General features: G+C 38.9%; 13 protein-coding genes and 1 long non-coding RNA gene across 19 annotated transcripts; 12 read left to right on the top strand and 2 right to left on the bottom strand.

Moving 5' to 3' along the window:
* Positions 1 to 3,919: 3,919 nt before the first annotated feature.
* LOC116295282 (uncharacterized) lies at positions 3,920 to 6,221 on the top strand. Its single transcript, XM_031703063.2, has one exon. The coding sequence runs from the start codon at positions 3,981 to 3,983 to the stop codon at positions 5,034 to 5,036; it is 1,056 nt and encodes a 351-aa protein (XP_031558923.2). The 5' UTR covers positions 3,920 to 3,980; the 3' UTR covers positions 5,037 to 6,221.
* Positions 6,222 to 7,005: 784 nt separating this feature from the next.
* Positions 7,006 to 8,274, top strand: LOC116295283 (uncharacterized). Of its 2 annotated transcripts, XM_089035492.1 has the most exons (2): positions 7,006 to 7,419; positions 7,517 to 7,636. In XM_089035492.1, the coding sequence occupies exons 1-2, from the start codon at positions 7,180 to 7,182 to the stop codon at positions 7,523 to 7,525; spliced, it is 249 nt and encodes an 82-aa protein (XP_088891618.1). In that variant the 5' UTR covers positions 7,006 to 7,179; the 3' UTR covers positions 7,526 to 7,636. The 2 variants fall into 2 exon arrangements, with proteins under 2 accessions (XP_088891618.1, XP_031558924.1); XM_031703064.2 differs by having other exon boundaries at positions 7,006 to 8,274.
* Positions 8,275 to 12,247: 3,973 nt separating this feature from the next.
* On the top strand, positions 12,248 to 14,081 carry LOC148908718 (uncharacterized). Its single transcript, XM_089036091.1, has one exon. The coding sequence runs from the start codon at positions 12,298 to 12,300 to the stop codon at positions 13,117 to 13,119; it is 822 nt and encodes a 273-aa protein (XP_088892217.1). The 5' UTR covers positions 12,248 to 12,297; the 3' UTR covers positions 13,120 to 14,081.
* Positions 14,082 to 16,608: 2,527 nt separating this feature from the next.
* On the top strand, positions 16,609 to 18,143 carry LOC116295279 (uncharacterized). The gene has a single exon (XM_031703061.2). The coding sequence runs from the start codon at positions 16,647 to 16,649 to the stop codon at positions 17,571 to 17,573; it is 927 nt and encodes a 308-aa protein (XP_031558921.1). The 5' UTR covers positions 16,609 to 16,646; the 3' UTR covers positions 17,574 to 18,143.
* Positions 18,144 to 20,443: 2,300 nt separating this feature from the next.
* LOC116295280 (uncharacterized) lies at positions 20,444 to 26,437 on the top strand. Its single transcript, XM_031703062.1, has 7 exons — positions 20,444 to 20,725; positions 20,851 to 20,955; positions 21,458 to 21,704; positions 21,887 to 22,084; positions 22,595 to 22,722; positions 23,325 to 24,242; positions 25,438 to 26,437. The coding sequence occupies exons 1-7, from the start codon at positions 20,644 to 20,646 to the stop codon at positions 25,569 to 25,571; spliced, it is 1,812 nt and encodes a 603-aa protein (XP_031558922.1). The 5' UTR covers positions 20,444 to 20,643; the 3' UTR covers positions 25,572 to 26,437.
* A 1,144-nt stretch (positions 26,438 to 27,581) lies between these two features.
* On the bottom strand, positions 27,582 to 29,879 carry LOC116295287 (uncharacterized). The gene is made up of 3 exons (XR_004197010.2): positions 29,713 to 29,879; positions 28,269 to 28,374; positions 27,582 to 27,617 (listed from the first exon to the last, which is right to left on the bottom strand). It is a non-coding gene; the product is annotated as an uncharacterized LOC116295287 (long non-coding RNA).
* A 2,562-nt stretch (positions 29,880 to 32,441) lies between these two features.
* Positions 32,442 to 40,405, top strand: LOC116295286 (uncharacterized). The gene is made up of 6 exons (XM_031703068.2): positions 32,442 to 32,636; positions 35,436 to 35,647; positions 36,174 to 36,245; positions 36,444 to 36,515; positions 37,077 to 37,148; positions 37,667 to 40,405. The coding sequence occupies exons 2-6, from the start codon at positions 35,436 to 35,438 to the stop codon at positions 39,060 to 39,062; spliced, it is 1,824 nt and encodes a 607-aa protein (XP_031558928.1). The 5' UTR covers positions 32,442 to 32,636; the 3' UTR covers positions 39,063 to 40,405.
* Positions 40,406 to 42,998: 2,593 nt separating this feature from the next.
* LOC116287411 (uncharacterized) lies at positions 42,999 to 79,684 on the top strand. Of its 4 annotated transcripts, none has more exons than XM_089034988.1 (39): positions 42,999 to 43,165; positions 45,255 to 45,407; positions 46,126 to 46,268; positions 46,400 to 46,568; positions 47,063 to 47,623; positions 47,871 to 48,428; positions 54,874 to 55,437; positions 55,771 to 56,310; positions 56,395 to 56,952; positions 57,152 to 57,700; positions 58,055 to 58,600; positions 58,849 to 58,887; positions 59,081 to 59,233; positions 59,325 to 59,458; positions 60,173 to 60,344; positions 60,454 to 61,005; positions 61,176 to 61,730; positions 61,963 to 62,520; positions 62,617 to 63,162; positions 63,328 to 63,879; positions 64,369 to 64,914; positions 65,286 to 65,834; positions 66,063 to 66,173; positions 68,828 to 68,980; positions 69,334 to 69,467; positions 69,845 to 70,019; positions 70,175 to 70,729; positions 70,944 to 71,513; positions 72,297 to 72,848; positions 72,939 to 73,490; positions 73,644 to 74,198; positions 74,419 to 74,964; positions 75,038 to 75,583; positions 75,910 to 76,014; positions 76,539 to 76,754; positions 77,207 to 77,355; positions 77,541 to 77,670; positions 78,537 to 78,638; positions 79,017 to 79,684. In XM_089034988.1, exons 1-39 carry the CDS (start codon positions 43,090 to 43,092, stop codon positions 79,088 to 79,090), a joined length of 13,998 nt encoding a protein of 4,665 aa, XP_088891114.1. In that variant the 5' UTR covers positions 42,999 to 43,089; the 3' UTR covers positions 79,091 to 79,684. The 4 variants fall into 4 exon arrangements, 2 of the variants coding, with proteins under 2 accessions (XP_088891114.1, XP_088891113.1); XM_089034987.1 differs by having other exon boundaries at positions 78,999 to 79,684; XR_016120680.1 differs by lacking the exon at positions 79,017 to 79,684 and having other exon boundaries at positions 77,541 to 77,909; positions 78,537 to 78,661.
* Positions 79,685 to 80,363: 679 nt separating this feature from the next.
* LOC116287412 (coadhesin) lies at positions 80,364 to 88,544 on the top strand. 2 transcript variants are annotated; one of them, XM_089035406.1, is made up of 8 exons: positions 80,364 to 80,719; positions 83,446 to 83,598; positions 84,026 to 84,168; positions 84,295 to 84,463; positions 84,979 to 85,539; positions 85,805 to 86,362; positions 86,628 to 87,191; positions 87,557 to 88,544. In XM_089035406.1, exons 3-8 carry the CDS (start codon positions 84,094 to 84,096, stop codon positions 87,931 to 87,933), a joined length of 2,304 nt encoding a protein of 767 aa, XP_088891532.1. In that variant the 5' UTR covers positions 80,364 to 80,719; positions 83,446 to 83,598; positions 84,026 to 84,093; the 3' UTR covers positions 87,934 to 88,544. The 2 variants fall into 2 exon arrangements, with proteins under 2 accessions (XP_088891532.1, XP_031549948.2); XM_031694088.2 differs by lacking the exon at positions 80,364 to 80,719 and adding an exon at positions 81,647 to 81,802.
* A 6,966-nt stretch (positions 88,545 to 95,510) lies between these two features.
* Positions 95,511 to 108,062, top strand: LOC116292695 (uncharacterized). Its single transcript, XM_089035953.1, has 7 exons — positions 95,511 to 95,805; positions 104,784 to 105,338; positions 105,568 to 105,936; positions 106,139 to 106,415; positions 107,596 to 107,625; positions 107,782 to 107,880; positions 108,032 to 108,062. The coding sequence occupies exons 1-6, from the start codon at positions 95,511 to 95,513 to the stop codon at positions 107,864 to 107,866; spliced, it is 1,611 nt and encodes a 536-aa protein (XP_088892079.1). The 3' UTR covers positions 107,867 to 107,880; positions 108,032 to 108,062.
* Positions 108,063 to 108,585: 523 nt separating this feature from the next.
* On the top strand, positions 108,586 to 110,749 carry LOC116292696 (transmembrane protein 121B-like). Its single transcript, XM_031700049.2, has one exon. It carries the CDS (start codon positions 109,273 to 109,275, stop codon positions 110,296 to 110,298), a length of 1,026 nt encoding a protein of 341 aa, XP_031555909.1. The 5' UTR covers positions 108,586 to 109,272; the 3' UTR covers positions 110,299 to 110,749.
* Positions 110,750 to 111,953: 1,204 nt separating this feature from the next.
* Positions 111,954 to 115,804, top strand: LOC148908717 (uncharacterized). The gene is made up of 2 exons (XM_089035050.1): positions 111,954 to 113,932; positions 115,666 to 115,804. The coding sequence occupies exon 1, from the start codon at positions 112,662 to 112,664 to the stop codon at positions 113,895 to 113,897; it is 1,236 nt and encodes a 411-aa protein (XP_088891176.1). The 5' UTR covers positions 111,954 to 112,661; the 3' UTR covers positions 113,898 to 113,932; positions 115,666 to 115,804.
* LOC148908716 (uncharacterized) lies at positions 114,782 to 116,859 on the top strand. Its single transcript, XM_089035952.1, has 2 exons — positions 114,782 to 115,297; positions 115,666 to 116,859. Exons 1-2 carry the CDS (start codon positions 114,782 to 114,784, stop codon positions 116,857 to 116,859), a joined length of 1,710 nt encoding a protein of 569 aa, XP_088892078.1.
* A 5,001-nt stretch (positions 116,860 to 121,860) lies between these two features.
* LOC116287015 (U-actitoxin-Avd8d) lies at positions 121,861 to 125,853 on the bottom strand. Its single transcript, XM_031693623.2, has 5 exons — positions 125,719 to 125,853; positions 124,825 to 124,851; positions 123,740 to 123,777; positions 123,002 to 123,098; positions 121,861 to 122,032 (listed from the first exon to the last, which is right to left on the bottom strand). Exons 1-4 carry the CDS (start codon positions 125,825 to 125,827, stop codon positions 123,006 to 123,008), a joined length of 267 nt encoding a protein of 88 aa, XP_031549483.1. The 5' UTR covers positions 125,828 to 125,853; the 3' UTR covers positions 121,861 to 122,032; positions 123,002 to 123,005.
* Between the last annotated feature and the right edge of the window lie 696 nt (positions 125,854 to 126,549).

Here is a 126,549-nt window from a genome sequence, read left to right as displayed (position 1 = left end):
ACACCCGTAATTCATCAATGTGCGCAACTAAGCTATTAATATTTAAGGAAGCCATTGTTAAACCACGACCAAATATTTTGTCTAAATTACGTGACTTACCCTTGTTCCCTTTCTCTATGGGCTCCATGACATTTAGTTCCTATGTCTTCTTTAAGAAATTAATAAAATTGGTTGCAAACTGTTTGGTTCCTGATCTATTTAGATGGAGCCCACTCCGGTTTAGATGTTCGTCAGGCTTGATGTTGGAATGTTCTATATAGTTCCAGTTGTTCCTTTCGCAAAGCTGTTTGATGATGGTGTTGGCTTCTTTTGCCTTTCTGTTTAGAAAGGATACGTGTGGACGGTCGTATCCGCAAATTTTCGAATACGCTGACGTAAACACGATTTTGCGCATGCTCAATAAGAAAAGCTATCCATCAAAGGGACTAGCGTGCATCAGGGCGGATCAAGAAATTTCCGGATACGTGTGGACAGCGAAAACGATTCGAAAACGATTCGAATACGCTGCGTGTGGACGCGAACATTTTCTTATCCGGAAAAAAAAATTTGCGGATACAAAAATTTGCGGATACGTGTGGACGGGGCCTTAGGCTATTATATTTCAATTAGACGGGGACAGTCGTACTTCCCTCTGAAGGATTAGCATTACCTCACCATCCATAGGCAAAGGTTCAAGACGACGGGTCGTTTTGGAACTGGCGGTCCGTAAGATCTTTTCTGTAGATAATGGTAAACTGCAGCGTTGATCAACATGCCCAATACTGATATGCAGCCTTTCGAAAAACGTTGCTCGGAGATCAGAAATCTGAGACCGAGTGGGGTTGTTGGGGACTTGAGGGTTGTATACAGTGTATACATAAAAGCTATTTCATTTTTCTTTTTAACTTTTATTGGTGTAAGTGACAAACATAATAGAATGTTTTTGACCGCTGTTTGATATCACGGAGAGTCACTCTCTGTAAATCAGTTTCTTGGAAATCCAAAAATGCATCACGTCTCGCGATTGTCTTTCATTCAGCCGGATGTTTCGCCCACAAGTCAGTTTAGCGCACACCGTTTAGCCCACGACCGTAAGTCTCTTCGTCCACACGACACGTCCACACATGTCATATGAATATACACTTGAAAAGCTTTATGAAATAGAATTTATGTAATTTTAAGTCCATCAGAGCAATGACAGAACTTTAGAATAGCATTAATTCCAGTTATCGCGATGAAAGTCAAAGATCTATCGCGCTGTATCTCGCGCTGTGTTGTGCAGTTGTGATTCGCGAACTCGGATGTCAATGAAAATGACACATCAAAGCATTGTAAATGTCAATAAGGCCTAAACTCATGGCTGAACAACATACTTTACGAAATTGTTTTACCAGCTGGAGAGTCAGTCATCGCTAAAGCCAGCTTTCGCTTATAGCCGCCATATTTAATTAATGCTGCATTATGCATCGCGCTGAGACTGGGTTCTAGTTACCTTGCATGTAGCCTCCGCCTCCTTTGCAGCCGTTCTTTAATAGGTAAGAAGCAAATGACTACGTTTTTTTGTCATCATTAATATGTCATTTACAAATGTACAATTCAATTTATTGGAAGTACACAATTTATTTACAAGCAAAAAATTTCAACAAATGCATGAAGCCTACAATTGCCCTAATTCACTATGACGTCACATCAAAACAATCTTCAACAATCTATTTAAACGCAAAGGATCATGGTCGTCGGAGGGTGTCAAATCAACGCAAATTCACCGAAAATTGATCTAAATCCCGTATCAATCCACGAAGTAAAGAAGAGAAGTAAAATAGCCAGCAAAAATTAAACTCTCAGAATATCTTTTAGTACATACAAGAGAATATTAAGTAAGTTACTTCATATTCTCTTGGTACATATGAACACATATTATATTTGAAAACCAGGCCATTTTAGATTAAACTGTTTCGCTAGGAGCAAATTTTGTTGAATTTTCTATTGGATTTGGCGATTCTATCCCCCACATAAACAAGCAATGACGTCATAGTGAAATAGGGCAATTAAGCTTAATGGCCAAAACTGAACATGCTTTCAAAAGCTGAGCCGGCTGATTTCTCATTCTTAGATTAATCCTCCCATAGTTTTAACACTTTACATTGCAAATTACGATATTTCTTTCTCTGTATTCTTTTAAGTTTTTCTTCTGAACTAGTTTCATCTGTAGCCCCACAAGGTTAGCTTAGGTTTATCAAACGACAATAGAAATTGTGAATAAGTAAATTATTGTTCTCTGCTCATGAGAGGTGTGTCGTAGTACTGAGCCCGTTAAGGGACACTCATAAACGCGCAACTATTTTTGAAAAATCCCGAGTTACTAGTGTGAAAATCCCGACTTACGAAAATCCCGACTTACGAAAATCCCGACTTACAAAAATCCCGACTTACGAAAATCCCGACTTACAAAAATCCCGACTTACGAAAATCCCGACTTACAAAAGTCCCGACTTACGAATATGCACGTGCCCGTCGTTATCAACATGGCGGATATGGGGGACATGGAAGACACCGTCACCGTCGACAAGGTAAGTTTTAATTTTTTCCTTAGTGAGAAGAAGCACAATTTCCTTCTTATTCAATTTAGATTTTGAAGAGAAAAGCAAAATTAAAACTTACCTTGTCGACAGTGACGGTGTCTTCCATGTCCGCCATGTCCGGCATGTTGATAACGACGAGCACGTGCATATTCGTAAGTCGGGATTTTTGTAAGTCGGGACTTTTGTAACTCGGGATTTTCACACTAGTAACTCGGGATTTTTCAAAAAAAAGTTGTCAGCGTTTATGAGTGTCCCTTAACGGGCTCTGTAGAGGTGAGAAAAATAGGAACAATACATGATCGCGTGTATTGTTCGTAAACATTGCCGCGTATTGAGGTACACCCTAGCAAACAGCAAACAAGCGACGACTTATTAGTGATGCCGTGATTTTAATAATTATAAAAATCTTCGATAAGATTAAATAATCATGTTTTTAATAAAGATTTTCTTCAGAAAGCCACGATTTGTTTCGAAAATCTGACCGATTGTTGGTTTCACTTCATTGACGAGCATTTTAGTCCACACAACAAAATCGTTTGCGTCTGAACTTTTCAGTCTTTCGTGGTGTTTTTCCTTACCCATTAATCGCCTTGATACTTACAAAAACCTTCGATAAGATTAGATAATCATGTTTTTAATAAAGATTTTCTTCAGAAAGCCAAGATTTGTTTCGAAAATCTGACTTGTTGGTTTCACTTCATTGACGAGCAAGTCTTTACACTTTTATTGCCGTCACTCCGTCAACAACAAAGTCGTTCGCGTCTGAAGTCAATTCTCAGCGCTTTGACTTTCATCGAGACAACTGGAATGCTATCCTAAAAGTTGCTTTGATGGACTTAAAATTACATAAATTGTATTTCATAAAGCTATTGATGTGTATATTTATATGACAAGATATCGTGTGTGGGAAATTGATTTGATGGTGTGGGCTGACTTGTGGGCTAAACATCCGGTAACCCTGCACACTATAACGAAAATATTAAAGAAAATACATTCGCAAATTCCTTTATTTTAATAAAGAACACTGCTGTTGTTTCTGATATAAAAATTCCTTTCTCATTCAGCACGAAGTTTTGAAATTCAAAATAAATAAGGACAATATTTGATAACGTAATGCAAATAAACACAATAGAAAATCAGATATTGCTTTACTTTATACTGAAGCATTTATGTAATATACCGCGTACACTAGAAGTTTCAATATTCCTGTAATATTAAATTTTTGCTCGTAGGCATTTTTTAGGCATTTTTACGTGATTTTTTAATACTTTAAAATTAGATAAAAAATTACTGTATGGTTCAGTTAAGAAATAAATTAAAAATATATAATATAATACTGTATGGTTCAGCTAACTGAAGTGGGCTTCTTAGAAATTTATTTTTAATTTGCAATATGACGCGCATTCCTGAAATTAATCAATGAGATGTTTATTGAGCCTTATAAATACCTCTCCACACGCATTTACAGACAAACGTCAGTCCCACGTCCTTGGAGCAGCAGAAAGAAGAAAGAAAGGAACTACGAAGATGACTACAAACAAACCAGGCAAGAAAAAGATGTTATTGAGATGGACGCATGGCGTCGGGAAAATGCTTTTTATCATACTGGTATTCGTACAGGCCATTGCACTTGCTAGATATCCAAGCATCTATTGGAAAAGCGAATGGGGTAACATAATGCTGATTGTGATGCTACCAAGTGTGATAGTATGGTACCAACACAAAAAGAAGACAGATGAGCAACAGATAGATCAGCTATGGAAGGTATGGCTGGCCTATATTATTCCTCTTACGGTAATGATTAGTGTAATATTTGGAGGCTTGAGGTCAAAACTTGACAAGACTCACTTTTTTGGACCCAACATTCTGAGGATGACTATGTGTATCACTCCTGGAATTGCTTTACTTCTCTTTATAACTACTTCAAAAGCAAGAAAACACTACAGTGAACTTGTAGTAGTGCTGTGTGGGAATGTCGCCGTAGACTTGTTTGATTACGTGGAAGTTCTAACGGCTCTTCTCCCCCAAAGTGGGTCAGTTTATCTTTCTGATGCCATTGCTTGCCCCACAATAGCATTAGTTCTTGTCAGTCTTTTACTCTCTGTCATGGAAATAAGCGAGAACAAGCTTCGAGAAGGTAGGATCGAAAAAAATGAAAAACTGTATCTCTGGCGATTGATTCTAAAAATACCAGTCAACCTCACGCTTCTTATCATTCGACTGGTTGTGTGGTTAAAACTCAAACACGATGCTTCTATCTTCATTGCGAAGAATATGATCATTATTTTGATCATGATTTACAATATTGTGCTGTACTTCTTGGACAAAAAAGAAAACACAAAAAAGGAAGAGTCGCCGAGCAACACTGGAAATGGGCAGTGCCACCAAACAGAAAGCCTTGGGAACGGAACTGCCAAATCCAAGAGCCAAGACTATTACAATCAAGGACAAAATGTAGAAGCATGTGGCATTTAATATTTCTTGGAACTCAAAATTGGTTATCAGTTGCGGTTTTAGCTAGTCTCCCACACAGCCGAGACAAGGCAGAAAAGCGACAAGCCCGCTAATTTCACGATTTTTTTATTTAATTGTGTTTAATACTCTACATTTTTAAGCGTTTCATTTGCGTGACTGCTGCTCGAAACTTGTGACGAAACTTAATCGAATCATTAGAGTAAATCTACTTATTTGTATTCACGAAAGGGATCAGTTTTTCTGCTGATCAAAACATCACCTCTCCCAAAGTACAAGGCTGTATATCTCAAATACGTCGCATTTGATATTTTGCTATTTGGCCCCAAAGAACGTGTTTACAAAATATTGAGCTTAAATACGTAAAATGGCGAAAGGCCAAAAACCGTTTTTCTGCCCTGTCCACAGCCGAAGCTTTGCGTGACGACACTGAAAGCAGCTGTGGGGGAGACTAGGTTTTAGCTGGCTGTCCTTGTAAAATTCATGCATGTGTAGCAAACGAACTAGAGAAAATAACTTACACACCAAGATTATAGACCATTTTTTGTAGCTAAAGTAAAGGTGCTCTTTCTAGCACTGTTATAGGTTTCTGTTGTTAATTTGTGGCTGATATTTTGGAGAAGGGTCTATTAGGAATTCAGAATACCTAGAGTGCTTTTAGTCTCACTGTTGAATAGGTGACGTCAACTAAATTAGATAAGTTATCAATTACTGTTTTAGCTGACGTCACCCAATTTTGAAACTACGAGTAAACAGCTACTGAGATCAGGGGGAGAAACGATGGTACAAATGAATGCCTATTCACTCATTCTCTGGTAAAACAACCCCCCGGATCAGCATGACCGTTATTTGCAGCGCTTTTACTATTTTAGGTGACGTCAACTAAATAGTTATCTAAGTTAGATAAGTTTACCTAACTATTCAACAGTTTGAATGAATGCACTCTATTAATATATACCTAATTAATTTACTTCTCAGTTGTAATGTTATGTTGTTAAAAAAAATATCATGATACACTTTAGCAATGCAATTTATTAGTTGTCAAAATTCTATTGTGGTTTGATAATGAAATTAGTTTTATTCATTTCACTTTTTGACAAAAACTGAACGTGAGCAAAACTAAAGAACAGTCATCCATAAAGGCTACGTCAATAAAGTGTTCATTGGCTTAGAACCGAGAAATACAAACCAATTATGTAAATTGATTCAAACCTAAGTCACAACTAGTGTTCAACTATCCTCCACAGTGCAGTCAAAGACGGTAGGAATTCTGGGGAAGACTTCACCATGTGGAATACCCTACCAGACGGTCGAGGGAAGTTTCCCTTGGTAGAAACAAATGGATTCTGGTGGCTAACTAGCGCTAGCGGTTATTAATTTCTCGCTCAACTTTGAACGAGTTGGATATTCGGTGCTAATTTGCTGCTTGGGAACTAGGCAAAGCATAATAGTAATTTTTCTTTTGTTACCCCGGAGCCTCGACTCAGATTGTAGCGTAGGGTAGTAGCATGGGTGGCGTTCGCGGCTAACGCGTCGTCTTTCACCGCTATGAGTCCAACGCCTCGGGTCGCTGGTTCGAGCCCTGCGGTCGGCCGTTGTGTTGTATATGCTACGAGGGGTTTCTCCGGGTTCTCCGGTTTCCTCCCTCCATAAAAATCAACATGTGAGTTGAGTGTTGTATGTTGTAAATATATAACGTAGTTGTAAGGACAATATTTCATAACGTAATGCAAATAAGCACAATAGAAAATCAGATATTGCTTTATTTTATACTGAAGCATTTATGTAATATACCGCGTACACTGACTAGAAGCTTCAATATTCCTGCAATGTTAAATTTTTGCTTGTAGGCATTTTTTAGGCATTTTTACGTGATTTTTAAATACTTTAAAATTAGATAAAAAATTACTGCTAAGCTAAAAAAAATAAAATAAATTTAATATAAATACTGTATGGTTTAGTTAACTGAAGGGCCGTTTCTTATTAGAAATCTATTTTTAGTTTGGGTCGACGTCTTCCTGAAATTGACCAATGAGATGTCAGTATTGAGCCTTAATGATACCTCTTTGCACGCACATTTGCAGACAAACGTCTGTCCGCCGTCCTTGCATCAACAGCAAGGAAAAAAGACTGCAGCTATATCAAGATGACTACAAACGAACCAAGCAAGAAAGAGAAGGTATTGAGATGGACGCATGGCATCGGGAAATTACTTTTTATCATACTGATATTAGTACAGGCCATTGCACTTGCTAGATATCCAAGCATCTATTGGAAAAACGAATGGGGTAACATAATGCTGATTGTGATGCTACCGAGTTTGATAGTATGGTGGTACCAACAAAAGAAGAAGACAGATGAGCAACAGATAGATCAGCTGTGGAAGGTATGGCTGGCCTATATTATTCCTCTTATGGTAATGATAAGTGTAATATTTGGAGGCTTGAGGTCAAAACTTGACAAGACCTTTTTTTTTGGACCAGACATTCTGAGGATGACTATGTGTATCACTCCTGGAATTGCTTTACTTCTCTTTATAACTACTGCAAAAGCAAGAAAACACTACAGTGAGTTTATAGCAGAACTGTGTGGGAATGTCGCCGTAGACTTGTTTGATTACGTGGAAGTTCTAACGGCTCTTCTCCCCCAAAGTGGGTCAGTTTATCTTCGTGATTCCGTCGCTGGCACCACAATAGCATTAGTTCTTGCCAGTCTTTTACTCTCTGTCATGGAAATAAGCGAGAACAAGCTTCAAGGAGGTAAAATCGAAAAAAGTGAAAAACTGTATCTCTGGCGATTGATTCTGAAAATACCAGTCAACCTCACGCTTCTTATCATTCGACGGGTTGTGTGGTTAAAACACAAACACGATGCTTCTATCTTCGTTGCGAAGAATATGATCATTATTTTGATCATGATTTACAATATTGTGCTGTACGTTTTGGACAAAAACGAAGACAGAAAAAGAAAGATCCAAGAGAAACACTAGAATACAGTTTCACAGAACGGGAAGCCTTGGTAACTGAAAAGTGAAGGAAAAATGAAGGCAGTGTTCCCTAGTCTGGGGAAGGTCAAGAGGTCGCTGATAGAAGCACAGGGAGCCCAATTTAGATTAAAGTGAATGGTGAAAATAAAATCGGAAAAATTAAATAATTAATTATTTTGTTAAATTCGAGATCAAGATAATGTCCTCCGTAATGCGGAAGAGTAAAAAAATAAATATAAAGTACACTAGAACATTTTTTTCGCTCGAGCCTTTGTTTTTCTATATAATATCCCTATATGATTAATTTTCCTTTTAGTAGGCCCTACATATTTTCAATCGTGTCTAGAAATCAAAGGACGTGTGGAAATGCAACGTTTTCTGTTGTTTACAATAGAGGCCTAAGTGGTCACGTCTTATAATCCAAAAAAAGTTCGCATCTGTTTCTTCTAAAAGCCTGTGTATTGTTATATTTTACATCTAAGTCTCTCGATTGCAAGCGCATCTAGTTCTTTGTAACGTCCATTTACTTTTTTGAAGCTCCAACAAGCTAAAGTACCAATGGACTAATAAGATGCGCTTCTCTCCAGAGTATATCTGACACCGCTATTCCGTTCTTAGCCTGAATCATGTCATTTACTAATTGCATTCTATTTTATAAACATGAATTCAATATCATAGTAGAGTATAAAAATTTATTATATAGATATCGATGAAATACCAGGTTTTCTCTAGTGTCGAAAACTTGATATCTTTCACCAGTGGAAGATACTATATCTTTCACACGTGAAGATATCGTTGTTGACATAGTAACGTATTTTAATAAAGAATTTTTGAGCTTTTGTTTTATTTAAGTTTCATCGATATCTATATAATAAACAGAACATTACATGGCCGCTTGGAGATACGAATTTTATTTTCTCAATTTAGATATAGCTGCGGTCACTAGTGAGATATCAATTGAAACTCGAAGATAAAATTCGTATCTATATTCGCCCATGTATTGTCCTCTATATATCGTGTAAGTTTTGAAAATACTGCCGCTAGAGCTACTGAACTCAACCATTTTGGGTCAGATATGAAAATACTCGCTGCTAATACTGCTCTAGTCAAATGACCCTTAATCGTGAGACAAATGAATAAGTATCATCTATTACTACTTTCCGGAGGCGGAAGGGGGAAAAACAAAATTTGCAAACACAACTGCAGTAAGTACGCTTCTAACTAAGCCTGAACTGCGATCTCTGCAAGCAGACCCAGAGACCATGCGGGGCACCCCGCAAATCGATGAGCTCTCGTTCGAGATACCTCTGACTGACTGCGCAAGCTTGACTCGATTTTTACTTAGACTGAATTACATTCAGCCACATATAAATGAGGTTAAAATTAGGATCAAAATAACAACAAAAAATGTTTAGCTCACATTATAGCATTATAAATAATAAATGTTTTAGGAGATCCCAATATACCCTCATCTATAGTGGCGGCCACAAAGTAAGGTGAGTTAAAAGCTATACCAGCACTGCGGCCAATATAACCTCTACAATAAAATGAATTTTTGTAGTGTTACTAAAGTAAAAGTGCTCTTTCTAACACTGGCATGTGTTAGCTTGTATAGGTTTTTAATGCCGTTTAATCATTTGAATTTGTGGCCGCCGTTTTGGAGAAGGGTCTATTTTCTATTTGGTTCCAAGAAATTCATGTGATACTTCATGGAATTCAGACCTAATACATTTACCTTGTATTTACTTCATCAGATGTGTTTTTATGGCGTTAAACGAAATTAATGAACTTTAATTTAATTTGAAAAAATTTTTTATTTGTTGTCAAAAACCTATTTTCGTAAGATCATGAATTTTGTTGGAAAACACTTTTTGACATAAAAACTTAACGTGAGCATAAGTAAAGAACACTTATCCAAGGCTACTTCAGTAACGTGTTAGAATGGAGCCATTTAACCCGTGAAATAAAAAATACTAGTCAACGTGTAATAGTCAAATAGACACAAAAGAAAACAATGGAATTAGGGTCTACTAAAATGTATTAGTCTAATATCTATTTCACGGGTTTAATGACTTCACTCTATTAGCTTTGAAACAAGAAATACTATCTAATTATCTAATTAATCTAATTAATCTAATTAATTGCATTCAAACCTAAATGACAACTGCTCAGTGCAGTCTAGCAATAGGGGCTATTTATTTTTCGCTCAACTTCTTGAGCCAAGAGTAAAACTATTTGGATACTCAATGCTAATTTGCTGCTGGGGAACTGGGCAAAGAATAATTCTGTGCTTCAGAATGCAGTCTTTTTGTCCGCGTTTTCTTGCTAATTTTTCTCTATAATGTTATATGGCACAAGATAAGGTCATTCTGAAGATTCATGTTGATGTTCGCTGTCATGGCAGACAAACAGATCACTTTGATATTTTTGGTATTTTAATAGTAAGTCTCGCTTAGTCTATAACGTTATCCTTTTCAAGAGTTCTGAGGTGAAACGAGTCAAATCCAGCCAATGGGAAGTCTTGCGATTGTGTGCGATTGTCTGATGCATATTCATTTTCACTAAAATGCTTCGAAGGTGAAGGAAATTTAGTAGAGCTATGACTTACAAGTTGTCGATCATGAAATGTTTAACATCACCATCTTCGTGGCTGTTCACCTTTCTTCTGATCATACAGGGGGGTTTGTTCGCTCAGTACCCGCGTGAATACTTTAATAGCACGTGGTGGGCTCTATCTCAGTATATCCCTGTCCTGAATCTAACTGTGTACATCTGTATATATACACCTATATACATGTTCCGTGTATACGTATGTATATGTATTTATCCATCTTAATATATACCTGTCACTGATATGTACATATGTATATATGTATATACATATACATCCTATATTATACACATATACACTTTTAATGCATAGACACTTTTGTATATGTACTCATAGACACTTGTACATATACACTCTAGTCAACAGTGAGTCCCGGGCTGACCTTCCATATAGTGGATGCAAAAATGAAGATGACAGTGTTGAGTTCCAGGAATTTTTGGCTGGTTTTGAGAACAACAGACGACGGGACTTTTTGGAACTGAGCCCCCGAAATGCACAAGCACTACCCAGGAGAAATTATTATTTTTAGGCTTTTATATCGCAATTAGACGGGGAAAATCTCTCTGACGGATTAGCATTACATCAACATCCATAGGCAAAGGCTCCAGCAGGAGACGAGTCTTTTGGAATTGGTCGTCCTCCGAAATGCGAAAACACTACCGAGGATACATCGAGGAGAAAGCACTACCGAGGAGAAATCCTTATACGTTAGTTTAGTTAATACATTTTGTCCCAGTTAGACGGGGGAAAATATCTTACTTCACTCAGTAGTCATTCCCCTTCCGTGCATTCCCGGTTAAGAAAAACGTACAGCACACTCAGTAAAAAAAAAAAATCGCATTAAAAAAAACCCTGTATGAATTTTGTATTACTCAATAGCATCATAAAGATTCGGATTAGACATAAGTTGTTTCATTATTTCATTGGGTTTTTTTTTCGTCTGGTAGGTACTCGTTAGGGGAATACCCCATTAGTGACGCTGTACGTCTAAACATTTCTGTTATCTTTATTCATTAGGGAAATATCCCTGGCATGGTTCACGCTGTAATAAGCAGTTAGATTGAAATAGAAATTTTGATAACCCAATGTTTCCTTTATGGTTCTTTTTTATTTCATTTTTAAGTTTTATGCAATGTATAGCGAGAAAAATATTTCTTAGTCTTTCGGGGGGGAAATCCTGTGCGCCAGAAAAATTAACACTGTAAATGTCTTTTTGTGTGTTCGCTATTTTTCCATCTAGTTTTAGAGTATTATTTGTCACTCATGTGTTAGCGGGCAAATCAGTGCAGGCTCAAAAGAGCTTAGCTTCTTATTACAGCGCTTCTCAATCACAAAAATCGATGCAATTCCATGTGGCGACTAAATAGAGTTTTGGTAGACGTTAATCTAAGTTTTTCCAAGACATTGTCAGAAAACACATACCTTTCAAGTGCATATGGAATGTCATGGAAACGACGTGATTGACGTCCAATCAGAAGACAGTATTTGCTGATCTATTGGTGTAAGTTTCTATAGTGTAATGACCCTCAAGTTTCTTGGAAATCTATTTTAGGAATTACGTAGTACTCGCCATTGTGTAGTTAACCAATAGTATTTCAATATGATAGGTATATATATAAGTAAACTTTATTCAAGCTTCATTTACTGTGTCAAGACACAAGCTCACAATGTGCTGCAAACATTTAAACAAGCAAGATGTGCAAAAATGGACAGCACGTATTGGACGATTCTCGTACTCCATAGCTGTATTTGTACAAGCCGTCTTGTTTTCCCAATACCCAAGCATCTATCGTAAAGAAAAACGTTTTAACGCCCTCTTTTTGTTAGCATTACCAACTGTCATTGCTGCCTTGGTTGTGATATTGAGGAAAAGTGAACGAGAAGTCAAATGGCTATGGTTAGTGTGGTTCCTGTACGTCTCTTGTCTGCTCACCCCGATGGTTGGCTTTATATTTGGGGATCTAAGAGATAAGCTTGACACTAATGAGTTTTTTGGGCCAAATATCCTGAGGATAATAATCTGTGGCTCCCCTGTTATTGCTGTACTTTTGTTTGTATCAGCAAAAGATGCAAGAAGAAATGGCGACCTGGTCGTTCAACTGTGTGGAGGTATAGCACTGGATTTGTTTGATGATATTGAAGTCTTGGAGGTGTTACTACCACAGAAGGAATCATCCCTCACCCACCTACCAAAAGGTTTACAAATCAGTATCATCGTCTGCGTTTGTGCAAGCCTTCTTCTTTCGCCACTGGAAATTGCAGAAAATAAACTCATCGATTATGGCCAATACAAACCTCGAAAGACGCTCTACCTTTGCCGAATTATTCTTCAGATGCTTTGCGTGAACTTGACGTTGCTTATTATTCGAATGGTGGTATGGCTGGAGTATAAACACGACGCTTCGATATTCATTACAAAAAACTTAATCACAATAGTGATTGGGATCATAACCATTGCAAGATTGCGTTGCGGCTTCGATGAACCATAGACAATTACAGTTTAATGATTAAAAGACAAGCTGCAAAAACAAGAAACGTTTACCTTTTTTTGCCTTACATTTATCGTAATATTGGCCTAAGTAAGAAACCTAAAATCTTTCATTTACTGAACAGTGGCTTTGATAAGACAGCGCATAGCGATGAGACCGCCCTAAACATTGTGTTAATGTGCTAGGTAAGCAGTGTTGAACATTGATTTCTGAGAAACACACCGTAGATACTTCAGAATAAGAAATGTATGTCATTGTTTTCCCACATATTTATAATCATGTAAACATAGATTTATACATTTCACAAAGTGATTTATCTTATTTCTTTGAAACATAATCTTAAAGAATATTACTTTATTTTTTAAATAATAAAAATGATTACTTGTGAGAAAATTGTTATAGGTTGTTTGCTTGACAAAATCGAGGAGTTTCCCCGGCTTTCTTTATGCAGATTTCTTGAGCATTGTGAAACTGACGTGCTTTGAGTATATGAAAAACCATGCAAGCTGAAGAGTAGGTCAGACGGAAATGTCTCTTGGAGCCATCAAAGTAAGAACTGCTCGATAGTGGGAAACCTTCAAATCTTTGTCATTTGCATTCCAGAAAACTCGTAATAAAACAGAATATCAAAAACCTAGCAAATGGACATTCTTATGTTGCTAGCTCTTATATTGCCTTTTTTAATCTGAAAAACTGAGATCTTATATTCATGGTTCTTCTGGAGCAGGTATATGGGAATCAACTTTATTTTTTTTCAAATATAAATTTGGCCGAGGAAATGATAAATTGGTGTTTGGGTCCTTGAAATGAGGTCACACCGTGAACGATTTCACTGCACTGGAAAAGCATCGTCATCGTCGCGTCTTTTTTTTATAATCATCATCATCATTAGCAGTAATATCTTGAAAAGTAAAAACGTTGTAAGTACAGATTTTTAAAATAAAGGGAAAAAACCCAGTAAATTTATGTTCTTGTAAAAAAAAAGCAGCAGCAACAGCAACAGCAGCAACAACAAAAACAACAGCAATGATGTAACAACATCATCACAAGATAAAGCTTAATCAATACCCATACCCACCCCATACCACCACCATAACCTCGTTCATAATTACAATATATGCCATTGCTTCACGAAGCGTCCGAGAAAGCACATTTGAATCTAGTTACTGAATGTTACTCATCGGCGCTGTGTACTTCTAAGGGGCACGTTGTAATCTTTACTACACCATACCACAGCAGGACCAAAGTTTAATTCATAATTTACGCTGTATATGGATCATCGCTGATAGTGTCCTATAGACCCCTTACGGCATGTCGGAATGCAGCTCAAATTGGAGGGCACAACAATAGGTTTACAATTCTCGTGAGATTGAAATTCGTGCCCCTTTGACGTCACATGCAAAGGGTCTATCTATATACACTCAGTACATTTGCATTCAATTGAATGTTACTCATCTTCATCAGGGCATCCACATAACCTAAAGACGCTGCACACTTCAAAGGAACACGTTGTGATCTTCAGTGCATTCTTGACTAAAAATATGGAAGCCTCCTGTGCAAATTTCAACCAAAGCACTAAACGAACCGCAAGGAAAGCGCAGTTGGAAATGACGATTTGCAGGACAAACCTTGCTGTAAAAGGAGCCTTTAAAGTATGAGTCTTTCCAGAATCTTCCACGAAAATCTCCATCAACTCTAGTGGAGAGGCGATCAAACTTACGCATGCAAAGACTCCAACAGCCACTTTAAATTGATCTGGTATACCTTGCATTGTCTGTCTTTTGTACATAAGCATTTCCAAAATCTCTATGGAGTCGAACATTTCAAGGCTTATGTTGGCTGATAACTTCTTTAAAAGTTCACGATGTTTCTCTCTCGGGGGTCCTGTGTTGAGCATGAGGAGAACCAAAATAGGTGAAATGCTGATTGTTAGTTTTAAAGAACTGGATCCTAATAGTGTTTCCTTAGCATCAATGAATTCAACGACATCATTCAACATTATGCCAAGATAGGGTACTAAAGCGATCCATATGTGAGAGCCCAATACAAGCCAAAGATGATGAATCGAGCCTTTTTGCACCACAAATACAATCCATGCAAGGAGACCAGGAATGTAAAGAAATGCCATGAATGAGTATTCTGGGTGAGAATACTTGATAAAGAAGACGTTGAACAAGAAGCATTGGAGTAGCAAAAGTAAGACGAAGAGTACTCGCCCAACATGGACCATGATGCTAAGGCCAGTCATTCTTCCATCAAAATATCCTCTCTAACCTGTTAATTTCTGGTACCCTCAGTATCAGTTCGAGTCGTTTTCTTTCTTCTTTATGATCCATTTATCTTTAGGCTACTCTCAAATTTTTGACAGAAGCTGGTTTTATAATTCATTTTTCATGCCAAAGCGGGCCGAGTTCAGCTTTACATTTATCAAGACTTTGGCGTCCTCGACGTGAAATTCCTTCATTGACTTAAGTGAATTCTGTGGCCCTCACTATTTCTTGGAGGTTTTCTTTTCTGTGCCGGTTTACTTCTCTTTTCACCCTTCCTGGACGCTTTGATTTTGTTAATTTTTGACGCTATTCTTTTATCCGCCAACGGACTTGTCAAGTCATGATTTTTGGGGAACCCAGCAAGTTAATTTTTTTTCCAGAATTTCTCTTTTTTCCCGAAAATTGTCCCCTTGCATGTGTCTACCAGTTCGCAACTCTGGAAGGAGGACTTAGATTTATGAGCAATCGATTGTCGAAATTTTCCCTAAAAAGTGATTATTTATTCAACATGAATTTGATTATATAGCCTCTTACCAGTTTTTTCAGCCATGAAAAGGTTGGTTCTACGTCAATGCACCACCATGAAAGATTTCTAATCATTAGAAAAAACTGGTAAGAGGCTATATAATCAAATTCAGAGTCTGAGACTTTTGCCATCAGTCACGTGATAAGCTATGTTTCTTAACTGAAAGGTTGTTATTTTATATTTTGATTTCTTCCGTCCGTTCGTCCGTTCGTCCGTCCTTCTTTCCCAAATTTCGTTTTATTAAGGATAAGCTTATGCTTGTCATGCACCACTTCATCCATTGTGATAATTTATATGTTTTATAATTGTATCATTTATTCCCTGGTGATGGACTAAGCCTTAAAACTCGAAACTGTCTGGGGTAGTGAATTGCCGGCTTTCACTTGACGTCATTTCCTGTCTCCTGCGGAATGTTCATAAGCTGAATCATAAGTTTTCAATAGAATTCTTTCTGGCTGACAGCACATAGTGGCCAGTGTTGGCAGAAGGGTAGGTTCTGGAACGAGGTTGACTTAATCCTTAAAAAACCAGCTGCTGCATGGGTTACTGAAAAAAATAGCTTTTGAAAGCTAGAACATGATGCACACTTAAATAATATTCAACCAAAGAGAGTGAACTAAAACCTATTTGTCAGCTAATTTTGTGCTTCGAAGCTCTTCGATCAGCTAATTCTGCTGTCATGGTCAAAAGCCTCAGCTTCTGCTCATTATAACTACGAACATTCAATAACGATGCAGAAAATAGCAAAATTCTTCGTTTACATTGGAAGATTTATGCTTGTAGCATCACTGGTCGCACAGGCAGTTATCTTCTCCATGTACCCAAGCATCTACTACAAGAAAGAATCGTTTGTTTCTTTGATTGTCCTCGTGTTGCCAACTCTGATTGCGTATGGTGTCATTTCCTATAATTCTGATGATAAACCGACTTTAAACAGGCTATGGATCGTATGGGGTTTCTATGTGTCTACTTTTCTAATCCCAATGGTTGGCCTCATATTTGGCGGCTTAAGAGAGAATCTAGACAAGAACCAGTTTTTTGGGCCAAACATTTTGAAGATAACGATGTGTGGATCCGCTTTGATTGCTCTTCTACTGGTCTCAACGAGTTTAACGACCAAGTCGGATGATCAAAACAAAGAAAAATACAAGGATCTCATGATACGTCTATGCTGGGATATAGCCATGGATTTATTTGATGACATCGAAATGCTGGAAATGATTTTGCCTCAAAAGGAATCGCTATCCATCCCACTTGCATTGGATGCTATCATCATTATGTGTGTATTTTTGAGCTTTATTTTTTCGATCTTCGAAACATACGAACAAGCACTAACCGTAGAAGACCCATCTAAAAGCTATATTCATGTATGTCGACTTGGTATTCAGATGTTATTGGTAAACGTAGTACTGCTTGTTATTCGTTTGCTTTTGTGGCTCAGATACAAACACGATGCATCTATTTTCATTGCAAAAAACGCCATGAAAATTTGGATTTCCATCTTGGAAATTCTGAAACACTTTGGCTTTTATGATGACGAGGCAATTAAAGGAAGAAAACGCGAAGGAAATCAAAATAACGCGCAAATGCCCAATGATCAACCAAGAAGGGACAACCTCGGCATGGGAGTACCTTACCAAGATGATATAAACATTTAGGCACTGCCTAAAAGCGGAGCTCCCGATACGCAATTCACAGGGAGCCCAATTTAAATGAATCTGTAAGGTAAAATGAAATCGGGCCGGAAAAAATCTTCCTTTTTTTTATTAGAGATGAATGTTTCAATGTTTTTTGATTATCAGAAATAATAATAGTATTCTTTGATTGCGCGTTACGTAGTTGTTGTATTTTAACCCACAGAACAAGATTGCCGCATTTATTCTGCTTTTTATTTCCACATGTTATGCTAATTACATAGATGCACGCATAATAAGCGAAGGTAATATCTTACAGTCATTGCGGCCTCTCGGGGCAGCGTTGACGCCAGAGGCCTTTTCTGAGTTCGATAAAGAGGATCCATTGTGGTATAGCTCCGCTACAGACGACACCGGACATGATGAACAAAAGATGTTTCTACCCAAGCTACACCACAATGCATCTTGTTCGCTATCTCAGAAAAGGTCTATTTAAAAAAAGATTTCTCATTAGCATCCATTGTTAACGGCACCAAAATGGCCACTATGTTTTTGTCTTTTGACTGTCTTGGGAATGCTTGCAGCCCATCAATTGCTTCCTCTTAAATATTGCTATTTATAAAATTAGTGTTATTTTCATGATAATGAAAAAAATGCTTGTAAAAACAATGCTGGTAATTTCATGATTCTTTGTAACAATTATGATTCATTTGTACATGTTAATCAATCAATCAATATTTTATTCAGTACTTATTAATATAACACAATATTTAAATATTTACATTTATGAGAAATATGACATACATAAAAGTACGAGCTACCTATGATAACTTAAAAGTTAGACTAGATAGATAGCTACTTAGTACATAAATTTAAATTGTAAAAGCAGTTAGGTAGATGATACATTTTTCTATTTACATGGTATGTGTAGATACAAAAAGGATAATTCATTTATAAACGTGCAATTTAATTCATTTATAAACGTGTAACAAAACATAACTTGTTTCATATTTGGTTAAGCTAATGTTTCTTCAACCAAAAACAATTCCTTTCCGAGCTTTCGGACATTAGCGCCCATCTTCAGGGTCATTATAAATCATGTTTCATCTTTGTATCGAGATTCGCTATTTCAACAATTTATAAAATACTGTATCCATAAAATGAAGACTGCGCACTGTTTTAGATGACCGCGTTCTTGTACTTTTACTGTTGACTAAACTTATCATCCGTGAATGGAACTTTTTAGAGAAAAGTCCAAATAACCGCTGTGTTCCTTGTTTACAGACTCATTTATTAAGGGTTAGCCTCATTTCAGTATCAGAATAATATTCACAAATAGCAACGGTAAAGTAAAGAATAGACAACTTTAACAATAAAAAGCCTTTGAAAGTCCAATGACCTTCAATAGAACACGCGAATATTCTACACAAAGTCGAGTATAACCCTGAGCAACAGGGAACTCGATACTAGAGTATTTCCACTACATGGTCTATTATGCATGAAGCTATATAATTGATGACATCTTTATTGGTAACTGAACTTAAAAATCTGGATGTACTTTGGAAAAAGGGGGTCTGTGTGTCGGATAGATAAATAATATTTTTTGCATTTTTAACTGTGAAAGTGTTATAGGAGATGCCGCCTTGACCTAGCTATTTTTTTCCCCTACTAAACTACTATCTATTGTTTTTTTTTTCCCCTTCAAATTATCAAAGAAATGTTATTATCATATAATTATCCATAAAATACCTATATTTCTCCTTTTCGAAAAACTGATATTTTCACATGTGAAAATAACGTTATTTTCACATGTGAAAATATCGTTACCATGTGTATTTAAGCTATTAGTTAGTTAGTTTTAATAATAAAAACCTTATTAAGTTGATTTTATGGATAATTATATAATAAACAGAATATTACATGGGTGCTTGGAGATACGAAATTTATCTTCTCGTGTTTTCAACACTCGAAGATATATTTCGTATCTCCGCACGCCCATGTAATATTCTTTTTTTATGTATGTTGTTCACTCTCATCTGTTTCCTGACCGGTTCTTCAAGTCAGTGGTCATTCATTCATTTATTATTTTTTAAGATAGTAAGTAAACACGTTAAGACGTTCAAAACTTGCATGCTATAAAAATCTGCAATACTACAGGCTTGGTTTGATTTATGTTACGTAGTATCATAAGATAAGTTAAAATAGAAAGGAAAATGCATGAAAAAGAAAAATATAGAAATAGTGTTTTCCATTCCCTCCCGTGCGATACGAAAATCGTCAAACTATAATTCTCGTGAAAGCGTAAGAAATCCTAATATGAACAAAAATCCTAAGTTTAATGTGATATCTTCACGAGTAAATTACTATCTACTACATTGTGATTATTGGCTTACGATTTGAAGTTACCGTTAAGGCGTTGAATATATATTCATTTGTTGAAGCACAATATATTAATCATTATAGTATTTTCGAATTTAAAAAGACAAAAACCTCATACGTTTGTGTGTGTATGTGTGTGTGTGTGTGTGTGTGTGTGTGTGTGTGTGTTTGTGTGTGTGTGTGTGTGTGTGTGTGTGTGTGTGTGTGTGTGTGTGGCGTCGTCTTTATGATACTGTTTTCTCTAGAACATCATTTTACTCCTTGCACAATTTAAACTGTATTCTTTTTCTAATTTCCTCTATTACTCCAAAAACATGACTAGCTGAAACGTCAGTAGAGCTAAACACTTTTTCACATTCTTTAAGTTTCGCTTTTTATTCACGTGTTTTAACTATTCTAACAGGTTTGGTAACCTGTGCCCTCAAGACAGGTGCATGTTCATGTAAGCCTATTGAGTGGCTGGCGGGTTGGCTGGTTATAGGCTTGTGTGTCTTTCAATTAAAGAACAAAAGATATAGGAAACGAACCATCACCCTCAAACTTCTTTCGCGGCTCTCCAATCGTGTTTGTAAAGCTAGATATCGTCCTACGATTGATTCTGTAATGCTGCATTATCTTCTTAAAGTTATTACAGCGATAACCACGCAATAAAGAGCAAAAAGAGGAAACTTAGACAATCGAAAAAAAGGTTGATGTCAACAGCGGGAATGCGGAAATGAAACGATTGTTCTTCCTAGTGAATTGCTACTTATTCTTGGCGTTATTATTTCTCAAAAATTGTCAATCAAAACTTGAAAGTAAGTATGAGATATATGATATTTTATTAAATATATCCCTTTTTTGGTAATTATATTTTTTAAAGAAAATTTTAGGTTGTAGTGTTGTTTTTTTTCCTGAAAAAAATCTATACGTTTTTTTCTAGCTTCAAGTAATCACAAGCCCAGTGAAAGGAATTTGAAAGAGTTAGCTAAGGAACTTGAAAATAACTTCTTGAATCTATCAAATCCAATAAAAACGAAGCGTAAAGGTATGTTATGGTCTGAACGACGCTATGATACTGACAGTACCTATAACTGACGGCCATTGAAATTAATGATTATACGCGTTGGTATTGCGCTTTTGGATTGTTTATCGCCGACTGTCTCGTGCGCTGCACAAATTAGACCCAGCTAAGAGGAAATAAGTGTTGTAGAATATTAGGGACACCCCATCAGCCGAAATAATCAGACCAATTAAGCCAACAACTGTTTAGTAATCTAGTTCTAACGAAACCTTAGACTGAAATCCTTTGCTTTCCCGGTCAGTGGGGTGATCTTATTGGTAAGGTCACTTGTGTCACGTACAAGAATCGAAACGGGATCTGCAACTTGTCACGCAGTATTTACGGTTTATCGTCCTTTTTAAAAGCTTCCTTCCTTTTGGTCGATTGGGTCAGTCTTTTTAGTTACCCATAGGCCTCGCTTCTAAGTCTTAAAATGATACAAATATTTGAATACAGTTATCTATTAATCCAATGTTTGACTGTCCAGGACAATTTCAGTTAATGCCACCAAAGCTAGACATCATATTTGCCTTGGACGCAAGTCGTGGATCCTCAAAGGATATTTTTGAGTATCAAAAGAATCTTACCAAGGTGTTGATCGATAGCTTCAGCATATCACCTAGCAACGCAAGGGTTGCCATAGTTTCCTGTTCAAGCAACTATGTGCACTTTAATTTTTTTCTCGATGCTCATGTCAACAAGGAATGCTTAGTTGGTTTCATTCCTACTTTGAGGTTAGTTAGTTTGAATTTTGTATTTTACCACCCATAGGGTAATCTGAAGATTATTATCTGTTTCTTAGGAAGAAACAATACCGTACTTTATTGCTTAGCTGCTCATTTCAAAAATCCCTTTCTGTTTTTGATTTATATTTCATTAATCATATCATAATCATAATCATATTTTGCTCCCCCAGGTATCTGAAACAAGAAAGAGCGCTAGGAAAATGTCTACAGTCAATTTACTGGCAAGCATTTGTAAAAAGACATGCTATTCGGAAAGAAGCCAACAAAGTGCTGTTTATCATATCAGCCGGGAAATCATCTGATATGACTTCATCGGCTTCGTATGTGAAGAAACTCGAGCGAAGAGGTGTGAAAATATACGGACTAAGGTACCATTGTATTACTGCCGATTTGTTCAATGCTTGTACCTTGCGTAATAACTTGGGTCCAACTTCCGCACAAATTAACGTCCAAAAAAAGCTTTTTCAAAATGCGCGTATGTCAAATGTATCGCGTGCTCAGATTAGAGAATGAGGCATTTTCGAGCAAGATTTTAAGCGCGCGTAAGGAAAACACATAAAAATGTTTGACATTATATATGATAAGAAGGAATATTTTTTGTAATTACTTTTAGTTAAGAGTTTTAGAAACCTCCTATAACTATCCAAAGGTTTCTTATGAACGCTGTCCGAAAATGTCTCGTCTTCATGCCTGCGCCTGCGATACTATGAAAGCGCTCGCGCATAGTCGGAAATCGGTCTATTGCAACCACTGAAATTTTTTTATTTTACTTTATTTTATGAATCTTTGTTTTATCGCGCCTCATTATTCCCAAAACTATATTTTGCTGTGCACTGAGCGAGATTATACTATTAACCTACTTATTAATTCTATTTCAGTATTGGTGCTGATAAAAATGGATACAAGCAGGTCCAAGGTATCGTGAGCCGTCCAATCAGAGAGCACTTATTTCATGTTCCAAACCTGGTTGATATTCCTACGATAATCAAATTATTGAGTGGAAAAGGTAAGAAAAATGTTTAAGAAATACATGCGTTTTTCATATTCTGATCTAAACGCGCGAGATAATGCTTACTTGTATGAGAATATATATATGAACTATATATTTGTACTGAGGTTGTAATGTATAAAATTGAGGTGATCCTTGCAGTATATCAAGCAACTTATGCAGCTGTATATTGAAAGATGCTTATTGCTGAGAAAACATGAGAGAAGCCTACGAAACCACGAAGCGAATTGTTTTAAATAACAAGTGAACAAATTAATGAAAAATCAAAGCCTAAAAACCCTAAACCATCGGAAATGTGTCAATTTTCCTAAGGGAATTCAAATCCAGATCGCGCGCGCTGGAAAAAGTCTCATTAGCTAAAAAATATAATTTCGACCAATGAGGGCCCGCGTTACGACTCATTCACGCTTGAAGTGGGGAAATGCACTGGGTATTCAGTTTGTCTTTTTATATTTATTTATTTTTCATTTTATTCAACGACATAAGAAAAAATAGCATGTACAATGATTGATGAGGCCCAAGCAAGAGGCTTATGGGCATTACAGAATATGAAAACTTAATATATGGATATAATTCTGTTTGGTTTTATTATTCTTTAGGTTATTATTCGTCAAGTTGCAAAAATGATGGAAAACCGCTGTACGATGAATGTGGGCGCTTATGCCAATGCCAAAATGGTCACGTGACAAACTGCACTCGAATCCGTAAATTCTACTCCACGATGTCAGTTCAAGAGCGTTTTTTGTTCATATTTGCTTTCAGGATCATAACAACTCGGCCACAGTTTAAAAGACAATTTAAAGAATACGCAAACTCTTATAGAAATTACTTTTCCCGGTATATCCACACAAGAAGGTATTTCTTACCATGGCATAGAGCTTTTCTCTTGAAAGTCGAGAATCTGCTTCGCTCTGTCGATTGCCGCATTACTCTTCCGTATTGGGACTGGACTCTAATATCCAAGTTTCCTCGGCCAAGTACAGCAAATATCGTGTGGGAATCTTTACGTGGCTTCGGAGGAAATGGGGTCGGCAAAGACATGTGTGTTGAAAACGGTCCATTTGGTAAAGAGAAGTGGAATTTTGAGGGAAAAGACGTATCTAAGGAATGTCTGAAGAGGAATTTTGCCAAAAATACCAAACTTCCTGATGCATTGATTATTCGTTTAGCTCTTAATACTTCAACGGAAGATTTTAAAGAGTTTGAGTTTATTCTCCGTTTAGGGTTCCACCACAGTGTGACATGCGCAATAGGAGGTACCATGTGTTCTAAAGATAATATCTGGAGCCCTGAGTACCTGATTATTGCATCATTTATTGATTCACTTTGGGGCAAGTGGCAGGACAAAGAGCGGGGACGTTGGCCTACTGGATTTCAAGATATTTCAGATATCTTACCGGGGTTTTCCATGTATACCGGAGAGGTTCTTCAGCTGAAGAAACAGCCGGGTTGTGTACGAGTAATGTACGATGAACCAAATAGTGAAGCTTTGCAAAAGATCGAGGATCTATGGGGAGGTAAGATTTCACGAAGGGGGAGGGGGAGGGGGAAGGACTCAAATTACCAGCTAAGCATTGAACGCGGCAAGCAAAGCATGAGTGGACAAAATGACGGGCCTTAAAATTTTTGGAGCTTGAAAGAATGAAGCAAAGATGGTGGTAGAATTGAATTGTTTTCATTCTTTCTGTGCATATCAATGCTTGTCGTAGGCACTTATATCATATTTTAGTCAAAACAAAACAGAAAAATAGGCAAAATTTGGGTTACAGTAGCCTGGAAATGAGGGCCGGCTTCAAAACAGCTAAACGCGCTGTGTTTTGCTGAAAACAAATTCACCGTTTAGCTGGTAAGGAAGAGAATTACAAAATAACTTGCTTTTCTTAGATCAAGTGAAAAATAGCTAAAAATTGCTTGATGACTGATAGTGGAGCTCCGCTATCAATCAGCTCTTTGATTTCATCTAAATTTACTGCCGCATTCCTGTGCACCACGAATTTGCCATAAGTCTTCTTTCGAGCTACGCAATGTGAACTTAGCATTAGCCATCTTAAAAACGAGCAAGGGCTCCTGTACTCAAGGTTCTAGTTACTCAAACCCAATTTAATTGAAAAATTATCCCCATCACAAGAAATATCCAAATTAGTCCAATCCGCGTTTGTCTCCAATCTATAGTCTATGAATCAATGCATTATATTCACATTGAAGATCAAATGTATATGCCCTGAAAACCCACTCACAGCGGTCTCTTCATAATAGGGACCTTAAGCTGCAGGACGGCGACGACGACGACGACGGCAAACATGCAATAGCACTAATTGTGCTATTCAATAGATACTCGTTGGAATGTACGAAATACTGTGCATCATTGCCGTCTTATGCCGAAAGTAAGACGTGAAATGTCCTATTTTTACGTACTAAAGAGAACGGCTACGCTAAAAGCATATCTTTGCTGATTTTCGTTTTAAGTAAAGCGATTCCAAAAGACGTCATTTCAATCTAAAGCGGGGATGCTTATTGAGTAAAACACTTGACAGACATGAAATATTAATAAAATAGAAGGTTGAAGCGCCTCAATTTCGCCGACATTGTTGCCCGTGTTGCCGTCCTGCAGCTTAAGGTCCCCCTAATCATGTAGCCCCATCAACTCTGTTCTTCACTGCACACTGGCAGTAACTCACTTGGTGGTTTAGCATATTTTATTCTTATTTACAGATATACGAAACAAGACTAACTCACAATCGAGACATATTCAACGTGGTCCATTGATTTACTCTAAAAGGGCTGAAGAGCTGTATGGAGGTCTTACTGAGGAAGAACGATCCCATCTTTCAAACCTTCCCTCTTAATCAGGGGGCGAAGGAGAGAGAGGGAGTTTAACCGCTCCGTCAAATTCTACTAAAAATCGTAAAGTTTCCTTTTTTCCGATCCCTATTTTTTGGGCTGGAGGAATTTTTGCGCTAAATCTTGTTTGCTCCTCCAATACTATTACTTTTCTTAAGTCTGAAACAGCTTTCGCGTAAACAAAGTTTTTACACTGTGAAAGCCTTCTTCATAAGAGGAAGAGGGAAAGGAAATTGTTTGGTAAATTTTTGCTTTACAGCACTATTGAATTGCTTACCGACAGAACAATCTACTAGTAGCCACATAGAATTTCGTTGTGCATGCATTCGACGCCCCCAGGTTCCGGAGTCAGTCACCCTAGCTTCATAGACAGTGAAGGCGGAACTTGAAATCAACCCAAGTACACACGCTATAACGTTTTACTTTTATTCTGTGACACTTGCTCAGCTTGAAACGCAGCTTTCAAATTTTGAGTGAAACAATATTTTGTGCATGTGGATTTATAACCATGACTAAAATCGGTTCCTACTTCTATGGCTTGTACCCAGCCTTTTTGAAAGTTTGAGTGTTAAGCAGCATGCGCAGTTACTACTTTGACACAGTTTTAGTGTTACGCATGCGCAGTTTCTACCATGACAGTTTCAGCGTTACACATGCGCAGTTTCTACTATGACACAGTTTTAGTGTTACGCATGCGCAGTTTCTACTATGACACAGTTTTAGTGTTACGCATGCGCAGTTTCTCCTATGACACAGTTTTAGTGTTACGCATGTACAGTTACTGCTACGACCTAGTTTGATTGTTACGCATGCGCAGTTATAACTATGACAGTTTGAGTAACGGCAATCAAATATAATTCACATGAGAATAGCGTGACGTATGATATTTTTGATATATTTTAAGACAGCATATTTATTTTAATATAATACAACAACCAATCTAAACTAGAATTTACATGAAAGTATGTGGACCGCGTGGCACTAATGAAATAGTAGAAGATAATATAGGTAAGTTGTAGTGCTTGGGAACGAGGTTATTCCAGGCGAAAGCCCTTGGAATTAAATTCGGAAAAATTAATTTCCGACCTCGCTGGGATTCGAACCCACGACCTTCGGAATTGTACTACCGATGCTCTACCAGCTGAGCTAGAGGTCAGACTGAGAGCAGGCCGGGGTGAAATAGATGTTAGGATCCTAACATCTATTTCACCCCGGCCTGCTCTCAGTCTGACCTCTAGCTCAGCTGGTAGAGCATCGGTAGTACAATTCCGAAGGTCGTGGGTTCGAATCCCAGCGAGGTCGGAAATTAATTTTTCCGAATTTAATTCCAAGGGCTTTCGCCTGGAATAACCTCGTTCCCAAGCACTACAACTTACCTATATTATCTTCTAGAATTTACATGGTTGTTTCCAGAAAGTTCAAATTATGAAAGTGCGTTAATATAATGAACCAAAAGAGTTTAATGAACCAAAAGAGTATAGTCGATGGATTGTATTAATAGCTTGCTTCGTTGGGTTGTGTTTCTTTAGAATATACATGTGTTTAGTCTTAGCGTGCCATCCTTCAATTACTCTGGGTTTTTTTTCTGAAAGAAAAAAGAAGTGAAGTAAACAGTTATCATTTAATCTGTTTTGAACGGAATCCTACAGTTTGCCTTCGTAACAAAATACGATTTTGGGGGACATCCTGCATGAATAAAATTAATTCCTACATATGTTGACCGATTGCAAAACACGACGTTTTTCTAGGACACGTGCCTATGGAATGTCATGGAAACGCCGTGAAACACTGTAACCAATATAAGCCATTCCGTGGTTGAGGAAAAAACTAGGTCGATTTTCCAGGATAGCGTCTGTTTTGTCCCCTAAAATGTCTCATAATGCACTACATTCAACAACTACACTACATTCATTCAACCTCGAATGACTAATAAGATGCGGGTGCATGTTTCTTAACTATTAGAATAAACACCAAAAATCTGTTAAGACATAACAAGATAAGGGGTTATTACTCACTACTGGTCCTGGTCTGGTACTCAATGGTATCTCATCCTGAAAGTTAAGAATACATTGGTAAAATTGATTTATTTTAGTAACTTCTCAAAATTCAGTTTTGTTGCTTAGGGGAGTAAAATCGCGCAATTTGTTGCGCAACATTGTTGTGTTGCAAGTCGAAGACTTGAATCTCCTTGTGCAACAATTTTTTCTTTGGCGAAAAGAGTAAAGAGAGTTGTTACTTTGCATGACAATGCTCTTTAAACTCAGCGCCATAATTATATGTAGGTTATCTTCAGCACAAGTCTCTCTTCCAGTGGAAGAGGGATCCATATGGTGCTTGTTAGGTGACATTTTTGGCAATAGATCTTTAAAACCCTAAAGACGTTTCATACCTAAACTACCACAATCCTTTTCAAGATCTCTTTTTATATTCAAATGTTAAAAATCCTTTGAGAATACCAAGACAATAGCGAAGATTAGCATAACGAAAAAAGCTACCGAAAAGGATCCTGGAAGTGTAGGTATAAACGACATCGATGCTTGAGGTCTATTTGTTCTGAAAATGCCGCGGTCTTCCCCATGTATTTAAGGGAAAACTCGAGGTTTGGACCCAAATATTTCACTGATTGCTCTCATCTCTAAGGTTCCAATATACTTACACCCAACAACAAATATAACGTACTAGTTTCACATAAAAATGCTTACCTTTTCAATATGATACAAGCGACAACAATCATAACAATGAGGGCGACGGCTAGAATAGCAATGCCAACAGCCACGAGGATTACAATTTGGTCATAATCATCTATGGCTGAATAAAAAAGACAACAACAATAACAATGTAAATATAGCATTGAAATATATAATGTGACCTGCGGATTTTGTAAGCTCTTAATACCTCAGAAATACTCCAAAACGATGGTCACGAGGCAATAGCGTAGCGCAACCGTGACATCATAAAAACGAAGACAATTAGGCGAATTCGGACAAACAAACTTACAAGTTTACTTTCAGCAGATAATTTTCACAGGCGATCGCAGTTGATCTTAGTTTACATGCATGGGTTATTATTGTAACTTTAAGTAAAAATAATAAAATCGGTTCGTATAATCCTCGTAACGGTTAAACAGAATACAATGTTTGTCCGAATCTTTAAGCTATTTTTAGAATCAGTGCGCTGCGTTTTTCATAGGAAACATTAACATTTTTCTCCCGTGCTTAAAAATTCATTGTCCTTCGATTTCATAGCGTGCGTGTTGTTCTCTGAAATGAGCGACTCAGGAAATTGCTGCGAGGGATGCCTATACATCTTGAGACTCTTGACGCACGCACCCGTGACACATACGTATATTATACATCATGGTATTTTCTAGGCTCAAAGATTCCAATTAAACAGTTCCGTATATCGAATACCCAATACCTTGATAATATTCTATATATTATGTGGATTTTTCACACCAACCTCTTGCTAACCGTTAAATATCATAATAAAAATATTCCTAGTTCTATCTTAATACCATAAATAAATATTAAACGTGTCGTTGCTAGAACTTGAAAATATTGCTCGAATTCGTTGAGTGGGTTTTGTATTCCGACTACTAACAAATAAAAAATTACCAAAACGTCAATAAATATACTACTTCTATAACATATGATTTCAATTTTTCTTAATACCTAAATACGTCAATAAATATACTACTTCTATAATATATGATTTCAATTATTCTTAATACCTATAGTTTTTTCATCTTTTCACGGTGTATAATTTACCCTTTTATCATTACTGTTTCATTAGAAACACCGACGCAGCTCACACTAGTTTTTAGCTAGTTATATCTTCTTAACACCTAGTGTAATGTACTTTTTCTTTATGTATGTATATTTATATATATATTGTAAGGGATTAACTATAGCGAGAAGTAAGTCAAGTCGAAAGTAGCCAAAAATCTCTTAATTATTCCCGCACTTATGAGTGATCTTTAATTGAAAGTACACTTAAAGGAAGTAAACTTATATCTGTTTTAACTTTAACTTTTAGCATGTTAAAAACACAAAATACAAGAGCAATCAAGGTGAAATTATTCAACTATATCAATCTGCTTCTATAGCGTTATTAGAAAACTTTCGTAAAAGTTAACTTTGTAAGTACCTGCAACTGGTAGAATCAGGGCCAATAGGAACATTAAGGTCGTGTAGACTTGGACAAGAGCAGAATTCATGTTTGGTTCGTGTTTAGAGATCGAATAAAGGACTACTTAAGCAAACGTATGTGTTCTTGATCAATGCGAATAATATATGCTGATCAGCTAGCATTCCAATGGTAGTTTAATAATGCGTGTGTTCATGCGTTAAGAAGTCACAGAAGTCACTGTCACAATAGTACTGTATTGTTGCAGTACAATGTGGGACGGTCTTAGAGGACAAAAAGGCTCTCGAGACTGAGAAAAGGGTATGGAGTAAAAGGGTCTCAAGGAAACATGGTCTGGAGAAAAAAAGATATAGAGAAGGAAAGCTTTCTTGTTTGTTGGCCTTTTTGGTTTAAGTAAACAGTATGCATTTTGTTCTAGCTGGCACAAAAAACACCATATGAGACATGGTGAACAAAAGTTGTTGCCCCCAAGTTAAACCAGAATGCATCATATTCATATATCTCAGAAAAACTATTTAGGTTCCTATAAGAAAACATAGGCACAATCTTTTACCCTGGCGTTCCCAGACACAGGGGCTGTCTTATTCATGCATGAAGTTTCCCATCTATATAAAAGTTTTTTCTTTATTGGGTAGTGTTCTTTGCCAAAAACACTGGAACTACACTGCTGTACTGCAGATTCTAATGAAATAATCGAAGGAATTGTTTGCTTTTTAAAATTTTTGGTTTCGTTAATTTGTAAAAAACACACACAATAAACAAACAAAAACAGCAATAAAAATATAAAAAACACACAAAAACATAGCAGACGATTTTAAGCTCAATCTCTAATGAACCGAATTATCCTTGATCAACACTTCTCGAATTTGACTATCAAACCAATTTGAAATTAAGTACCGTTTTTGGCAAATACAGTGCATCGAAATCACATCTGTGTTAATATTAAATGTATACAAAGAAAATATTGACCTAAACCTCGGTTACGAATTGGATAATTTTCCATTCAATGTCAAAACAAAAACAAAAACAAAAAAAAAAACAAAACAAAACAAAATTCAGAAAAGCTTGTTAAAACAGGTATAAGAAAAGTTACATTTCAAGGATCTACCCTGGTAGCCTAGTAACCATTACATATGACCATGCCGGCAGGTTTGTTAGACGGAAAACCCCTACACTTTATAATTAAGAAGACTCCATTCAATTACACTGAGCTGTTGATTAAACAATCGGTTGGCATAAAGCCACAACTGAAAAGGAGACCTACGCTTACAAACAGCATTCGGTCTAAATTGGGTTCTTCTAGTCGAATTTTTCATCCACTGTTTTTGAGATCTGAACTCACGGTTTAAGTGAATGAAAAACGCTGTCAAAGCTGCATCATATTTTTCAATGTTTTTCAAAACCAACAAAGAGATTTTCATTTTATTTCACGCCTTATAAGTATTTTTATTTATATATTCGCAGATGAATGAAATTTGCATCATATTTTTCAATGTTTTTCAAAACCAACAAAGAAATTTTTTATTTTATGACTTCACGTCTTATAAGTATTTTATTTTCTGGAGTTTAATTCGCTTCTTACTATCAGAGGAATGAAGTTTTAATTAAAACACATTTACGTTATTTTCAAAACAAAATTGGAAATCTCTACGTATGTCATACAGACTACACTTTTAGACCCCCTTAAATATTTCTTGTAAATTTAATGAATTACATGACCTTACATGGCCGCGCGATACGATTTTTATCGAAGCCTCATTCAAATTTGTGCTATTGCAATTGCTCAATTCTGGGCCCAGTTGTACAAAGGGTGAATAGCGCTATCCGATGGATAAATCCTTATCCAGTTAATAAGTCAAGGCTTTTATCCAATAGATTTATTTACTGGATAAGATTTATCCGTCGGATAGCGCTATTCACCCTTTGTACAACTGGGCCCAGAATTGAGCAATTGCAATAGCACAAATTTGAACGAGGCTTCATTTAGATAAATAAATTGAATAGTTTGGTTGAAGGATGGAAGGAAGGAAGGAAAAAAACAACAAAGAAACGAAGGAATGAGTAATAGAAAAAAAGAACGAAGAATTGAAATTAAAAAATAAAAAAAAGGAGGAATGAGCGAAAACAAGAAACGATTAAACCAATGGAAGAACAGTGCTGAAAAACAACTACCAGTAAAGCAATAATCAGAAAAAGTTAATTAATGATTTTTATTGCTATTCAAAAATAGACATCCCGTGGATATTAGAGAATTTAAATTCCTACGTGAAACAAAAATATATATATTTAATTGTATTTATTTTATTTATTTAGACAAGTTTGCCCCAAGGGCAGAATTTCAACGAGGGGCTAAATAAAAAGAGATTTTTAGATATTAAAAAGGAAATGGAAAAATGAGATTGAAAAATTAACTTGTAAACTTTCTGGCTAAAATATTATCACTAACATATATAAGCAGAATATATTTCAATATCAATATCAATATATATATATATATTGCTCAAGTAACAACATACCTCAATACAGGTCTGTAAAAGGTAACAGATGATTCGGTGTTTGGCAACCGAATTTTACATATGAATACAGTACGTAATTAGGAATCATTTTCATAGCTCTTTCTGGCTAAAATATTATCACTAACATATATAAGCAGAATATATTTAAATATCAATATCAATGTATATATATATATATTGCTCAAGTAACAACATACCTCAATACAGGTCTGTAAAAGGTAACAGATGATTCGGTGTTTGGCAACCGAATTTTACATATGAATACAGTACGTAATTAGGAATCTTTTTTATAGCTCTTATGTTAACCAACGAAGGAAATGCAAATATAAACTTGTAGCGATCTAGCAGTGAACAAGAGAGAGAGAGAACTTCTGCAAAAAACCTACAATAGACGTTAAAGCCGATAAGGTAAACAAGTCATTGAAGGTACTGTGAGGCTTGACAAGCGGAGTATTATAAGACAACAATAGTTTGAATCATATAAACTTTTCATTTTAAAATCAGTGAAAACAAGAACTTTTAAGTCAACAGCGGGAAGAAACCTATTTTCCAACACATGTTTCGACGCTTGAACGCGGACTCCGCTTCTTCTTGCATATAAAATGCTGTAGATAACTTTTTTTCCCGAGACCATTTTTTCCAAACCTAACACACGAAATTTCAAATGCATCTGTGAATTAGCCGTGCCTTAGCCCTGACTTTGATCAGCCAAAAGGTTGTTTCAGGGTTCTATCTGTGAGATAGCCATGCCCTGGCTTTGATCAGCGCAGAGGTTGTTTCAGGGTTCCATCTCTGAGGTAGCCGTGCCCTGACTTTGATCAGCCCAGAGGTTGTTTTAGGGTTCAATCTGTGAGATAGCCATGCCTTGACTTTGGTCAGCCCAGAGGTTGTTTCATCGTTCAGTCTGTGAGTTAGCCTTGCCCTACACGGCTTTCATCAGCCTAGAAATTGTTTCGTCGTTCGATCTGGAAGTTAAGCCGTGCCCTGACTTTAACCCAAAGCTGATCTAAGAGGTTATTCGACTATTGTATCAATAATTTTTTTTCAACAAAAGAAAGGAAGCCGGAATTCGAAAGAAAGGAAGGAAGGTTTATCGGCTTCAAATCTTTACTAGATTATATGATGTTATTCTCATTGTATTATTTATTAATACTGTTCTAAATCAAGCTAAGGATGCTAAACAAACAACCCTTCAAACAACCCTAAATCCCCAGTATCTTTAGTATACTTAGGTTTACTGATTATTCGTGGTAGGGATTATAACTACGTTGTCGGCGTTGTCGGCGTTGTCGGCTATGCCAATGTCAACTTCCAAAACCTGGTTTAGAACTGAGTCAAAAAACTTTTCTTGAGAATTCACGATGAAGCAAACACAATGCATATGACGTATTATTTTCTTTATCCAGTAAAAATTCATGAATTTTTAATAAACTTTATCAGGGTGTTAAAGTCTTACAACAAAATCCTCTTGCTAGGAGGAATCTCACTCGTCTTTCCCACCTTTGCCAAATGAGAAAAAATCAGCTGTTTCATATGTCTAGTCATGTTTCTTGATTCCTTTGGGAAGGCTTTGAAATAATTATCTTGCTGCCAATCTAATTGATTTATAAGCGTAGAAAAGGGCATGAAGTCTTGTTCAATATCGGTTGTAATCATTCATTTCGATTGTATAAATGCTATAGAAAATATATAGTGCTCGTGGGGGATATTGTTTATAGGAAGCAACAGGGAGCTTTTTTTCATACTAAAGCTTTGGTTGATATAACTGAAATGGCAAAAGTAAATTACTGGCTGAAAGTGTACGTATATATTGATTATGTTATACTAAATACTGAGTAGAAATCTCTTTCGTCCAGCTGAGCCATGGACTACACAAACGCTTTCGTTAGGGGTGTCTAATACTAACAAGGAAGTAAAACAACGAAATAAACGGAATACAAAATTGAAATAGGTCCTGTTATCTCTCCATGCGGACCTCCATGCGCAACCACAAAATTGCTCTCGAAGGTGTTGTATATACAAACAAGAAAATAACGAAAAATATAGGAAAATAAAGAAGAAATGAATACGGGCTATCAACCACATCAAATCTGCATCAGAAAACATCTGTTAACATTTAGTCAGCTACGATTTCAAGCTCACGCCCCCACATGTGAGCCCATACAAATTATGTCTCAAAAACACGGTTTTTGAATCTATTCTCAAAATAATGACTGTCTAGGCAAAAAACAGAAGTGGATTCAGTTAATTCAACTATTCACGGACTGTATTATATGGTTTAGATTGAATTCTACTGAAAAAAACCACCGTACTTTTTGAGTTGAATGTACGCTATTGGATGTATTTTACAAGAAAACTATGCATGACATAACCGGGGTCAAGCTAGAAAATCGTCTCTATTTGATATAAAACAGAACCTGTCAAAAAAAAAAAAAAAAAAAAAAAAAAAAAACAGACGTGGATTTGAAAACCCCGGACTTTCATAGGAATTATAATTCATAGGAATTTGTTAAAGGAACAGAAGATTTACATACAGGGTCATTTAGGATGTAGTGTCACGCAGTTTACTTGTGCTATATAACTTTACTTTTAAGAACAACCTTTTCCTTTGGAAAGAGAGGAAAAAGACTGAAAAGAGCAAATATACCAAATGTATGGGCAATTTCTTCCAATGCATCGATTTTAATGAATCCTATAGCAACTTCTGGGCTGATATAATAAGACTAACTGTCCTAACTCACAGTTTGAATTATTTGAATCTAGAGAATTAATTAATAGGTTTAATTTTGCCGAGATCGAACAGGAGAAAACATCCGAGATTCGAATTCGTGAGAAAAACTAAACGAGATACTGAATGTATTGCAAATTTGAAACGACTCGCCAATTCACGTTGTTAAGCACCGACACAAGATGTTGTGGGCAACGTTTTGCGACACATCCGATCCGACAACACCTGTCACCTGGTGAAATATATTTCAAAAATAGAGCAGAATTTAGCTGAATTTGTCAACGGCGAGTAGACTAACCTCGAGGAATTATTCCTTGTGCACTTTGTGAATTAACCGTCCAATGAAGTGGCGAGAAACATTGCTGGCCCTCAAGACAAGAGTTAAGTGTTTGAGTGCCCCATTAGTATATCTGTTGTAATTAATTAAGTACAAAAAATGTTTTTTCTCGTTAAAGTGATGAAAAATGGTTCTATTTTAGATGAAATTTGGAAATTATCTTGGTGAGATCTTCGGAGTAACTACACTGTTACTCATTCTGCACACCGAGGCGTCAATGAATTTCTCGAACTACTCCTCGTGCAGTGATTGGTGCACTTGTCGTCATGACAATAATGGAAAGATTATTGTGAAGTGTAGGCTGAAAGAAACTAACTTCTCGCGTCTTCAGCTGCCTCCTCTTATTGATGAACTGTAAGTGACACTGACAATACTTGACTAGAAAAAAATAATAAGGAAATTTTAAGATCTTCAATCTGACCTATTTAAGTTTTTGAATATCAGTTCTAGAGTTGCTGTAACTTGCATCTTATTATTATTATTACTATTATTATTATTATTATTATTATTATTATTATTATCATCATCATTATTATGTTTTCATCTTTATGGGCCTATCTATCTTTGCTATAACGGTTTCCCCGCGTGTCAGACCACGTGTCATTCTCTTGAGTACTGTTTCTTTGTCAAACGGTTGTTTTTTGCTGTAAAACTTGATGCAGTCTTTGTTTGTCCCTTGTCCAGTCTCCTGATGAATTTTCAGGCCAGGGGCTTTTAAGGCTACGTCGTTTAGTATACATTTATGCATGAATGCTATGTTCTCGTATAAGCTATGTACAGGAACCTTATTTGGGCTGCCCGTAAGCTGAAACGAGCTGAACTGATTAACTGAACTGAATTCTTTGTATGGACGTAATAAAGTACTTTTTTTTTGCAACAGGGACCTATCGAACAACGGATTGACCAAAGTGCCTGTAGAATTTCTCAAACGCTACACCAACTTGTCAAAACTGTGAGAACCCTTCAAACATTTGTCTCGCCTTTATTTATTGAATAAGCGTTTGGTTGGGAATCCATGAATCCATCCATTCTTGAATCCTTGACTCTCAACTGGACGTACCTTAGTAAATGTAAAGTGGAAAGCCCCCCATAGTGGGTCCAGTTTTGTAAAATGAATAGTTTTCTCATACGGTTCTTTTTTCCTCTTTAGCATCATGGATCACAATAGCATTAAGGTTTTACCATCACGGAGTTTTCAGTTCCTTTCCTCGTTGGAAATCCTGTAAGTAAAGTTATTTTTAGCTGTTTATTGCGTTTGCGTGCTGAAAAAAAACATGTGGGTCCGAAAATGATTGTGAATTGCTTGGCTTCAATGGACGTTATTTCCTGTCTCATGAGGATTGTTCATCAGCTAAATCGCAAGTTTTGAGTTCTTTCTTGCTGATAACACACGAAGCCGTTCAGTGACTGACCACCATTTGATCATAAGGAGATAAAATTTTCCATTTTTTTCGATAAAAATTATAATCTTTGACAAAGGCGCATTGCTAGGGCTCTCTGTGGGAAAAAACCATGAGCAAGCATCGTGGAGCGCGCGCTTTATGGGCGTGCAGAAAAACAAACCATGGCAAATATGATTTTAAAAATAGCGGTGCTTATGATGGTTACAAGCATGAATACATAAGATTTCTTCTATGATTCATTTTCTCTTAATTGGATTTTTGGCTACAGCAATTTTAAACTCTTGATTGAAGAGTGCAAGTATAGGGTCCACTACTGATTGCAGTAGTACCCTACATTAGATTCCTCTTATGCTTAATGAGTATCTCTCAAATATTTACAGGTCCATCAAGTACAACTCCATATACAGCATTGAAAATAGCTCCTTTGTTGGCTTGCACAACCTCAAATCGCTGTAAGTGAATGAAATTCATAATAAGCCTAATATGTTAATTTCAATTTAATCCGGCCGATATATATATGTATATATAGCCGTGCTCGCCGTGTTTTGACTTGACCCGTTTAGAGTTTGTTTTAGAGTTAGATAAAAAAATGAATAAGTTTTGAAGGTTTTCTTTACATATTTATAAAGGACTATGAATATTCTACTAGTGAGATATGGAAGTGGAAGATCGACTGATAACATAGCACTTTTTCTTTTCAAATATTAACGATAAAATTCTCAGGAGAGATAACTATGGTAGATAAGCATTCAATACTTTCAATTGTCATCGATACCCTGAAAAAACTTCTGGGCTGATCAAAGTCAGGGCATGGCTAACTCACAGATCGAGTGGAATTTAGCGTGGTGATAACGATTGGTTATTATACAGCACAGAATTGCACAACAATATGGCTCCCCTGTTTTTCCTTGTTTTAGGCATTTCATTTGCTTTGGTATGAAATAAAAGGGGGTTTTCAAACTTTTTTTAGGGACCTTGCCATGAATGACCTCCATTTTTGGAAGGCGCACAACCTATCACGTGACCTACCCGTTTTACAGACAGTTCGCATCACAGGTGCAATCTTCTGGGTACCGGATGCTTCTCTCCTAAAGCTCCCGAGTCTGGTAGAGATCATTGGAGTCACATGGTGTAAGTTCTGCATCAACTGTACCTTAGTCAAGCCAGTGAACATCTTGAACGAGAGCGCACGTCGAGAAGCAGCTGAAACTTGCAGGGAGCGCTTCTATGAATATAAGTACATGCAAATTGGCAAGCCTGATCCGAAGCGGTTTCTTTCTCACGGCTTCATTCCCGAATGCATGTGCGTCAAGGAAACAGAATGCGAGTTTCGACAGCTTGTAATGCCATATTTTCAGACGCAGGACAGCTTACCGCAGTATCTATTTTACCTAGAATACGTCATCAGCCCCTTCACTATCTTATTTAATGTAATTGTTTTAGTCGTTATAGTCTCAAGGAAGACCCTCAGGGGAATCCCATCCTTTTTCCTCATCGCCAACATGGCTTTTGTTGATATTATAGTTGGGATCTACTCGATTACGGTAGCTGAGGTTAATATTAAGGAAATTGAGAAGATCCTAGAGGAATTAATGTGGACTGGGCAAAAACTCAGGCCATCTACGGGACCGATATTCATTGCAGGGCAGTTGATATCAGTTCTTATCTCCTCTATACTTACTGTAGAGCGTTACATTGTAGTGGTTTATTGCGTAACATCCAACCTCAAGCTTAGCATGAAAACTACGCTCATATCTTTAGCTGTGGCTTGGGGAATAGCAATCACGTTTGCTATTCTGCCCATATTTGGTGTTGCGGGATTGCGTTACAACATCAAACGCGCATGCGCTCCTCTAAGTTATGACGTCAAGTACCAATCACAGTCGTCGACGGTTCTAATTTCCATGCTGATTCTCATTGTGTTGATCTACTTCCTAAACATCCCGCTTTACTTCAGGATTTTTCGCTTTGTCAAAAAGAACGCCGGCAACGCAGTGTCTGGGGTTAAAAAAGAACTTTCACTCGCTCGCAAAATAGCTACTCTGATTCTCACGAATTTCGTGTTTTTTGCTATTCCTATTCTTCTTATTCTAATCATTTCTATATTTTCCGAGTATGACAACAATCCCTTTGATTTCAGCGGTGATGCTTTTGAGTCGACCATATTCAAAATCATCATTGGTCAGTGGCTCCCTGTCACGTGTTTGAATATCAACGCATTACTCGACCCATTTCTCTACGCATTCAGACATTCTATTTTTAAACGAGAAGCAAAAGCCTTGGTATTTCGCTATACAGGGAAGGTATTACCTCTAGATGATTCATGCACTGCTAATCCCGGAGCTTCAAAATCTACTGCTAATTGAAACAAACACACACCTACACATCCTTCATGGTTTTCATACTTACGAGTATTGGGGATCATGAGCGGCATACGCTAATACGGCCCTGTCTGTAACCGCTGTGTAGCTAGTTTAATGCCCGGGATATATAGCACCTGGTATGATTCTTGTCTGAGCCATGAATGTAGTGGTAATGCATGCATACATGGAGTGAGCCTCACGGAAGAGCCCCGTACGGAGAGTGATGGTTGTAAATAATAAGTTTTAAATTCTAATTAATGTATTTTTCTTCCTATTAATCTATTATCAAACTTTTTTGCTTATCATTTATTAAGTTATTACATCTAATTTATGATTAACTTATTATTCTTTCCATTAACGTATTATGAAACTATACATGACTATCCAGTTTGAAATCACTTGTGATTTGTCCAATTTGATTGGCTCTGCGGCAGCAGTAGTGCCATTAAACGAATTGCACCATTTTGACACCATCTATACAAAATATACACACGTACCTTATTAGCCCTTCCGAGGTTGAGAAAAAAACTTGTTAGAGTTTGCATTGCAGTTCATTGAGTGGCTGAGTTAGGGGACATTTCCAAGATGGCGTCTATTTTATTTCCTAAAACCGCCTCACAATGCACTGCAATGCCAACTCGACCCAGTTTTTTCCTAAACCTCGGAATGACTAATTGAGTCCCTAAAATTTTGTACTTGGGAACCTCTGTAGAGCTGTTACTGTCAAAACGGCCTCAAGCTTACCCTCCTAGATTCCAATAATGGTTTCATTATTCGAATATTTAAATCTATTATTCAGTTCCGAGAATATGAAGACTCCGGGTTCAAAATAATAAAACTCGAATTCTGATTGGATTGTCCCATATAAGGAACACCATAATCCAACCAGAATTCGAGTTTTGAATCGATAATTATTTTGAACCCTGAGTCTTCGGTATTCTCAAAAATAATAAATAGATTTAAATATTCGAATAATGAAACCATTAATGAAATCAAGCTTGAGAAATTCTGTAAATTGTGACATATTTCGGTGTCCTGGTATTAATTGCTCACACACAGACACACAGACACACACACACACACAAAGTAACGCGAAAAAAAATTCCCTCAATATGATTAACTCCTACCTTAAATAATCAGAACAATGGAAAATTTGGAATTAGGCACCCTATTACATAGCACCCTATTATATGGCACCCTATTATATATGACACCCTATTACATAGCACCCTATCATATGGCATCCTATTATATGGCACCCTATTATATGACACCCTATTATATGGCACCCTATTATATATTATAATGAAGGTGGTATGAACACAATAAACTTCAACTTGCACATATGGCATTTGTTTTAATGCGTGTATTGTTTCAGGAAGCCAATTGTTGCCGACTTTTGCTTTCAAAGCCCTTTTGTGGCACGGGTTTAGTGCTTGTACTTGATATCCCAGAAGCAAAAACATAAGCCGCTATGTTGGTTGCATATTGGAATCTTTTTATCCCTATTATCTTTACTCTAACACTTGTTTAGTAGAGGAATGTGTTAAGGAATGTGCATTGTTTTTTAGTAATGCTGCGCGATTTGAACCAATCATAATATGCTGAATTACAATTTAGCAAATAACTGGCGTGCCTCTTATCGAGGAAAAGATAGTTGAGATGGCGGATGAAAAGATGTTTATAACTTCGGTGCCAAGTTCCTCGTTAATGGGTCCAAATCAGGGAAATGGCTGAGGAAGATGATGAAGAGGAAGATAGCGGAAACCGTAAGCAATTACCATGCCACCAGAATTACTATTTTCAGAATTGTAATATTACCTTTACAAAGTAATAACAATGAACTATTTTTTTCATTCTGTACATTCACGAATAGTGGTAATCCATGTTAAAATTCGTTTAGAATATGAATAGTACAGAATGATTCATAAGAAAACCTTCATTTTCAAGAACCACGCAAATGCTCTTGGTTAACAGATTTGTGATATTGATGGGTTGCAAGCATTCCCAAGAGAGTTAAAAGACAAAAACATGGCGGCCGTTGTGATACCGTTAACAATGGACGCTAATGAGAAATCTTTTGTTAAATGGTACCAACATGGCTGCGATGACGTAATGTGCAAACGAAGAATAGATAACTAGAGACTAAAACTAGTCTAGAACCGTTTTTCATTAGAATTGCTGCTAATTTTGAAAATAGCAAAGCACCTTGGGGTATTTCAAGATATATTGTTGTTGGCATTATTCTTTAACGTTAAAACTTCCCTTTAATAAGCCAGTTAACAGTTTAAGGCCCCGTCCACACGTATCCGGAAATTTTTGCATCAGCAATTTTTTTTTTTGCGGATACGGGTTGCATCCACACCGGAAATGTTCAAAAACGGTCTCCAAAGTGGAAATTTTTGAATACGCTCCGAATAACATACGTGTGGACGGTCGTATCCGCAAATTTTCGAATACGCTGACGTAAACACGATTTTGCGCATGCCCAATAAGAAAAACTATCTGTCAAAGGGACTAGGCACTAGCGTGCATCAAGGCGGATCGAGCGGATCAAGAATTTTCCGGATACGTGTGGACAGTGAAAACGATTCGAAAACGATTCAAATACGCTGCGTGTGGACGCCAACATTTTCGTATCCGCAAAAAAAAATTTGCGGATACAAAAGTTTCCGGATACGTGTGGACGGGGCCTTAGTAAGCCAGTTAACAGTTTAATAAGAATTGTTTTCAGTGGTATGCGATTGTATCCCTAATTTCTCACCTTCTTTTATTTGATTAAAAACAAAAGAAGGTGAGAAGTTCGGGATAAAATCGCATGCTCACTGAAAACGATTCTTAATCTATGAACTGGCTAATTGAATTTCAACATTTTTAGGATAGTGAGGTAGGGGTTTGATAAAATCTATTGCGGAATTTGTTGATTAGTGACTGTGTCATGAATTATCTATGAGGTTGATGACTAGTGTCATTAACATAGCTAGGGGGAGGGGAATTGGAATAGATAAGTTGCTTTCTATTTTCAGTGCTTAACATAACAACAGATATCCCATAACCCTTTGCATCGTATAAATTACAACCAATCTTGTCTTTGCACTCATTCATTCCAACGACATCAAGATTGCCAATCCAGCCCAAGGCATGATGTAGTTTGCTATGCCAGCAGTGCGCATGGGTATACCGCTGCCCACTCTATCTTATTTATTTATCTTTTTATTTATTTAACTTAAATCTCTATTTTACGAGGGTAACATAACCTCTCAATTATCGAACGAAACGAACAAGTAAAAACTACAAAACTTGAAACCACAAAACTTGAATTATACGATGTAACAGTGTATGCAAACGAAAAAATAACTGGGCGGAAAATGGACATAATAGAAATTAGTGATAATTATCCAGTGAAACATTTAGATTTTATGAAATTAGAACAGCGAGCGTAGAGCAGGTCAGCATTACATGGTAAATCGCATGGTAACTCCTTGCTCTAAACAATTTCGGGCCTCAAGCATGATGAGTATTGATGACGAATCATTTCTTTAGATACTCATTCTTAGAGGCTTCGTGGACTGCAGCCTCCCCCCCCCCCTTTTTTTTGGCTACTCCATATCTCATATATATTCATGTTGAATTCGGCTTCAGTTCCTGGGTTGTCCAGGTCTCAAAGTATTTTTTTTCGCCGATTGTAGCTTTCGAATTCAAAGTTCAAAATGTTGTTCAATCATTTTCTTATTATAGTACTTTTTTTTCAAATTCTCCCTTTTTAAACCAGAATTGAGTTATTAATTGCCGATCAAAAACGCATTAAAGGTCGTTAAGCGCACTTATGCCAATATCACAATGGAAAGTGTATATAAAGCTCAAACTGGAGTGTTAATTACCCAATCAAATTTCACTCTTCACATCAGAACGGACGTAGTTTGATTTTTATTGAATAGATCACAATATTATCCTCTTATATGAAAGTAGCTCATCGTCCGAATTTGCTCAAAAGTTTGTTCCTGTGTCCACTAAGTGCAAATGTACGAGAATGAAGCTGATCAGGATTTTCATTGTGAATGTGTTTCTCCTTCAGACTGTCAGCACCGAATTTGATCTCAATGAAGGTTGGTTTGTCTTCATTTCTATACGAAACTATTTCCGTCTTGTTCAGATATTATGAGTCGTCTCATATACTGTTATCTATTAGATAATCTCAATTTGCCATTAGTGATCTCAAAATTAATCCACATCGTTTTGGAAATGATAGGACCATATATGCTAAACATGCAGATATATTAATCACATTTTTGATTTAAAAATGAATTCTAGATGAAAATTCATGCTTAGGAAATTTTAAAGTATTTAGATCGATGTTCGTTTAGCTTGATCTCTTGAGAAATTTTCTGGAGGAACAAAATTATCGAGAAACTTTTGATAGTTTTTCCTACAATTTTGGTTTATAGACAACGTGCATTGTTAATTTAATGAAAAGGAAAAGGGGCCTAGAAGCAAACGGACACAAGATCAGTCCATATGCATGAGGAAGTAACTCAAACAATTTCCTGTGAATGCAACACTGCTCATGACAAGTGCAATAAATCAAAATCTCTCATTTCAATGACCGACCCGTTATATTGGAGTTATCTAAGTTGGAGTGGAAGATATAGAAATATAGATAAGTTATAGTGCTTGGGATGGCTACGGTATGTTTAGCGATGTGGAGCTTTAGAATGGCATATAGGTACGCCATTATAGGAAAACTAGTGTCATTGTGTTCTCAAGCCAGGCAAGGGAGGTCGGGGGGTTAGTTAAGCGATTATATGGCATATTTAATATACAGTCGATCCCAAAAACGTTATCCAAGTGAAAAGAGGTTTATAGGACAATAAATGTCACGTGTGGCATTAAATATTCAGTTTTACGCGCGTGGATTTTTAAAATTAGCATACTGATGCAAAAGTAAATTACAGTATTGAAAACTGAATTTGAAAGATGCCGCGGGCTTTCTCGGATGATTTAAGGAGGATAATGCATTTGTTTTATGCAAAAAACATACCAGGAGAACATACCGCTAATCTGTTTGTAAGTCCAGAAACGGTCAAACGGACGTGTGCGACATTCTACACTAGTGGAGACATTAATCCTTGGCCCGTCGGTCGGCCTCTTCAAACAGGAACACTTTTTCCGCATGAAGAGTATATCGTCATGGAGTGTCTTCTAGAACATTCTGAAATGCAATTGAATGAAATAGCGTCGAAAATATTCAATACAACTGGCTCTGCTTTTAGTGCCCAAACATTATGCAGAACGGTCCACAGGCTTGGATTCACGCGCAAGAAGGTATGGTACGTGCAGATTGGTTTGCTCATTACTTATTACTCAGTCTTGCAGAACGTTCTCTAAGTCTGGTAAGGCTTTCACTAGCTCAGAACGTAGCTCTGAAACGGTCCTTAACACTGGAAAATTGGGTAAACTTCTTACAACGTAGCTAGACTTCTTCTTGGAGTCCAAAACCCGAACTTCTAAAATCGAAATAACTTATTTTGAATTACCCGCTGTCGACATTTTCTGCCACGCATGTGATGCAGCACGTTCAGATCCCTAGTACCACACGCGCGTAAAACTGAATATTTAATGAGACACGTGACATATATTGTCCTATAAACCTCCTTTCATTTGGACAACGTTTTTGGGATCGACTGTATTTAAAAAGACTAGTGCTGGTAGACACACTCTTGGCAAAGTGTATATTTGAGTTGAACCGCTTTCGTATTCTCTGATAGCTTTATTTTGTATTCACCTATTTCAATAAACGTGGTCATCACCAAAGGCGGTAGGCGATAGGTCATTTGGACATCGAAATGGTTTGGTTGAATACAAAGAACAATGAATCAGTCTTAACTCTAAGGTCCATGTTCTTGATGAGAATAAGAAGCAGAAACACAAGTCATTCCAGCTATTGCTAGATCTTGGAATAACCTATCTCCTCATTACCTTTTACCTTTAGCCTATCTCCTATTGCCTATCGCCATTGGCAAAGACAAAGTTTATTGAAATAGGTGTATTCAATGCAAACCCCTGACATTTGGCGAGCGAACTTTGTTTCAGTCCTTTCCTCGTTATTATTTTAGTAGTTCTATGTAACTGACGGCCATTCTCCCACGTGGTCTTTAATTTTGGAGCCAAGATTTTATATTTTGCAATTCATTCCAGTTGGTTGTGGTTACTTGTTGGACAATTACTTGTTGGACAACTCCAGTATTTCATTTAGTGCTACATCCGGGGACCCTGGCCGTCCTTTACTTTCTGGAGAACCATGGAAGCCGACCACCATTAACTTTAGGAACTCCTTGACGGTTGACTTAGGTAAGTAAAGTCAGTAAGTGTGAATTACCTTTAATACTATAATTCTGGGAAGGTGCCCATGTCTTTCTGCTTGAATAGTCCAACTCTAAGAACACTTTAACACAGTTCTATAACGTAGTGCTGAATAAACGAGCAGGATTCGATGTACTGTTTAATAAACGAGCAAGAGTGTTTTATCGGGTATAAAACACGAGGCGCAGCCGAATGGTTTTAGACCCGATAAAACACGATCTGCGAGTTTATTAAACGGCTTAAAAAACTCCAGATGTATGTTCTCATACTGTACCGAATTCTTTACGAAATGAACCAAGTTTGATAGAGAAAATCCAAGTTAAAGTTTATGCAAATGAAGACGAATCTATATCAGATATAAAACCTCCTTCATGGTCATGATTTCTATTGTGTTTCCTTCATGAATTATTAATGAGCTTTTTAAATTTATATAATTTACTAATGAAGATCTTTATCTGGTATAAAGTTCATTATGCGTGACATCAAGAGACATTAATTCCATATTCTCTTGGAACCATGTATAGCTACTTAGAAAAAGAATAAATAAATAAAAACTACTCCGACTGGAGGTTGAAAAGATTTAAGAAAAACGATTTTTAACCTTTGTTTTATTAGGAATTTTAACAATGCGATAAAAAGGTAATTAAATTTCAATGAGGATCATGCCAAACGTAATTCTGATAAAATGTTCGTTTTTTTTTAATAGGAGCAAACTACAGTGTCAGTCAGGTGGTGTGGTCAGGAGACCCTGCAGCATCAGAACAAACATATCTCATGACAATTCAGTACAGTTACGATGGAATAACATACGACTGTAGAAGGAAACCACTTGCCCCTGCATCCTGCAATGTAAGCATCTTTATCTTACTTGTGTCATGTAATTTGCTAACTAGGCCTTATAGATCAAGGAAATAATGAGGGTTCAGTTTTAATATGAAAGTACTAATGCACTTACAGCCCTATCATGTTTATTTTCACAGCCATACTATGGGAATTACCCCCCACCTGCACCACCTCAGGCAATAAACGTGGTTAATCTTGGAAGCGTCGTAACGGCACGTTACTTCAGATTTGTTCCAACTGAACCAGATCCAGGAATAAAGCCTGGTTCAAACAATTTAAGAATTGACGTGAATGGATGTGTTAAAGGTAATCCATTAATTCATGTAAATATTTAAACCCCCAAATCATGCTTTTTCCTGGTAATATTTATTTACTTTCTTTTTCAAAAACTAAATCATTATATAAATTTTCTATGAAATAGAAACTATTTGCAATTGGAGCACCTTTTTTTTATTTCAAACCTCGACGTTTGTGAACACCGGATTTTTCTACCTCAACATGCGTATTTGATGTCAGTTCTTCCTAATCATGCGCAGTAAAACAGGAATTCCACCAGAAGAATTTAGATATAAACACAAAAATCATTAAGTACAAAATTCTGTGTACAAATCGAAGAAAATACCAACTTTTAGAAAAGTATTTATTCTAGATGATTCATATGAGGTTGAAACATATGTTTTTAAGTAAATAAGGTTATATAAATCCTTGTTACAGGATAGCTGCCCGAGTACGATTTTAAATCTTACACAAGGTTCTAGATTATTTTATCGTTGATCTGCTAACAATTCAAATATTTTCAGGTATTCCCGATATCGATCTTGTGTTTCTGTTCAGTTCAACTTCTACCATCGTAGCAGACGCAAATGCAGCTTTTACGTTCATGAAAAACACAGCTAAAGAATTTGTGACGCAATATGGTAATACGTATATCAGGTACGGCCTGATCGTCTTTGGTAGTACTGTCAACGATGTCTTTAACTTCCAGACTACTGCCAGTATGAATAAAGCTACTTTGAAGACGTCAATCGATGCCTCCAACAACATCGCTGGTTCATCTGATCTGAAAGCTGCGCTTGGAAATGCAAAAGCAATGTTACAAGGACCAGGTTCACGACCAAACGCAAGGAAGATTGTTGTTGTAATGATGGACACGGGTTCAGCACAGTCTCAGAATGAATTGGAACTTGCTGCAAAAAACCTCAGAGATATCGAAGCACTTGTGATCGGTATTGGCATTGGAAGACAGATTCCAGTACAACAGCTTGAGTGGATAACTCTAAATAGGTATTACGTCATGCTGTTTCCATGGACAGGAAGCTTTCGTCATCTTTGCTTTGGTATTGCTGTAAGATGCTTTAAAGGTATGGATTAAGGAGGAGCACTGAAATCGTACTTGATATTTACAATATGTACTCTTCATATATTAGACAACCCCACTGAAAACAAATTCTTTACTTCCATAACAGTCATCTCACCTAAATGCCGGCACTTTCCTGTTCAAGAACTTTTGTTTGTCACGACCCACTAGCTACAAAGTTGACAATCTCATAAAAAGTGTTCAAAAATGTTATTATGATAATCCAATACCTTTCTGTTTTCATTTTCCAGAATTCGACATCACATTTGCTATCGGTGCTGGTTCCACTAATTCTGCAGCACTTTTTAAACTGATGAAAGATACCATGGGAGCAATCGTTCTAAAATACGGGATGAGAACCATCCACTACAGCATTGTTACATATGGACTTGGTTCAGCCTCAGCGTCCGTGGTACGTTCGTTCACCTCAACTGGATCGCTTTCGTCTTCAGATCTCAAAAATGCAATAGATAGTCTCACTTATCCAGGGGGTTCTGGGACCATTGCAACAGACGCTGCACTGAACAGGTGTCAAAGTAGCTTCAATGATCCAAGCGTTCAAAGAAGTGCTGAAAAAGACGTTGTTCTGATGACTGACAAGAGTGCATCGATCAGTGCTGCGACTTTAAGATCCTTGTCGTACACACTAGGGGCCTCAGGATTAAGAATCATTCCCGTCGGTATTGGAAATAACATCGACAGAAATCAGTTACTAGCCATGAGCAGCAATAGTGAAGATGTTATCCATGTAACTGAGGTAGAGACAGCAAATGCCCTGGAATTGAAAGTCATGCACAACGTATATCGACGTAAGCAACTATATATAATTATACTGTATATATTGAGTCCCTGTGTTTCCTACAATTATTTTTTGTATTACAGTTGCTGTCTGGTTTCCAGTTATTGCTCGTTGAAGTTATTTTCTTTTTATGGCTATTGTTGTGGAACTGACGACAGAAAACGCCTTTTACAACTCAACAACTTTACTTGAGACGTTGACTTCATTACAAACATGTCAGCACGAAATTCGATTCCTTAAGGGGTTACAATTTATTCCCCACCCGGGGAGGGTACTAATATCCTAGTCTCTTGGGGCTTCGTACCACTCGTCCTCCTTTCGTAACGTATTGGGCTGTAACATCTTCCCCACCTTGTCCACTCTGGGGGACAATATCAGATTCACTCTCACTTGAATTACGAGATTGTTCACAAGCCGTTTCCCCACCATTCGGAGAAAAGTCCCTTTCCTTGTACTCCTGTTGAAGACTTGATTCAACTTCTAGCTTGTGTAAACGCTGTACTGGTCTGTGTATAATGTTCTTCTCTGTTCGCACTGTCGCAGTTCTAACGAGACCATCTCGTCCGGGATGTACTTTTTCCACTCTTCCTAATGGCCACTTTAGACGACTAACGTTATCTTCAGAGACTAGCACTATGTCTCCCACTTGCACGGGGGGCTCTGTAGTCTTCCACTTGACTCTTGTCGTTAAATTATGCAGATACTCCTTCTCCCAACGCTTCCAGTAATGATTAAGCAATCTCTGTAAGTACAAATATCTTGTGACTGTTCCTTTTGTTGAACTCTCGAGGTCGTCTTTCGTAGGGCTTGGCAAACTTTCAAGTGCTCTTCCAATGGTTAGATGAGCGGGAGTGATTGGCGATAGATCTCTATGGTCATCACTTACTGCTGTCAATGGCCTGGAATTGATAACTGCCTCTACTTTTATAAGCAGGGTGTTAAGTTCACTGAAGCTAAGAAGTGCTTTACCCAAAACCTTGCGAAGTGGCTCCTTAACAGCTCTGCACATCCTTTCCCACCAACCACCTCTCCATGGCGAACGTTCAGTGATATATTTCCATGTTATTCCTTTGGACGACAATTCTGACTGAATACGGTCTTGGTCGAGCTTGCTCCACGTAGCGTTACTCTTCCTTGCAGGATTACCATAGAACTTTTGGATCTCCTTGCTTGCAGCCTTAAATGTCTTTGCATTATCCGACCATATCGTACTGCATAAACCTCGTCGGCTTGTCATACGGCTCAGCGCTTGTAAAAAATCGTCTGTTGTGAGACTGTTCGTCAATTCCAAATGGACCATACGCGAAGACGCACATGTAAACACGCACACGTAGGCTTTCTTGGTGCTTGTACCTTCCTTCACATACAATGGGCCTGCGAAGTCAATGCCGACATTTGTGAACGAGGGCGAGCATTGAACTCTCTCTTTGGGTAGTGGCCCCATCTTCTGTCCACAAGGTCCCACTCTAAGTTTCTGACAAGCAACACACTTTCTAATGATACCTTTCACCTCTCTTCTCCCTTGAGTGATCCAAACTTTGTTTCGTAAAGTCGACAGAACAGTCTCGGGCCCAGCATGCAACAGCTGGACGTGTAAATCTCTTACTAGTCTTTGTACAACGATATGTCCATGAGGTAAGATAATCTGATGCTTGTTCTCTTCAGGAAGGTCCGCAAACTGCAGTCGTCCTCCTACTCGTAAGACTTGATTCTTTTCGTCGTAGTATGGGTCAAGTCGAAGGAGACGGCTGCTACTTGTCAGCTGTTTGCCTTCTTTCAGTGTCTTGTAGTCTTCTGAATACACTTCCCTTTGAACAGTTCTATAGCAATACATCTCTGCTTGTTTCAACTCCTCGCTAGACAGTTCAGTCACAGTAGAAACAGTTTTTGCTTTGAACAATCTTACAGCCTTAAGAACGTAGGCTGTAACACGAATCAACTTCAACCACGTACTATAAAGGTTTGGATCCACTATCAGTACAGGTTTTGTTAGGACAGATGTACACGAATGTGTCGCTCTTCTCTCTTTCTTGCAGTCATCGGGTTCCTCTTTGGAAAAACTCTGAGCTGGATGCTCCTCTACAGGCGAGGTTAACCACTTGGGCCCGTTCCACCACAGTTCACTAGATTCAAGGTCACCGCACGATAAACCACGTGTCAACAAGTCTGCCGGGTTCTCCTTACTGGGACAGTACTTCCAGTTCTCGGGGTCCCATGTTGACTGTATCTCTAAGACACGATTGGCAACGAAAGGCTTCCAGCTAGAACTCGGTCCTCTTATCCAATGTAGTGTTACCATGCTATCAGTCCAACATACAACACGGTTGGTCTTCATATCAAGTGATTCTACAACAAACTTCAACAGTCTAGCGTTAACTACTGCAGCTAAGAGTTCGAGTCTTGGTAGTGAAACTGTTTTAATAGGTGCGACTCTTGTCCTTGACATAACAAGATGTGCTGTTGCCTGCTCAGACTCATCCTTTACTACCATGTACACAGCAGCTCCATATGCCTTTGGGGAAGCATCCCCAAATCCATGCAATTCAACAGTTGATCTCGAGTTAAGGCCTTCGCCGAAACATCGAGGTATGGCGACGTTCGTAACTTGCTGTAGCTCGGTTTTCCATGAGGACCACTGGCTTTCAGTGTCTGAGTCTAGAGATTCATCCCATTCTAATCCTTTTCTCCACAGTTCCTGGAAGAGGATCTTAACTCTCACTGTGAACGGTGATATCAATCCAAGAGGATCGAAAATCCTTGAAGCATGGCTAAGCAAAGTTCTTTTCGTAGTGGGGGTGCGAGATGTGGCCACTTCCTTTGGGGGAATGAATCTGAAGCAATCTGACTTTAAGTCCCATGACACGCCAAGTGCTTTGAGGGACTCTTCTGATGCGAGGTCTACCATTGGCAACGGTGCTCTGTGTTCAGGCTGAATGTTGTCCATCACTTGTTGAGAATTGCTTGCCCACTTTGTGAGATTAAAACCACCACTCTTCATGATTTCAGTTAGTTCTTGAGTCAATGTTAGTGCAGCATCATCTGTTTCTGCACCTGTCAAGCAATCATCTACGTACATGTTTTCTAAAAGTTCCTTGGCAGCTCTTGGAACAGTTTCGAGATAGCCCGTAACGTGCGCATGAATTGTTGCGATAGCAAGGAACGGACTACAGTTCACGCCGAACGTAAGTCTATTCATTCTATAGACACGTGGTAATTCATCGGAGTTAAGCTCTCTCCACAAGTAACGATGCACGTCTTGATCTGGTTTTGCAAGTTTGATCTGCAGGAACATCTTTTCTACATCTGCGAGCAGACCAATCTTGTGAGTACGAAAGCGGGTAAGAACTGATGCTAGATTTGGTTGTAAGGCAGGACCAGGAAGTATGCAGTCGTTCAGAGATACGCCTTGTTCGTCCTTCGCCGAGGCGTCGAACACGATTCTACATTTGGTTGTTGTTTTATCATTACGAAATACAGCGTGATGCGGTAAGTATCTAACGTTCGTGGACTGTTTCTCTTCGACGGGAACTTCCTCTGCGAATCCTTTCTCCGTATATTGGTCGATCGCATCAATGTAAGCCTTTGCCTTTACTGGGTCACGTTTCAGTCTTCTTTCAACTCCTTCCAATCGCTGCAGAGCTTGTTTGTAGTTGTCAGTCAGATTTGCATGGCTCGGTTTCCATGATAGCCGCACTTCGTAGTTGGATCCATCAAACTTTAATTCGCGATTAAAGTCTTCAACTGCACATTCTTCTTCCTTGGAACGAACGGCACTCTCCTCCTTAGAAATTCCAATTGCTTCCAGCTCCCAGAATCTTTTCAAAGTCTGAGTAATTTCAGTGTTCTCTAAGACTGCTATCATAGAAGTAGTATTTTTGCTTGTCCCCTCTATTGGGCCTGTAAGCACCCAACCGAAAACTGACTCCACAGCTGTTGGCGAGTTTAGTGAATTTCCTCTTTCACAATTTCCAGTTACAAAGCTATAGTAGAAGTCGGCACCAATCAGCACATCTATCTCCACAGAATCACGTGGATAAGAATCTGCAAAGTTCAAGTTTTTCAGATGAACGTTCTCATGAAGATTCAAGTTTACAGGACCCAGTGGATTGCAGATCTTTGGGATCGTAAGAGCCTCCATCGTAACAGCTTCCGACGAATTTCCGTTGACCGCAGAGAGAGAAAACTTTACTCGTTGTAGTCTCTTTGCTTCACTTGTCTCACCACCCAACGTTGTGACACTTACTGACTCTGTTGGACCTTTAAGGCCGACTGCTTCTGCAATGGTCTTACGAACGTAAGATCGCTGACTTCCAGAATCTAGGAGTACACGTGCTACTAAACTTTGATCATTTGCATACAACTTGGCAATCGCTGTAGGTAACAAAGTTTCTGTTGGCTTCTTGAAGTCAGTTGTAGCAAATCCATTTAATGTAGCACCTGTAGGTGTCTGTGTTGAAGTACGTTGCTCGTGAAGTAAGTTATGATGACGTCGACCACAATCAGCTACAGAACATTTAGGCTGACGACACACCTTGGAGAAATGTTTAGCATGAGAAGGCTTCAAACAGTTATAGCACAGCTTGTTTGACTTGACTAGCTTCCATCTTTCCTCGACCGATTTTTTCTTAAACTCTGGACAGTCCCCTGACTCATGATTAGATTTGCAGAATACACAGCAAGGTGTTACACTGGTTGCGTCACTAAACAGGGTAGATGCTGTGGTTAATCTGTCTTGTTTGATGTTTGCAGCAGGTTTTCGTTCAACTTTAATTTTACCTTGACCGTAGGTACCTGAAGTAGAAGTTGATTGCTGGTTTCTTTCACCAGCTTCCTTTGAGACAAGTTGTCGGTTTAGGAACTTGAAGAATAATTCGAGATCAATCTCTTCATCTTTAATGTCTGCGAGCTCTAACTCCCATTTTTCTAGAAGCTGATGCGGAAGTTTACACTCAAACATTGGTAACAAGATACAAGCATGTGCCATTGGTTGTTCACCTAGAGCCTCTAGGGCCCTAGTCCTGTTCTTTAATGTGTCATGCAGGTCACGTAAGGCGCGTGCAGACATACTCGTCGTTGATTCCAAGTTGATAACTGACTTTATAAGCGATGAAATTACAATTCGTTTTCTACCATACCTGTGCTTTAATGCTTCTACTGCGGGCACATAATTCGCTCCAGTGACTTCGAATCCATCAACGGTTTGCAATGCATTAGCTTTCAGTACTGAGCGTAGATAAGTGAATTTCTGTATGTCCGGTAAGTCGTCGTTGTTATGTACAGCGGCTTCAAACTGATCCCAGAAGTTCTGGAATTTCAACAAATCACCACCGTACGTAGGTAATTCTAATTTGGGTAATTTTAGGTTTTGGCGGGTTTCTTTAGACGATACACTTTCAGCTGATTTACAAATTGCTGTTTCGATATACTCTTGAGCGATATCGATAGCTCTGTCTATTGCATTCAAAATTTCGTTGCAATTACGAAGTTCAACATCATCTTCAGCAGTGAGGGATACGAACTGCTCTCTTAAATCGAGACATGAAATACGACACTCATTCAATCTTTGCAATCTCATTTGCATTTTGATCTTATTTGTTGAACTTTTACTTAATTCGGTGACAGCAAGGGTTAGAGATTCGACATCTCCTTGCAATATCTTCAATTTACGTTTAAGTTGCTCGATTTCTTCTAAATGTGGCTCAACTTTCGTTAGAGCGGCGTTTTGTTTATTTTCTTTATGTGTCGGCAAAGAGTCTGCATCATTAATGTCGAGTGTTTTGTGTTGATACGATTTCAGAGAAAATTCATGTGTTTCTAACCTTTGGATTAAAGTTTTCTTCTTTCCACTCGTCGACAAACCCTTTGATTGCAAAATGGCACGGAGTTTTTCAACAGACATGCGACTAAAATAATCTTCTTCTTGATCGGCCATCATGGCGGCGAACACGTGTGACGACTGATGAATGTTGACCTTGGAATTTCGAACTTTAGTCAACCCACAGCTTTCAATCGCTTTACGAATTACTTCCTTTTAGTTTTACGATGCAAAATCCGGCTCGAAGGACCAAATGTTGTGGAACTGACGACAGAAAACGCCTTTTACAACTCAACAACTTTACTTGAGACGTTGACTTCATTACAAACATGTCAGCACGAAATTCGATTCCTTAAGGGGTTACAATTTATTCCCCACCCGGGGAGGGTACTAATATCCTAGTCTCTTGGGGCTTCGTACCACTCGTCCTCCTTTCGTAACGTATTGGGCTGTAACAGCTATAACCACGAGAAATCCAAGACTTCAGTTCCTAATAGTGACGACTGATAAACTTTTTTACTCTAGTTTCAACACTTGGGTCCACATTTTTTTAATAAGAAATTAAATCCAACAGATAAAATAAAAATTTTTTGATAAAAAAGCATCCAATATGATAACCAACATCTGGTTTTCTTTACAGTTTACATGCTGAACTACGACATGACGTTCATCATGTACGCCTTTTCTTCTCAATCGAGTAGTTACTACTCTTACATGCAGAATGTCATACGAACAATACTACAAAGATATGGTTATGGGCGATGTCGATACACGTTTATTGTCTACGGAGGATCTTCTGTAACGTATTACAGGTTCGACAGTAAGGCATTCCCAAACTTGGAAATGTTGCTGAGAGCCTTTGCCAGAATTCCTAGAGCAATTGGAGGATCTGCGACTAATTTATCGCACGCATTTGAACATGCCAAGGTTAATTTTCAAAGCGATTCCCGATCAGATGCTTGGAAGGTTCTGGTGTTAATGATGGACAGGAAAACTGGAATGAATGAGGCAACACTGCGCAGTATGACCACATCTTTAGAAGAGATGGGAGTGTTTATCATACCAGTAGGAATGGGTCGTGAAATAGACATAGTAGAGTACTACTACTTCACTGCCTACAAAGACTTTGTCACATTTTCATCGGATTACACGTCTATTTCATACTTGAACATTGGGGAAAATATCATGAACCGTGTCGTCCGATGTAAGTTATTTGATTTTTTGTGTTATATTTAAGAAAATTAATGAGAGCTCCCTGTTTCTTTTTCTAGTTTATGCTGAATGCTTTTTTCATTGAAAAAAAAGCCTGTTTCTAAAGTGGGATTTTAATTCCCAATTCTAATCCCGGGTTTAGGCTGTGCTTCTACTTAGCTGACATTGTAGTATTTCGGTTCTTGGGGGATTGGTGAATTTTGCAATGTATTGACTTGTTAGTTTTGCTTGTATGACAACAAAACAAGATTAACCACAGGATCAATAATAACGATAGCCATTTTGACGCCTATGATGTTTATATGGTTCTTTTTTTCCTCCAAAGTTGAATACGTAGACATGATGTTCGTGATCAACGCAGGCTCCGTCAACTCAAATGTCACTTATCAATTGATGAAAAATTGCATGCTGAAGATGATCAGGAAATTTGGAGTTTACAGATTTCGATATTCTGTTATCATATATGGTTCTTCATTCACAAAAAATGTGGAGTTTAGCACTACTTTTCCATACAGAGATGCTTTGATTAACATTGTCAATGGCTTGGTTCGTCAGAGCGGGTCTTCAGCTATCATTACTGCTATGGGAGCAGCAAACACAATATTCAGCGGTCTAGATTTTCGCTCTTTCAGAGGCTTAGCAGTAATTATGGAGAAATCCTCAGGCCAAAGTGCCGTTGATTTACAAAATGCTGCCAAACCTCTTCATGAAAATGGTGTACTTATATTAGCAGCTGGTGTTGCTGGTGAAGTTACTTACCAAGAGCTACGAGCACTAACCATCTACAAGAGCTATGTCGTTCAAGTGTCTACTAGCTACTTTCCATTTATGTTATCTAATAATTTTGCTTCAAGAGTCGTTAACGGTAAGCTATACATAAGCAGACAGTAAAAATGCTCATAAACAGGTGTCACTTGGTCCAGCTTTAAAACTGCTGTTTCTTTTTTAGATGGCGTTGAAAAGGCCGACATCGCCTTTGCCGTTTCTTTGTCTGAAGCTGCTGATGCTACTACTCTTTTGATGAGAAACACTTTGCGTCAGATGGTCTTGCGCTACGGCATTTATCGTTTTCGCTATAGTATCATTAGATATGGTAGTGCTCAGTCAGTTACGTTTGACTTTGGAAGCATTTTACCAAACAAAGAGGCTATCCTTAACGCGATTAATGGTCTCTTACGATTTGACCTGGCAAAGGAAACAGATGATAAAGACGTGTTTGAACAGGCAAGGGTTATTTTTACATCAAGACCAACCAGAGAGGAAGCCAGAAAGGTCTTCGTAATCATGAATGACAAAGCTTCAGCTAACTCCCCATCAGAGTTGGATACAGCCAGAAGGAGCCTTCAAGATATTGGTGTTACTATCATTAATGTTGGGATGGGGAGTAGACCAAATTTGGATCAATTGAGGCAATACACCATCTTCAGAAAGAATGTGATCTTTCTACCCTCGCTACCTGTGAACAGCTTCGATGTGGCAAGAAGGATAGTCGAGAAAGTCACCAGAGGTAAAACAAATGAAAAGAATTTAATTTTGTTGACTTTTTTCTTCAACGTAATTTATAAGCATGCCGGATTAAATTCGAACAAAATGTGACGTGCACTATGCGAGAAATTCAGTTTCCATGGCGCATATCATATATTTCAGCCTTTTATTAATTATCTGTGTGTTTTTTTAAATATAATGTTGCTTTTGCTGTTTTACAGTGCCAGAAATCGACATGACCATCATGGCCACCTATGTTGATACAACTTCTCCAAAAGTTAAAGATGTCATGAAAAATGCAATCAAATACATATCAGACACCTATGGTCCAGTCAAATTCCGATTCAGTCTGGTCAACGTAGGACCAACACCAGCTAGGGTGTTTGATTTTGGTGTTGCACTGCCAGACAAAGAATCAGTTCGAAAAGAAGTTGACAAAATCTCTCCTGTTTCTGGAAATCCCAGCCTTAAACCAGCTCTTGTGGAAGTGGAAAAATTGTTCAATGAGTCTTCTCGTCGGCCAAATGCCCGGAAGATCAATTTAATTTTGACCGATCGAACATTCAATGATTCGATAAGCGATATCACAAATGCCATGAAACCATTGGATAAGCTAGGGGTCATGAATATAGCCGTTGGATTTGGACCGAAACCAAGTAAATGGGAGCTCACAACAATAACGCGTTCTGAAAGAGCAGTTGTACTGCTAGACGATGACAAAACAACATCAGCACAAGCAGGAGATGAAGTGATGAAAATTATTCTGGATGGTAATCGAAATATTAGATTTAACTAAATTGCTCATAGGAATAAGAAATGAAGTCTTTATTTAAGTCTTTATTCTTTATTTTTAGTTTCAATCCCTTCATCCATCCAAGTACTGACAACCAAACAACAAACAATCATGCAAACGAACTAACTTAAGGGATGGAATGATAGAAAAATAACAGCTATTAACGAAGAGTCAAACTTGTAAACCTTTTCATCTAAATACAGTTTTCAATGAGTAATATTAGACGGTAGAAAAATGAACAAATTAGCAATGCAACTAAAAAGATGAAGCAATAAAACATTAAATAGATTGAACTTTTTTACCTATTTTATTTTATTCTTGCAATTGATAGATGATGCCGAGGACACAGTTTTGACATTTAGTGTATCTGCAACTACTCCTCAAAATGAAGAATTCATCAAAGATGTCCTGAAGGCTGCCATTTGCCGATTTGGTCCTGATGACGTGGTCAAAATCAATATCATTCCCTTTGGTCCTACTGCTTCTTCACCAATCACACTTGATACGTCTAAGTTTCCGAATGAAGAGGCTATTCTTGCTGCTATAGATAACATTACCATCCCATCAGGAGATCCTTCAATAGCTAATCTTCTTGATGAAGTCAAAAATCTGTATAACAAATCAGCTCCAGACATACCAGAAGATTCCAATAAAGAGATCATTATTGTCACTGACAAAAAAGCTTCTGATACTCCAGCAGCATTGGAAACGGCGGTAGAATCCCTAAAACAAGCAGGAATCAAAATCAACACGGCTCCCTTAACACCTGAAGCTGCTCAAGATAGTAAAATATTAAGTGGGGAAGAAGAACCCACGGTTAGTGTGACGCCAAGTAATAGCCCTGTTGCAGCTGCTGAAGAAGTTATGTCAGAAGTTGGTAAGATGTCACAAATATAGCTGATTATTGATGCGCTCTTTAGCTTTAGACCTTTTCAAAATAGCTTCAATGATAAAGCACAAATTCTCAATAGTTTTTGCCATGCAGTAGATCAGTTATCTGGGGAGGTATCATTGTCTAGGCCATTGGCAGATATACCGGACAAATAAGATATTTTTTCATCAAAATGAAGTTAAATCTCCAAGTTCTTGTTAGATTTTTTACATTATGTGTTCTCTTGCTTACAGTCATTTCAAACGAAGAAGTACAAGACTTAAATAATGAAGGTATGTTGTCTGTTTGTCTATTCCTTTCTAACTTTACGTATACTGATAAATGTTAGATTCTTTTTAGAATTCCGCGGTAAAAAACATAAAATATTCATGTTATAAATGATGATATTGCCATTACTCGTTATTTGGGCAAAAGAAGAATCGTGAATATTTTGGCTGACTCATCCATCTTGTTTGCTATCTTCAGTCGGTTGTGGCCCACTGCTTGACAACTACTTGTTGGACATTACAAGTGCAGCATTCAGCGCATCATCCGGGACGCCTGGAACCCCCTTAATATCTAGCCAACCTTGGATTCCAAGTAGAGCGGATCTCTCACAAAATCTCACTGTGGATGCAGGTAACTTATTTTGAGTTTAAATTCATGGCTATACCATATGACTCCCTTTTGGAGCTATAATTTCATGTTTGTGATTTCACCTTATAAACAGGTCGTTTAGTACGTGTCTCCAGATTTAGTTTTGGTGGTGACCCAACGAAAGCCAAATCACCTAGTCAGATGGAGATTTATTTCAGTAACGATGGTGTTACATTCACCTGCATATTGAAGATAAACATGTGCAAGGTAAGCAAGGAGATGATAATAATTTAGAACACTGAACCAAATACGACGATTACGATAGTTGAAGCCCTCTGGGAACATCTTCAACCTGAGATTCTCGTTTGGTATCCTAAGCATTATTAAAAAGGTGTTATCTACCATCCTCCAAGTGCTGATGATGAAACTATGATTGAATATTTAAAAACCTCACTCACAACTCAGTGAAGGACTGTTATTGATTTTGAATCTGTTAGCAGGCGCATTTGAAAATGTTTCCTTCATTTGCGCGGTATTTAACAATTATTCGCCGAAGGCGAAGTGAACATCGGGGAATAATAACCGAAACGAAGTTGAGGTTATTATTCCCGATATTCACCGAGCCTGAGGTGAATAATAGTTTTAATATATAAATACACAGGTGATTCTTTTAAAAAAAGAAAAAAATAAGATAAAAGACACATTTAAAATTAGGTAACAGCAACAAAGCGGCTGGCCGCTATTTTGGATTATCGTTGGATGTGTTACCGTTTGTCGACCAATCAGCGCGCTGGATTTTCAATAATCACCTGTGTATTTATACTAAAATTAAATATTATTAGGAATTATCTACTGAGGGTTAGCGTGGTACACTCAGGAAATGCGTCATTTTAGAGGATATGCGCGGATGGAATTTAAAATCCACCTACAGAACGCTACTATCTATCTCATGCATATTTGTTTTCATTTTTTCTTATGCAGAGGTATGCATCTACAGTACCACCCTCAGTTCCAGGTTCTCATGTCAGCACTGTTGACCTTGGGAAAATAGTAGAAGCTCGTTATTTCAGGTTCAACCCAATTGAACCAGATCCATCGGTACAAGGAGCTGAAACAGCATCTCTTCGTGTGGAGCTTCATGGATGTATCAAAGGTAACGCTGAATGTATACTGTATATTTGATATGAATTCGAAAGAAAGAAAATTTTGCTTTTTTGGTAAAGACACTAAATAACGATTAACCTCTTCAATTTAATTATTAGTCACTCCAATTATGGACATCATGTTTGCAATGAGCGCCACGTCCCCTGATGCAGTGCAAGTATTCACAACAATGAAAAACACTGCCAAAAACATTGTCAATCTCTACGGAATAACTGATATCAAGTATTCTACAGTGGTGTTTGGTTCTTCTGCCAACTTTGTAAACGTGTTCGACTTTAGCACGACATTTGCAAATAAAGCTGCCGTAATTACAGCTATCGATAGTGCACCTCGTCAAACGGGTACTCCATCAATAACAGATGCATTTACGAAAATAAAGGCCATTTTTGACATTAAAAGTCGCCCAGGTGCCATTCGAGTACTAGTGGTCATGATGGATATGAGTCCATCCCAGGTGGAAAACGCTGTCAAATCTGCAGCAGCAGAAATGCGATTAGGAAATGTACTCATAGTGACACTGGGGGTTGGAAAAAAAATTCCTGCTCAAAACCTGGAATGGATGACTTTGAATAAGTATTACGTAATGATGGCGCCATCCAATGAAAACCCTCGACATTTGGGCGTTGGCATCATGTCTAGAGCTCTGAAAGGTATGTATAATATTATTTGTCAGCTATCTACATAGATTATCCCCAGACTTTTTAGATTATTATTGGAAACACTCATTAAATGCTCTAACAAAAACATAATATATAAAACAAAACTCAAATTTCTCCTCAGAATATGTTTATGATGTCTTTTAAATTGCTTTAAATTCCAGAAATCGACCTGACGTTTGCAGTAGGCGCAAATTCTGCTAACAAAGCAAGCACTTTTCCCTTGATGAAAAATACCATGAAAGACATCATCAACAAGTATGGAATCAAGACTGTCCATTACAGCGTCGTAAACTACGGGTCATCAAGTGGAGTCATCGAGAAATCCTATACAAACTTCCTTACGTATTCCACAACATCATCATTCAGTAATTACATCGATACTATTAGTCCTAGACCAGACACTGGCGCTCCTTCCTTGAACAATGCACTCAGTAAGAGTAAAGACTCTTTTAATGATCCAAAGGTTCGACCAACTGCTGATAAGACCATTGTTATTATGATTGATGATGATTCGACTGAGAATATGGCTTCTTTACGAACACTTGCTGATTCAATAGAAATGACAGGAGCAAGAATCATCCCTGTTGGAATTGGAAAAGAAGTCACGAGGAAGCAATTGATGACGATTACTACCAGTGAATATGACGTAATCCACGTTAAAAACAGCATCACAAATCCTGCCCTGCAAGAAACAATCATGAATAATGTTTATAGAAGTAAGAAACCTATCTAATCATTTCTATATTTGTTAGGCATTTCATTTTTAGTATATTAATTTATACAATACTTTTAATGCATCGATTGCTCCACTTTCAGACCAGAGTGCACTAAATTGAAACCAAAAGTTCATTTTTAGTGCAGCAATGTCAAAACAATGAGAAAGAATCATCTAAAAATGAATATTATTTTTTCTCGTGATTTTTAAAACTACTCTCCTTTCCCCCGCAGTTTACATGCCAGAAGTTGACCTGACATACATCCTCAATGTAGCATCTACCAGTGCTAATGCTGTCTTCACTTACATGCAGAATGTAATGCTATCTATAACTGCTCGATACAGCGTAGGTAAAATTCGCTACAGTGTCATCGTTGTCAATGGAAGTACACCATCAACTGTCTACAAATTTGGAATCGTTTTCCCAAACAAAGAAATCGTCGCTATAGCACTAAAGAAAATAAAAATGGACAACCTTGGGGGTTCGTCACTTGACAAAGCTCTTCAATTGGCCAAGACAAATTACGATTCGCCCAACGTGCGTTCTTTTGCTCTGAAGTTTATAGTACTCATCACAGATAAGCGATCAGGTATTATTGAAGCTGTTTTACGTGGTTCATTCTCATCTCTTCAGAACGCAGGAGTACGTGTGATACCTGTAGGAATAGGCAGCGAGGTGGACGTATTAGAAATGAACTATATTACAGCATATAAGGATCAAGTTGTTCTTATGTCGCCTGACAAATCCTATGTGTACAATGGGGAAGAATTGATGGACAGGATTGTACGAAGTAAGTGAATTTTGAATCTATTAATTAAATCTTTCTTCTTAAGCACATATGAAATATGTCCACTAACCAATATCAACAATAATTAATGATTTTCAGTTCCCGAAGTTGATGTCGTTTTTGTACTAAATGCTGACTCCGCCAGCTCTGACACCACCTTTGGCTTGATGCAAAATGCTACAAAAATGATTGGAGAAAAGTTTGGAGTTTCCAGATTCCAATACGCTGTGGTTGTTTATGGAAATACACTCAAAAAAGCATTTGACTTTACCGAGAACATTCCTTACCGAGCTGCTCTGATCGAAAAGATCAATAGCATTTCTAAAATCTCTGGAGTATCTAGACTTTCTGACGCCTTGACAGAAGCAGCGAATGTTCTTAATGGAGGCAAAGCTCGTCCAAATGCAAGGAAAGCAATTGTCGTCATTCAAGACAAGAGTACTGGCTCAAGCGTGAGCGATTTACAAAATATGGCAAAACCTCTTTTCTCCGATGGAATAATAGTGATTGCTTCAGGTATTGGATCAGGGGTGCCAAAGGAAGAGCTACGCGCCCTAACAACCAGAAATGAAGACGCTATCAGTGTTGGTAATAATGAGCCGGAGGGTGCATTAGGAGACAAAATTGTGGCAAGAATACTTGAAGGTGAGGCTTAGACTGACATGGAATCCTTTATGATAGGGTGTTGGTAGACCAAGGGAAACACATATCATATAGATCATATATAAGAAAATAAGTGATGCAGTGAATCAATTTAATAATTTGCCAAAAACCAAAGATTATATCCAATATATATTCTTTCCATTTTAGATGGTTACCCTGAACTTGATCTGCTGTTTGTCATCAGTCTTTCTGCAGTCAATACAAACACTCAAAGTCTCATGAAAGACATCTCCACATCCGTTATCAAAAGATTTGGAATCGATCGCATTCGCTATGGTGTCATCCTTTTCGGCGACACAGCCGTAGCCAAGTTTGATTTTGGCAGCATTCTTCCTGATCAGACATCGATCGTTAATGCAGTCAAGGCACTTCAAAAAGTTGACGAGAGCACAAATCCTAACTTAAAGTTAGCCATGGACAAAGCTAAAGAATTGTTTGAAAATGGTCCGGTTCGAGGAAATGTGAGAAGAGTACTGGTTATTCTCATGGACAAGGATACAACATCTAGTAAAGCAGAGCTAGAGACAGTCAAAAGGGGTTTGCAAGACCAACGCGTTACTATCATTCCTGCCGCTGTTGGTCCAAACGTGGATCCAGAAAAACTGTACAATGCAACGGTGTTTAGAGATCACGTAACGCAAATACCTGTTGGTTCTGCTCCTGCAGAAGCTGCTGAAGAGATCATCCGAAAAGTACCACGTAAGAAAATTTAATTGGTTAAAGCCATTATAAGTTTTTATGGGAATCAGAAACGAACGAGGGAAAAGATTTTATTGCTGGTTCAATTCATTGATATGGAGAGCAAAATCTTGCATTGCAGGGGTACTAACATTTCCAATAGCTAAACATTGCTTGATTTGTGATCTTGAAACCTAGTTGAAGATTTGAAATTTGCTTTTACAAATGCATTCCACATTTCTTATCATATCATTTGGGAAGCACTTATGGCGTAGCGGTGAGAGCGCTCGCCTCTCACCAAGTTCTCAGGTTTTCCTCCCTCCGTAAAAAATCAACTTCTTAATTCCAATTGGAATCCAGTGGAAGAAGAGCCACTCTGTGGATTCCACTCTTACTCCCATTATTTTTATCAACCATTTCTTCGTTCCGAGTCCTTTACTTAATTCATTAGCTTACTACATATTCATTGTTTTAGTATTAAATTAGTCTTTGTTTATTTCTATTTTGCAGTTCCTACCATCGATTTAGTATTCACAGCTACAGCAGATTCTACCACATCAAATGAGATATTCAATATTATGCAACAAACAGTACAGGCTATCGGCGACAAGTACGGCACACGAAAAGTTCGCTTTAGTCTGGTCACTTTTGGAACTCCACCCGTAGTAGTCTTTGATTTCAATACCACCATCCCAGACAAAGAATCGCTGGCTAAAGAACTTGCAAAGGTGACGAAGCTCAATTCCAACCCTGATTTACCAGCTGCTATTAAAAAAGCACAGGAAATCTTCGATTATTCTCCCCTTCGAACTGAATCAAAGAAGGTTTTAACAGTCATAACTCATCGAAAATTCAATCTTGGTAAAAGTGACATTAGAAATGCCGTTAAACCTCTTGATGATAAAGGTGTTCGTATCGTTACTGTTGGTTTGGGCAACGATCCCGAGCAAAGTGAGCTGACAAATCTCACTCGCACTGAGAGAGCTGTCATACGACCAGTCAGTAATGATGGAGGCAAACAAGTGGCTGATGAAATACTCAAGGTCATTTTGAATGGTGAGTATTGACAATGTACTGGTTTAAAATTGAATATCGAATTCAAATTCATATTGTATGGTATGGGACGCTCAGAAGGAATGCGTAGTGAGGCATAAGCACGCGTTTTGGGCACGCGTTATCGGCAATATACGGAGATAGGCATTGCATCACGAAAGTCTTCTCTAATATCCCGTCATAGACTCGGCAACATAGAAACAGAATACAAAATGGAAAACTGAATAGGCGGGGTTGTCCCGCCGCCTCTCTTTCCACACCTCCCGCATCTTCAACTATACTATAAAGGAATCAATTCAATTTATAAAAGATATGCACGACTTTTCAATTTCTAAATCTTGCTTATATTCTGAATATCTTTCATTTCTCAACAGATGGAATCCCTGAAAAGTACGTGACATTTGCAGTCAGCGCAGCTAGTCCTCAAGCTGCGCAAACACTCCAGACAATGAAGGAAAATATTAAAGCAATAGTGAGAAGATACGATCCCAAAAAGTTCAAGTATAGCGCAGTAGTGTTTGGGGCAACTGCAAGTACAGCTTTCAAGTTCAACCCAGACAACGTCAATCAGGATGCTTTAGCAGGACAGCTGGATAGCATATCCCCAGGGGCTGGTGATCCTTCATTGATCAATGCTCTCACTCACTCTGAACAACTATTCAAAGATGCTGTCTTTACTGGAAAAACCGATAAAGTCATTGTTCTTATATGGGATAAAAACTCAACGGAAAATGCTGCAGATATTAAAGCCACAGCAAAAAATATAACCAGTAGTGGCATTCGTATCATCTCTGTACCAATGATTCCAGATCCACAAAGCGCAGCTTATGCGGCGAATCCAGCAGAAGAAAAGGTTATACCAAATTCCCTTCAAGCGGATCCTGCGCTTGTTTGTGAGGAGATCGTGGACGTCATACTTTCAGGTAAGGGGAGTGAAAATATCACTTTAAAATATCATCAAAACGACGTAAATGTGTATCGTAAGTTAACGAAAGTGTAGGAGCAAATAGAAAACGAATAAAATAAAAAGAAAGATAAGAAATTACAAGGAAGAAAGAAATAAAGACAAAATTATACAAAGTCGGTTGTGTATATGAATAAAAAGTATGCATTTCCAAAAACTCATACTTTTACACACTATATTATTTCAGTCCCTTGTGAAACGAACCCATGTAACAACGGTGGAACGTGCTTTCAAAACACTTGCATCTGTAAACAAGGATTCTCTGGTACCTACTGTGAAAAAGTTGACTCATATGATGGTAAGAAAATAGTCAGTTAATAGCCGATATTACAATTAACACGTTACAGAACTACCCAGGATATTTCAAAGTTTTACATTTTTGTCGGTTTTTTGATTCATGAAATGTGTAAATATGGCTCTTTCGTAAACTAAGGCTTAGAATTGGAGAAAAAAAACGACTAAAAACAAGTTGTTTATTAAATATATTTGATTTATAAAGGACTTGTCATTTTATTTTGTTATCTTAAGACAGAATAATGATTTTATTAGAATTGAATCAAGTTTATTTCCTCCCCCCCCCCCCCCCCCCCCCCCCCCCCCCCCCATCATATTGTCAGAGTAAACTACAGTTAATGCTAGCACACAAATCGATAATGCCTTGCACAGAAATTCCTACGCCAAAAATTGATCAAACCTTGGCATACACATCCAGGCCTTAAAATGATTAACACTACAAAATGGCACAGACATTTCTATGCCATTTTGTAGTAAACGAATTAAAAATTATTGGAAAGAGGTTTAGATCCTCCGATTGTGTTAATTATATGCAGAAATCTATAATTCTACATATAAGAAAACAAATAAGGTGAGTATATTTTAAAACTGTTACAGCTTGATAAGATCAAATGGAATATCATTCAGTAGATTCATAAAAGTCCAAAACGTGAAACCTAATGATTTTGGGTCAAATACGCACACACATACGTATATGTTTATATCAAGAGAATATTAAGTAAGAGAGCACATCTCCCATACATGGGTCTGTAACCATGAAAGTTTCTTGAAAATCTATTTTTAGCTGCGCGCGCAAGCCTGAGCTATTTTTAACATGCGATCCTTTATCTGAGTAAGACCGGCTCCAATCTACCTTCATTTTAGATGTCCATTAGATAACTTGTCATTTTGAAAACACTAGAGTTCAGGTCAGAAGTACGCGTTCTTGGGATGCAGCAATATTAACTGTATTTCAGTTTAGGTGGAGAATTGTGGAATAACTTACAGTCTCATCTATAACTGCAATCAACTCCAAAATGATTGAGTCTCAATCGAGCGACCATTGTTTTGATTTAAAAACAAGCTTGCATGATGTTGTCTCAGCTGATTATTTTTTACATATGCTGTTTATGGATTCTTTCAAAAACCTTTCAGAATTTCTCAAGGAATTCTTCTAAACATATTTTCTCGTCAAATTGAATAAAGTTTGGTTTGTCAACTGCGTGAAGCTTGCTTTGTCACTGCCGATCTCTTGTGTACCTATGACATCACTACAACTCTGACCAATCAAGATTCGCATGCTAAAATAGCTCAGACTAGCGCGCGGAGCTAAAAATAGATTTTCAAGAAACTTTCATGGGTCACAGGGATATGCTCTCTTACTTCATATTCTCTTGGTTTATATATAGATAGTACTACAGCAGCTTAAGCTATTATAAACTTGAGCCAAATTTAGTTTTGTTGAATTTAATAAAAACGGCAATAAAGTAGCCTCCAACGCTTCACCACATTGTCTTTTAACTTCTTTAAATATTCTTTAATACGCATATAGCATATAGTAGCTTTAACCAAGGAAGTTGTACAACCGATGAGACAAGAGGTACAAACCAGAGGACTACGGGAGTCCATTTCCCGTAAAGGCAGTAAAAAAAGTGTTCGTAGCGCATAGTATGCGCAATAGCAATATGTTTGTCTCCTGTTACAGCAAGAATGTGTAAACTGGTGGAAATAGAAATGAAACGAAAGAAAATCGATGAAAGTATACATACGGGCCCATAGAGAAGAAATGTGCATACATAGATAACAGGAATCCCTACCAATCCAGTAAATAAGTCCGCAAAGGCAAGGCTGGCAAGAAGATAGTTGGAAACAGTTCTTAACGATGGCTTAAAGAAAATTATAAAAATCTCCTCGGCATTGAGAACACAAATAAGAACTCCTATTATAAGCGTAAATGCATCGTATATGGAGTATGTCCAGTGATATTCAAAGAAATCTTCTTCTGTTTCGTTTCCGTGCATTTCCCCCGAGATTTTTCTTGTCGTTCCAGTTAGTCATTCAAGACATAAGTGCGAAAAAAGATAAACTAAGCAGAAGGCCTCTTCAGTAGGGGCGCTGTTACTACTACTAGCTACGCATGCACGAATCAGCCCACCTGCAACTACTTATTCCTGGAATTGTATTCTACCTTATTTCAAAAATAACTGAGTCGTTAATTTTTTCCCACCACTTGTTATTCATGAATCATACCATGATTTGTATAGATAATCGTATGGGTCAGAGTAAAATTAAGGATTAATTTCACAGCTGTTTCCTCAAAGTTTTGAAATGTTCGATTCGCGAAGAGTAGAACCCGGAGATCTTATAGATGTATCTTACCATGCTATTTTACTTAATAACTGAGCCGATAAAAGGCGGTTATCGAGTCCTCATTACTTCCGAAACAAAGGGGCAATCTTTCTCCCGTCGTTTGCGCATGCCCTTAAAATTGAGCCGCTATTCTAATTTTCTTAATATGCATTACTTAAATTAAGATTGCTGCAGGTTCATGATGGCTTGATAATGGTGATGGCTTGATGATTTTAAAATATTAATTACGCGAAGAAAATTTTATAGTTTTTTAGATATTGTTTATTTTTATTTTTACCAAATAAATATGTATATTGTTGACTTTAATAGTTGGTTGTGGTCCATTGTTGGATAACTACTTGCTTGAAATCACTTCGTCCTCATTCAAAGCCACGTCAGGAAATCCTGGAATTCCTCTTCTAGCAAATACTGCCTGGGATCCTATAATATCAAACCAACCACAACATTTGACTGTGGATCTTGGTGAGTGTTTTCATCAAATTGTTTGCTTAAAACTGCCTTTTAACTCTTAATTTTTATCGCCAACTTCCCCCCTTGTTTCGTGCGTTTTGTTCTTAGAGGACGTCGCATCTTCTTCCCACGCAACACTCATGCTTTCCACACTCAAGTTATCATGCATGAGGCTTTGCACGGACCATCACTGAATTCTTTCTCGTGTAAATCAGATGAGACCAGATTAAATTGTTCTTGTCTCTTGTCATAGGTGCCATCACGTGATGGTGCAAAGCCTCTATTATGCATCTATCTTGAAACCCATTTATTAATTCTTTTATTCGAAAGTTTTTCCTTTCTTTGACGTTAATGTTCATTTACAGGGGAGAATGTCCAGGTCACAAGGGTCGGTTTTGGTGGGAACAAAGCTCGATCTAATTCACCAAGCCAACTCACTCTAGAGTTTAGTATTGAAAACAGCAATTACACATGCAAGAAAACTGGCCTCGCCTGCAGGGTAAGAAACATTACTTCAAATAATCAGTCTTCATATACAAATAAATCGGTCATCACTTTGAAGAAAAGAAAGAGATAACGCACGCTGAGTTCTTGGCTCTTATAAAGCACGTGCCTCCAACCAATCAAAATGCGAGATAAAAACATATCTTTGAAAAGTACCATTTGACACACATATGAATTGAATGAATTTTAAAGATAGATTGAAACGGGATAAGGTCTAATGAGGTCTAATAAGGTCTAATAAGGTCTAATAAGGTTCAATGGTTGATTATGGCTATGGTTGATTTGATTTCTTTATGGCTGATGATGTAGTTTGTAGATTGTTTGACCACCAGAAGCATGATATTTATTATTTCTTGCAACTTTGGTTTTTAGAGATACTATAGTACTAAAAAACCACCAGTGCCTGGAACTCATGTCTCGTATGTTGAGGTTAATAAGGGTGACCCAGTCAATACTCGCTATATCAGATACATGCCAGTAAAGCCTGATGCTTCCTTGAAACCAGGGGGATCTTCTCTTAGAGTTGAAGCATATGGATGCATAGACGGTAAGTTAACGGACATGTGTTCTTGCATGACTGTTACTGACTGACTGACTGACTGTGCATGTCTGACTGACTGACTGACTGTGCATGACTGACTGACTGACTGACTGACCGTATATACCAAACATATCAATACTAAATAGCCATTTCTATTACAGCGTACCCTGACATGGATATCCTGTTTGCCATGAGTGCCACATCTCCTACAAACGCTTCACAGAATCTCGATCTAATGAGAAAGACGGCGAAAGACATAGTCACTCTGTATGGTGTACATCGGATAAGATATGCAACCATGACTTTTGGAGCAACTGCAACCACTGTTTTTGATTTTACTAATTCTTCAGTTTCCAAAGAATATGTGTCCTCTAGAATCGATGGGGCAACTTCAGGAAGCGGAACCGTTAACATGGAAAATGCTTTGAACGAAGCAAAGACAATGTTTGACAATGCAAATCCTCTACGTCCAAATGCTAGGAAAGTATTGATCGTCATGACAGATAAGGATACCAGTACGACCAAGGCAAACGTTGAGAGCAAAGTAAAGGAACTCACAGACAAAGAGATTAAGATTATTGGTGCAGGAGTCGGTATGGAAATAGACAGAAATCAACTGGACTGGATAACGCTTAACAAGTTTTACGTCATGTACGTTGCCAGTGAGGAACAACCTCGGCATTTTGGACAGGGTATCATGACCAGAGCCATTAAAGGTAGATAAACTAGGATGCCCTATATACACTATAGATAAATCTGTACCAAGTAGCTAGATAGGTTATGTGTCTTTTGACACACTCGAGGCAAAGAGGATTACTCCAACTGCCTCAAAGAAAGCAGATCGTCTTTCTAATGTAAATACGTCCCTCAGTGCTTAAAGTTTGCTTTTTTTGCTTTTTTTGCTTTTTTGATTTTTGATTATTTTTTTAGAGTTTGACATTACATTCGTTATCAGCTCAACTTCTTCTGGAACGGCACGTATCTATCCGCTCATGAGAGAAACGCTGAAAGATATAGCCACCACGTATGGGATAAAGACCATTTATTACAGCATTATTATATTCGGTTCCAAAGCAGCAAGTCCACCGGCAATAGTAGTCAGGACCTTCACCCAGGTTACATCCCAGTTTCTTGACAAGAACGCCTTTGGCAAATTTTTTGACAATCTTGATAAGATATCAGATGGAAGAACTCCAAACGCTCTCGACGAGGCTTTGAAACTGGCTGAAGATGGCTTCAATGACCCGAAAGTACGAAAAAATGCCGACCATGTTGTTGTGATTATCACTGATAAAGATACTGCGAAAGATCTGAACTTGAAACCTCGTGTAAATACAATGGAAAATAAAGGCATAAGAATAATCCCAGTTGGTATTGAAAATGAAGTGACAACAAAAGAACTCCAAGGGCTGACGTCTAATGATTATGACGTAATCCATGTTTACAAAGGAATTACTAAAAATGATCTTCAACAAAGAATCATGCACAAGGTTTATCGACGTAAGTTTACTAAACTTGATCTCAACTCTTTTTAGTGGTATTTCGTTTGGCTACCTACTTTTATCTCATATGTATCATAAATTTCCGACAAAAGTGACATCCAGCATTATATACCCAATTCCAATGCAATTAATAACAAAGATTTTAAGATTTTGAAAACACAATTTAAAATAACACAATTCCCCCTACTACGTTACTATAACATACTACTAGCAACTGAATCCTCTTGTAATAGGCCCTTTGCAGTTAACGGTCACGTGTCTGTAGTGGAATGCAAAATTTTTGTTTTTATATTAAATTGGTGACTCTATCTAGCTAATTGTAAAGAACTGAATGAAAACATGTGTATCCAGTGTGTTACGAAATGTAGTTTTATTACGATCTCTCGAAATAGGTTGTAGAAAGTTTGTTTGCATTCCAGTAAATTTCACCCATGGGAATCAAGATGTTCATTCATTTGCTCTCAGTGAATTAATCAGCACGTAATTGCTTAGCTGCAAAGGGCCTATTCTTTACTCTCATTTAAATGCTTTGATTCGATTGGTAGTCATAAGATAATGGTGTTATTTAAAGAAACAAAAGAAAAGTGTGTACTGGATGATTCTGGTATAAGTGGTATCAAGACGTAAAAAGGGGAACATAGACGAAACTATGAAAAAAATACGAATACATACATTTTTTTTGGAAACATGGCTGATATCACGTGACCGTGTTTCATCAATACTGACAATGATTAATATGGCGAAATTAAATGTTGTTTTTCTGTTGCCATTGCTTTCACAGTTGACATGCCGGATATCGACCTAACTTTCATCATCAATGCCGTCGCAGCTGAATCTGATGCAACGTACACTTTCATACAGAATGTCATTCGATCAATAATCCAGAGGTACAGCTATGGCAGAATTTACTACAGCTTTATCTTCTATGGAAGCGTGCCTACGACTAAGTATGACTTTGGCAATCAGTTCCCGAATAAAGAAGTCCTTTTAAGAGTATTTTCAAAACTTCCCAAAAATGACCCAGGAACCTCACTTGACAAGGCTTTGGAAGAAGCTAAGCGAATCTACCAAACAAACCATGTAAGATCAAATTCCTGGAAAATTGTAGTGATTCTGTTCGATCAAAGATCTGGCCTTACTGAAAACGTCTTGAAAAACGTATCTTCACCTCTCCGTGAAATTGGGGTTCGTATTATTCCTGTTGGAATCGGCAGTGATGTAAGCTACCGAGAAATGGAGACGATCACTGCTTTTGAAGACTATCCTCTGACTGTGACTAGAAGCAGAAATCCTGTAGAAACTGGAGAGGAGATCATGAGGAAATTCCTTGGACGTAAGTCTAATATTAATAATATTTAATGACTACACTCAGTGAGTATTATTGATGTTGTATTTATATCAACATTCTTTTATTTTTTTACAGTTCCATTTGTCGACGTTGTGTTTGTCATTAATGCTAACTCTGTTAATAAGGACACGACATTCCAGACAATGAAAAACGCAATCAAACAGATTTCTGACAAATTTGGAGTTGATCGGTTCCACTATAGCGTTGTTGTGTACGGTGACGCCAACATCAAGAAGGAATTTGACTTTGACAGTAAAAATCCTTTTGAAAAAGAACTCCTTACCAACGTTGATAAAGTTGCTATCATTCCTGGTTCATCAAAGTTGATAGACGGTCTTAACGAAGCCAAAAAGATACTGGACACTAACTCAAACGTCCGTCCAATTTCTCGAAAAGCAATCGTTGTGATCTCAGACAAATCGTCTGGTCAAACTGTACCTGCTCTTGAATCAGCAGCAAGGCCACTTCACGACCAAGGAATAATCGTTGTTGTCTCGTCCATTGGTGATGCTCCACCAAGAGAAGAACTACAAGCATTGACAACCAGAAAAGATAACGTAATTCAGGTTACTAATAGCGATACTAGTGGTTACCTTGGTGACAGAATTGTTGTAAGAATCCTTAAAGGTAAGGCATAATTATTAAGCAAATAAAACCTTGCATAAACAAAATCATTTTGATTAATTAATTGATTGATTTCTGCTCAGGCAAATCAGTTGATGTTAAAATGCTAAAATATCATCCCAGTTTTAATTATTTCGAAAAACGACTTTTTTCCAGATAGTATTCCAGAAATTGATATCATGTTTGCCATCAGTGCATCGGCGGAGAAACGAAACGTCACAAAACTAATGAAAGACATTATCAAATCTATCATCTATCGTTATGGGGACGACCGAGTCCGAACAAGTATTGTCGTGTTTGGTCCAACACCAAAAACAATATTCCACTTTGGTTATGATTTCCCTAACGAAAAAGAAATTCTTGATACGATTGAAAATCTTACTACTGATGAAACAACACAGACCCCAAATCTGCAGAAGGCTTTGGATGGTGTTCGACAATTATTCCAAGAGGTACCAGTTCGTCCAAACTCTCGAAAAGTATTAGTCACCATTATTGATAGACCTTCTGACTCCACCGAGGAGGTGCTAAAAAATTCTACAAGAGAGCTACAGAATATTGGAATTACGCAAATCCCTATTGTTATCGGTAACGACGTGCCTAACAATCAGATTGAATCAATCACCATCTTCAAAGACAATGTAATCAAGACTCCTGCTAATACACCATCCTGGGAAATAGGAGAGGAAATCATCTCTAAAATTATTGGTCGTAAGTATATGGAAGGATTATTCATAGTTTATCTTGTAAATATTTTGACTTCCAAAACCAACAAAAATGCATACGTATATGGTACACCATCCATTACCAAAGCAAATATTGAATTAACGTTGAGAGACTTTTTCCGTCGCATTCTGACTTGAAGTGTTTAGTTTCCGAGTATTTCATATTTTTTTCGTGCTAAAGTCCGTTTCAAACTTTTATTTCCTAGTGCCCGAGATTTTCTTGACATTCGCCATCACAACTGAAGCGGCCGTGGATAGCAAAACGTACCAGCTGATGACCGACACTGTCAAACTAATGGGAGATAAATATGGAATAAAGAAAATCCACTACAGCATTGTAACGTTTGGAGACCCACCAAAGACCTTATTTGATTTTGAGCAAACTTTACCTGATAAAGAAACTTTGGCTAAGGAAGTCGACAAGCTCCCAAAGTCCGATGCTCCTTTATATTTCGATGCAACGATGAAAGAGGTGGAGAGAGTCTTTGATAAAACACCAATAAAACCAGAATCAAAGAAAGCTTTGGTGATTATGGTACACAAGACAATTGGTGCTAACGAAACAGTTATTAAAGATGCTTTGAAACCTCTCAACAAAAAAGAAATTATTCCGCTCGTCGTTGGCATTGGAAATGCTCCAAGTTCTGAAGAGATGGAAGAAATTGCAAGAACAGATAGAAAGGTGATCAGGCCTGCAAATGATGATGGACCAAGACAAGTGGTGGATGAAATCATGAAAAGAATTATTGGCGGTAGGTGTGATCTTCAATCATTATATCATATAATTATATTTTGAAAAATAATCCGTTACAATTTTTTTTCTAGATGGCGTCCCTAAAACTGATATCGCCTTTTTAATCAGCGTTTCTTCGGTAAACAGCACCGAAATCGTGAATCGTATCAAAGACATCATCAAGAATATCATCATTCGATATGGCAACACGAAAATCCATTACGGGTTTGTTACCTTTGGAAATACCGCCTCTAAAAGAATAGACTTATCTTCAGATGTTTCAACCAAGCAAGAGCTTGAAGCAACCATTGATTCTGTTAACGCGACTAAAGGCAGTCTGAACATCACTAAAGTGACTAACGCCGCAAGTGAAATGCTAAACGGGTCAAAGGCAAGAAAAGACGCAAATAAGGTTGCCGTTATCATGTATGACCACACACCAGATCAAGAACCTGAAATACTAAGCGAGGCAACAAAACGCCTGGAAAAAGAAAAGATTCTCGTTATCCCTATTCCATTTAGCCCAAATAATTCTAAGGCGAACGACATATCTACGAATAATGAGCATGTAGTTCCACCCTCCATTGGCAATAATCCTGTAGACGACGCCGAAAGAATAATGGATGTAATATTGAAAGGTAACTAGAGTTTGAGAAGCTATATTACAGTGCAACTGCATTAACCAAGGCCTCCCAAACAAATTTTAAATCAAATTCACAGACACTTTTTTGACGCCGAATAAATTAAGTGAATTCTGGATTTTAAACTTTTTTTTGTTCACTACTGATCATACATAATTTAAAATTGGAGCAGAATCTATCGTTTAAATACTCAATCGTGATTGGCTAATTTGTATAAGAATTTGTCTGAGTGGTCTTCGTTGGTGTAGTTGCACTGTAGCTATGATTATATCAATTCATTATCATATGAATCGGTAATTAGAATTTTTCCTCTTGTATTTCAGCTTCATGCAGTGTTAACCCATGTCTTAACGGTGGAACATGTGTGAGCAATGTTGGGTATACTTGCAACTGTTTGCCGGGATATTTTGGCAGAAACTGTCAAATAGGTAAATTATACAACTAGGCATACCTATTAGGGAATCTGATATTTTTCTGAACTCCTTTCAGCTAGTGACAAATAACAACTTTTACTTACCTACTTACTTGCCTAGGCTAATAATGAATTTCATCTTATAAGCATGTCATTCTTTGCGTTCCCAGACTTCACACTCATATTTTGTGTCAAAGTCATTCACCCTTACTTCAAAAGACGCTTAATGAATGACTTTGACACAAAATATCGTACTGAGTAGACTTTGTTTACTAATGAGGACTTACTTACCTCGCTTCCATTCAATTGTCCTTAGTCCCAGCCGAGGTTGGCGGCCATTCTTGAAAGTCGTGTATAACCTTACGCAACTAAAAGTAGTTGGTTATCTTAATTCCAACTCATTATGGTGGCATTTCCAAATAATGAAATTGAAATCTAGGCTAACTGCACACATATGAGGAATATTGATTTCCAATTATAAATAAATAATGACTAACAACTAAGACATGCTAATGAATGCTACTCTTGCCACTTGTGTAGGCTGTGTCCAAAAAGAACTGGGCGTCATGGTACCAGGAAATGACGGCAAGGAACATCCACGTCTCTCTGATAGCCAAATAACTGCATCTTCGCAGCGTGACCCAAGCTATGCTCCTCACAGAGGCAGGCTCAACATGAGAGAGATCCCGCCACTATATCGTAGCGGATGGTGCGCCAATCCAAGCGATTTTGCGCCACATCTTCAGATTGACTTTGGTGAGTATAGATAATTATAAAAAAACTGCTATAAATCTTGCGTTCTGATTGGTTGGGAGCGCGTGCTTTATGAGAGCACACAGCACGGGAGCGCACTTTCAGTTGCATCATGACTAACAAAAATAAAGTCTATTGTAATTCATATTTTATAAAAGAAATAAAAAACTTGCTTGCTGTGCTGTGTTCAGTTATAAAGCTCTTGGGGATTAACAGAACACTGGAGAAGTGTTGAGAAGCACTCCGCTACGCGTCGTGATTTTCCTGACACCTCTCTCGTGTTCTGCAAACCTCCGCGCGCTTTATAACTGCACACAGCACGCGCGCGCTTTTTCTATTTCTTCAATATATATATTGCTGATATAAATTGCAACTAGCGTCATTCCAATAGACTATTGATATTTCATTTTTTGCAAGTATTGTCTATGAACGTATATCTGTATTTCCTCTTATAGAACTAAATACTACTTTTACAACATTGAAGACAAAAGGAATTACGGATAATACTGTGGGCGACTCGTACATAAAATCTTTCTATGTGAGCTATTCTAACGATACGAATGGAAACTGGACAGAGGACCAGAAGGATGGCAAGAAGCACATTGTAAGTTACTTTATGAACTACAGCAAAAATTCTTTTAAAAATCTAAATCAATTATCTGTTGACAATATAAAAAAATCTTCCTCGTAAATGAACGATGCTAAGTTTTCATAAATAATTTGCGCCAAAATCTCTAGGTTTCTCTTTCTGGCAATCCATTTAATGCTTTTGTAATACTTTTCTTGCAGTTTACCAGCGGCCGCTCTCCAACTGCCAACAACTTTACATCTTTTGTTAAAGCACGATACCTTAGAATTCATCCAATTTCTTCGTATGGTTCTCCATGTATGCAGGCAGCTGTCTATGGATGTGATTCAAGTAAGTAGTATTAACGACCTCGATATCTATTAAGGTCAACTTAGTTGACAGTATTCCCCGAAAGGAATTATGGGTCAACTATTTGGTTAACATTTTTGGAGCAGAGGCCGACGAGTACAATAGCCCAAATAATCCTAAGGGCAACAATATATGTACGAATAATGACCATGTAGTTCCACCCTCCGTTGGGGATAATCCTGTAGACGACGCCGAAAGAATAATGGATGTAATATTGAAAGGTAACTAGAGTTTGAGGAACTATATTAATCATGTTTGCCGGAATACTATGGCAGAAATTGTCACAAAGGTAAGAGTTACGAAAATAATCATATGTGTTTTTCACATTTGCATGATAGCATCTAGTATAGATAGAAGTCAACCCTTTTAAGAATTGCAGGCTCTAACAATTAGCAATTGATGAAGTCACTGTATTTGGTGGCGATAATACTTCCTATCCGAATATCAGGAAAAATCTTTAACCAGATCTTTAAGGGTTATTAAAATTCGGACGATTTACGTGCTAGTCCCCCTTTAAAAGGTAGAATTAAATGAAGAATTCCCTAGTGATTGACTAAATGATATTTTTTAGAAATAAAGTATCCCTATATTGGAGTGGCTTTTCCTAAGTGGGACAACTACTGCATCAAAGCACGTACGACAGTACGACATGTCTCAATGTTGAAGTGTGAAACTTTTGTTTTGTATGGATTGTTGAATCGCAGTTGTTATGGTTACGGTATCAAACAATAATGCAACAAATTTACTTTGTATTTGCTACGTACTCGTTATAAATTGCGCATGCAAGCGCTCATGGTTGTTTCTGGTCGATACAGGAGTAAAACTTATATTTGTATTCAAAATTGCAGTTTATTGCGAAGTGAACCCATGCAAGAATGGTGGAACTTGCTTTCAAAACGCTTGTTTCTGTAAAAGTGCATTCTTTGGGAGCTACTGCGAGAATGCTGTTGGTAAGAAAAGACTACCTCTACTTCCCTTTTTCTAATCTAAGATAATGTAAGTGTTTATCTAATAAAAATGGATGGCACAATATTCTCTGAGCAACTGGTAAGCTCCATAAAAATGAGGTATTTTTGGTCATGTGATGTGCAATAAATGGTTTGTAAATTAAAGCTGATCTTAAGGAAATTAATATGGCAATCATGAGTGAATAATTGATCTTTTTTTCATTATTTGGTTGTTCTTTCTATTTGTTTACGATAATGGTCGCCACATTTTCCTTGGGATCTCTATTTCAAATGAATTATTGCGACAAGCACGATCAGCTGAATGTATACATTATCTTTCTTTGGAACGTTATAACTTCAAAGAAAGAAATGACATTATAGATTTGAACCACTCAAAAAGAAGGCATCTAATTGAGTTGGGATTTTTAGACATTTATGCCCATTCGTATCGGTAAGTAAAGCATATATATATTTACGTATTTATGCATGTTTTAAATTCTGCATCTCATTGTATATCTTGCATCTCATTAGATATTTGTATAACTATATACTACAACCTTCCTGCAATCATGTGTATATATATGCGGTTTGCATAAACTTTGACTCTTTTGTGTATACATATACAAGTATATCAAAAGTATACCAAAATTTATGGGATATCATCCCTGATATTTTTTTGAGTTGTCCATCTCAAGGGATTTCTGAAAAAAATATTAGGGAAGATATCCATAATTTTTGACGAAATAATGACTTCATTCATCTACGATCACGATGGAGTGTTACAATATAATGTATTTAATCCATTTTTTAAATTTGTTTTACATTTTTGTGAGCTATTTTATGCTAATCATATCATTTCCAGTAGCATTTGAATCTACCTCCCTCCCTCCCTCCATTCCTCCCTCCTTCCCTCCATTGAACCTACCTCCCTCCCTACATCCCTACCTATCTACCTCCCTACCTATCTACCTATCTACCTACCTACCTACCTACCTATCTACCTGCCTACCTACCCACCTACCCACCTACCCACCTACCCACCTACCCACCTACCCACCTACCCACCTACCCACCTACCACCTACCCACCTACCCACCTACCCACCTACCCACCTACCCACCTACCCCACCTACCCACCTACCCACCTACCCACCTACCCACCTACCCACCTACCTCACGCTACCCACCGACCCACCGAACCACCGACCCACCACCACCGACCACGACCACCACCCACCACCCACGACCCACCTACCACACCCACACCCACCGACCCACCGACCCACCTACCCACCACCCACCGACCACCGACCACCGACCCACCGACCCACCGACCCACCACCCACCACCACCACCCACCACACCACGACCACCGACACCACCCACCGACCACCGACCACGACACCGACCCACCGACAACCGACCCACGACCCACCTACCACCGACCCACCACCACACACTACCCACAGACCCACCACCGACCCACCTACCCACCTACCCACCACCCACCTACCCACCTACCCACCTACCCACCTACCCACCTACCCACCTACCCACCTACCCACCTACCCACCTACCACCACCCACCACCACCCCCTACCCACACTACCCACCTACCCACCTACCCACCTACCCACCTACCCACCTACCCACCTACCCACCTACCCACCTACCCACCTACCCACCTACCCACCTACCCACCTACCCACCTACCCACCTACCCACCTACCCACCTACCCACCTACCCACCTACCCACCTACCTACCTACTTATCATTCTACCTACCTCCCTACCTACCTACCTCCCTATCTTCCTACGTACCTATTTGTTGGAATATGACTCTCCGGAGGAGAAAGAAGATCAAAAATCCTTTGCCTCCAGTGGAATATAGCAAAAATGGTTCGCGAACAGAGATCGCTACTGCAGATGCAAAATCTTACTGGGTATTCAAGCTGATCTTAGCTTGTCCAAAAAAGTTACAAAAGTGTACTCGGCCGGACAACCGGACAATATGGGTGTACATTTCGGATAAACCGTTTAACAGCCACCACTGCAGTATGACTCAAGCTGACTCATCGTTACAGGTACTATTCTAATAAGAAATTAAATATTAAATATCATATATACTAAAATATGTCTGCATATATCTTCATGTAATTGTTGTTCTGTTAATATTGGCATTTGCAGTCCTAGTTGCTCATATTTTGCCTTAAATTTGCCCATAAGCATTTATAAAATACCTTCTCAATTGATTTTTTAGACAGTGAATAGCTGATTGTGAAAATATTTCGTCATTTGAGGGACATGTCTTTAATTAAATTATGAAGGTTTATATTTCCAAAATATTAATAGCTATTATTGACAAGGTATTTAGTTAATTTGTGGGAACCTTAACCCTAATAACCCCCGGCAACCTTATAATTCCGGCTTATCATCACACATCAATTTCTATGTTATTATATTTTTGATCGACTTTATGAGAGTTTTTGAAAGCACTGAAAGGACAAAATATGACAAATCGATGTGTTTCTTTGTCGTTTTGTCAAAAATATCCGCGTATTATTGTAAAATAATACACTAGCCGTCATTCGTGCAATCTAAGAGTATGCAAAGAACTATTATTTAAATAATGAATCTTATATTTTTTTCTGATCACTTATGGTGGCGCATTTTTTGCTCCAAAAACTCGCGGGTAGGCATCCATTAAATGCTCATTATCTCGAAAACAAGCTCGGAACATACCCAATTTTTCATTTCATATTTGGAGTCAGCATTAAATTTCAGGTGAAAAAAGTTTCGGTTTTCAATTTTCTGTTAATTTTTTGTCCAAAGTAGCCAGCCACCTTATAGGTTTTTAAGCGCACTTAGTTAATATCATCATTAGCACGATGGGAAAGTGAATGACGCATAAACTGGAATGTTAATTTTAATTGAATATTTATAACCAATCAGATTCCACCCTTTACATCAGAATGACGTAGTTTTATTTGTATTGAAGAGATCACAATATCATATTTTTATTAAACTAGATCATCGTTAGAATTTGTTCAAAAGGTGGTATTTTGTATCCACTAAGTGCAAATGTACGAGAATGAAGCTGATCAGGATTTTCATTGTGAATGTGTTTCTCCTTCATACTGTCAGCACCGAATTTGATCTCAATGAAGGTTTGTTATACTTAATCTTTTAATTTCTATACGAAACATGCGAAACTATTTCAATTTTGTTCTAATATTTCGGGTATTCTCACATACGGTTAACCTATAAGATTATCTAAATTTTGTCATCAGTGACCTGGAAATTAATTCGCATCACGATAGAAATGATAGGATATATACTAAAACTGTAGAAATACTAACGAAATCTTTAATTTAAATGAAATTTTGATGAAATTTCATGCTTAAGATTAGGAGAGAATTCTTTTCGTATTCAAGCGGTGAGCGCCAAAAAGTATTTTCTTGAAGAAAGGCTGTTGTACAAGGCTAAAATCTTGTTATTCAGAAAGTTTAACTCGTTTGGAAGTGGAGATGACCGATGAAAGTGGAATCAAAGTGTTAACAAAAAGCAAAAATTTGAATCGAAAATGAGGTTTAGGCCTTCATTTGCTTATTTCCCATATATTTTCTACAAAAAAGCCTGACAAAGTTACATTCTTTGTACAACTGAAAATACCGCTTCAAATAAGCATTTTATCTTAGTACATCAGTTTCTAACTGTTAAAAAAAGGTCTTGAGTGTTAACCCAAAAAGAAAATTGGGATCAAAACTCATACGAAAGTCTAGTTTTTGGCGCTTTTTGCCATTATTGCTCGCTATTGAAAAACATTTCTGCTTAATGTGTTCTTAGATCGATCGTGTTCGTTTAGTCTCTTCACAATTTTTATTTCTGGGGGAAAAAATATCAACAAACTTTGATAGTTTTTGCTATAATCATGGTTTGGATAAAGTACGTGGTTAATTTAATAAAAATTGAAAGGGAGCTTGAAGTATAAGAACACAAAATCAGTCCATATGCATGAGGAAGTAACTCAAACAATTTCCTGTGAATGCAACACTGCTCATGACAAGTGCAATAAATCAAAATCTCTCATTTCAATGACCGAACCGTTATATTGGAGTTGTCTAAGTTGGAGTGAAAGATATAGAAATATAGATAAGTTATAGTGCTTGGGATGGCTACGGTATGTTTAGCGATGTGGGGCTTTAGAATGGCATATAGGTACGCCATTATAGGATAACTAGTGTCATTGTGTTCTCAAGCCAGGCAAGGGAGGTCGGGGGGTTAGACAAGCAATTATATGGCATATTTAATATATTTAAAAAGACTAGTGCTGGTAGACACACTCTTGGCAAAGTGTATGTTTGAGTTGAACAGCTTTCGTGTTCTCTGATAGCTTTATTTTGTATTCACCTATTTCAATAAACGTGGTCATCACCAAAGGCGGTAGGCGATAGGTCATTTGGACATCGAAATGGTTTGGTTGAATACAAAGACAATGGATCAGTCTCAACTCTAAGGTCCATGTTCTTGATGAGAATAAGAAGCAGAAACACAAGTCATTCCAGCTATTGTTAGATCTTGGAATAACCTATCTTCTATTACCTTTCACCTTTAGCCTATCGCCATTGGCAAAGACAAAGTTTATTGAAATAGGTGTATTCAATGCAAACCCCTGACATTTGGCGAGTAGCGAACTTTGTTTCAGTCCTTTCCTCGTTATTATTTTAGTTGTTCTATGTAACTGACGGCCGTTCTCCCACGTGGTCTTTAATTTTGGAGCCAAGATTTTATATTTTGCAATTCATTCCAGTTGGTTGTGGTTCCTTGTTGGACAATTACTTGTTGGACAACTCCAGTATTTCATTCAGTGCTACATCCGGGGACCCAGGACGTCCTTTACTTTCTGGAGAACCATGGAAGCCGACCACCATTAGCTTTAGGAACTCCTTGACGGTTGACTTAGGTAAGTAAAGTCAGTAAGTTTGAATTACATTTAATACTATAATCCTAGGAGGGTGCCCATGTCTTTCTGCTTGAGTAGTCCAACTCTAAGAACACTTTAACACAGTTCTATAACATAGTGCTGAATAAACGAGCAGGATTCGATCTTTATATAATTTACTAATGAAGATAACTTTCTCTGGTATAAAGTTCATTATGCGTGACATCAAGAGACATTAATTCCATATTCTCTTGGAACCATGTATAGCTACTCCGAAAAAGAATAAATAAATAAAAGCTACTCCGACTGGAGGTCGAAAAGATTTAAGAAAAACGATTTTTAACCTTTGTTTTATTAGGATTTTTAACAATGCGATAAAAAGGTAATTAAATTTCAATGAGGATCATGCCAAACGTAATTCTGATAAATTGTTCGTATTTTTTTATAGGAGCAAACTACAGTGTTAGTCAGGTGGTGTGGTCAGGAGACCCTGCAACAGTAGAACAAACAAATCAGATGGCAATTCAGTACAGTTACGATGGAATAACATACGACTGTAGAAGGAAACGACTAGCACCTGCATCCTGCAATGTAAGCATCTTCGTCTTACTTGTGTCATGTAATTTGCTAACTAGGCCTTATGGATCAAGAAAATAATGAGGGTTCAGTTTGAATATGAAAGTACTAATGCACTTACAACCCTATCAATTTTCACAGCCATACTATGGGAATTACCCCCCACCTGCACCAAGTCAGGCAATAAACGTGGTTAATCTTGGAAGCGTCGTAACGGCACGTTACTTCAGATTTGTTCCAATTGAACCAGATCCAGGAGTAAAGCCTGGTTCACACAATTTAAGAATTGACGTGAATGGATGTGTTAAAGGTAATCCATTAATTCACTTAAATATTTAAACCCCCAAATCATGCTTTTTCCTGGTTTTATTTGTTTACTTTCTTTTTCTCAAACTAAATCATTATATAAATTTTCGATGAAATAGAAACTATTTGCAATTGGAGCACCTCTTTTACTTCAAACCTCGACGTTTGTGAAGGAATTTTTCTACCTTAACATTCGTACTTGATGTCAGTTCTTTCTAATCATGCGCAGTAAAACAGGAATTCTACCAAAAGAGTTTTAGATATAAACACAAAAACTCATCATGTACAAAATTATGTACAAATTGAAAAAAAGACCAGCTTTTAGACATGTATTTATTATAGATGATTTATATGAGGTTGGGGTGTTTTTTTTCGGCTTAAGTTTGAAACATATGTTTTTAAGTAAAAAAGGTTATAAAAATCCTTGTTACAGGATAGCTGCCCGAGTACGTTTTTAAATCTTACACAAGGCTCTAGATCATTTTATCATTGATCTGCTAACAATTCAAATATTTTCAGGTATTCCCGATATCGATCTTGTGTTTCTGTTCAGTTCAACTTCTACCATTTTAGCAGACGCAACTGCAGCTTTTACCTTCATGAAAAACACAGCTAAAGAATTTGTGACGCAATATGGTAAGACGTATATCAGGTACGGCCTGATCGTCTTTGGTATTACCGTCAACGATGTCTTTAACTTCCAGACTACTGCCAGTATGGATAAAGCTACTTTGAAGACGTCAATCGATGGTTCCAACAACATCGCTGGTTCATCTGATCTGAAAGCCGCGCTTGGAAATGCAAAAGCAATGTTACAAGGACCAGGTTCACGACCAAACGCAAGGAAGATTGTTGTTGTAATGATGGACACGGGTTCAGCACAGTCTCAGAATGAATTGGAACTTGCTGCAAAAAACCTCAGAGATATCGAAGCACTTGTGATCGGTATTGGCATTGGAAGACAGATTCCAGTACAACAGCTTGAATGGATAACTCTAAATAGGTATTACGTCATGCTGTTTCCATGGACAGGAAGCTATCGTCATCTTTGCTTTGGTATTGCTGCAAGATGCTTTAAAGGTATGGATTAAGGAGAAGCACTGAAAGCGTACTTGATATTTAAAATATGTACTCTTCATTTATTGCCCGACCCCCAAACCGAAAAGGAATTCTTTACTTCCATAATAGTCTTCTCACCTGCACGCGGGCACCTTCCAGTTTAAGAACGTTTCTTTGTCACGACCCACTAGCTACAAAGTTGACAATCTCATAAAACGTATTTGATTATTGCCTGTTCAAAAATGTCATTATGATAATCCAATACCTTTCTGTTTCCATTTTCCAGAATCCGACATTACATTTGCTATCGGTGCTGGTTCCACTAATTCTGCAGCACTTTTTAAACTGATGAAAGACACCATGGGAGCAATCGTTCTCAAATACGGGATGAGAACCATCCACTACAGCATTGTTACATATGGACTTGGTTCAGCCTCACCGTCAGTGGTACGTTCGTTCACCTCGACTGGATCGCTTTCGTCTTCAGATCTGAAGAATGCAATAGATAGTCTCACTTACCCAGGAGGTTCTGGGACCATTGCAACAGACGCTGCACTGAACAGGTGTCAAAGTAGCTTCAATGATCCAAGCGTTCGAAGAAGTGCTGAAAGAGACGTTGTTCTGATGACTGACAAGAGTTCATCGATCAGTACTGCGACTTTAAGATCCTTGTCGTACGCACTAGGGGCCTCAGGATTAAGAATCATTCCCGTCGGTATTGGGAATAACATCGACAGAAATCAGTTACTACTCATGAGCAGCAATAGTGAAGATGTTATCCATGTAACTGAGGTAGAGACAGCAAATGCCCTGGAATTGAAAGTCATGCACAACGTATATCGACGTAAGCAACTATATATAATTATCATGTACATAACAAGTCCCTGTGTTTGATACAATTATTTTTTGTATGAGTTGCCCTCTGATTTTCTTTTTATGGCTGTAACCATAAGAAATCCAAGACTTCATTTAAATAAACTTTTTTAATCTAGGTTTAACACTTGGTTCCACATTTTTTTAATACGAAAATAAATCCAACAGATAAAATAATAATTTTTTGATTATAAAGAGCATCCAATATAATAACCAACATCTGGTTTTCTTTACAGTTTACATGCTGAACTACGACATGACGTTCATCATGTACGCCTTTTCTTCTCAATCGAGTAGTTACTACTCTTACATGCAGAATGTCATACGAACAATACTACAAAGATATGGTTATGGGCGATGTCGATACACGTTTATTGTCTATGGAGGATCTTCTGTGATGTATTACAGGTTCGACAGTAAGGCATTCCCAAACTTGGAAATGTTGCTGAGAGCCTTTGCCAGGATTCCTAGAGCAATTGGAGGATCTGCAACTAATTTATCGCGCGCATTTGAGCATGCCAAGGCTAATTTCCAAAGCGATTCCCGGTCAGATGCTTGGAAGGTTCTGGTGTTAATGATGGACAGGAAAACTGGAATGAATGAGGCAGCACTGCGCAGTATGACAACATCTTTAGAAGAGATGGGAGTGTTTATCATACCAGTAGGAATGGGTCGTGAAATAGACATAGTAGAGTACTACTACTTCACTGCCTACAGAGACTTTGTCACATTTTCATCGGATTACACGTCCATTTCATACTTGAACATTGGGGAAAATATCATGAACCGTGTCGTCCGATGTAAGTTATTTGATTTTTGTGTGTGTGTGTTTTATGTTTTAAATAGTGAATGAATGAGCTGTGTTCTTTGCCTAGTCTATGGTGAATGATTTTTTCATTAAAATAGCGTACCGGGCGGGATTTGCCCGATTCTAACGGTTTATATCGTGACTATTAGGTTTTTGCCTTTTGTCTTAATATGAAGTTGAAATGATAGTATATTATTTCTTTTTTTTAATTTGTCATGATTTCGTAAATTTTGCGATGCATTGACTATTTAGTTTTGCCTGTATAACATCAAAGCCATAAAAAAAATTGACTGCTAAACTATAACAATAGCCATTGTGGCGCATATATAATATTTGTGGTTCTTTTTTTCTCCAAAGTTGAATACGTACACATGTTGTTCGTGATCAACGCAGGCTCCGTCAACTCAAATGTCACTTATCAATTGATGAAAAATTGTATGCTGAAGATGATCAGGAAATATGGAGTTTACAGATTTCGATATTCTGTTATCATATATGGTTCTTCATTCACGAAACATGTGGAGTTTAACACCAATTTTCCATACAGAGATGCTTTGATTAACATTGTCAATGGCTTGGTTAGTCAGAGCGGGTCTTCAAATAATTTTTTTTCAGGGAAAAGTATCCCTGTATTGGAGCGGCTTTCCCTAAGTGGGACCCCTACTGTTCTCCCAACACCTACACAATACAAGATGCGGCTAAATGTTCAAGTGGTAACCTTTTATTTCGTTTGAATTGGCTTTTTGCAATAGACACGTGATTGTTACTGGATGGCAAAAAATGGACTTCCTTTATTTAAAGAATTGTTGCTGAATTACTAATGTTGTCTACAAAAACTTTTAGAAAATACTTTTTTCCCCTTAGAAGATACTTTTGGTTTCATGATACAAAGCAGTTTGAAATTTGTTTGCCATCCAAGCTGAATTCGTCACAAAGTGATATATCAGCAAGTGACTGTTTTGTTGCAAAAGGCCTATTGTTGAATCGCACAGCGCTTACGGTTACGGTTACGGTAAGAAATGGTAATGTTTTGTTAATGCAAAACTAATCAGTTTCCGGATTATATTCTCCCTGATATGCGAACAGCTGTCAATATAGTTTTGCATGTTTCAAGTTCAGCAAATGCGTTGCCATTTTAGCAGCAGTAAGGGGGACTCGCGGTCACCATTTGGGATTGCCCGGGAATTACCCGTGTTTATGCACTAGCGTCCCCCGCGGGAATTACCCGTGTCCCGTTATATGTTGCGCGAATGTTAGGAATATTTGTCTTATATATGCATGAATGTAAAAAGTTCGCCAATGACTTCTGTATAATTTGCCTAAGATCCAAAGTTAACATACCCAAGCCTCGGGGTTTCTGGTGTTGTGGTAAGAAAATGCAAATAGAAGACGACACGTCAGCACAGTGTTACGAGTGTGGTAAAAATATTCGTAATGCCGTACCAAATGCTACCAGAGAGCAATATTACGCCAATGGAGGTCGTAAGAAAACACCTTATAAGAGAATAAAATACTTTAGGGACTGGATGAGTCATATCCAAGGTCTTCGACCGGTATATTTAAACAACGAAGTAAGGAAGAAAATCATAGACCACTTAGAAGAGCCAACCCCGCAAAGTCTACGGAAAACGCTGAAAAAATTAAAACTAGGGAAATATTACAAAGCTATTCCCTATCTTTTGTCTGAAATTACCGGTAGGCGTATTCCCGAGGTTTCTGATATGAGCAGAGCCGAGTGGATGTTTTGTCGGCTGGATAAGGATATTCCTTATTACCCCGACGTAATTTACGAAATATTTTACAAAATTGACTCCAACCACCCCCTATTAGAATGGATTCCGAGAAGATGAAATGTGCAGTCGAAATCCCCCTACGTTCTTTTCAAAGCAGATGTCTACTGAGCGAGTTTTCTTTGTAGCTCCTCTTTTGCCTCCTGGTAGATTTTTTTGCGAGATTCCTCGGAAAGATCTTTTACGATGGTTTTTTTATTACCCGACTTTAACTCTCCGTATTTCTTTTCCTCCGCGAGGATCAAAGAAAACTCCACGTCGTCAATTTTACGGTCCCGCAGAGCCTGAGACACCAAGTCGGCGATGGTGTTGGCCTTTGCTCTTGCTAGGGCCACATGTGTATCGTGCTTGGATATCTTACCAGACAGTTGCTTCACAATACCTGTCGTAACAGCGGAAACAATGCCACAGGCTGCCCCAACGCTAGCCAAAGGAACACCGACGACTATTCCAGGTCCGGTAAGTGAAGTAGCAACGCCGGTGCCTGTTAACGCCACGGACATGGAGCCTGAAGTTATCGCTATTTTATGTAGCATGCTTCGGGCTCTAGCATACTTTTTCCTAACCTCCTCATAGTGTTTTGTTTGCCCTTCCAAGTAAGCCAGGATTAAGTTTGCCTTGTTTAAACGAAAGTTTTCGGCGTTCTCGATGGGTGCCGTAGTGTGATAATTGGGAACATCTGGGTACAACTTAGGTGCTGAAGGTATAACATCCATTATATATACTAATGTACGACGCTTTTGGGAATGATATCGAGGAGCAGCCACATCACGACAACAGGGACTACTGGAACTGGAGGGCCTTTAGGAAGATGTTTCCGCATGCAGACCCCAGTAAGTTTGAGCGTAGACCCGATGGGATTTACTTTAACGGCTCCAGAATGTACAGCAATGAGGATTTGAAACCTACGCTGGTCGATCAGATAGACTCTCAGCTGAAGCATCCTAAGCCTAAACCCGTGCAAGGTTGGTCAAAGGAATTATTGCTTGGTACCAGTACTTATCCGATACCCGCAGTTACGTTTAATGAACATCCAAGCTTGGACCTAACGCTGAACATGCGGATCTCTAACAAGCATTCCTTTCCGTTAAAGGTGCGAGATATCTTCAAAAACGTGCCCATTATTCATACCACCGCCAAGGAATCTCATGAATGGTTAAGTGGTCCTAACATGCGTTATTGGCCGCAGCAACTGAACTTTGCGGTTTGGTGTGCCACTAGCGGCTGCGGTGTGAGTGCGAAATTGATGAAGAATTCAATATTTATGTTTCATTTTCACTTTACGGTGAGGCGAATACTACATGAAATGGGTGTTATTGCGCTGCCGGGAGATGCCACGTTTTATCCAAGAGATAATAAATACAACGTTCCTGCTTACGACCGGCTTTGTAAGGAGTTTGGTGTCGTAGGGAAGGATTTCAGGTGTACCGCGGGTGCTAACAATGGTTTGGGGCACATTTGGGCTTATTGGGGGATTGGCGGACACGAGCTAAGTGATAAGGAAGTCCACGCGTTGAATTTACAATGGACCATGGCTTCCCACCCAGAAACCCATTATCATTTGAAGAATGAGTGGTGGTGGTTGGAGGGTCCAGTTAAGGATACCAAGCAAGTCCGCGATGGACCTTTGTTCAAAGACGAGGGTGGTAAGTATGCCGGGGCTAATCCACTGATTATCAAAATGGTTAACGACGAGCAAGCAAAGCAATATTTTAATTTCATACCCCCAGAAGGTAAAGGACTAACTAAGGCCGGCCTTGCCCGTTTGAACCGCAGCATAGAAGCTTACGTGTATTCTATCCTTGGAGCTCAGGTAAACACCCGATCTAGCATAGTGGGGAATACCGGCGCCGCAGAAGAGACGCGAGCCGAAGCCTTGATCTTATTTGAAAGTTCGATCTTGGAGGGCGACATTAGCAAGGGCGTACAGCGTTACCAACTAGCTATACAAAATTCTAAGGCGAGGTTGGACTATGCAGTAGCCCCGGGTTGTTGGTTAATGCCCAGTAATTTATCTATAAATACTGGTTCTGTAGTAGGATACAACAACAAACTTCAACGAGCAACCAAAGACATGAAGTTTGGGGTGAATGACGTGAACTCTGACACCATTAGGAGGCACTTAGTCGAACAGCCTAAAAAAGTGCACCATATGCGACCACCTAAGAAAGTGCAGCCAACAAAAGAAGTATACCGAGCGCCTAAAAAGAAGAGGAATATGACCATAACTTATTAAAAGCCGGCCTAGCAGTCGCGGGTGTTGGTCTGAGCTATTATATATGGCGATGAACAACCCCTACGTAGCTGGAGTAGATTGTGTCTATACGACTTACACAGGCGAGAAAAAATACGCCCAGGCATCTTGGGTTGATGTCACGGGCATGTCCGTGAATTTGAACTACTCAGGGAAGAAGTTGATCCTTTGTAGTATTTGCATTGGCACGAGCAGCCATGCCAACGTGGGCTTTAGGTTCCTGGATGAGAATGGCATACTGCAGCCTATGCGTGTGAAGACGAACAACAGGGAGCCTACGCATTTCTCTGTAGAGCCACCAGCGAATAGCCCCGAGAATCTTACGACTTGGACTTTTCATATGGTTGCTAACTGCCATGGAAAGGTAAAGCTACAAATACGCGTAGATGACTCAGGGAGCGTTTGCGTGAATAGCATAGAAAATCAAAGAGATACAGTCTATAACCACGCAACCATCAGCACTTTGACGGTGCTTAGTCTCTAGAAGCAAACTATGTTTACTGAAATATATGAATCCACATCAGAGGGAAACCCGTCATGTTTATTACTTAACGGATGGAGCTTTTGAACATCGCGGCTGGCGTGATATCGGAATGTGGGTCGAGGTTGGAGGCCTTGCATTGATTATTTGTAGTATTGACTTTTCCATGGCGTATCAATCTAGTATGGGGCTTAGATTAATAGATGAGAATAACGAGCCTTTAGCACCCTTTAGGGTATTGACTAATAATCGAGAGCCTACTCATTTCTCGGCGCAGCCATACGTATATAGTGCTGAGGCGTTCTATGTGTTAACGTTTCAGATGGTGGTTAATTGTAAGTGTGTTAAGCTACAACTTTTCCCAAATAGTAAGCTTAACACCCGCGTAGTTTACGTAAATCGACTAGTTAACAACCCTAATGAGATTTGGAATCATAAGCCCATTAGCACCATGAGTGTGCTGCCGCTAGTTCCGCATTATAAAGGCGGTGCGAATACTATCTTTACTTATCCCCAGTTGAGGATGCCTCGGGCGTCCGACGACGACGATAAGCCTGACATAATACATAAGGATAAGATCATCCCCGAATCTTCTTCAGGAATACCACGCCGATAGCGACGACTAATATCCAAATGTTATTCCCCACGAACTTCAACAGTTCGCCGCCGGTCTTTAGTACCAAACCTAAGGTGCTGCCAAGCAAGCCTGGAATGCTTGCTGCCATTTTTTTACCCAGCGCCGTTAACCCTGCCGCAAGTCCCGTAGTTACCTTAGCCAGCCCTGCACCCATTTCCTTACCCACCTTGGCTAGGTCGCCGCCTATTTTTTTACCCAGCGCCTTTGCCTTCGCACCTACGGCGCTAATTGCATCCATAATAGCAACCACCGCACCAGCAATACCGCCCGCAAATGCCAACGGCACACCAATCTTTAATAACACCTTCAATACTTTCTTTACTTTTTGCTTAGTAGTGGCGGCCCCCCGCTCCCGCTCTGCGGTAGCAAGCCTCGTCCTTGCCTCCTCGAGCCTTTCCAAGGTTTCCTCCAATTCCCTCTGCGCAGCTGCCCGCTCTTCTTCTGGGCGCGCTTGCTCGGCTATTATTTCCCGCTGCGCGTTGGCGTGGTGCTCTAAGTCTTCGACGGCGCCACTTAATTGTCGAATTTGCTCGTCTTTGTGGGCGACTTCATCCAACAACTGCATTCTGTGTTGCTCGACTCTAAGCAAGGTGTTGGAGGACTCCATAAGTTCCTCGTCCCTTTCGTCCAAGCCTCTTATGGCGTCCTGAAGGGCCTGAAACGTTCCCCTTCGGTCTGCCTTAGCTTCATCGAGCCTTTCCATGAGGGCTGCGTATCTTCCATTCATTACGTCTCTTTCCTCTTTTACAGCTTGTAATTCCCTTGCTAATTCTTGTGGGTCTCCCCCGCGTTCATATGTTAAATCCTTGATCCTATCCACGAGCCTTGTTATTTCAGCGTCCTTTTCCCTTCTAAGGGAGGCTACTTCCGCTATTTTCCCCTGCTCCAGGTTGGATATTTCCTCATTTTGACGTTCTATTTCCGTAGTTAGGTTTCTGATTTCTTCCCTTGCATTTTGAAGTTGCATGACTTTTTGATCTTCAGTCTTTCCGCCTGCTTCGGGCGGCAGTCGCGCAAGGGCGCCAAAGAACCTTTGCCTGCCGACGTTTATCTGCTGCTCAGACATTTGCTCCTGTATTGCTAAGTTAGGACTTCCGATAGCTTTCCTCAACGTTTTAGGAATCTTGGGGTCGGGAAAGAAATTTCCCCGCTCGTCTCTAATTAAGTAAATCTTAGAGCCGCTTTTTGGGAGCCTACCAAGAATTATTTCCTTACCATATTCCTCATCTTCATCAAACACCATTATTGCTTTTTTAGGATCCCAATCGGGCAATAACTCCCTTAGCCTATCGAAGTCGTCCGGCTGGTCTTTGCCTATGGATTCGTCCATTTGTTCTTGGACTCTTTGAAGCCATTGGGCGTCGGGGGCTTCAGGGACTAGGTCGTCCATTTGTAGATATTCCGGAATAGGCTTGTATGGATTCTTGGACTTATACTTTTCCCTTAAGGAGCGCATAGCATCGCGAAATCTACTGCCATACCTGTTAAGTAACTTACTAAAGAGGCCTCGTTTATCCACGTTGTCATCAGGAAGCAAAGACTCATACTCATCGTCGTTAATGTCTACTTGACCTTCTTCGGTAAGGGGGTCAAAATCCGTTCCTTCTACTTCCATTATATATGATAAGCTCAAAGTTAAATCCCAACGTATTACCTAAGCAGGTTGGCGGACTAAAGGCAGAACGCACCTTTCACCGGGTTACATTCACACCTTCTAGCGCAAAGCCAGGAGAAACCTTGTACGTAGGCGTGCCCCGCCTAACGGATAACCTAGTATTGGTTCCTGGTACCTTGGCTTTAAGGTTTGACCTAGCAATACAACCAAGCACCAAGGACAAGCGCTATGCCGTCAATAACGTGGGTAGGAACCTCGTTTCTAAGATGAGAATCAAGTTCGCAGGGGAATCCCTCTTGGATTTGAATAGGTACGATTTGTACACCACGTATAAGGATCTGTGGCTAACAGCCTTTGACCGTGCACAAAAGATAGAGCAGGGAATTGGAAGCGTTATTCTTCGTAAGCTTCGCAGCGATACTAACCCCGCGCCTACGGACTCCAGTGGAGCAACCGCAGTAGCAGACGCAACAAGGGTAAAGACCGCCTATGGTAGCAAGTACGTTATCCCTTTGGATTTCGAAGTAATTACGAACCATGGTGCGTACTACCCCAGGCAGTTATCCGAGTTACAGTTTGAAGTAACCTTGGCGGACACTACGAACGTCATAGGAGGAATGGACAGCGCAATTAGCGGGGCTGTTGATCCTTATTCTATCACCAACTTAGAGCTGCAGTATGAGACCGTGTACAGCGAAGAGCTGGCCCGTAGCGCTGGCATGGAGTACAGCTCTGGCAAGGCATTCCTTTACGACCACGTAGTGATGTATAAGACATTTAGCTTCTTGGATAAGACGGATGAGGTTATCAACCAAAGCATTAACCTCCCCCGAAGAAGTCTCACGGGGTTGATGTTGGTGTTTGCTAAGCCCTATGAGGCCGGTAAGCGCGACTCCGAAGCCTTTCACAACCCCAACATTACTAACGTCGGCGTGAATATTAACGGGGTTCCAAACAAGGTCTACTCGCAGGGAATAAAGCCTGCAGACGTGTACAGAGAAGTAAAGCGTAAGTTTGGCGACCAGGTAAGTCCCGAGGAATTCTTTAATGATAAGTACGCGCTGTGGATTGACATGCGCACCATTAACGACGAAGACCTACATGGCCAGGGCTTGCGGTTGGTAAATACGCAGGATGGCATAACATTGGAGATCAAGCGCACAAAGAATGCCGCTGCGGGCGACAGTGACAAAATAAACTGCTACATTTTCGTGGTCTCAGACGCGCAACTGAGCGTGGAAATGAATCAGCTAAAGAGCGTTGCCTATTAATGACTTCGTTGCCTCAGCCATTCTAAAGAAAAATATCCCTTACGTATAATATGCTTATAGCTGAGCCGGGGTTGTATGAATAGATATTTAGCTCTAAGCTGCCTAAAGCCGTGGAATTCCACGTTTGGGTCTTTGAGGACGTCTTACCAACGCTAAGAAAGGTGGGGCGGTTCGAATGCCCAAACAAGTTGGTATTCAAAATAGAAAACGAATTTGACCTGCATAGAAAGGTCGTAGATTACATACGCCGGTTTTACCCTCAGATGCTCATAGCACCCGGACTTGGTGAACTACAGGATTCGGATAGCAAACGCATAAAGTGTTGGCAGAAGGGTTACCAACGTGGTCAGCCGGACCTTTTGATACTAAATGCGCACCTGCGTTATCGTGGGCTTTGTATCGAATTAAAGACCCCAAAAGGAAACGGCATGTTATCTGCAGATCAACGCAGGGTAATCTCGCAGTACGAAGCTAACGGATATCTAACAATGGTTAGTAGCGACTACGACGTCATTTGCCGTGCGATAAGCACCTACGCGGACGGCATTCGCATACCCTGTAAGTGGTGTCGTAAGCGCTTCAAGTCTTTGGAAACGCGGTCGACACATTTAAAGATATTTCATAGATATAATGACGGTAATTAAACAAATTCACTGGCGCGATTTAACGCACGGCATCGCATACGAAATAAAAAATTACATCGTCTTCGAAGACATCAACCGCCTACGGTTAGTCCTCAAAGACCACGACGGCGTGGAGTACTCGCTGTGGGCGCCCGACTGCGTACGCTATGTAATTCAAGGCGAGGAATTCACCCACCTGCGATCACATGGTAAGCATGACGGCCGTTGGAAGTTCGACATCGAACGTAGGGTTAGTCAGTCTCCGCTCTGCAGCTGAATAAAGCGTCGGCAACCATCCTGCACGCTTTAGGATCGGCGCGGCACCAGTGGTCGGTAAAGTCGCGGCCTAAGTAGACGCGGCGGCAGTAGAGGCAGTCGTACCTTTCCTCTGCGAAGAGGACTGCTTTTTTTTAACGATTTTCTGCGGTTGGTCCGCGCGCTCTTGGATAACTTCCCGGATGACTTCACGGACTACAGGGATTATACCGTCGTTGGATGCTTCGCATGTGATACAGTCCATATATTGAAAGGGTGATTAGGAATCCTCCCAGAAATGCCACAAAGTAGGCTACCATATGCCTTTAAAAGGGGTCCTTATTTTTATTTATTATTATTAGATTATGCAAGCGCCCTTAAAAGGGGTCCTTATTTTTATTTATTATTATTCATCATTCTTAATAATAATAAATAAAAATAAGAATGGGATTTGAGACTCTTTGCACAAACCCTACTTTACTATTTTAAGCCGCCTACTAATCATTACGGGCTTTCCTTGCCGCCTCATTGCCGGCATGCCAAGCTTCGAAGCGATCTAAGTACTCCTTAAAGCCGCCTTGACCATCGTAGAGGCACTGCCAAATATGTTGGTCACTTCTTTGACAGCCGCAGCGCTCACAAAGCGCCTCCCAATGTTCCCTGTTTTCCCACCTTACGCCTTCGACGCAGTCAAACTCCGCAAGGCGCTGGTCAATTTCCTTCTTCCGGCGCGTTAACTTCCTTTGGGTTTCCTTTGGGCAACATCGTGCAGCAACGTCACCGTGCTCCTCGCAAGCCACGCTCAGCAGGTCATACCCGCGGCACCGATGTCGATGCCATTCGTCGTTCTTGTCCTCCTCGCAGCGCTCACATACGTTCTTTAGGCAAACGCGGTTTTCTACGTGATAATCCAACATCTGCGCGCTGCTAAAGAGGCGATTACACTCCTTACAACGCCTCTCGCGTGCCTTCTTAGCGCACACCTTCTTTTCAACGTGGTATTTTAACATTTGCTTGCTGCTGAACTCCTTGTTACACCGCTCACACTCCATATATAATAAGGATTTAATAGCCCTTATATGGGATACCGCATGAAATCCTTTATGGACTCTTTTGCCCAGCCCGCCATCGTCAAGAGCGCACCAAACCTTTCCGCGCGCTTCAGGCCGCACATTTCATCGTACAACTCCTGCACGCGCTCTTTTAACCGGTCGATTTCCTCCCTCTGCATTTCTATGGTGTCTCTTTTATCTTTTGCGTCGGCGACAATTCTTTGCACTGCTTCCACTGGCTCCATGTATATCAGGAAACAAGTTCCCTTCGAAAGAAGGGATATAATGAACCCAGATCACATGCCTTGTAACGCTCTGATAGTAGGACCCACCGGCTGCGGAAAGACCCAATTCGTCGTGGAGCAGCTATTAGGACCCTTTAGATACCGCTTTGACTACATAGTGCTGCTCTGCCCCACCTACGTGAACAACCGCACCTGGACGGGCATAGGAGTGAAAGATGACGACTTCTTTGTAGATATCTTAGATCCTAATGAGTTATCCAGCCATCTTAAGTTCTGGCACAAACAATTCCCTAAAGATACACAGACACTCCTCATATTGGATGACATTGCCTGCGGGGACGACGTAAAAAGGCGCACCTCCGAATTAGTGAAGCTCGCCTTTAGCGGCAGACACGACAATATTAGCGTTTGGTTGCTCTCGCAGCAGCTTACCAGCGTCTCCAAGCCTTTTAGGGAAAACATAGGTTCACTTGTCGTATTTTATACTCCGAGCAAGTCAGACCTGGAAACCATTTTAAGCGACTACGGCGGTGAGATATCCAAGGAACAGTTGCACGAATACATGCGGCATTTAAAAACGCACCAACATTCCAAGATGATCTTCTCTTTGAGGTTTCCGTATTCCATTAACATATATGGAGATTGAGCAGCTCTTAGATGAAGTCCCCACACAGTTAGATGAAAGTAACCTTAAGGAACAACTTAACATCCTGGTGTCATCTGGGAAGTGCAAAGAAATGATAGGCAAGGAACTTACCCATGAGCAGGTTAATAAGTTGTCGGAAGAGGAGGTTAAGAAGTTCCATAAGAGGTACGAGGCCGCCCTTGCAAGTAAGACCACGGACGCCGTAGCAGACTCCGCTATCCGACTTGCGACTAAATTGCTTGGACTTGCGCTGCCCATAGACGACGTGGAGCAACTGCGGAAGGACATAAGCGAGGACTATGTCATCGCCCAAGAACTTAAGATAACCTGCCGGTGGTTGTCTTTGAAGTGCGGTAAGTTAATGGCAGTTGCCTCTGCGGCTTTGCACGTAGCTCAGCACGTTGACTTGAAGGAGGTACTGGTGTCTTGGAAGGACTTCAAGAAGGACAGAGAAGTCGAAAAGGTCTTCCAGGCAGCACTTGCTGAGGTACCTGATCAGGTCGCCTCAAGTACTTAGTCAAGTCATTCGCGGGAATTGCCCAGGTCGCCTCAAGTACTTAGTCAAGTCGTCCTTAAGTACTTACTTAAGTCATTCTCAAGTACTTATCAAGTCCTTCAAGTCTTTAGATATAAATGGAAGCAGAGCAACCCCAAGAGGAGCAAAAGATTACCAAGGCTAAATCTCCAGGCAGAGTCGCTGCCGGAAAGAAGCTCGCGGAGATGAATAGGAAGAACAAAGCCAAAAAAGAAGAAAAGGTGGAGGAAAGAGAAGAGGAATCCTTTATTAATCCTGGGTACGTCATCGGCGCGTTAGGAGTCATCATAGCTGCAGGCAGCCTTTACTTACAATGGCGGGCTACGAAGCCAAAAGTAGAACCCGTGCGCGTGCCGCCAACATATCACGCACCCGTGCAGGAGCCCCCTAAGAGTAAGATCCCTGAAATGGAGTAATAACCTTCTCGCTCTGTAATATAATGTCAACCGCGTTATTGAAAACTGTTGAAGAAGCAGCTATCATTACTTCCATCGTTGCGGGTATTGGTTGGGTAGGTAAGAAAGTGCTCAAAGAAGACTTTACTGAAGACCCAAGCAAGAGCTTCGCTAACTTTGCTAAGATGACCGCTGCCGTAGGCGGGGCTATCATGGTAAAGGATTACCTACGGAAGGAAAAGTACCTGCCCAATATATAAATGGCTAGTTTAATCGCAGGTGGAGTCATTGCAGCTTTAGCATTCACTGGAGCTAATTATGGTGGTCAATATTTGGATAGATTAGTCAGAGGCGACAAAAGCGGAGAATTAGCCGCCGAAAGAAAGAGACACGACTTAGCGCTGGAGAAATATCAGCGGGACGTGGCAGCTTGGAATGAAAAAAGACAAGCTTACAGGGATTGGTTGGACAAGAACTACCAAGATAAAATGCAGGCAGACAAGAACTTCGAAAATACAGACTACGCCTTTAAGCTCTATGCGCAAGCACACCCCGCGGCATCGACGGGGTTAAGAAAGCCTCAGTTTAAGAATTACTATCAGCCTTCTAAGAAACAAAAAGACAATGAATTGGTCTTTGTAGGAGTCGCAGGGCTGGCCGGAGGCGTGGCTTTGGCGTATCTGCTCTGAGCTGCGCTCAGATCACTAGAGGGGAACTGTGTTGCCTGGGATATATGATCGTCTTTTTGGAAAGCGACAAGAATAACTTTACCACTTATTTAAATCCCCCCATCAAAGCCCATAAGGTTCGGCTCATAAGTTGCTCTTTGTACAATTCTTGGTATAATTTAGTCAATGGCATGGTGACCGTACTTAAGGCGCCTGGCAATTATCAAGGCGTATTGCTGCCCGATGGGCATTACACACCAATCACCCTTGCTAAGGAGCTCGCCAAGCGCGGTTATACTCTCACCACGGGATTGCCGCACGAAATGACCCTCAAACATAATATGCCAAACTATTCAGTAACTTTTGGAAAGTCTGACCCATTGGGATCTTTATTATGTGCCTCGGGCAAAACAATTACCGACACAGCCATACCTGTGAAATGGAAAGTCGCATCCTCTTACGAAGTCTGTTGCGACTTAGTCCATAGTTACAACAATGGAGAAAAGTCTTCTCTTATGTCCAAGTTTCTGCCCAAAGGTAATCCATTTGACCCAGCAGAATACACTCCCATTTCTTTGAGCTATGACTTGTCTCATTTGGTAGAAAGCATAAACATCACCATTAAAGTGGACGGAGAGACGGTGGATTTCAACGGACGCAAGATCAATCTTGTTTTGGAATTCATATAATGGGCCGCGTAGAGGACAAACTCAAGAGGATTTACTATGGACCCGAAGGCTATTGGAGAGGAGCGTCGGCCATCAAGAAACTCGCGACCGCGGCCAGGGTATCAGAAGAAACGGTTAAGAACTGGCTAAGAAAACAAACCCTCTGGCAGGTTTATCTTCCCGTGCCTAAGTACATTCCCAGGCCCAGCTTCACCGTAAATGCCCCCAATGAAGTTCATCAGGCGGATTTGCTTTTCTTACCGCACGACAAGGTGAGAAGAAAGACCTATAGATACGCTTTGACCGTAGTCGATATCGCAAGCAGATACAAGGACGCCGAACCCATAACCAGTAAGGATTCTGGGGAAGTCGCAGAAGCCCTAGGTAGGATTTATAAGCGCGTCTTGAAATGGCCCAAGCTGCTGCAAGTGGATGCGGGTACAGAGTTCATGGGCGTGGTTACTAAGACCCTGAAGGACCACGACACTAAGATTAGGAGAGCCGAAGCTGAGTACCACAGGGGTCAGAGCATCGTCGAAAGATTCAATAAGACCTTGGCCGAGCGTCTCTTTGGGTACCAGTATTGGAAAGAGCTGGAAGATCCCTCCAAACGCAACAGGGAATGGACTCAGCGGCTCCCCCAGGTCGTCGCGGCTTTGAACAACGAGGCGGCCAGGGCTACGGGAATGAAACCCAAGGATGCCATAAGAAAGAAACACGTGGAACACAAGTCCTACGTCAGAAGTTCGAGGGCGGTCGGACTGAAGGAAAAAAAGCTCCCCCGCGACATAGTGGTCAGATACCTCTATCAGTCGGGGGAACTCGAAGGTGGCAGTAAGAGAGCCACGGATCCCAACTGGTCTTTGGAAACGTATGAGATTTCGAAGTCCGTCACCAAGGAAGGGCAACCCGTGTTGTATTACCTAGATGGCCCAAGTCGCGGATTCGTCAAGGAAGAACTGCTCATAGTTCCCAAAGACTCAGAGTAGTGCTGCTCCACGCGCCCGATTACACTCTAGGCATGTCAGTCTTACGTTACCTCTGCAATGGCCGCGCTTATTATTTATACGATCCACGGAGAACTGCTGATCGTCATTTGGGTCAAACCTCCATAGTAGAGGTACGTTACATTTGGCACAGCGTGCCCCTTTCTTATAGACGTCGTCCACGCATAGGTCGAACGTCATATCTTTTTCTTCGTCGTGCCGCTTGTAGCGAAGGAGTTTCTTAGCAATGTTTTCTTTGGCTACGTCCTCTGGCGTCTTATCGTAGCGCAGTTGCGGCCCCCAGGCTCTTTTTAACTGTTTGGCATATTCTACGCGGCTTACGGCGGTGTAGATGAGGTTGCTCCAACACAGCCGCTGGTCTATGATCCATAAGGTTTCTTTTATGGTAAGCCCTTGCGCGCTGTGGACTGTCATGCAATAGCCCAAGCGCCAGTCTGGATGGGAGGTTATTTTTTCCACCTTTTCTATGGGTACCCAGGCTTTATCGTGCGTTACTGCGTTCTGCAGTTGGATGTCGGTACCAGGTACCCAGACGTCTCTTTTTTGCATGCGGGTGTCGTGGGGTTTGTAGCAAACAGGTACGGGATGCGTAGGGAAGCGCTCTCGGTGTATATTTAGCAAATCCTTTTGTATGCGAGATTGTGCTGCGCGCTTACTACTTAGCACCAGATCCTTAGGGTGCCAGGCGTATAGAAAGTCCTCGTACTTTTTCGCTCGTACGCGTTTGCGCAGTGTCTTGCATTGCTCGGCGTCACTGAGCCCCCTTAATTCCGCTTTCAGGTTTCTTACTTGATCCTTACTGCGGTAATCTGTGTTGATTTCCTCCGCATGGTCTACGAAATCTTTCAGCCATTCGTGGGGCATCTCTCCGGCTATTGGAGGAGGCTGGCAAGGATCTCCGGCGAATATTACTTGACACTTTCCACGGAGGAATTCTACGAATTCTTTGAGGATTTCTAAAGGCACGGTGCAAATCTCATCCCAAAGTATCACCGGAGGTATGTCATGGATGGCTTCAGGTACCCACTTTTGGCCATTCCAACGAAAGAAGCTGTGGTAGGTCTGCGCGTCGTGGCCCATTTCGCAGAGTTCTCGTTCCAGCCGATGCGTTGGCGTTAGCACCTTTATCTTAGGAAAGAGTTCCAACACACGCGTCGTCTTACCGCTGCCTCCCGTACCGTAGAGGTAAGAGAATCGTTGGTAGGAAATGGGGTCGGCAACTGAAGGTAGAGGCTCTTTGGTAGGCGTCACGGTGCCCTGGGTGTGCTCGCCGTGATATTTTACGCGTTCCCTCCAAGCTTTAATCTCTTCATCTTTGACGCGCCATTGGCCACTTTCCGCGAGTTCGTCTTCTGTATAGAATTCTTTCATCTTTTCTAAGACTTGCGGTTTCACGTATAGGGAATCCGTAGCTACTCGCGGGATGTCTTCTTTGTCAAACCGCAGGAGCATCGCCAGAAGATTGATGTGCGCGTAGGCTAACATGCTGGCACGCAGATGGTAATACTGCGGTCGATGGTCCTGGTAGTAACACAGCGCATTCCATTCGTGTTCTTTTTGCTCGGCTTCTATGAAATAGTCCCACTTTTCCACGGATACCATCGTTCCTTTGTCATGCGCGCGCTTGATGAGGAAGCTTAACTCGCCGGCGTCCGTAATCAGGCGCCGCTGCATATGTTTCTCTCCTTCCTTAGCGCCCTGCGTGAACTTTCCTATGACCACGCGCGCTGTGGGGTTATACTCCGGTAACCATTGCGTGAAGGCGCTGTGACAAAGTATGGCTTCATGCGCTGTGTATTTTAAAAGTTTGCGCTCTTCAAAGAACTTCAATAGGGGTATGGGTATCCATTCTTTCTCCTGCAGGTGCTTTCCGTACCACGCATAGATTATTGGATGTAAGTCTTTCGTAAATTTCCAGGTGGTCAACCGTACAAACCCCGTTGCTGGGGCGTCGTAATAACCTGGCAGTGACACCCTAAAGAATTGGGAGTCTGGATGTCCGTAACGGTCGTAATATTCCTTACAATCTCCTAGGCCTTTGAAGCTTGCGGGGTAACAATGTTTCATATCCAGCGACACGTATTCGTCTTCGTCGTATTCCATGTTCCACAGGCCACCATGACCGTGCTCTACGCAAGCTTTAGCTATGTCTTTGAACTCCTCCGGTGTGGATTTCCACCCGTTTCTTTTCTTTGCGGCTAAGAAGTCCAAACTGCGACTGCTAAGCACTTCGTCAGAGAAGTCTTCTCCTAAAGTCTCGCAGGCGCTTTGAATGCGCAGCTGCTCCACTTCAGGACGATACAAAGTACCATCTTGGGTCATAAATTGACTTCCCTCCGCATCCATTAACCAAATAGAATTCTCGTGCATTAGTTCTGCAAGCGGCAACTCCTTGTAAACGCGCGTCTCCTTCTTCTTTGGGAACCTTAACTCCCTCCACGCATGTGCGTTATGCTGGTAAATTACGATAGGCGCACCCCGGCCCCCATACTTGTGCGTCCCGGAGTAGATGAAGCCGTCGGTGATGTCTTTCACGTGTATGCGCCTTTCTAAAGCAACCTCTAACTTCTTGATGTTCTCAATGGTGGCTCCTGCCCTACGAGTAGCGTGCTCCCATTTCCTGATGGCTTCTCTTCTCTTCAACGTAAGCTTACCTCCCCTAGAGGAATCCTCGAAGAACTCTCTAACTAACTTACCCACGCAGTTACCAGGATGGCGCATTGGTTTGAGCTTCTTAACGTCCGGGTTCTTAATCTCATACGCGCCGTATATAACTACGGTAACCGGGTAAGCAACCTCGTAGAACAACATGTCGATGCCCACCTGCGCCCCAGGACGCGTGTCCTTGTTTAAAACGAACAGGTCCTTCCTGCCAGACGCCCGTATTGGATTCCTGCCCTTTTCTATTATCCACTCGCCGTCTAAATACTTTATAAACGTCAACTCCAGGCGGTAATTACCTTCGGGCATCAAGCCAATTATCCTTTCTGCTCTTTCCTCGTCCATCGTCTCGTCTGTATCTCCCTCCATAAATGTCGTGAAGGCAAAGTCGGCGTCTAAGCGGTCCAGCACCTGAGTTCGCAGTCGGCGCACAGTCTTGTTACTAATGCTTTTGATGGTGTCCATCTATATCTAAGGAATATTTTATCCTCCGTTTGCGACCTTGCCCATCGTTTCGGCTACCTTTAATCCCCAACACAGCAGCAGTAAGGGGCTCAGCGCGCAACATATAACGGGACACGGGTAATTCCCGCGGGGGACGCTAGTGCATAAACACGGGTAATTCCCGGGCGATTCCGAATGGTGACCGCGAGTCCCCCTTACTGCTGCTATTTTCAAGCTGAATGTTGAGCATACTCGGATAATGATCCGAGTCAGATGTAATTCTGAAGAACTTTCTCAACAGCCCTAGCTTATGTTGTGCTGCCTTGTTTCTTTTCAGATGGAGTTCAAAAAATCGACTTTGTCTTTGCAGTTTCACTGTCTGGTAATATTGACCAAACGACGACCTTGACGACGAACATCATTCGTCAAATTGTCATGCGATATGGCATCTACCGATTCCACTACAGTGTCATCGTCTATGGAAGTGATATTGACACTGCTTTTGACTTTGGAAGCATCTTACCAAACAAACAATCTATCCTGGATGCAATTATGAACATAAAAAGATATGACCTAGCGACGCAAGCTAATGACAAACTTGCGTTTGATCAGGCACGGGACATTTTCACAACAAAACCAACGAGAAAAGAAGCAAGGAAGGTACTAGTAGTCATCACGGATAAACAATCAAGTAATAGTCCATCGGAACTGGAAAAAGCAAGGATGGGTCTCGATCAAATCAATGCTTCTATAGTTGCAGTCGGTATAGGTTCACAGGTTACTTTGCATGGACTGTTTGATTATACGGTCATTAAAGAAAACGTCATTCACGTTCCATCTGGTGGTGTTAGCTATTTGTTGGCAGAAGAAATAATTCACAAAATCTCAAGAGGTAAGGATTCACATATTTATGATGTTGCTAACTTGATGCAATTTTTCCTACTTTCTAGACTTAATATTTTTCAATGTTAGCTAGACATGTCAACATTATTTATCTTATCTACTAATATTTATAATATCATTATTATTTAGAATCTTATCAAGAGAGCATAATATAAGAGGGTTAGGCTATTTTTAGTTTGTCACTAAACCTATGTTTTATTTCTGATTGATTCGACAAGGAGCACCAAAATTCACTAAAATTCCTTCCAGTGTCCTGCATGTTGTGGAAGGTGGTAATGCCAAACTTGTCTGGGAATATGAACATCCGAAGAAGAAAGAGGATCAAAATTCTTTGTCCCTTCAGTGGGATTTTTATAGCAAAAATGGTTCACGAACAGAGATTGCTACTGCACATGCAAATTCCAACTGGGAATTCAAGTTGAGCTCGACTTGTCCAAAAAGGTTACAAAACCCTACTCGAGTGAGTAAAGCCAACCCTGCAACGTTCTTTATTTTCATTGTGACAAGAGCTGACGATGGGCAATATGGTTGCACGATTCGGATGAAGAATTTAACGACTACTACTTTAGTGAGACTCGTGGTTACAGGTAATTTCAAACAACAAATTATATCAAACAATATTTTCCAATAATTGATGTAAATAGGTATATACGTACAAATTTATTTGTGTATCTTTTCATTTTTGTAAGGTTTCCGAGCTCTGACATGTCTGATAGGGTATTTGCCCGCCAATATTTATTAATTGTATCAATTTCTTACGACTGTTTTTCTCTCTAAATGTATACATAGCTCACCCTCAGTTCACTATTCGCCCACCACTAGTGATGTACATCAATGAAGGTCAGGATCTTTACATACAATGTGAAGCACAGGGACCTCCAGTACCCATGGTTACGTGGTATCAGAACTTAGGTGCCGCGAGGGTGTTAAAAAGTCAAGGTCTAGGAAAAGCTTCTTTGAGTATACCCAAGATCAAAAGGGACCAGAATGGGACATTTGAATGTCAAGTAAACAACAACCCAAACGAGATGCCTGTCACAGCAAAAACGACATGTTATTGTCAATTGTAAGTTGTTAAGCTATTGCATATTGTCTGTCGAGATAAATCACTCCCTCATTCAATTACTAAGCAATTCCTCCACCTATCCATCTACCGATTCCTCAGTTCGTTTGTTCCCTCTTTCAATTATTCATTTGTACGTTCCTCCTCCCTTTCGTTTCTTTTTTACTTTCAACACTTAGTTTCCATATTTAACTGTTTACAACAAAAACATCTTTCTAAGCACTCGGATCATTAGATAGGCTCAGTTGGTTGAGCATCGGACTTTCGTGCAGGAGTTCGGGGTTCCAGTCCCGGCCGGACCAACGCTCAGGGTCTTAAAATAAATGATGAGAAAGTGCTGCCTTTGTAATTGCATCTGCAAATTGTTAGACTTTCGAATGCCGGGCTCTCCACACTTTATATTGGAGGGCCACGTACAAGAACCACTAAGGAAGTAAAAACACCTGACAGTGACCACCCTCAGTGCCTACACCTTATGCTAACCATCTCATGTTTGTAAATTGCATAAAAAATAATCTGACGTTCACAACTCAATGTAAAGTGCCTTTGATGCTATCTACATAGAAACGGCGCTATATAAATCATAAGATAATTGCAGGAGATTATCACAAGCCACTTAGAAATAGCAGAGAGAGCTAATCGAACTAAGTGCTATAGGCCAAACGTAACGGCCCGATAAAAAAAAAAAAAAAACTGCAAACACAAACACACACCGGCACAAAAAAAAAATCCTAATAGTCTTTTAAACATATGCAAAAAATAAAATAAAAAATAAATAAAATAAATAAATAAATAAATAAATAAATAAATAAATAAATAAATAAATAAATAAATAAATAAATAAATAAATAAATAAATAAATAAATAAATAAATAAATAAATAAATAAATAAATAAATAAATAAATAAATAAATAAATAAATAAATAAATAAATAAATAAATAAATAAATAAATAAATAAATAAATAAATAAATAAATAAATAAATAAATAAAAAGAAGAAGGGCATAAATTAAAGAGCATCATTAGCTATAAGTTTGATAGCTGTTTATAGCAGAATCTTTTAAGAGCCCCTTGAAACCATTACGACTCTTCAGTTTAAAGTCATCTCGAACTGAGTTCCAAAATTTAACGCCTACAAAACGAATAAATGTAAATATTCCTGCTTTATTCCTGTATTTTTAGGGGATCAACGATCAATTGCAAGAGAATGCAGTAAGTACTCCAAATAGAATACTTAACGGGAATGGCAAGTGATATGAAGTTGGAAATCAGTGATTAGAGCTATTGTCCATATGAAACGTATATAAATACTGAAGCTTGTACTTGCACATTTCCCACTTACTAACGAATCTGATAATGGCATTCCAGGCAAATCTACGGTAACTGGTCTCGCTGTAATTGTTGTGCTGTTAGTATTGGCAGTCGCAGTCCTAGTTGCTTATATTTGCCTTAAACGACAGAAGGAAGGTGAGTATTTTAATATGAAAAATACGATAGATGTACACATCTGCTTGATTGATTATATATTTCCAGTTTATATCAAATGACTAGACCTTAGTGGGTCTGTGTGATCACACGACAGACAATAATATTTACGCATGCTCTTTTCTTAATTTAGTTAAAATTTTACAAAGAAAACAAGACACGAGGTACAGTGATTCTCTTCTCGGCAATATACACATTTGCTTGTTTTTGGTATACATGTTTGTTTCTTTAACATTTATTTGTAGAAATGACAGTTCAAATGGAAATATTATCGTTGATTCGATGTCGTCTTCACAAGAGGGATCCGCCACCAGGATTCCAAACCCAAGACCAACATCAGCTGTCCAGGAAGGTACCTACGAGGAAACTGATACATATGACTACGTTGCAGGTGCCACAATGTCACAATGTCGTGAGAATGCCAATCCAGTCCATACCAATAACCCAAGAACTGTACCTGTAGCACGCACCTCACCGGAACAAAGTGATCGACATCCTGAATACTCCAATAGCTTAGAGTTATTTCCGGTAACGCCACGGCAAGTAGAAAGAACTGACCTTCAATCTCGGGATCTTGATATCTACCAAGATCTTCTTAAAAATAATTCTTTTCCGCTTTATCAATCGCTTAACTCGGGAGAACCGTCAGATGGAGCAGCACCTGGAGATGTGTCAATAACAGTATAGCTGGTAAATGATTCTCAAAAATATCATTATCAGCCTTCCGGTGAACGGATAACATTGCCCGGCGTCCAGCATAAATCTGTGTATACATTATATTTGGTTTCAATTTATTTTTATTTTTATTTTTCATTCTATTTTTTTATTGTTACAACACTTACCATTCACCTGAGACGACGTCCGATCTGGATGACAACATTATTTTAAACTGCACACTAAAACACTATCAATCTGGCCGATCAATATCATATCTTTTCATAATGATTTTATAATTGGTTTTAATGTGCTGATAAAACTATCTAGCTATCTAGCTAATAGCATAACTTCAAGTCTGTTACTGTTACTTTAATATTTTAGTTCTTTCTTCGAACATAATACTGTATTGTTTCTGGATATACATTCAATCCACCAAACTTGACAGGGGTCCATATAATATGACGTCAAAGAATCAACAAACACAAATCAATGACAAATTATTAGCCAATCCAAACGCTATTTCCGTTGCTTTTATCAAAGCTCGTAATTTGGTATTCAAATTACTAAACCATTTCGATTGGAGCTCATATAATCATCTTGATTGATATATACTCTGTCAATGAATAACAAAAGCCAAAACTGTCAACAGCTCAATTCGTTCACGCTTTCCAGCAGTTGTAAATCTATAATCTCCTGTATTGAACAAGTCACATAAATATGGGCAAGAACACAGCAATCTGGCGTCGTCATGTTGCAAGAATTCTGGGTGTCCTTTTGCTTGTGTTCCAAGGAGCAATTATTGATTATTATTTGATCCAAGGAGAGAGTTCTCGATGGTTTGCATGGCTTTTAACCGATGGAGTGGTTCTGGCGACGTGGATTGCAGCTATGCTAATATCGTATCGTCGTCTAAGCAGCCGAAAACAAAGATACAGTTTAGATCAAGGGGTTGGATTTTTCAACGATGAACTTGCTTTTGCCTACATTGCTTGGCTTGTGTATGCATTACATCTTGTTCCTCAGGTCGCCACGCTTTTTAGAACAAAGGCAAGTAAGCTTGACGAAAAAACAATGGTCTTTGGTCCGAATATGCTAAAGATGTGCCTTTGTATAACTCCAGCGTTGTTTCTTTTCCTTCTCTTCGCTCACCACGACTCCAAACCCCGCACATCCAGAAAATTCTACTTGGAAAAACTTTCCGGCGCCGTTACTCTCGATTTATTCGACAGCGTTGAAATGCTCGAGTACTTGTTCGAAAAGGATGCAGTCCCTGATTCAGTGAACATAGCCATTTTGATATTCTCGTGCATAAATTTCTTCCTGCCAGTTTTCGCTCTCTACGAGTTGAAGCACAATAAATTTCACGCCAACGGTCAAGTGTCTCCTTTGTCTTTCAAGATCTTTTACATCTGTTCCTTTTTATTTTTTGTTAATGTACCATTTCTGGTCATTCGTCTAATATTATGGCATTCGTACCACCTGGACATTTCAGTTTTACTAGCAAAGAATGCTTTGGCAATCGTCCTGGGGGTGATTGAGATAGCAGAGTTTTGTGGAGATGAAAGACCCAAGAAGTGTTTATCATGCTCCAATACCTTTGCCAAAAGTTCTTTCAAGAGTCACCTTGAAGTATGTGCAAATGAAGCGACAGGAGAACTAGAGTTGATGAGGGTTAATGAACAATCGCCTTCAAATGATGGCCCAACCATTACCGTGAAAACAGGGGATCCAAATCTTGCATAAATAACATCAAAATAAGGGATACAGTTATTTCTTAAGAACACTCTGTCTCTTAGTATTTTGATGTATATTTTTTATATCATATTTCATTTGATATATAGAGGTACAAGTGACGCACAATAATGCAAAGCCGTATCAGATGCTTAACCTACTGATAAGTTGTTTATCATTTAATTCTGCAAAGAAATGCTCAAACTCCCTCTAAACTCTATCCTACCCAGCGCGAGCAGATGAGGACTGCTGATACGGCATCATATCAGGCATGTTCTTCATGATAAATATTTTATTCTTATTATTCTTATTTTCAGTTTACATTTATTAATTTTCATTCGCATTGAGAGCCAAGCTGTCTCACTATGCTTACAAAATAGTGAAGTCTGCTAGTGTTTACACGTCATGTAAATTTTATTCAAAGCGAGCGAAACAAAAGAGAGCACTAAAAAATTGAATTCGACTAGCCATGTCATGTCATGCCGTGCCGTGCCGTGCCGTGCCATGCCGTGCCGTGCAGTACCGTGCAGTATCCGGTCACTACACCCTCATTACACTCTACACATCTATTTCTTATACCATAGCTTTTTTTTATGTTCAACAATTGATTAATTTAGCAACAATCATGCAATGTTCATTGATAGTTGAATTGAACTGATTGGACGGTGCTATTTCTGAAATCAAAACGACCTCCAGGTGTGCAATTTTTGAATTAAAAAATTGCTTTAATTAAAAAATCATCTCGAATTCAATTCGGAATTGATAGGTACGAGTGATGTTTTGAAAGTTTTTAAAATTGGGTGTGAGTCTTTAGGCGATTCTAATTTGAGAACTTTCAAACATCACGAGTGTCTATCAATTGTACGAGAAGATTGTACGATTTTTTGTTTATGATACACTCAACAAAATTGAGCAATTTACAAGGACTCTACATAGTACATTTACTTGTACTCCTTTTGTCCAATCAGAATAGAGTAATTGTGTTTAGTGTTTTTACAAAATTGCACGACAGGACGAAAGTTTAATTACCACTTAATTACATCCGTTTTGAAATCTTCTGCAATAATATAAACCAGATTTAAAATTCAATTTTAATGTAAAATTTAGTCAAAAAACCGTTCTATCACCTAGAAGTTCCTTAATTTTTTTTTTCTCACTCTCTTTTTTGGGAGGAGGGGCTTCTTTTTTTCTATGATCTGATTGGTCAAATGCTTTGCTTTCTGTAATTTCATTGGCTCTTCAAAGAGTGCAATTTAAAATTCAAAAAGGTGCAATTCGTGAGTAAAAAATCGCAGTGCTGAGAGTCAATCAGATTGCAGAAATCGCCAGTGATTTCAAAACGGATATAGTTAAATGATGAAACGTGCAATATCTCTCGCATGCTTTAGTTGGTTTAATTAATGGATGTCGTCTTTTCTTTTTAGTTTTACCTATTATTTCATTGTATTATTTTTAACATCTTTTTAAGCCTTTTGTTTAATAATAATTTCAAATATCATATTTCCCGACCTCATATGTTATTAAGAGCGACTGTCCAGAAATATCGAGCACGGGGCGGCCACAGTCAAAAAATAAAAGTCCTTCATTTTTGGTCTGTAGACACTATTAGATGAGTTTATGAACGTACTGGGGTCGGTTTTTCGATCTACGTAAAAAATCCGGATTTTTTTGAAAAAAACGATTTCACCCCGTGTCGGTCTAAAAATTGCTCAAGAAACGGCTGCGAATTACGCTTTCAAAAACATTCTCGCTCCAAGTGAAAACCCAAGTTACAATCAAATTTGCAACTGAATTCAAGAAAAGGGGTGTTGAACAATTGTTCCAGGTGATTTTAGACGTTTTAAACTAAACTTTAGATAGAAAAAATTGCATTCTTCCAGCACAGTTATTCACAGTCTCGATTTTACCTCACATTTATAAAAGCGATTTTTTGCATGTGGCCATTCTCCAATTTTTACAAAACTCAAGCTGTACAATGTTCAAATGATAGAATAACACGAACTACAAAAATTAGTTTGGGTTTTTTCACAGGCCTTATGAAAACGTTATGCGAAGTTGGAAAAATTTGCCATGTAAATATGCAAATTAGCAGTTTGTTTACATCTCCACACCACAGATCACGGCCGCGAAAAAAGTCATCTAAAATAGTTTTAACAGCTTATTCTACCTCCTCATTTGCATATTCGAGATCCCGTGAGATAGCGCATGCGTAGTGAAGTTCATCTTGCGTTTGCGTTCAGTGAAGAAAAGTCCACGTTTTTGTTTCGGAAAAGATTTTAAGAAGAACCACGATTTTCTTAGAGAAATAGGTGTCTACCGACTTCCATCGTCCCGAGGGAACTCTCAGTTCGTGGTTTGGCAAGAACTTCTGAAGAATGGAGCAAGGCCATGAGGCCAATAAGCGTCAAGGCGAAAGTCTTGCAAAAAGATCAGAAACCACCAGTGGTTTAACCACCATGAAAGAATCCCGAAAGGGAAAGAATACTGTCGAAAAAACTTCCCGAAAGGGAAAAGGGCTCGAAAAAAGTCATAAGACGGGAGAAAATCCCACGAGTCCCAAAGACAAACAGCCAGAAGATGGCCACTCGAAAAGTTTGGCGCCAAAATCAAGCAAAGACCAAACCGAAAATACCTTGCTGGCCGAAGATGTAGATGACATCAAACAACAACTAGCAAACATTACTGGATCTTTAGCTAGCCTTACACCAGTAATTACTGAGATAAAAACAGCCTACGATAATTATAACCAGGCTGTTGATGAGTTGTCAGAAAGTGACAGTGAATCGCCCGCCAACGAAAACAATGGCGGGGAGGAGGAAGGTGAACCTCCAAGGAAAAAACCCAAGAAAGAACTGAATGTGGTTCTCGCCGACATGGCGAAAGTGGTAAATAAACCACTACACAATGGAGAAGATCTCGACTCGGATTTGGCCGAATTATTGACAGAACTTCTAAGCAAAGGCACCAGCAAAGACTCGCGCGAAGAGCTGGTGGAGAAATTACCCACGCCAGGAAACTGTCAGCGACTAGAGGTCGTTCGAGTAAACCCTGAGATCTTCAATAGTGTGAGAAAGGAAGTAAAAACAGAGGATGTTATGCTACAAAAAGCACAGAAACCTCTTCTTAAAGGAATAACGGCAGTAGCTAAAGTGCTAAGTGACTTTATGAAAGCTGAAAAAGATAAGAACATTCCAGCCGAAATGGCGGACATGACAACAAACACAATGCAGACTCTTTCAGACAGTCTGTCACTGTTAAGCGATGCTTCGCATGAAATTGACTTGCGAAGAAGAGCTTTGTTCAAATCAGATATGAAATCTGAATATCGTTTGCTGTGTAGCGATCAAAACCCTGTTAAAGATCTGCTATTTGGAACTGAGCTAGGCAAATCAGTAAAGGATTTGACGGAGGCCAGCAAGGTCACATCTAAAATTACCTCGAAACACAATAACTACAGGAGACAGAACTCAAATGGCAGCCAATATGCGAGGTCAGATCAGAGAAGGTTTCCTTTTTTAAGCCGGGGCAGAGGCTCTACTGGAAGGCAAAGAAGCGGATACACAGGGTACCGAAATCAGAAAAACCAATCCCAGTATCAGCCTCGCAAGTGAATTCAAGTTTACATATCTCTATTCCTCTTGTTAAGGTAAGCAACCTTGAGGAAAATGATCATATTGCATTTAAAACAGAGAAATCTGTTCTGCAAAGTGAGAATACACTGACCAAAAACCAAGTTTTGCCAGCTGGCCGTCTTAAATTTCATGAAAATGAATGGAAAAAGCTAACTTCTGACAAAACAATCCTAAATATTGTAACAGGGTACGAAGTTGATTTCATTTCACCACCAGTACAAACAACTCCTTTGAGACAACCAAAACTTCAATCAGTTGAAGAGAAAGCTCTTCATACACTAGTAGATGAGCTATTAGACAAACAAGTCATAGAAAAATGTGAACACGAAAGAGAAGAGTTTATTTCACCAGTGTTTTTACGAACAAAAAAGAATGGAAAATTCAGATTGATATTAAATCTCAAAAAACTGAATAAAAATATTTTACCAGTTCATTTTAAAATGGACACAATACAGTCCTGTATAAATGTAATGGAACGGAATTGTTTCATGGCATCTCTGGACTTAACTGATGCTTATTATTCAGTTTCTATCCACCAAAAATCCCAGAAATACCTAAAATTTCAGGTGGGAAACCAATTATACAAATATATCACACTACCAAATGGTCTTAGCTCTGCACCGAGAATATTTACAAAACTCATGAAGCCAGTGTATTCCACTTTGCGGAGCAGAGGACATATCTCAAGTGGTTACCTAGACGATAGTTTTTTATTGGGAACGTCATATGATCAGTGCATGAATAATATAAATGAAACTTATGATCTGTTTAGAGACCTGGGGTTTCAGGTCTCGGAGGAAAAATCGGTAACCCGACCAACCCAAATTTTAGAGCATTTGGGGTTCATATTAAACTCTATTGACATGACAGTCAGTCTCACACGGGAAAAAATTAAAAATATTAGAGTCCTTGGTAAAACCATTTTGGATAATAAAACATGTACAATAAGAGAAGCAGCTAAACTTATTGGAACTTTAGTTTCTTGTTCTGTTGGAGTGGAATTTGGACCACTTTTCTACAAACAACTTGAAATTGAAAAAATTGAGGAACTCAAAAATAGCAGAGGTGATTTTGAGGCCTTAATACAATTCTCTAACTCAGCTAGAGAAGACATTAAATGGTGGTTAGGAAACCATTACAAATTTACTAAGAAAATTTCCCACAACAACCCAGACTTCACCCTTACCACTGATGCCTCCCTGGAAGGGTGGGGTGCACACCGCCAAGGAAAGGACTGTGCAGGAGGTAGATGGCTTGCACATGAACAAACCAAACATATAAATTGTCTTGAACTTGAAGCTGCTAAATTAGGACTACAGTCTCTGTGTAGCAATGAGAAAAATGTACACATACACTTACAACTAGATAATGTCACAGCAGTAACATTTATTAATAATATGGGTGGAACTCACTCTTTGGCTTGCAACAAAGTAGCTCGTGAAATCTGGTTGTGGTGTATTTCAAAAAATATATGGCTCAGTGCGACACACATTCCCGGAATACAAAATGAAATAGCTGATCGGTTGAGCAGAAAATTTACAGATAGAACAGAATGGCAACTTCATCCCACTGTTTTCAAACAGCTAATAGAACTCTGGGGGAGGCCAGAAATAGACTTATTTGCCTCCCGAAACAATTATCAATTCAAGCCTTTTGTATCATGGCGTGCTGATCCTGAAGCCATGGCAATAGATGCATTTTGTTTAAGTTGGAAAAATAAGTATGTTTATTTATTTCCACCATTCAGCATGTTGACCAAAGTTCTTCAAAAGCTCCAGGAAGACCGAGCTCAAGCCTTGCTGATAGCACCATTGTGGCGGACCCAAGTCTGGTTTCCAAAGATGTTACACATGTTAATCCAGCGACCAGTGTTGCTTCCAAGAGACAAATTTGTGCTACAATTACCACACAACAGAAAACTGATTCACCCATTGTGGCCAAAATTGAAACTGATGGCATGCCTTTTATCAGGGGACGACTCCAACAACAGAACATTTCAGAAAGAGCTTGTGAAATTATCCTCTCGTCATGGCGAACAGGAACAACAAAACAGTACAGAGTTTATTTGGATAAATGGAGGAGATACACAGCAGAAAGAAATCAAGATCCCATTTATCCAACTGTAGCTAATATAATTGAGTTCTTAACACACCTATATGACTCTGGAAGCAGTTACTCGGCAATTAACACTGCCAAATCAGCATTGTCGGCAACTGTTGAGCTTGCCGATAGTACTTCGAGTGTTGGAGAACATCCTCTAATTAGAAGATTTGTCAAAGGAACTTTTCAGACCAGACCACCTCGTCCAAGATATCACTCAACTTGGGATGTCTGCAAGGTGCTAGATTTATTAAAAACATGGAGTCCTGCCTCAAAGTTGGATTTAAAGTTACTCACTCTCAAGCTAGTTATGTTATGTATGTTAGTTACTGGTCAAAGATGCCAATCAGTGCACATGATGGACCTTCAACATGTTTCAAAAGGGAAGTCTTCCTACAAGTTTTTTCTAGATGGACTTATAAAACAATCCAAACCTGGAAAGCAACCACCAATACTGGTGCTTCCTGCTTTCCCTGCAGACAGGAGACTTTGTGTAGTGACTTACCTAAAAGCTTACATAGCTAAAACAGAAACTATCCGAAGGCCACAGAACACAAGGCTCTTTCTCAGTTATAACAAGCCTTTTCAGCCTGTTACCAGAAACACTATTTCTAGATGGGTCAAAACAGTAATGGCACAATCAGGCATAGATGTTAAAACATTCCTACCACATAGCACCAGGTCAGCATCAACCTCGGCTGCTTATCGCAGTGGAGTGCCATTAGAAACAATTATGGAAGCTGCAGGATGGTCATCACAATGTACATTTGCTATTTTTTACAAGAAAGACATTAAACCAGACAATTGTTATGGAAGCTCAGTTTTAAGCTGTGCTTTATAAAGATGACAAAAATGTTCAATTAATTTCATATTAAAATGTTTCCATTTGAGGTTATTGTGTGTTTCCCTACTGAAGGGTACATTGACACGGGCCCACGTAGCTTTGAAGTCTCACGGGATCTCGAATATGCAAATGAGGAGGTAGAATTAAAAAATTAAACGAGGCTTACCTGTAAGGTGAAGTTTGATTGGGATTCTACCTCCTCATTCTTGCATAGAGAGATCACGTGCCCACCCCATTGTCTGGTGTATACCCACCCATTTCTTGGGATAACATGGGCCCGCTTTAAAGGATGAACTTCACTACGCATGCGCTATCTCACGTGATCTCTCTATGCAAGAATGAGGAGGTAGAATCCCAATCAAACTTCACCTTACAGGTAAGCCTCGTTTAATTTTTTAATTAATCCACACATTAGCCTATCTAAGGACTATCTAAGCATGATTGGCCTCTGTTATTATTTTAAACGATTATTTGTTGAAGTTAAGCCTACACTTTCGGTGTTGAAGACACTCAGCTTGCTTGCCTCGGTGGCATTCCATCGGTGCGTAGTAAACTTAGTAATCATAAATGACTGTTAACATGCTCTATAAACGTTACTATTCCTCACTAGTGGTATCCAGCTTATCACATAGTATTTTCACATACTGAGTATGCTTGAAAGTTTGCATTACTTTGTAAATAAGCAGGGATCAAACCTGTCAAAGCGGATTATGTGAGCTGATGGCGTGACAAACGACAGTTTGCGCGGAGCCGGACGTGACGTCGTTTGGTACAGTACGTTTTTTATTGCCTGAACATCTTGTGATTTTGCATAAACTAAAGAGAATCACTCGTTATCAAGACTCTCTATGAGCTTTCAATGATATTGTTCTTTACGACAAAAAGACCCCGATTTGAATAAGGCTGCGTTCATATTGTATGGCAGAAGGGGCGGGGGCAGATGAAATCTTTAAATGACAAAACAATTCTTAAGACCACCCAAAAGTCCCCCATTTCTCTGAAAAAAGGTTTTCAACCTACCACCCCCCCCCTTTTTATTGGTAAAACATTTTCCGATCCCCCCTAAATTTTATCTGCCCCCCCCCCCCCCCTTCACCACCACTCTCTGCCATACATTATGAACGCATCCTAATGTTCAGACATCAAAGAACTAGTTTATATAACCAGTTAACTGGAATCATCGAACCACATCCCACATCGATTTGCAATCAAGTAGCTTGCGTCCCTCGTGTTGTTCGACTTAACAAAGTCAATTCTTCCATTCGTAAGATAACTTCACTCCCCCAGGACTATTTCTATATGTGTTAGCGACTGGTCATAAAGTATGGGGGGTTGGGGGGGGGGGGGGGGTCGGGGGGGTTGGGGGGCAAAATCAGGGGATGGGTCACATAATTTTGAACTCCTTAAAAGGGGTGGGCTGTTGATAAAATTTGACAACTAAAATGGGTGGGCCTGCAATTTTGCTTCTAAACTTGTTTTGGGTCATCAGGATTTTCAGCATCATTTTATGTGGGCCACGATAAAGAACACTGATTCTATTCTGATTTTGCCCACCCCTACCCCCCCTATATTTTATGACCAGTCCCTAATCAATGATGTAGTAGCGTCAAGCTTGCACAATTTCATGACTGAGCACTGCGCAAGTAGTCATGGCGTCGTATAGACCGTATATATTAGTCAATGTAATGCTAGCAATCCACCAACCTTCCTGAACCAACAGTAAGAAAAACACCAGTCTCTTTTAACACAGTTTTCGATCCACTTTTGCTCAAACCCCACTCTGCTTTTGGATTCCTTTTGACATCGGCTTTGTGCTGAGAAAGAGTTACGGGTACAGAACATTTCACTGATGTCCGTTTCCAGCTGACGCCCAAACGCACGGTGATTCCGACAGATTGCAAGGTTGTCTATGTTTCTAGAGGGCTCAAAAATACATAGTCTTGCGAGAATTAATTCGACCTCGGTTTCAACTTCAACTATACTAAAACATCGTTTGTCCTCAGCGATATCCCGTTTACATCTTGTCAAAGGAACGTTAGTGACAGATCTACTTCTTTCTTTTGGGTCAAACCCACAATGACCACCAATGATAGCTTGAAAGGAACATGATTCACGAGCCTCCATAACTGATGCTCACCATAATTAACAAATTTCTATACTGACTATAAACACTTTGTTAAAAGCTGCTTTTATTTTTGTCTACCTGGAAATGTACAACAAATTTTTGGAATTTGATTGAAACTATCAAATTCCTGGACATTTCGGCCACACACGCGTCATGTTCAGATCACAGTTCTATCAAATCGCACTATCGACATAAAATGTTATATATATATATATATATATATATAACATTTTATGTATATATATATATATATATATATATATATATATATATATATACATATATATATATATATACATATATATATATATATATACATATATATATATATATATAAATATATATATATATATATATATATATATATATATATATATATATATATATATATATATATATATATATATATATATATATATATATATATATATATACTTTAAAATGTATTTTCTTTTTTCTCATAGTCTTATATCAGATTTACGCTTCCACGAAACCAGGCGAGTTTATCATACATTCGATCTATTGTACAGCCATGAAGCTAGTGGGGTAGGGGAGGGGGAATTGTATATCGGGCTACAACTGCACTCATTATACATGTAACCAATTTTAAACATGACTTCGATCAAGCAAGAAAACATATGACAGCTAAAAAAAACAAATCTTGATAATGAGTGATTCTCTTTAGTCTATGCAAAATCACAAGATGTTCAGGCAATAAAAAACGTACTGTACCAAACGACGTCACGTCCGGCTCCGCGCAAACTGTCGTTTGTCACGCCATCAGCTCACATAATCCGCTTTGACAGGTTTGATCCCTGCTTATTTACAAAGTAATGCAAACTTTCAAGCATACTCAGTATGTGAAAATACTATGTGATAAGCTGGATAACACTAGTGAGGAATAGTAACGTTTATAGAGCATGTTAACAGTCATTTATGATTACTAAGTTTACTACGCACCGATGGAATGCCACCGAGGCAAGCAAGCCGAGTGTCTTCAACACCGAAAGTGTAGGCTTAACTTCAACAAATAATCGTTTAAAATAATAACAGAGGCCAATCATGCTTAGATAGTCCTTAGATAGGCTAATGTGTGGATTAATAAGCTGTTAAAACTATTTTAGATGACTTTTTTCGCGGCCGTGATCTGTGGTGTGGAGATGTAAACAAACTGCTAATTTGCATATTTACATGGCAAATTTTTCCAACTTCGCATAACGTTTTCATAAGGCCTGTGAAAAAACCCAAACTAATTTTTGTAGTTCGTGTTATTCTATCATTTGAACATTGTACAGCTTGAGTTTTGTAAAAATTGGAGAATGGCCACATGCAAAAAATCGCTTTTATAAATGTGAGGTAAAATCGAGACTGTGAATAACTGTGCTGGAAGAATGCAATTTTTTCTATCTAAAGTTTAGTTTAAAACGTCTAAAATCACCTGGAACAATTGTTCAACACCCCTTTTCTTGAATTCAGTTGCAAATTTGATTGTAACTTGGGTTTTCACTTGGAGCGAGAATGTTTTTGAAAGCGTAATTCGCAGCCGTTTCTTGAGCAATTTTTAGACCGACACGGGGTGAAATCGTTTTTTTCAAAAAAATCCGGATTTTTTACGTAGATCGAAAAACCGACCCCAGTACGTTCATAAACACATCAAACAGTGTCTACAGACCAAAAATGAAGGACTTTTATTTTTTTGATTGTGGCCACAAATTTTCGATTTTGCTCGATATTTCTGGACAGTCGCTCTTAATAATGTTTTTGTTTATAAAGAAACAAGATGCCATAAGCACAAATATTGGAAAGACCTTGGCTAAAAACGTTTCTCGGCCACGACAACTATTTTTTTTTTAATGATAGAAATGATTCAAGGCAAATTGACCTAATTCACTATGACGTCACTGCTTGTTTTTTGTCGGGGATAGGATCGCCAAATCCAATAGAAAATTCAACTATATTTGCTCCTAGCGAAACAGTTTAATCTAAAATGGCCTGGTTTTCAGATATAATATGTGTTAATATATACTAAGAAATATTCTGAGCGTTTGCTGGCTATTCTACTTCTCTTCGTGGAATGATACGGGATTTAGAATAATTTTTGGTTAGTTTGCGTTAATTTGACCCCGTCCGACGACCATGATCCTTTGCGTTTAAGCAATAGATTGTTGAATATTGTTTTGATGTGACGTCATAGTGAAGTAGGGCAATTGTGGTGTTAGAAAAAATTGGTTTTGAAAGTCTTAGCAATGCAACGTGGAAATACACGTGATTTGATCAGAGAGGGAAAGAAGGAATATAGGTGAGAAATGAAAATCGTGACGTTTTAAGTTTGTATCCTTTTCACATTGGGAAATCTCCAGCTCAATATACTAAAGTACGTTATTGGAGGTGGAAGGGCGTGGCTCCTGGGATCATTTTGGTCCTTTATTTCAGAGCCAGGCTTTCTAGACTTCTATCACAAACGCTAAGGAAAATAACATCTCACGCCTTCCTCCTCAGTTCCTCTAAATGGATAACGCTTTCTTTATCAATATCGTATATATAAACCCCTTTAAGCTAAAAACAGATAAGTAGTATAATTGAATATGATGGCAAATAGACCATTTTGAATACAATGGGTCTAATGTTTTGTCCCCCCAGGGTCTGTTACGAATATATCCAATAGTGAAAGGTTAGAGTGAGATGTTATTTTATGCTAAAAGTTTAAAAAGCCTTTAAAATAGATTCAAAGAGCCTTGGGTTCCAATTCATTTGAGAAATTTGAGATCTCATTTCCAAAAAGAGACGAAAAGAAAAAAGGAAAAAAAAAAAAAAAAAAAAAAATCATGTAAATTAAACGTCACAAGTCCGAGACAAAAACATGCCTCATAATCTTTAACTTCAATTTTAACTTTATTGGTGATACTTTTGCTTCATAAAACTCGTTTATCTAGTAAAACGGATTGTCAATTTTCATTACATTCCTTGTCTGTGTATTTGTATTTGGCTCGTGTGTTGTTTTACTTGCTGCTTGGTGATACTTGATCATTATTATATGCCTTTAAGCTAAAAACAGATAAGTAGTATAATTGAATATGATGGCCAATTTAGGACATTAACTAAAATGGAAACGGTAAGTCCTTGCTTGGTACATGATTCAATTAAGGGATATAAAACGCGGATGATTCAATTAAGGGATATAAAACGCGGGCGCATTTCTCTGTGCCGTGATATGAACGCGCTAGGAGCTGTAGAGCAAGAGAGAAGCAAACTTAGTAACACGAGACGTAGCATCGCAAAACAGAGACATAAACATGCGTTTTATATTGCTTTTATAAAATATTTTTGAATGATTTTACGCGAGCAAGTCTTTCCGAGATAGCTTTCTGATATATACACAGTAGCCAACCAATGAGTGCACGCGTTATATCTCATATATTTCATAAATCATATATATTTTTCTTAAATAATGTACTCCGTTTTAGGGCGTTTTCAATAATGACTACCAACACATGCAGTGGCGTTTGCTGTCATAATTCTAATTAAGTTGTTCAATGCATTACTCTCGATCAACAAAATTAAAGCCTATCTAAATTTTAGTTATCGTTCGATTCAAACATTCCTGATACGATCTCGTACCCACAGCCTGCGTTTATTCTGGCCTGCGGCGAAGAACGAGGGCTCTAGCCTATCCACTTTTTGAGACCAGGATTTCTTGGACTTCCGGTATACTTCCATGCGTTTAAAGACTTAACAAAATTTAAAAAATATGTTTCCGATAGTTCTAATTTTTATTTTGATCGGAAGTAAACACAGAATTTTGTCTGAAAGCATGTTTTTCATTTATTATTTTTCACTTCCGGAAAATTGCGCACGCGCCAAAAAATTGATTATGAAGAAACGCAGGCTCTGGGTACGAGATGGCTGTGGAAATGATGGTTTGAGAATGCGTAATTACAGCTGACGTTGACATGTGCTCTGATGTTAGTTTCTCGAGTGATTTTGAAATGTTTCAACAATTTCTTTATTACCAACCTGGTCAACAGAATCCGCAAAACTTTGTGCAGTACCTTTCGGCAAATTTGTTCATTCGCTTTTTTCCATACAATACACAATGTTCTTTCCGTATGACCTAATAACAACAAAAACAAGTTATAATTGGATTGCAGGTGAATAATAGATTAACAGGATACTCCTTGGCTGAAGAACTCTTATGGGTGACCTAAGCCATGTGACCAGGTAGAACAAACAAACTGAACTAAATAAGCAAACAGAAAGGCAGGTAAGACAAGAACAGGCAGACAGATAGAGAGAGACCCAGAAAAGCAGGCATTGGTTAACAACAAACAAGCAGACAGACAGACAGGCAGACAGGCAGACAGGCAGACAGGTAAGACAAGAACAGGCAAGGCAGGCAAGCAGGTAGGAAAAGAAGTAGTAAGATAGAAACAGGCAGACAGGCAGACAGGCAGACAGGCAGACAGACAGACAGGCAGACAGGCAGACAGGCAGACAGGCAGACAGGCAGACAGGCAGACAGGCAGACAGGCAGACAGGCAGACAGGCAGACAGGCAGACAGGCAGACAGGCAGACAGGCAGACAGGCAGACAGGCAGACAGGCAGACAGGCAGACAGGCAGACAGGCAGACAGGCAGACAGGCAGACAGGCAGACAGGCAGACAGGCAGACAGGCAGACAGACAGACAGATAGAGAGACCCAGACAAGCAGAACAAATCCCCATAGCAAAGCCTTAAACCCTGATCAATCTCACCTCTCCGCAGATGTAGTCACTAAAACGGTTGATACAACCTGTTCAAACAAAGATGAAAGCGAAAGGTTATGGAAAAGGAGAGGACTGGTACATAGAAAAATACTGAAATGAGGTCTACTATCTTAATGTACTGAATTTGGACATGAAAGATAGTAAGTTGTATGTAAATTGTACCATTAGCTGGCAGATGATACACCCTTTTTTTGGTTTTACACTCATCTTAATAGCAGATATCAGAGTTACACTCTATTGGCTTCAAAAGGCACTTTTTTTAAGTCGAGGCATCTGGGTCAACGATACAGTAAATGCAGATACAGAAACTGACGCAAATACCATGACTTTAAATAATTCGGTTTGAAGGCAACGCGAGGCTGCAAGGTTAGAATTATACTACCTTGCAGTCTCGATTGGATGCTTTGTGTTTGTATAGGAAATCGCACGATCTCGAGTACAATTTGGAAATTAATAGACACGAGTAATGTTTTGAAAGTTCTTGTAATTGCACGAGCCTTTAGGCGAGTACAATTAAAGATCTTTCAAAACATTACAAGTATCTATTAATTCCAAATTGTACGAGAAGATCGTGCGATTTTTTGTTTATAGTTCACTCAACAAAATTTCAGTAAAAAATGCGAAGCGACGCCGTTCATCTTTGTCTATTTGGCGGCCGATTTCCAGTCCATCGTGCAACTGAAATGTATAAAAAAAGATTAGTTCTTACGGCTTTAAAATTTTATTTATGTTTTTTAAGTACAAAATGATATAAAATAATTGTTTTGACATTGTTTTGGCCTTGTTGCCATAGCGACTTAACTCGGTACTCCTACGGAGTACAATTAACGCTATAATTGTACTCCTCTCGACCAATCAGAGTCGAGTAATTTTGTTGAGTGTACTATAAGACCAATGAACTGATATATGGAAAGTGGCATGCGAGTGGCTATTTTTGGTGTATTTTATTTGAGGCAGCTCAAGTAGTTCTTTTTACTGAATACTGATCTCTCGATCCCTTTCCTCAATTATTTTTACGATCGATCAGTCCATTGAAAAATTCAGTTTAGTCAACTTGTATCTGAGCATGTTACCTGATGGAAGACGTGTTGGTTTTTGTTCTACCCCCGAACATGAAAATAAAATACGATAAGTAAGAGTTAATTACCGAGAACGGAGGCAATAAGCCATATACATCCCGAGGGCCGTAGGCCCGAGGAATGTATAGGCTTATTGCCTCCGTTCTCGGTGATATTAATTATTATATTTATCAATTGAGAAAGTTTTCTATCAAATGTTGCTCATTATAAATGCAAAGTCTATATATAGTTATTAACCGGGTTAATAACTAACTATATATTGACCTCGCATTTATAATGAGGGTTATAACAAAAATAAAGCCTTGTGAATAACAAAGAAAAACGTGTCAATTGAGAAATGATCATTACATATTAGTTTTGGAACTTTAAACAATCCCTATTGGAAATAAATTGTAGAGAGGCTTTGCATCATCACGTTTTGGCGGCCACGAACAATTGACTCTGGTCTAGTCTGATCATGAGAAAGAATTCAGTTTCCAAGAGGAGAAAAGAGTCTATAGTGCTGACTCAGTCTCAATCTTTCTCAAAGAAGGGAAATAACAAAAGACACGGCAGGCATGTTAAATCCAACTAAGATGGCGGCTATAACGTCATGTGCAAACGAAGAATTGTTGTGCCTGCTGTCATTGCTTTCATCACGTGGTGGTGCAACGCCTCTATACTGACACCACTGAAATTTCATTAAGATTATACTGATTTCATTTTGTTTTTTAATTTAGTTGATTCGAAGTGAGGGCTGCAACCCGCCACGCGTTTTTGGCATCATTTTGGTCTCGTCGGCTAAAATCAAGTTATATTGTCAAATGAATCATTATGGAAAAGGATTTTGGTTCTTTGCCGAGTCACTGAGCAGATATTTTCATAGTTAATAGAAGGGAATTTGCTTACCGCGGAAGCCTTCAGGCCGCTTTTCGTCTTCAAGATAGAACCCAGAAACCTGGCTGAGAAGCATAACACTGGCAATTACGAGAACAATGAAGTATGACGATGATGCCATGTTTACTGACAGAGATTCTCTTTTCCTGGAATCAGCCCTTTTTTCCACTGAAATATTAATGTTTGTTGATTGCGTTTTGGGGTTGAATAAAGGAGTGAACTTAACGCGCTTTTATATGTTTTACTGACCACTCAAAAAAAGGGTAGTACCTCTAAATTGAACAACAATGCTTATTGTGAAAGCAGATGGTTGGTGGGCGTTGTACCGCATTCATAGGTGTCACCGCAAAAGCCGGTCGTGGAAATGCATATATGAGGTTTGATACACTAGGATAGAGAAAAAATATAAACACTTATTATGGTCTTGAAACCTCGAATGACCTATGACATCAGTTATCATCAAAGCCTAAAGAAATATCGATCTATTAGCCGTTCCGAGGTTGAGGGAAAACTCTGGGTCGATTTGGATTTGCAATGCCATTTAGGGATGTTTTGGGGAAAAAATAGATGACACCTTGGAAATATGTCTTCTAACACAGTCGCTCCCAAGTCTGAACCATTTGAAATATTTGGGTTAGCCAGTATTATTGCGGTTTGAAAGCGACACGAATAGCCTACTTTTTTTATTTATAAGATTCGCCATTACGTAAAAAAACAAAATTAAACAAAAAAACAAAAAAATCAAAAGAAAAAATTATTCATAGGAAAATCAAGAGACAAGGACTATCAACAAAGACAAGCTCCAATAAGAAGAAGTCTCGAATAATTGCAACAGTATTAAAG

Source organism: Actinia tenebrosa, unplaced genomic scaffold (assembly GCF_029948245.1).
Source record: "Actinia tenebrosa isolate PJP-AT-01 unplaced genomic scaffold, QUT_ActTen_1.0 PGA_scaffold3__52_contigs__length_22856419, whole genome shotgun sequence".
In the NCBI taxonomy this organism is placed as follows: domain Eukaryota; kingdom Metazoa; phylum Cnidaria; class Anthozoa; order Actiniaria; family Actiniidae; genus Actinia; species Actinia tenebrosa.
The sequence above is the reverse complement of the archived record's forward strand: the minus strand, read 5'-3'. Positions and strand labels throughout refer to the sequence as shown.

Bases quoted from the DNA above. Each gene is read 5' to 3' on its own strand.
- LOC116295282 (XM_031703063.2), top strand. From the start codon at position 3,981: ATGAGATGTTTATTGAGCCTTATAAATACCTCTCCACACGCATTTACA.
- LOC116295283 (XM_031703064.2), top strand. From the start codon at position 7,180: ATGACTACAAACGAACCAAGCAAGAAAGAGAAGGTATTGAGATGGACG.
- LOC148908718 (XM_089036091.1), top strand. From the start codon at position 12,298: ATGTGCTGCAAACATTTAAACAAGCAAGATGTGCAAAAATGGACAGCA.
- LOC116295279 (XM_031703061.2), top strand. From the start codon at position 16,647: ATGCAGAAAATAGCAAAATTCTTCGTTTACATTGGAAGATTTATGCTT.
- LOC116295280 (XM_031703062.1), top strand. From the start codon at position 20,644: ATGAAACGATTGTTCTTCCTAGTGAATTGCTACTTATTCTTGGCGTTA. The intron at 20,726-20,850 runs GTAAGTATGAGA...GTTTTTTTCTAG, and splicing joins TTGTCAATCAAAACTTGAAA to CTTCAAGTAATCACAAGCCC. The intron at 24,243-25,437 runs GTAAGATTTCAC...TCTTATTTACAG, and splicing joins GATCGAGGATCTATGGGGAG to ATATACGAAACAAGACTAAC.
- LOC116295286 (XM_031703068.2), top strand. From the start codon at position 35,436: ATGAAATTTGGAAATTATCTTGGTGAGATCTTCGGAGTAACTACACTG. The intron at 36,246-36,443 runs GTGAGAACCCTT...TTTCCTCTTTAG, and splicing joins TACACCAACTTGTCAAAACT to CATCATGGATCACAATAGCA. The intron at 36,516-37,076 runs GTAAGTAAAGTT...AAATATTTACAG, and splicing joins CTTTCCTCGTTGGAAATCCT to GTCCATCAAGTACAACTCCA.
- LOC116287411 (XM_089034987.1), top strand. From the start codon at position 43,090: ATGAAGCTGATCAGGATTTTCATTGTGAATGTGTTTCTCCTTCAGACT. The intron at 66,174-68,827 runs GTAAGAAAATAG...TGACTTTAATAG, and splicing joins AAAAGTTGACTCATATGATG to TTGGTTGTGGTCCATTGTTG. The intron at 70,020-70,174 runs GTAAGTTAACGG...TTTCTATTACAG, and splicing joins AGCATATGGATGCATAGACG to CGTACCCTGACATGGATATC.
- LOC116287412 (XM_031694088.2), top strand. From the start codon at position 81,727: ATGAAGCTGATCAGGATTTTCATTGTGAATGTGTTTCTCCTTCATACT. The intron at 84,464-84,978 runs GTAATCCATTAA...AAATATTTTCAG, and splicing joins CGTGAATGGATGTGTTAAAG to GTATTCCCGATATCGATCTT. The intron at 87,192-87,556 runs GTAAGTTATTTG...TTTTCTCCAAAG, and splicing joins CATGAACCGTGTCGTCCGAT to TTGAATACGTACACATGTTG.
- LOC116292695 (XM_089035953.1), top strand. From the start codon at position 95,511: ATGCTCATAGCACCCGGACTTGGTGAACTACAGGATTCGGATAGCAAA. The intron at 95,806-104,783 runs GTAAGTGGTGTC...GTTTCTTTTCAG, and splicing joins GGACGGCATTCGCATACCCT to ATGGAGTTCAAAAAATCGAC. The intron at 106,416-107,595 runs GTAAGTTGTTAA...CTGTATTTTTAG, and splicing joins ACGACATGTTATTGTCAATT to GGGATCAACGATCAATTGCA.
- LOC116292696 (XM_031700049.2), top strand. From the start codon at position 109,273: ATGGGCAAGAACACAGCAATCTGGCGTCGTCATGTTGCAAGAATTCTG.
- LOC148908717 (XM_089035050.1), top strand. From the start codon at position 112,662: ATGGAGCAAGGCCATGAGGCCAATAAGCGTCAAGGCGAAAGTCTTGCA.
- LOC148908716 (XM_089035952.1), top strand. From the start codon at position 114,782: ATGACAGTCAGTCTCACACGGGAAAAAATTAAAAATATTAGAGTCCTT. The intron at 115,298-115,665 runs GTAACATTTATT...TCCACCATTCAG, and splicing joins AACTAGATAATGTCACAGCA to CATGTTGACCAAAGTTCTTC.
- LOC116287015 (XM_031693623.2), bottom strand. From the start codon at position 125,827: ATGGCATCATCGTCATACTTCATTGTTCTCGTAATTGCCAGTGTTATG. The intron at 123,778-124,824 runs GTAACATGCTCA...TTGTTTGAACAG, and splicing joins ACCAACACGTCTTCCATCAG to GTTGTATCAACCGTTTTAGT. The intron at 123,099-123,739 runs GTGAGATTGATC...TGTTGTTATTAG, and splicing joins GTGACTACATCTGCGGAGAG to GTCATACGGAAAGAACATTG.